This window comes from Erpetoichthys calabaricus, chromosome 8, assembly GCF_900747795.2.
Source record: "Erpetoichthys calabaricus chromosome 8, fErpCal1.3, whole genome shotgun sequence".
NCBI lineage: Eukaryota > Metazoa > Chordata > Cladistia > Polypteriformes > Polypteridae > Erpetoichthys > Erpetoichthys calabaricus.
The window spans coordinates 42,918,517-43,062,695 of NC_041401.2; the positions used below are offsets into that span (position 1 = coordinate 42,918,517).

Here is a 144,179-nt window from a genome sequence, read left to right on the forward strand (position 1 = left end):
CTCTTATGCCTCACAGTGAGTCGACTGCACCTTCAATTTCGTTGTTCCTTTGTAAAAGTGACAATGACCATAAAGATCTATCCATCTATTGTGGAACCTGGCCTGGACACAGACAGACATCGTTATGTCACCCAACACACGTTTATTTTACACTATGTACAGCAATAAAGTGCACAACCCAGTGCCGCAGCACCAGTCACCCCACAAGTCCAGGCCCTTTCACAATGCCTTCTCTCTCTGGACCTCCTCCACTACTCTCCTTCAACTTATGTCCTCTTCCACCCGACTCCAGCCATCGAATGGAGGGAGGTGGCCCCTTTTATATCCACCCGGATGTGCTCCAGGTGTTAGTCTTCCGTCAGGACTCCCCTGTGTGGCAGAAGTACCGGCTGTGTACCCGGAAGCACTCCAGGTGTCTCCGATCCTCTTCCCCCCAGCACTTCCTGGTGTGGCGGAAGTGCTGAGGTCCAGGGCTCTCGAGGCATTGGGGCGCCCCTACAGGTTTGAGCTTCACAGCTCTGTACCCGTGGTCCCCAAAGCAACCAGGGCGGTCGCCCCCTTGTGGTCTGGAGGAGGCGCAAGCCCTCCTCCGGTCCTCTTGGGCGTCCCGGCTGGGTACACCCCCAGCCGCATGCCACACTCTATCTATCTATCTATCTATCTATCTATCTATCTATCTAAAGCATAGAGGAAATTAAAACGTTAATTATACTTACTGTATAGGTCAGTCTTGTGTTTTTTGTGTCCTTCTAAGATTAATGGGCATCCACTTAAGGATGCTTAAGGAATGTCAATGCTTCATACCAGTGATGCAAGAGATCATTTATTTAAAATAAAACTATTATTCATTAATGAATCCAACAATTTCAGATGGCATGAAAGCACTAATTAAGGGTCAGAAAAGAGTCATGATGATCACAAGTGGATGACAGATCACTGAATTATTAATTCTTGGTTTTTGTGGCATAAATCATAAGGCCATATTTATTCAAAGTATTTATATTCACATACTCCTTAAAGACAATCAGCGTACAAAAAAATCCAACTAGTTGTGTTTTCTGCCAGATTCCGTAGACATTAATTGAAATGTAGCCATTCAACAATAGAATTTTAAGAATCATGACAACAGTACATTCTTTCCCCAGTTACCTTTCCAATGTCACAAGTTCAGGTAATTTACACATTCTGTTAATACTTTTCTCATGATGGTCATATTGCACTTGAGTCTGACACCTGAAATACCTAACTTAACTGTCCTCGTCTGAGAAAGGTCTAGTGCTCAATTTACGAAATGGAATGTTCCGGGAGGAAAATTGCACAAAAAAATCAGCAGCAAATGTGAAAATGTCCTCTGGTTTTCTAAGCAACAAGTACAGCAGGAAATCTTGTATTAGGGCTTTCAGCTCAGGGTGATGCTTGAAATATGTAAGATGGCTTGCTGTCAGCAATTCCTGGAAAAGATTTAAAAATAACAAAATTGACTGCAGATATTTTAACTCAAAAACAAGTACTTTAGTTTTTACCAAAAACTCTAACTTAGCTACCTTTATGTCAAGAAATCTTGAATACACTTGCAAGTCCTCCACCCAGACAAGTGACTCCTTTTCAAAAGTAGGTTTGCGTTCCTCCTCTTGTAGGAGCTCTGGGTAGAATTGAATTAAGAATACAAGATCTTGCTTAATTGAGCCATAAACTCAACTTTGGTTTTCTATATAGAATTAACCCTAATGCTATAGATGAGTAAATTGCAAAGTGGTGTAGTGTAACCATATCAACTGCCCTGAAACATAAAAAGTACGTAAGCCATTCAGTATGATGCCAAGGTGTCAGCTGGTAAAATGTTAACATATCAAGAGGTGGGCTGGAGAATTCTGTTAATGCAGGATGTCTCTTAGAGAGGACTTGGGATCTAGCTAGCCTTCAGCATCAATCATAATGAATTCTCAAAGTGGGATGGTGTGAGAGGTAAAAGACAGTAACAGGGCAGGGGTACTCAACTCTCATCCTGGAGATCCGCAGTGGGTGCAGGCTTTCATTCCAAACACTTTGGTAATTAGATGCCGGGCCTAGCAGATAATGAAACTTGGTGTTTAACTCTATGGCTTCTTAGTGCTTTCATTCAACCAAGACAAATCTTTCATGCATCGTAGATTTTTTCATTTTCTGAGAACATTATCTGTATGTTTTGAAGTCCGGAACAGATTTTTATCTCTTGGTCCTTCTCTTCTCTCTCATTTATTTCAAAACATTGTATGAACACAGATACTTCATGAGGTATATACACAGGTTTAAATGGAAGTAAGTTAGCTACACAACTGGTGGTCCCTTTATTATTTGCAGCTCACTATTAAGAAAGCAGGCAACAATTATAACCTAAATACAGCAGTTAACAACTGAAATGGACAATTATGGGTTCTAAATTGCAACAAACTAGTTGATGAAAACAGAGCCGGAGTTGCTGTGGGGATTAGTCTTAGGTCAGTTAAAATGTCAATTTATTTATATAGCACATTTAAAACAACATAGGAATGCTGTGGCTAAAGTGCTTTACAATAATAGAATAAAAGAAAAAAACAAACAAATAACATAAATAGAAATAAAAATATATGAACATAAATAAAAATAAAATAAATAATAAATAGAAGTGATGTTATATAATCACAATGAGGGAACCATCAGTATTACTGAAGGTCACGGAATGCAAAGTGAATAGAAATGAGTCTTTAATCTTAAACAGTTCAGTTGTAGACGACTCCTTTATGTGATGAGGTGAAGAGTTCCAGAGGCGAGGAGCAGCAGCTTGCAAAAGCCGTGTCTGTCCGCCTTTAGTTTTACACTTGGTAAGAACATTAAATATGAGCAAAGTAAGTACACATGGTTGCCCCAAATGCTGGCTCCTAAAATAAAGCACCACCGCATCCAACTTTCTAAGTAGATCTTCAAGTTAATACATTTTGGACTAGGAGAAATTTAGAAAACATTTCATAACTGGGGATTATTACTATGACCCAGAGTCTAAACAACAATGTAAGCAAAGACATTTAAAGTCCAAGCCAAAGCTGGCAAAATCAAGTGCACATTTTTATGATGTTGAGGGTGTAGTGCATATTCAATTCACACCTCAAAAGGCCCACATAACTGGTGTGAGGGATGGCCGGCCATTTACCCCCAGGCCGCTAGATGGAGCCCTCCCTGTAGCATGGAAGTGCCCCGAAGACTAGCAGGGAATTATGGACAATGGAGTTTTTATTCCCAACCCTGCTGGACACCATGGGGCCCCCCAGAGGACGCTGCAGGGAGGCTCAAAGACTCTTACGTGCCCTATAACCCGGAAGTACGTCATGATCACATGACAAGAAGAAACAACATGCTTCCGGGTTGAGGAAAAGGACTTTTACCCTGACCCGGAAGTCATAAGGACTTGTGGGATTGTTGGACAGGAACACCTCCGGGTCAGGGAATATAAAAGGATGATGGGAAATCCCAGACGTTGAGCTGAGCTGGGTGGAAGGGTGGCAGCGCGTCTGGGAGTGTGGAGGATTATTGTATTGATTGATTGATTGTTTATTAATTATTAGAGTAGTGTGGAGTAGTGGTGCTTTGTGCACTTATTATTTTAATAAATATTATTATTTGGACTTTTATCTGGTGTCTGACGTCTGGTCTGAGGGTTCAAGGGGTCACGGAGACCTTAAACTGTCACACTGGTAAATCATACACTCGTTTGCTTTAGCATTTGTCACGAACAATTAGGAAGACATGTTGACCTTCCCCCTTCTACTTCATGATGATAACTCTGCTCACACTGTACAGATTAGCAAAAGCTAATCTGGGAAAACTGCAGATTGGAAGAGATGCCACACCGGCTCTGCTTTCTAGACCTGAAGAACTCCCATCATGAGACATGCCATGCTAACAATAAACACATCAAAGCAGCTTAAATTATAGTGCTCACACAAATGGTTTTATTTAAGCGAAAACCTCTGAAGATTAAAATTATGTGCATTAGTACTCACAGGGATTACTGTACACTGAAAAATAAAACTTGTTTGTTTTTGCTGGTGCATCCCCTAATATGTCGGGCTCCAAATATTTTCCACCACCCATTGTAAATGTACACACACACAATGTTATTTTGCACTAGACATGTTTGGTCCTGAGCTAAATCTTTGTTAATTACTGTTTTTCTTTATAAACAAGAGTGGCAATTGAAAATAAAAATAAGAGTTGATTAGCTGAATACTGAGTTGTTTCTGAACATTGGTAAATTACAGTTCATTAAAAACAACAAGGATAATTAAGAATCAAACTGGCAACGTGTGATGACATGCTAGTGACAAAAATAAACAGAAAAACGAGTCAAGACAAGTGTGATCTAAGCAACTATCTTTGTTTCTAGAGCAGATAGCAATACGAGTGCTTTAAAATGGAATCTTTAAAGACTTTTTACTTACACGTTGAAATTCTGTTTATTTGACTACAATCCGTATTTTGTTTCCTTCCAATATGTCGCTGTTTTGTTTCAACACCATTTTTCCAGTAAAGGTTGTGTTGTTCATGATTGTCCTAAATAAAGCTCAACTCTACAGGTTTATTACAATAACTTTGAAGCTAGATTTATGATTCTGTAGTTGTTTTGTATGGTGGAGGAGTTTTGGTTAGTATTACGATTTCATGACTTCTGGGACTCAAGTTTGATTCCCATGCTGATCTTTATCTGTGTCAAATGTTTCCTCAAATACTCATCTTTTCTCCCACATACAGACAGAGTGCAGATTCGGCTAAAATGCAATTCTAAGTTGTACTGGGATTAGAAGTTTTGAGGGTATGCATTGCTCGTGCATGGTACTGGTGGGATAGGTTTTTGTTTCCTTTGACACTGACTTGAGTAAAGGAGGGTGAGAAGATGAAAGGACGTATAGTTGTGAACAACTGTGGAGATAAAGTTTCCATATTTGACAAAATTCTGTTGCATGTTATAGCAGAAGTAGTACTAGTATGAGGGTAAATCAAAAAGTAAAGGCAATTTAAAAATGACATTTTAGCCGCAACGTCCATCCATCCATCCATCCATTTTCCAACCCGCTGAATCCGAACACAGCAGGGTCTGCTGGAGCCAATCCCAGCCAGCACAGGGCGCAAGGCAGGGAACCAATCCCGGGCAACCCACCGCAGGACACACACACACCCACACACCAAGCACACACTAGGGACAATTTAGAATCGCCAATCAACCTAACCTGCATGTCTTTAAACTGTGGGAGGAAACCGGAGAAACCCGGAGGAAACCCACGCAGACACGGGGAGAACATGCAAACTCCACGGAAGCGAACCCAGGTCTCCTAACTGCGAGGCAGCAACGCTACCACTGCGCCACCATGCCACCCTAGCCGCAACAGATAAAAGCTAATGCCATACAACAAATTTGCAATGGCTTATGGGTAGTTTGAACACACATAGCATAGCACTTTGCCATTATGCCAGTTAGTCTAACTAAAGTTAAGGTGAAAAGAACATGGATACTCCACTGTGGGAGCAGAGGGAGTGAAACCTGCTGAAATTCACCAAAGGTTTTTGGCTGTTAGGGAACCCATCTGGCACAAACTTTACAGTATCCCAAGTCATCGTGAATTATGCCATGTTCAGATCCTTAGCCGATATCCAAATGTAATATGTCTGTCTTCTCTGATGAAGGTATTCACCATGTCAATGTGAGCTTGTGTGCATGATGGTCAACCAGATTGAAGTTTGTCAGTTCAATTTGTTCTTTGTGCTTTAAACCTTTCTACCCATTCCTAAACATTTCGTTGAGGCATACGGTTTTCACTTCCAAACTGAGCCAACATCCTTCACTTAAATACAGCAGGTTTCACTCCCACTGCCCGAAGAAATCTCATTATGGTATGTTGTTCAACAATGGTGTAATCCCACAGTGGAGCGTCCATGTTCATTTGTCATTGACTTCAACTAGACTAATGGCAGAGTGCTGTGCTGTGAGTGTTCAAACTACCCATAAGCCATCACAAACGAGTTGTATTGCGTCAACTTCGATCTGTTGCGGTTACCGCATAATTTTCAAAGTGCCTTTACTTTTTGATTTACCCTCATAATATCATCATGTGTATAGAATATGCTGAACACCCTTAATTGTAAAAAAGTGTTCTGAAAATATGTTTTCACAATTTTTTAGAAAAAGCCTGTCAGAAATACAGCTCTTTAGTTTTGATGAGTTCTGTCACCACACACTGCCACTCAAAAGAAACACCCAACAAAAAGGAAGGTTTGAAAATAAGCACCTTCATTTAGCAGTCACGTTAAGCAAGTCATAGATCACAGATTTAGATGTCTTTCATAAGTGAAGTTAAGTGAAAACCTAACAATATATACATAGTTCTCTGGTACAAATATCCATTAATTTACTAAATCTTATTAATCCAAAATTAGAAGTCTGTGGAGCCAGAGTCTATTACATATCTATCTATCTATCTATCTATCTATCTATCTATCTATCTATCTATCTATCTATCTATCTATCTATCTATCTATCTATAAGCATAAAGTTCTAATAGCCAACGTCTTACTTTAGAAGAAGCGGAGTGTCATTGCATATTCCCAGACTTGAACAGACATGATCACAATCATAAGAAAATCTCAATGGATTACTAACCTGCCAAATAGTAGGAAAAAGGCTTATAAATGTTGGTTAAAAATATTGGATGAATGATTGGTTGAGGGTGGCGCAGTGGGTAGCACTGCTGCCTCGCAGTTAGGAGACCTGGGTTCACTTCCCGGGTCCCCCATGCGTGGAGTTTGCATGTTCTCCCCATGTCTGCGTGGTTTTCCTCCCACAGTCCAAAGACATGCAGGTTAGGTGCATTGGCGATTCTAAATTATGCTTGGTGTGTGGGTGAGTGTGTGTGTGTGTGCACACCCTGCGGTGGGCTGGCACCCTGCCCGGGGTTTGTTTCCTGCCTTGCACCCTGTGTTGGCTGGGATTGGCTCCAGCAGACCCCCGTGACCCTGTAGTTAGGATATAGCGGGTTGGATAATGGATGGATGGATGGATGATTGGTTGCAAGGAGGACAGGCATGCATTTGAACCCATACTGGTAATGCCACCCATTTTAGCATACTGCATTATATATTATCAAAGTCTGCTGTCTAGTCACACCCTAGAAGGAGGCCATTTGTTCACAGTGATCCTCCACAGTTGGCATTTCCAGTTTACAACCTAAGCCTTAAAGAGTAGACATGCATAAATGGTAGCTTTAGTGGTAATATAAAGGGGGATTCAGTTCAATGCATTTATCTGAGCCACAGTGAAACACATACCACAGCAGTGTGAGCAGGTAATTGAAAATGAATAGTTTTAATAGCATGAAATTTAAAAAAATCAGACTCACAGGATCAGTAGCAATATTTTGTGCACAATTATTGTTAAGTAACAGAACCAATTAGGTGGGGCTACAGAAAACAGCACTCAAAAGGAAGAAATGCAGGTCCTACCTGTGACAGTTTAACTTCAAATTAATTACTTACTTTGACCACAGTCCTATGAGACACCTATAACACAAGCTGTTGACGCTAAGAAACTTGTCTTCTGATTCTATTGTGGCTTTGGGTCTGCCAGATCTGTTCCAGTCACTGTTTCCTCCAGTTTCCACATTCTTTTTGATGACATAGGAAATTATACACACAAGGCAGTTTGGCTTTCTTTGCAATTTCTCTAAAAGACCTACACTTTTAAGGTTTAATGGTATGTCTGTTTTCAATTGTTAATTGCCTTTTTCTTGCCATTATGATAGCAATATATAGCACAGTATTGTCCAAATAATGCGTCAGAGGATGTAGCAACACAGTTTTTTTTCCTAGTACCGCCTTTATACTGACAGAAGGATTGTAAATAATCAACAAAAGCTGGGATGCTATGGGAATTGTTTGCATCAACTTTGAAGACATAATTAAGTTACATTGCTGCAGAAAGCTGTTAACCCATTACTTGTACCCTCAAAAAGGCCTTTATGAATAACTTGTTGGTAACCTAACCTCTGGCATTTTGTATTATTTAAGGTTATTCACTGGACTTGATTTTTTTTTCAATAAAAACTGGAAAAATTGGAGTGTTTTAACACTTTTGTCCAGTAGTGTTTACAAATGCAATAGCATCAATATATTTAAATGAAATTCACAATATATAAAAATTCAAAAATGTATTAGACAAGGTGATACTATATCTCCCATACTTATAGCTTGAATAGAAGAAATGCTCAAGAAACCAAACTGGGAAAGGCATAAAAACCAATGGACATTATTAATCACATTTACGTTTTGTAGGTGGCAAAGTCATTAGTTCCCACAATGCAGAAAAATTTCAGCACGTGATGACCAAATTAAATGCTAGCAAATGCTAGCAATCCGAGTTGAAATTTAACTTGTTTAAAACTCAGTGGGTTTTAACAACAGCGCACCATCATAACCAATGTTCCCTCTAAGGAGTAGCATATAGTGAGCAAAAAACATTGTTTATGAGCGATATTTTGTTTAATCCAAAAATTTATGAGCACCAACTCCGACGGTCGGAGTGAGCGATCGTGCAATAAGTACGAGCGACGCCGTCGGAATGAGCGATCGTGCGGGAAGTATGAGCGACGCTCTGAATTCGTGTGAGCGATTGCTCACGTGCTCAGCTTAGAGGGAACATTGGTCATAACCAATCAAAATACGAAGTGAAATCCTAAATCAAGTGCAAAGTTACCTAAAACTGATAATAGCAGAAAATCAGGATGAAGAGCATTGAGTTGCCTTAAATATGTATCTTAAATACCATAAATACTCAAAGTCAACTAAAGAAATATGGAATGACAAATACTTAACATGACATGATTTGACAGAAAAACTGTTACTTGGATTAGAAACCAGCCAAAAGTGTGTATTATTAAAACAAGATTGAAATCTCTCCAAATGGTAATCAGTAAGTCACATTGCACAGAGAGACTACAAGAGAAGGACAAAAGAGATACTGGAATGGATACCTTTAAATAAAGAGCATTCTGGAGGACAGCCAGTGCATGCTGTACTGACAACACAGTCAAAATTGGCGGGTATAACTAGATGTCAAAAGCACATGATAGAAGATGGTGGACAAGCCATCATCCTGTAGTGAACTAACATCAGCTAAAGTAGGTAAATAAATATATACTCTGCAAAAGTGTTAACAGATTCATATGAACAAATACTTGAGGTGATTATCATTATGTATTCAAGTCTCCAGGGATTGTTTCCTATATTGCAATATTTTACCAAGGGTTGTGAAGAAAAATTAAACAAAGAAGGCACTGTTAATAATAAGAAAAAGGAAAGCATAAATACAAATTGTCATTAATGCATTTTTATGATTTCTTTTTTGACCATGCCCCATTCTATTTCATAATAATGGCCCTGCTCACACTGTACAGCAGGCATGTCAAACATGCGGTCCCTGGGCCGCATGCGTCCTGCAACAGAAATCTATGCGGCCCGCATGACAGATCCTAGTTATCACTAAACTTGTACAAAATGATTACTATCGTTTCTGATTGAATCATTCTACATCTTCGACATTACTTATTGACTTTTCTTACTTCTGCCTTCTGACAAAAGCGCGTTTTCCCATGGCATCACGGTACTAGAAGTGTCATCTGCTAGTATAGCAACGAGCCTTGTCCAAAGTTAATGAGCCGCAGCATCACAACTGAAGTGCTAGGCTGCAGCAGCAAACTGTGCACCTGCACAGGGCCGCCACGCCAATATACAGTATATTGAATATAAAACAGAATGATAAAATAACGACACAACTGACGGAAATGTGGCCGAGAAACATTGTGTTTCTTGATAATTAGTACACTGTATTTACTAATATCGCTCGAGTCAGAGCAGTAAGCTATATGTAGTATTATAACGTTCTGCCGTAATGAGAATATCATGGGCCGCCACTTGGTTTTCAAGTTACAGACACGCGCATATAGAAGCGTGTCATGAGCACGAGGCGGCTATGCAGTGTCCACAACGGATGTGGCCATCTGCGGTGCATAAGATACCATATTGACATTGGCGGGTGAAGGGGCCACCGATTCTTTCTCTGCCCAGGGCCGCCACGAGCCTAGAGCTGCCCCTGGCAGGCTACACCACTGGCTGGGCTGCTGAGACTGGCCACTGGGCAGAACTGACCATCACGAGTAGTAATAGATCGCATATTTTCACGTTTTTTTGCTCTAGTTTTATGTAATTTTGTGCTAGTATTGTAAGGAACAGTTAGTGCAGACTACAGCTGAAGATCTGAAGTGGACGCGAGAAGTGGGTGAGTTGTTTATTAACAAATTTTTGTGATTTTGAGTTTGTAAAATTATTGTAGGTCAGGGGGCTTTTTGCATATCGGCTTGTTTTACAATATAAACTTTGAAGTAAACGTAGTAAAGTAAAATTTGATTTTTGGAGGATTTGTTTTCCAACTTGAATTACTGAGCAATGAATTCAGTGAGCGTTTTCGTAATATCGGTTCACAAGAACACCATACTCTTATAATGTTGAGAATGTGCCTGAGAATATCCAAATGGAATTGATTGATAAGCAGTCAGATTCTATTCTGAAGGCAAAATACAACGAAGTTGGTGTGCCAGGCTTGTATGCTTACCTGCCTCCCTCGTATGTGCAGATCTGTAAGTTGGCATCGAGAGTACTGTCAATGTTCAGTAGCACTTACCTTTATGAGCAATTGTTTTCATTAATGAAAGCTGCCAAAACCCCACATCGCTCAAGACTTACCGCCGAGCACCTTTCATCCCTCATAAAAGTTGCAGCTGCACAAGATTTCAAGCCTGATACTGACAAACTGGTTACTAACAAGAGATGCCAAGTGTCGGCACAAAAGATATAGTTCTCACACTGTAAGACTCCTATATAAGCAATGAATATAATATAATGAATATAATATAATAATATAAGGACCTAGCTAAGAGGTTAAGACTCTAATTGTACGCTGTTGTACGGAGATTGTATGGAAATAAATTGCTTTTCTTTAAACTTTAAGTGTTACATTTTTTTAAGTTTTCAGTATGTTACAGTGCGGTCCGCTGACGCACGTGTGGCAGTCGAAGCGGCCCACCAATGGTAGTGAGTTTGACATGCCTGCTGTACAAAATGCAAAGGCTAATCTGAAAATATAGACTTCCACATCCACTCTGCTTTCTAAACCTGAAGGGCTACCATTGTGGGACACGCCATGTTAATGAATAAAGTGAAAAGGTAATAAGTATAGAATAAAGGCTACTTGTAAAAATTACTTTTTTAAAATAGAGGGTAAAATTAGGAATCTGATTACACATTTTTCACAACTTATTCTGTGTAAATTAACAGCTGGTTCTCATTTAGTAACTGAATTTTTTAAAAACTGGCAAATAGCAACAGTGTCACTAGCCTCCTCTTAAAAGATTTTCTGAGGCCTTATGAAATATGAGAAATCATAGAAACATCTGACTTTTTTAAATGCAATGCACACACGGATTGACAAGGAATTTTCTACAGGTTTACATGAAACTGAAATATTATGATGAAATACTAAATACTGTGATCTTTGATGGAGAACAAGTGAACTGTAATGAACTACTGTATAATGTACATCAGGAAAACCTAACAATATATACATATAGTTCTCTGGTACAAATGTTACAAATATCCATTGATTTACTGAATCTAATTAATCCAAAATCAGAAGTCCATGGAGCCAGAGTCTATTACATCAGCAGTGAATGCAAGTCACAAGGCAGTAAGATACAAAAGAATAAAACTCCCATATAACTATCCAACTATCTGTTCATCACATTAATACCCCCCTTATCAAGGTCGTCTTCACAGAGATTCTGTGCCTGTCCCCAAGGCATGAATGAGCCTTCGACAGGGTGCTAGTCCATCACACACACTTAAACACGCACTCTTAGTCATACCGGGCCAGTTTCAAATCAAATTAAAAAGGAACTGCAGTGTAATAAAGGAAATGACTGTTGTAGGCATGCAATTGGCAATTACTGCCTGGTTCTTTGAACTCAGCCACGTAAATGAAAGATGCCGGAGATTGTAAGGAGCAAAATAAACATTTTCTAATTAGCCATATTTCATACATGGGTTATGCATAGAGACTGGAGGAAAGAATTTAAGATGTACAGATAATCACTGAACCTCATAGGTGTCTAAAAGGAAATCTTTATTTGTGATCTTAAAGAATTTTTACAAAACACATAATAATATTGCATTTCAAAAAGTACTGAATGCGCTCAACTCCCCGATCTGAGGTTGGGTTCTTACTTTATAACCAATGCTTCTGAGATAATTCTCGGCACCGAAACTCTCAGCTGGATTCAATGAGACGGAGAATATTATGTTACGTTATGTGTGTTACTCAGACCCACTGGTGACAGATTCCATAGTTCTGAGCCGCATTTTGTGACACAGTCATGCATATGACATTTCTTTTATACCCAGTAACTTGTTAAACTGTCCTAATCTCTACATAAGATAAAATAGACTATCTGTTTTGGAGATCACTCTGGAAAGCATAAACTTTATTTCCTATATTGTTCTTAACAATGAATGAAAACATTTTTTGAGATGTCTAAAGATATTTCCTCTGAGACATTATCATATAACAGCAGTATTTTGGATAACATTTCCAGTTGGCCAGCATATTTCTTAACAGTGAAGCTGGTCAGACTTACGGAATTACCAATCCACTATGTATTTGGTACCTTTTTCAACTGAACAATCCATAGTCATACTAGTAGAATCAACTTCCATTTCACTTGCTAATGGCTGAAAAAAATATAAAACTGTACTTTAGTATTACATAAATAAGAACTGTAAGAACATTTTTATGCATTTAAATTACACACTTTTAAATCCTAGGTATAAACACTTCCTACTCCATATCATGTAAGTATTATCTTCCAAATTCTGCTTTTCATGCCCAGCATATTTTTTACAAAGAATTCAGCTATAATGCAGATTGAGTCATTATCTAAATACCTATGCCTTTCACCAAAATGTCATTTCTAAAGGTTTTGAAGTAGATTTCACTTATGCTTCCAATATTAGACATGACCTTTAGGCTGATGCTGCACTTACTAGGTAATTTTTCAATGCCTGTATGATTTTCAGTAACAGCAATGACTTTCAAGATTGAAGATAACAGATTGCAGGCCACAATAAAAATAGGTTTGCAGAATAAACGTACAGGCTGGGACTCTGTGGCTTCCAAATTATTGAACATGTCGGAAATGGCAGTGCAGATCTCATTTGGAGATTCTTATGTGTTCATTTTGCAGCCCCACATTTACTTTAATAATTCACTACACATTCTTACATTTCAGTCTCTGTCACTCATATGCAGCCAATTAGAGTTGCCAATCAGCAGACAATGGCCAATTCAGGAATCAAATGCTGAAGAAGCAAAGACCACTGCACCACCATAATGCCCTAAGCAGGTCTAAACTCATGGTAACTGTGCTGATGGTGGAATACACTGAAAGATATTAAAAGGCATGAGACAAATGAAAGCAGTTTCCAAGCTACCAGCTGTGAGCTCAATCTGTATTCAGGACATCTAGAAAAAATAATGAATGGCAATACCTCTCTCGAAAGAAATTGATAATAAATTTAGGATAGTGATTTCTTAAATAAGGAATAAAAAGAATGTACCTTTTCATAAATAGTAACCTAGAAATTAACATTGATTTGTAAGTGCTGGTTAAATTTTCATGAAATTTCACAGCAAGAAGGCAGAGGCTAAGGGATGGGATCCGAGTTAGAGGTTGTCAGAGACAATACATGTATAATACAGCAGGTGGCGGTAATGCATCGGAAGGTGATGCATTGTTTTACAGCGCGGCCCTTCATTACAAAGCAGAGGCCACTTTGTTGAAATGATCTGCTTTTCTTCTTTAAACTGCTTGTCTCTGCCCAGGCTTTAGAAGTGGATTAGGATCACTCCCAAATCCGAGGTTGGGTTCTTGCTTTATAACCAATACTTCAGAGATAATTCTCGGCCCCAAAACTCTCAGCTGGATTAAATGAGGCGGAGAATATTATGTTAGGTTTTGTGTGTTACTCAGACCCACAGGTGACAGATTCATAGTTCTGAGCTGCATTTTGTGACACAGTCATGCATGTGACATTCATTTCTTTTACACACAGTAACTTGTTAAACTAAATTTTCTGCCTCTTCTTTCTAAATATTAAAGTCTCTCTATTATAATACAAAAATCCTGGGACAAGACGAGACTTTTTATTTTTAGCCTGGGACGAGACGTCACTTTTTCAGAGAGATACTTGTACTTCCCGCGAGACGAGAGATTTAACCACGCCCAGGGTCGGAAATAAAAGACAAAGAGTAGATGACAAAGTAGAACGTCGTAAAGACTTCAAAAACGTTGGCACGATACACATGCAGAGCAGGTTAGAGATAATGAAAGTACTAAAATTTGAAAGTTTCAAAAAAATGATAGAAAAGATCGCATTAACGCAAACAAAGGGAAATTATTACTCGGTGAAATAATGGAACAGCGAAAAGAGATCAAATATATTGTTTGGATTTAAACTTTAAGTCGGAGACTTGGAGATTGTCTAATTCATGTTGCCATCAGGGAAAAGTAGTGTTTCTTCCCAAAAGAGGCCTATCCGCGAGAATTAAAAGAATTTGTTGTTTGGTGAAAGTGAAATCCACATACTTGAGCGGCAGAGACGCAAAGTGGCTGGTGCATAGTGCAGGCCGGGGTGGGGGGTTGGCGAGCGAATCCCCCTAATCTAAAAAAGTAAAAGGCTAAATCGGCCCTAGTGGGTGTGTGGTGTATGTTCACCCTGTAATAGACTGCCACCCTTTGCAGGGGATCGTCTTGAACACAGTGCTTGCTGGGATGGACTCCATCCATCTGTGACCCTTCCCAGGGAAGAAAATGTCAGATATATACATGGTTTGAAACTGTGGTGAGACTTTAATATTTGCCTAAACACATTGAATGTTATCAAGCTGGTTCAAAAAGTAGACAGAATGCAGGAAGACTGTGACACTACAGTATATCAGTGGCTCCCAGCTTCAATCCTGGGCGACCCTTTTTGGCTGCAGGTTTTTTTTCCAACCGGTTTCACAATCAGTGAGAAATTCTATACCTCAAATCGATCTCATTGTTAATTAGGTCATGTTTGTTTTTCTTCTGTTATTCTGCATTTAGAAAACAACAGTAGTTTAAGATTTATATTTAAAACAAATATTATTGCCATTGTTTTAAGTTCTTCGCTCTCGTATGTAATTTCCCATTAATGTACCTTTTTCTATGGAGCTTGCACCCTTACTTATGTCCTATTAATGTCAATTAACAGTAGCCTCCAGGGCAAACAACACAGAATGATGAAATTTCAGACTCTGGTGTTGTTAAATTTTATTGCGATGTAGCAAGCACTTGTGTACGCTACATGGAGAAAATGTAATGACTTTTCTTACATTGGTTTTTAACATTTCTCATCCCCATCCTTACGAATTGTTATTTAAGTCATTTTTTATTAGTGGCCTAACACTATCATTATTAAGTATCATTTGCTTGTCTACTCCACTCATTGTTAACTGTCATTATGGGAATACAATGAAGAAACTGCACTGAAGCCAGTGAATTTATAGGACAAAGACAATAGTGAATTCAGAATTAACACGATAGCAAAAATATGAATATTACCAATGAATGTAAATCTCACACTGCCCCTCTTTTCTTAAAGTTAAAGAAAAAAATAGCAATTAAACAATGAGATCAGCTAGAAGTAAAATGACCCACAGATTATGAAAATTACAAAACTGCTTGCAACAAAAACCTGCAGCCACTGGAAATCCCCTAGGACTAAACCTGGAGACTGTGGATTCATACCCTTATCCGCCTTACATTTGGTCCTAGAGAGACACAGTGGCCACGGGTTTTTGGTTCCAAACCAAATGCTTAATTCAAATCCACCCTTTCTCAAAGTTTTTATGACTTGTTAGTGTTTTCATTCTGCTATATCAAAATCAGTCTTGTATTGCATGATTTTCTTTTTCTGTGAATATTAACCAAATTCTTTGTGGCCCAAGCACACTTGTAATTCTGTCTTATCCCAAACAGAAACTTCATGACAAACACTGTAATTGAGACCCAACTTAGATGGTGAGCTGCTGGCTTCTTTGTCATTTTTATCATATTGTTATTTGGAAAACTGTTTAAGAAAACATTAAGGCATTAAAACAGTAAATGGAGTCATCTGAGACTAGGAATCTTAATCTTCTTCTTTCAGCTGCTCCAATTAGGGGTTGCCACAGCAGATCATCTTCTTCCATATCTTTCTGCCCTCATCTTGTTCTGTTAGACCCATCACCTGCATGTCCTCTCTCACCACATCCATAAACCTTCTCTTAAATCTTCCTCTTTTCCTCTTCCCTGGCAGCTCTATCCTTAGCATCTTTCTCCCAATATACTCAACATCTGTCCTCTGCACATGTCCAAACCAACGCAATCTCGCCTCTCTGACTTTGTCTCCCAACCGTCCAACTTGAACTGACCCCCTTAATGTACTCATTTCTAATCCTATCCATTCTCGTCACACCCAATGCAAATCTTAGCATCTTTAACACTACCACCTCCATTTCTGTCTCCTGCTTTCTGGTCAGTGCCACCGTCTCCAACCCATATTATGTTTAGGAATCTTAACAAGAAAGTTAATTAAAATAAATGTTTAGTTGGCTTGTAAATAGGAAATTGGGTTGAAACAAAGAACTACAGTGACTGTGGCCCTCTGGGACCAAACTTCAGCCTGCCTGTTCTACAAGAATGTGTAGAAAAAACCTTAAAGAATGAATAGATAGATAGATAGATAGATAGATAGATAGATAGATAGATAGATAGATAGATAGATAGATAGATAGATAGATAGATAGATAGATAGATAGATACTTTATTAAGCCCAAGGGGAAATTCACATACCCCAGCAGCATAAAAAAATGCTAAATAAAAACAATATTAAATAGTAAAAAGTGTCCAGAGAACGAGTCCACATAAAAGAAAGTTGGTAGAAGTGATCAGTGAAGAATATACTGTATTTTCAGAAATACCAACATTAAATTTCAGAAAAAAATATTGGTTACCAGGCAGTGGCATAAACTATTACTGAAAATGAACAAATGAAAATACCGTGCATGTTTTGTCTAATAGACAATGAGGGGCGATTAACTAAAACATTTGTCCACAATAAGGAGAATATGAGAAAAATGTACTACTGACTACAAAACGTTACAACAAGAAAAAATAAACATCTAGCTAAAAACAGGTCTGTATTTGGACTCTTCAGAATAAACACATTAAGTCTATGAAGTACGGCTTAGTTAAAGGGAAGAAACAGCCTTTGATTAATCAGTGGGTTGGAAGGCAAAACAGCAGCTGCTGTGAAATTTACACATCCTGCACCAAGCTGTAGAGCCCAGGGACAGATGAGCAGACAGTTGGCCTGCATTCACCATACTTTCCTCAGGGGCTGAGGGCCCCCAGGGCTTTCATTTCAAGTTTGTTTTCCACTTCTTTTTTGTGTTCAACAGCTCTTATCTGCCTAACCACCTTTTAAATGTATAAAATGTATAGGTACAGATGTGTACTGTAAATAAATCAGTATTACAAACTCCATGATGAGGTGTGTTATTGTATTTTGATGGCAGCTTGTTCCAATCTGTAAATGTGTATGTGAGCGGCGTGCCAACCCTTTCCACTAGACTTAATTCAGCCCCAATATAAAAATGTTTGTGTTTGATCAAAGCTATACTTTTCTGAAAGAAAATGGGATGTTGCTATTGTTGTTTTCAAGCCACCCAATGGTATTATTATGCACTATGAGAAAAACTGCAACAACAAAAATCTGAAACCATCTTTGCTTTTTGAATTTATATAAAGTGCAAACTATAATATAAAGATTGCACTCAAATCGGATGAAAAAAGTGGACACAGGGATTTGGTTGGGACAAAAGTGATGGAACAATTCTCAGTGGTTATTCGAGGTTATGAAACACTTGGATCATTGCAACAGAGTTCCTGGATGGCAAAAATGACTTCAGGTTTTCACTGCAAACAATTTTAAAATTAGATATACATGGGGAGTGTACTCACTAGGCAACATGAGACATTTCTTATATTTTATTTTCTGAGACTACCATCCAAGTGCTTTTTGATCCAGGGCAATGCAGTATTTACTGTTAACAGACATTTGGTGAAAGAAAACAAGCAATATAGATTATGAGATCATAAAAAAGAAGGTCAGTTAAATAAGGCAGTGACGGGTGTGACTGGCAAGTATTTTTTTTTAATGGCAGCAAAAAAAAAAAAACCTCCATGAACAGAGTTTAAGACCCTTACACTGAAGGTTGTTTGCCAGTCCACTTCCTATCAGCGCTGACGTATTGAATTATGGATCATGTGAAATTTAAAACATTGTCTTCTGTTTCTGGGGTCATCTGATGGCGTTTCTTCTTATAGAGATTAACCGGACACTCCACTGTTAATCTACAAATAACAACCTAGCGCTAACTCGATAAGGCTATAAATGACATGGGACACTGAAATATACAGTTAAAACAGTTAACTTCAAATAATTTATCACAAACAATGGCCTTACATCATTTAATAAATGTATATTTTTGTAGTGACAAAGTAATTTTAAATAGTCTAAGAAAAACACCAACGCAGCGCCCGCGAGGTTTAGGCCCCAGTTCGAAACACTAGTAAACTCCCGACGAAATAAATTGGAAAACGAAGATTGGACGACAAGTACTTTAACAAGTATGATGAATGCAACAAAAAATAATACTGCGCCATTCAACTTACGGCTAACAAACAGATCCCGGCTAGCTAAACTAAGGAGCTCCGGAACAACGAAAACACAATGCTCCTCAATGAACCGTCACGCGTCAACTGAATTCTAAAAAGCCACAGCAGACCAAAAAAGCGGACAAATCCAAGAAACCCTAGTAGAGTACACGAGCAGGGGCGGGGAATGTGTAATGGGTGTGTCGTTGGCTGTTTTGACCAATCACAAGTCATCCTGACGTTGCCCGTCAGAATTTACGCTTTGATTGATTACTCAACTGTCAATCTTGTGGAAGTGTGCCACAGAATTCTGAGTCCTAAAACATCATTTTAGTGACGGTAATATTAAGCTGTGGTTTACAAATAGGTCAGGAAAACCGAATAATCTTTTTTAGAATTTTTTTGAACTCTTGTAAAGTAATAAATTCTATGAATTATCATGTTTGCAGAAACGTAACAAAACCAACAAGCAAACCGCCAGGAGGCTGCCCCCTCAACCACTGGAAGAATAGTACAGATTGGAGGAACTTCAAGTCTTGGTCAGATTAGACCCGGAGAAAGTGAGTTAACCACATTGTGTCGTGCAGGCGTAAACGGATTTATTGGCAGGCCTGTACCACGGCAACAACATTAATTACACTAATGTCATTTAACGATATTCAGTGACAGTGACCCATACATCATATCAGTGATATTTACTGGCCTGCGGTTATGTTCTTAACTACAGCATATGCGGAGGAAAAGCCATAGAAGAACGTGCCTGTTCCCTTTTATTGAAAGTTCGGTACAGTATTCGCTTTACTTGATAATCATTATCTCTGAACACAGAATATTTAGCTGCTTAATATAAACAGAGCAAAATTTTGATGTATGTACATTGTTCAGTGATAATCACTTTCCCACTAATATTCAATTGAGTTTATTTTTGCTCTTTACAGACTGCAGGCTCAGACTACAAACTTTACTAATTACTAAATATATAATGCATGCACTTAAATATACCGATTTGTTTAAACAGATAGTAAAACTAGTTCCAAACTGAATAACATACATAAACTGCTCAAAAAAATTAAAGGAACACTTTGAAAACATAGATCTCAGTGGGAAAAAACATCCAGCTGGATATATCAAATGTGTTAGGAATGAAAGGATGCCACATCATTTGATGGAAATGAAAATTATCAACCTACAGAGGGTTTAATTCAAAGACACCCTGAAAATTAAAGTGAAAAAATGATGCGGCAGGCTAGTCCATTTTGCCTAAATTTCATTGCAGCAACTCCAAATCGTACTCAGTAGTTTGTATGGCCCCCACGTGCTTGTATGCATGTCCGACAACGTTGGGCATGCTCTTAATGAAACAATGGATGGTGTCCTAGGGGATCTCCTCCCAGATCTGGACCAGGGCGTCACTGAGCTCCTGGACAGTCTGAGTTGCAACCTGGTGGGGTCAGATGGACTGAAATATAATTTCCCAGAGGTGTTCTATTGGATTTAGGTCAGGCGAGCGTGGGGGCCAGTCAATGGTATCAATTCCTTCATCCTCCAGGAACTGCCTGCATACTCTCACCACATAAGGCCGAGCATTGTTGTGCACCAGGAGGAACCCAGGACCCATGCTGCACCAGTATAGGGACTGACAATGGGTCTAAGGATTTCATCCCGATACCCAATGGCAGTCAAGGTGCTGTTGTCTAGCCTGTAGAGGTCTGTGCGTCCCTCCATGGATATGCCTCCCCAGACCATCACTGACCCACCACCAAACCAGTCATGCTGAACAATGTTACAGGCAGCATAACATTCTCCACGGCTTCTCCAGACCCTTTTACGTCTGTCACTTGTGCTCAGGGTGAACCTGCTCTCATCCGTTAAAAGCACAGGGTCCCGTGGTGGAACTGCCAATTCTGGTATTCTGTGGCAAATGCCAAGCGAGCTCCACGGTGCTGGGCAGTGAGCACAGGGCCCACTAGAGGACGTCGTGCCCTCAGAAGTCTGTTTCTGATTGTTTGGTCAGGGACATTCACACCAGCGGCCTGCTGGAGGTCATTTTGTAGGGCTCTGGCTGTGCTCATCCTGTTCCTCCTTGTCCAAAGGAGCAGATACCGGTCCTGCTGATGAGTTAAGGACCTTCTATACAGCCCTGTCCAGCTCTCCTAGAGTAACTGCCTGTCTCCTGGAATCTCCTCCATGCCCTTGAGACTGTGCTGGGAGACGCAGCAAACCTTCTGGCAATGGCATGTATTGATGTGCCATTCTGGAGAAGTTGGACTACCTGTGCAACGTCTGTAGGGTCCAGGTATTGCCTCATGCTACCAGTAGTGACACTGACCATAGCCAAATGCAAACTTAGTGAAAAAACAGTCAGAAAAGATGAGGAGGGAAAAATGTGAGTGGCCTCCACCTGTTAAACTATTCCTGTTTTGGGGGTCGTCTCATTGTTGCCCCTCAGTTGAAACTGATGAACACCCCCCTCTGCTACTTAACTGACCAGATCAATAGCCCACAAGTTTCATTAACTTGATGCTATACTTGGATTAAAAAGTGCTCCTTTAATTTTTTTTGAGTAGTATATAACCTAACAATATTCATTCATTAGTATCACATAGCTATTGCTAGTTACGAAAAATAAAAATACCAGTCAGCAGTATCCTTGGAGAAAATAAACATCTGGGGGTTCCACTGTTAGTTATAAAGCCAAATCAAAAGACAATAATGAAAAGTAATTTTCAAAAAGTGAGACCAGTTAAATATAGCGTGCTACCCCAGCTGGCTAAAATACTATATTACCCCATCATTTGTATGCAAGCTCTCATGTTAGACTCCTATATGTTATGAAATTATAAATTGCACAGTAAAACCAATGTTTGCACATTCAGCCTCAGTGAAGTTCAACACTGGATCTAAGATTGCAATTCTCATGATTCTGGTAGCAGACGGGGTGGCTAGTGGCCAAAATGTTTAACTGGAAATCATTAGGTTTAATTTAGGAGTCCTCAATCACGGTCCTGGAGCATGGATCTACTTCTGATTAGGAAACTGACTGGAATGAAAACCTGTAGCCAATGCAGCCCTCCAGGACTGTGATTGTGGCCCCCTGGTTTAGTTTAGTCCCTGCAGACTCATTGTACGAGCTACTTTACCTCAAATATGGAAATCTATACACATTTATAAAGTTTTGTTTGTTCTGTTCGCTCTCAGATGGCACCATTTCAAGTAAACTTTATCTCCTAAAGAGTTACAGTAGAACAAATGAAAAAGAGGCCCAAATTCAGTGTGCAGACTATTGACTTTTGAACTGGATTATGCACATTCTCCTCTTGTCTGCATTTGTTTTGTCCCCGGAACCTGACAAAATGTAGAAAGAAGAGGAGATCAGCTAATAACCCAACAGTCATCTTAACTCCAGTGTCCTACCACATCCAAAAGAGAAGATAACTTGACTTAACATTAAGCTGTTCAGTCTAGTTCAGGGTTATGGGAGATTGAAACCTTTCAGGAATCAGGCAGGAACCAGATGATGACAGGGTGCATGTCCCAAAGATTCCTGTTCATTTGAATGGTGACTACAAATCAACCCGATGGTAGAGAATGCAGGAGTGTGTGAGAGTGTGCTTTTTGATGGCCTAGGATCCCACCCAAAGCTGGTTCATAGTCTGAGCCCTGTCATATTGGGCTTTGGCACCCTATGCAACGTAGTGGAAAAAGATAGATGGATGAATTTTATTGGGTTCATTTGAGCACATGCAGCCTATTTTGACCAAGCAGAACAGCCTTCAGTGGTCAAGATACCGCTACATTGACAGGGAAACAGTAGTTTGTACATTGTCTACTTGAATGTGTAATGAAAGCTTATACATAAATTTATTATCAATCAACCATCTATCTATACAATATCAGTGCAAACTACCTGCATACAAACAGTGCTATTCCAAGTAATTTTACAGCTATGTATACTTTTTCCTTGGCAGCAAAGTGACACTGTGGTTAGCACTGCCATCTGACTGCTTAAGAGTCCTGAACTTAATTTCCAGACTGGTTGCTGTTTCTTTGAGTGTGCATGTTTCCCCTTGTTTATGTGAGATTTCTGGTTTTCTGCCCACATTCTAATGACATGCATGTTATGTTAGTTGTCTTTTCTAAAGTGGCCCCCTGTGGGTATGTGTTTAATGGACTTTTTGGGTAAAGTGATGCCCTGTCCAGAGTTGGGACTGTCAATGTGCCTGGGACAAGCTCCAGTCCTGCCACACGTGAATTGGGTTAAGCAGTGTGGATGTGCCTGTAACAAATGAATGGTGCATACTGCACAGTCAGGTTAAGTGTCAGGGTCACATAGTGAGAAAGAAGTGTCAGACTGAAGCAGCAATGCACAAATTATTAGCCTCACAGTCTTGTACATTGGGCCCATTTCTTTTCTGACCAACAGTATATTTGGTTTTTTAATTCCAAATTATATTTTGGTGAGTTTTTTTTTACTGTTCTGGTAACTTTACTAGTAAGTCAGGGAAGCAAATCAGGAAGCAACCCTGGATGGGATTGCAGACTGTCCCTGGGCACATTGACACACTCACACATAGGCAATTTACAGTTGCCATCAATCCCAACTGATTGAAGACAACATGCACTCTGTTTTGTCTTGGTAGAGAAATATATTGCTCTACTTTCCCCTATTGTATTATTAATATGTAGCCTTTGTCAGAATGCCTAATCTCACAGACTTACAACTGTTTATAAGGTATTATAGTATATAACTTATCCCCGCCTTCCCTTCTATATCTATATGCAATTAGGTGTAGTAAAAAGACAAGCAGGAAATAAGTTACACATAAAATAATGTATTACTGGTAATATTCATAAATAATAACAATATGCAAAGTACATTTGAATACTGGCAACCATACAACAAATGGTGATATGTAGTTCAGGCGGCACACAGACTTGTAGTTACTTAAATGTCTCTAGTTAAGGCCTCATTGGTGCTCAGCTTTCTTCAGAACAGGCCTTAAGCCTGGTCAATATGGCTGCTGAGCTGTGCTCTTCATTGCGTTGTCTTCATCATCACAGGTTAGCAAGAGAGAGAGATTGTGAGGTTAAGCACATACAGTACATTTATAGATGTTCTGTCCAACCCCTAGAGCCAATAGGACATCATGGTACTTAAAAGCTTCTAATCCAAGCCAATTCCAAACAGCCATACTTCAGACCAATGGGGGAATACAACATCTTAACACCTGCCCCCAAACCATCTTAACACCTGCCCCCAAACCATATGTTAACGTAACCTGGGTTTTTTGCGGGGGTTGAAAGACTTTAGCAAAGAAACACTCGCCAAACTGGTTTAAGGCACATCCTCTCCCAACTCTGTCGTAAAATTCAAAGAGACTCAGTCGTAAAAGGTTGGGTAAACACTAAATTACATTGCTTTGCCTAAATTACAAATAAAGACACACAAAATATTTATCAAGTTATATGTAAAATCTCACATCACAACACACTCTTAACGCAAAAAGGTCCTCAAGTGGGAATCAGATCAGGTAGCAACTTCTAGGAGGATAAACAAGAAAGAATTGTGTTCAGTTTGGTTGACGGTATTGTAGGCCCTTATTAATGGAGTGCTCAGTGACAGCGTGGGTTGTAAAATCTGCAACACACAGTTAGGCATTGAAAATTGAAAATGTTAAAAACTTTCATTACCATCTCTCTCAAGCTTGCAGAGTTGAGTTGTTGATTCTAAACTGGACCTTTGTGGGTGTGTGGGTGTGTGTATATGAAGGGGTCTCGTATTGAACTGTCCGCAGTTGGTTCCTTCATGCTTTGTGCTCCCTGCTGATTGGATATCCTCTGCCTGGCTGTGACCCTGACGTGGATTAAGGGTTTTGAAAATGTTTTGTTATGAGCCCATACATTTGAGAGCAATCGGAGACCTTGAATCTAGTCACAGCACTCACTTTTGTAGGTTACATGTTAACACTGGTAAAGTTTATTTTGTGAATAACTTATTATTGATACTGTTCACTTTATGTAATCTAATTGACAGTACTATACATAGCATTATCTTAGGCAGCATGAATTTGGAAACCTTTGTTGTCATGGAAACGAGGAGATCACTGCCTCATTAACTGATTCCACACCTGATCAGGAGGCTACTGCCTAAAAGTGCTGTTTGTGTGAAAAGAAGGCAGATGTTTCAGACTGAACAATGTGTCCTCTTTTACAGGTTCGTTACAGAGACGTGCTATAGCAACACAGCACCTTTTCCTTTTGTAACCCAGCATCTACCACATACTGAAAGTAGGTGCAAACTCCTCAGCAGTAAACTCTGCCATGTAAATACAAAATGGGGTGAAGAACTTCATCTGGGATACCCCATGGAGGGCCACACTTGCTTCAGCTTTTCAGGGCAGGTAATGTCTTTAGCAATTAAGATTAATTGACTATTGAACTTAATGGCTTGTGTGTTTAGACTGTGTTTTCCTTTACTTGTAATGAGTATGAGTATATTAATGTGTGGTGTAAAAGTAACTACTGTATTGTAGCACAGACTCACACTACCCATTTCGCCTGGCTGGGACCCAAGTCCTGGGTTAGACGCTCTTACTATCAGCCTCTTTTTCACTGCGATTCCCTTTGGAATACAACATCTGTGGCTTATCTGATGAGATGATTGATACCAGACCTTATAACATTGCAGGGACTTCTGCTGAAGGCACAAGCTAGACACCCTGGTTCAAAAACAAAGGACTATCAAACAAGGATGAGTAACATTGACAGACAGAACTATGCGCCAGGGGCCAAAAAAAACAACAGGTTTATGTGTGCCCCCAGGAAACCAATGGAAAGACATCTATTCCTTCCTTAAAACACCCTTGTAAGACCTCAGCTAGGAATAAAGCATCACTTACACCAAACTATAAGTTCATATACTTTGATTCCGAGAGCTATTGATTGTAATTTAGTAGACAGGACAAAGCCAGCTAATATATTATGGTGTTGATATCATATTCATGGACAGATAATCACCTTGTAAAGGACAGGTCCTAGCACAGTTTTGTAAGTTTCCTCCTAAATCCAGTCAGAAAGTAAAGAGCAGCATTTCAAATACACACACTCACTCCCAGAGAGAGAATCCTGTGTGTAAGAGAAAATTCTGTGTGCAGGCGCCAGCTATGAGGAAACGAATGCCACTTGCAGGCAATAGAAGCTTTCTAACCAGCTAAAGAACATAGCGCATCTTTAACACATGGATAGGAAGATCAGAATTACTAAGTTATGTGCCTTTTCTGTAGGTTAGAAAAAGTCAATTAAGGTTTTGTAATTTTGTGTTATGTGTTGTTTGTTATTGTCTTTTTTCTACACATATCTATAGGTATACTCACATATATCTATATATATTGTGGATGCTAGGGGTCACTGTGTCTCGTTAAATCCAACAGACAGACACGCAGGCAAGGACATGAAGTCAGGGGAGGCAGGTGAGGTAAAAAACTACTAATGATAACATAAAATAAATGTGTCCACTGGTCTGTGCTATACATTTGTTTTCTGTATGATTCCAGTAATTTTGATCATTTTTATAGTCAAAATCGCTGAATTAGCGCATTTCCTGTTCAAATACAGGGGAGACACGCAAGGTGCGGCAGTGACAAGCCGAGTCTCACCTTGTACTGTGCTGCCCCTCACACACTGGGTTGATGCATGCAATTTGGTGCGTCCCTGTATGTCATCAATATAATGTTTGCAGACACGTTTATTAAACATCCGTGAAGAAAGTGGTGCACGACAAAAACCTTTTATTCTGCTGGAATCCAGGCACTTCCAGGCAGGTGGCACAGGTGCATTGATTAGGGTGGAGACTGCATTGAGAAATGACGTTATCAGTTTTGTTAAGGCTCATTCCATTTTATAACTTTAGCTTGACTCCCCCTCATATAATGCATTGTTACTGCTCTTCAGAAACTGAATCCCAGAGCAGTTGTCCCATATGTTTTTAGACGGGTCAGTGAATTGGAGGCAGGCATCAGCCCTGTATGACTGTGGTTTCAAAAGCCTCATCACATTTAGCAATAAAACTGAGGATTCAGAAGAACAAAAAAATGTGTTAGCAAATCCTCTTAAACTCAACTCAGATGTTCCAGATTTCCTTTCAAAGGCAATGTACAGAGTACACAGGAAAGTGAAAATCTTCTAGAAAAGCTTAAACTTGTGAGGACCCAGCCTCTGACTAAGTGACCAAACCGCAGGCATTGCAACCCTCCCTCCCACCGTCACTTTCCATTTTATGTTGCAAATGTGCAAATGAGTTCTTTTTGAAGTTGCCCATTAGTGTAACACATTGCAAATAGAACATTTCGTTTTTGATATTCATTATTTCCTGTATTGTCTTGGAATGCCTCAAAGGGCTAACATCCCTTCGGGTCTCTGTTTCTTGTCAGCTGTCAGAGATGAAAGAGAAAGAAGTGGATATTTTTTGGGGAAAAAACATTTTAATAGCAGGCTTATCAAACTGTACTTTCAATAAGAGCAAATCATAAAGTGTAGTACAGTACTGTAAAATCAAAATATTCTTTAACGTTCTGTAGTAATAGTAAAGGGAGTAAAACTTACTTTTGAGCCTGACATGAGCAAATATTAGCACATATAATCAATCACTATGGAACAAATCCTCCAGACAAATGATCCATTCTTCAAACCTGCTTATTCAGATCATGGTAGCAGGAAAGCTGGAGCCAATCCCAGCAAGCACTGGATGCAATGCAGGAACATCCATCCATTATCCAACCCGCTATATTCTAACTACAGGGTCACGGGGGTCTGCTGGAGCCAATCCTAGCCAACACAGGGCGCAAGGCAGGAAACAAACCCCAGACAGGGTGCCAGCCCACCGCAGCAATGCAGGAACAATCACAGGGAAAGGCGCTAGCCCATCACAAGGCACACACACATACATAAAACACACACACTAGGATCACCAGTCCACCTAACCTGCATATCTTTGGGCTGTGGGAGGATACCCATGAAGACATGAGGAAGGGGTATCCTATATAGGGGATGTAAGCGATTACAGTTCAGTGGGTTGATGCAGTAATAATGTCCATGTGCAGAAGCAAGTTCCTTTGAAATTTTAGATAGATAGATAGATAGATAGATAGATAGATAGATAGATAGATAGATAGATAGATAGATAGATAGATAGATAGATAGATAGATAGATAGATAGATAGATAGATAGATAGATAGATAGATAGATAGATAGATAGATAGATAGATAGATAGATAGATAGATACTTTATTAATCCCAAGGGGAAATTCACATCTCCAGCAGCAGCATACTGATAAGGAAACAACATTAAATTAAAGAGTGTTAAAAATGCAGGTAAAAACAGACAATAACTTTGAATAATGTTAACGTTTACCCCCCCTCCCCTCGGGGTGGAACTGAAGAGTCGCATAGTGTGGAGGAGGAACGATCTCCTCAGTCTGTCAGTGGAACAGGGCAGTGACAGCAGTCTGTCGCTGAAGCCGCTCCTCTGTCTGGAGATGATACAGTTTAGTGGATGCAGTGGATTCTCCATGATTGACAGGAGCCTGCTGAGCGCCTGTCGTTCTGCCATGGATGTCAAACTGTCCAGCTCCGTGCCTACAATAGAGCCTGCCTTCCTCACCAGTTTGTCCAGGCGTGAGGCATCTTTCTTAATGCTGCCTCCCCAGCACACCACCACATAGAAGAGGGCGCTCACCACAACCGTCTGATAGAACATCTGCAGAATCTTATTGCAGATGTTGAAGGACGCCAGCCTTCTAAGGAAGTATAGTCGGCTCTGTCCTCCCTTACACAGAGCATCAGTATTGGCAGTCCAGTCCAATTTATCATCCAGCTGCACTCCCAGGTATTTATAGGTCTGCACCATCTGCACACAGTCACCTCTGATGATCATGAGGGGCCTGGTCCTCCTAAAATCCACCACCAACTCCTTGGTTTTGCTGCTGTTCAGTTGTAGGTGGTTTGAGTCGCACCATTTAACAAAGTCATTGATTAGGTCCCTATACTCCTCTTCCTGCCCATTCCTGATGCAGCCCACGATAGCAGTGTCGTCAGCGAACTTTTGCACGTGGCAGGACTCCGAGTTGTATTGGAAGTCCGATGTATATAGGCTGAACAGGACCGGAGAAAGCACAGTCCCCTGCGGTGCTCATGTGTTGCTGACCACAATGTCAGACCTGCAGTTCCCGAGACGCACATACTGAGGTCTGTCTGTATGATAGTCCATGATCCATACTACCAGGTATGAATCTACTCCCATCTCTGGGAGTATCTTATATCTTATCATCTTATAAGAGTCTTCACTACAACAGACAGTCAGGACTTCAGTTTATTTAACAGAAAAAATCTTCTATCTGGAAGTGTGTTTTGAGCACAGGTCTTCTTCAGAGTCTTAATATATTCATGTAAAGATATATAAATGTGGCCCATATGCAATTAGCGGAAAACGTATTTTTGGCAAAGATCATATTCAGACTTAACATTACATGGCTCAAAGCAGTATCATTATGTTTTATCTACTACAAGTATCAAAACAAGAAAATAATATCATAAGCAGGTCTATTAAAGAGGAACCGTAGGAAAAACACCATATAAAGACTCCTGTCCTCTGAAAAAATAAGCATGCCCAATGATCCAGAGGAGCTAAAAGCGTTGGCTGTAAATTAAAGAATGGAACGCTGACACCAAACAGTTCTATAAAGCAGGCTCTTATTTTAGGTCTGAAATGCTGCCTTAGACCTCCAGGAGACTCCGTTTGATTTCTTGACTTAAAGTCTGCATAGAGTCTGTGTGTTCTCCTTGTGTTGGAGAAACTTTTCATTACCATCTTCACTTTTCTTCTCAAAATTTCAGGGATTCTCATATAGGGTGGTCCAGATCTAACTATGCAACTTTTAATGCAATGCAGGAAAACAATGCAAGACAAAAGAATTGTTCAAAATATCTTGCAATAAACAAATGCAGGGCAGGTGCTGCCATCTATTGGCAACAAAAATAATTTTTTGTGAATTCTCTGTGTAATAAACTTAACAAGTTATAGCGTAATGAAAATTGCATAATTAGATCTGGACCACCCTGTATAGATAGATAGATAGATAGATAGATAGATAGATAGATAGATAGATAGATAGATAGATAGATAGATAGATAGATAGATAGATAGTATTTAACAAAGTTAAAGTAATCTGATTCAGCAACTCAAAGTTGTACATTGTTGGCCTGATGGTACTCTGGACAACAATTGATTATCTAACATGATTTCCTGTAGTTATTTATTTTGGTAATTTATAGTGTGCCTGTGTATACAAAAGTGAAAGTGTCTGTGTGGAACCTTTAGAATATTTCATTGTCGCTCACACTTTCTAGTTTGGGTTTACACAACAAATGTCAGCAATGCTTCCTTGTTTTCTGTTTGTGTGAAAAATGCATTACTTTAAAACATTTCTGGTTTGTTCTATAGAGCAGTTTATTTTTATTTTTGTTATAATACAGGTGTGGTAAACGCTGGTTTTACTCCATCCTAGGCTGGTATGTTCCAAGAATCATTGATCACAAAAACACACTGCAAAGAGTAAAGAGTAATATAAAAAGAAGGAAGACCACCCTCCCTTCCTGTGCCCTGCTATATGCTGCAGTTACATTTATCTGACAATATCCTAACACTGTACCCATGTATGCTCTGTTCAGATGTGTTACTACACATGTGCTGTATACACATGAAAAATGTTTGCATTTTCATAAATGTTTGTAAAATACAGTGTTGTGTGTGGAGATTACAAATTCTCACATTCAGTCAAAATTTGGAATACTTACAGTATTTTGAACTTTACAGGAATTAAAACTGTTTAACCTTTCCAACCAAACTGATGACTCCTCAGTGCACTGTACTCTGGCTTGTATTCTAGCTGTATAAACTATAAAGTTTCCTTTTCATAACCCACACCCTGCCATCTAGTTTTGTTTGCTTGGAGTGGTCTTATCAGATAACATAAAGACAAATCTGGAGAACCAGAGAAACTGGTTGAAGTTGTTATGCTGTGTGCTTGTCATCACTTTTAAAGTATCTTTTAACACAAACAGTGATGAGCAGCATCGTCAGCATGTGGACACACGTGTTTTATATATACAGTACACAGACTTAAGGTGACACAGCAGAATGTTTATACAGCGGTCTGCGAAGCGGCAATCTGTCACATCAAGCTAATCCACATCCAGACTAACTCATGAAAAGGTGCATCTGACCGAGGTCACGAGCAAACACTTACACATCAGTTATATCTGAGTTTCAACAGCAGACACAAGATGAATGCCAGAAAATCAGTGTGTAATTATGGGTATGTGCTGTACGTAGTCTGTGAAAATCTATTAACACTTTTGGCACCTTCATCCCCTGGTACAGTCATAGGCACAAAGCGATATTTTATGCCTTGTAGCACTAATAACAAAAAATAATTGTGCTGCCCCATTGGAATAAACCAAATGGTGGCATAAAGGCAAGGGACTGCAGTTTTTTTTATTATTTTGAAACACTCCCCAAACAACCGTTTCAATGCATGTGCATTTTACTATATATACATTACATATTATATATGTTCATGAATATATTTATATATATATACTGTATATATACTAGGGGGCTCTGCCCCCTGCTTGCTTCGCTCACCAACCCCCGTGCCTGTGCTATGCACTAGCCTCTTTGCAGTTCTGTCGCTCGTGTATGGAGATGTGGTTGTACCCTAACCCTAACCCTAAGCCTAACCCTAACTTAAATAGATTTTTATTTTCATTACAGCGAGTAATTAACCATATTAAAAAAGAGTAAAACATAATAATTTGAAAGTAAATTATGTTTCATGTTGCGTTACAGTTATTCGTTGCATAATACGATTTTGTTCTGTTTGGCTTTGAAATTAACACACAAATACTTTTTAAACTTACACTTTTACTGTAAAACTTCAGTAAAAACAATTTTTTTAATTAAATTTTCGTCAAAATCACATAGAATTTTGATTCTGTGTTTGGACTTTCATCGTGACAATGCCCATGACTGAATTTCATTTCTTTCTCCCTATTAAATAAAACGACTTTTTCGAATGTTTGGCTGTGAGATTTGTTAATTGTCATTAGTTAACATTTTAATACGAATGGCATATCAAGATCTCCTTTGTTGTCTAATGTTATCCACAGAAGGTGTACTACATGACCTTTCTTGGATACATCCTGCTTTCTACAGTAATTTGTGCGGTGGAAGACTGGACGGTGTTAACGGTTCTAGATATTCTTTGGAATATTGTAAGCTGATGTTTTCATCTTCTGCACCATCACCACCAGCTGTTTCAGCATAGTCTATTGATATGCATTTAACCAATTTACCGCGTAACCGATCAACATTTTTGGCGTTAATTCGTTTGACTTTGTTTCTCAGTGCTAGAATTGCCCGTGTACTCATATTTTTCTGTTGATAACTCTTCGTGATGAAATTCTTCAATAAGATTTGGACATAATACGTCTTCTTAATTTAATTAAAGTGAGGAAAATATTAAAATTTGTAAGAGCTGAGAAAGCATAAAATGTGCCTGTCAAAGGCATACACACGAATGAGAGGTTAATTAGATTACCGTGTGCGTGGTTTAAAATGGTTGAGAGGAGGGCGTGACTTGAAAAAATCTCATGGCCAAAGTCTCGACTTGCAGGACTTGAAAAAATCTTCCAATATATATATATATATATGGAATGGTTGAAATAGTTTACTGTCAAATAAATGCAAAGAGTACACGACACGTGTTTCGCCCTCATTCTGGGCTCATCAGGTGTACACACTGCACTGCACTCCCTCTCAGGAATCGAACCTCGGACGTCAGCGCCAGAGGCGATGCCCCTAACGTTGCGCCACGGCGTGTGGTTTGTTTATTTGACAGCATGTAGATCGGGGTAATTACATTCACGGCATTCGTAGTCTGTGTCACAATCTGTTACTGCACCATGCAAGGCATATGTCTCTATTATTTTCCATTTGGTATGAGATTTGTATAAGCAGTGTAAATGTTTCTGATGCACAATTTATTGAAATAAGAGAGACATAGCAACTGGACTGACACACAGACAGACACACACATACTAATCCTTTTATTAAGGTGAATATTTCTATAAAAAGCTAAATATCCCCTTTGGATAAATAAAGTACAATAAAGTGAATATCAAACTAGCAACTACTGTACATATATATCCGTATAGTGAATATCAAAGACTGTTATTTAAAATTCAGCTTTTATATATATCAGGCCTTTTTCTCCTCTAATAGTCGACCCTATTTAAGTGAAAAATAAAATATCGTTTGTAGGAAAATAATGAAAAAGCTTTGAATGGCTTGGTTGTAGAAGTGTGCACACTCCTTAACTGATACTTTGTGGAAGCACACTTGCCTTTGATTCCTGCAGTAAGTCACTTTTGGATGCGTCTCTATCAAGGTACCACACTTTAACTTTGAAATCATTTCCCACTCATCCCTGCTGAAGAGTTCAAGCTCAGTCCTATACTGCCTGGATCTCCTGTGCACAGCCCTCTTCATCTGAATACACAGATTTTCTACAGGATTGAGACCTGTAGTCTTTTTTTTTGTAGCTATTCCTTGGTTCAGCTGGCTGTTTGCGACTTACAGTTGCCATGCTCAAAGGTGAAGATGTTCGTTAATTTTAGCATTCTGGCAAAGGGCAACAAGTTTTGAAGCGTAGTATCTTGGTATTTCTAGCTTTTAATTTGTGTCCACGTTGAGGGGATACTGCCACCTTCCTCCTTCACTGCAGATTCTGCGTTTGTTAGTTAAAAAGCCATGTTGACTTTGCACCAAACATATCTTTTTGAATTAAGCCCAAAGATTTGACCTTAAGTCTCTTTTAGTCCATTTTCCATTTGGTTTTGGAAAGTTGGCTGTTCATTTTAGTGAGACATGTTCTCAAAACAGTGGTTATAACATCAATATGTTTTGTATTTTTGCAGGTATCATGTCTAATAATAGTAATTAATATAGGTTTGTGTGTTTTTTTTGTACAATCTAAATTAGGATGGCAGAACAGAACGATAACGAGGGGCCAAAAGCCAGCACAGAAGCAATCCAGTTTCTTACATCAATTTGTAAGTGTGCCTTTAAATAGAAACCATCTATCCATTTTCTAAACTTACACTTTTTCTTGCCCAAAACTGTGTGAAGGTAAAACTGGCTCTGGGAGCAGTGGTGACGAGGCAATAAAATGGGACACTCACTCACTCACTCCACAACACACTAATGGTGTGTCTCCACTTAATCTAAGCACATGCCATTGGTCTGTAGAAGGAATCCAGAATAGCCATAGGAGAAATACTCAGTCCTGCTTAATTTACACATTTCCAAGGGTTAAATACTTTTTATAGGCACTGTATATAAGGAAAATAAATAAGCAACACAAAACATAAAACTAAGTTAGCTTTGCTTTATCTCCTCCCTCGTATAAAGGAACGCACCAGCCTATGTATACATCCTTCCTACATTAATGTCTAAAACAATGACCCAAGCAAACCTTAGTCATTCAGGGCAGGCTTGAAATGTTTCTGTAGAAGTTCTGTTGTCTTGGGCAGATACACAGATTGGTCCTCATCTCGTTACGTGTTTCTTAGTGTCTGTTCTTAGATTGTAGATTTGGTTTTCTTTACAGCTCGCCCTCCTCTACAGCACCTCTGTAGCTGTGTGTGTGTGTGTGTGTGTGTGTGTAACACATGCTGTTTCAAACTGCTGCCTCACTGATGCCTTTCTGAATTAACAGGTTAATTTAACTTTCCTACTGAATTTAGGAAGAGGAACCTGTTAAAAAATGAACAGTTATCCTTAACACTAGCTATTTCTTTCAGTTACAATAACTCCAATAACCAGAAATAAATATTTTCATACATTCCTTTTACCCTTAGTACTAATTTACAAACAATACGATCTCTGAAACAAAAGCATAAGCAACATGCTCATTCCGTTTTCTTTTCTTGTAGTCTTAAGGGATTTGGTTGAGGGGTTGGCGTCTCAACCTTGGCATTGGTCGTGCCTTGTCATTGCGGTCTGTACGGCAGTTACAGTTCTGGGGGTTTTACACACAGAGGTCTTCTTCTGCAAGTATAAAAATATGTCTGCTGAGGGTTGGTGATCAAGCAACTCCTTCTTTCAGAGAGATGAAAGCACTGTTTTTATGTTGGCTTGTGCCACTTGCTCTCTAGCCTTTGTCACGGCCATACCCTAAGCAATAGCAGTTCTGTTGTAGATCACAAGATAAAGCTAGTAAAGTGCACTGAACTTGTACTTACTTACGACAGGTCACAGAAGAGGGACAGCAGATTTTACTGTTGGTTTCTTGAGTGCACCTAAGCCCAACATTTTGGTTGATAATTTGTGCAAAGTTTTGTCCATCAAGGTTGGCAATGGTCAAGCTGTAATTACCTTGCTCATGGACTATGGTGGTAAATGGTATAACACTAAGTCACAGGCCTCACAGCCACATAGGTGCTGTTGAGGAGGGCAAGCTGTAAAGAAAGTCAAATCTACAATCAAAGGACAGACACTTAGCCAGTACCAGCGTCATTCAACTGTGATTCAGAACTAAAATACATGTTCTAAAGACAGGCCCAGTGTGGCATATGTGATTCAGCTAAATTGTCAGTGCAGGGGATGCAGCTGTAAGCCACATGTGCTATGCCAAAGAGAAAGGGGTTTGTCCTGCAATAGTAACATACCAGCCAAACACACGGTTGAGCTGCACAGTTGTCTTCTTCCACCTGTTGACTGCTCTGATGCAAGCGCATGAATAAAGTGGGCTTCTTGATGGATATCCCCTAGTCCTGATGAGGAGGTTTAGAGGGGAGCAGTAAGGCCCAGAGGCAGGGAGCAATCGGTAGAGAGTGAGAGACACAGGTACCAAGGGGATGGCCTCTGTGAGGAGAAGACGAGGACAAATTCCAGAAATCTTGCAGGTTGGTTGTTTTGGCAGCATACCCAATGACCTCAAGAGCAGGAACAACATGAATTGGAATAGGAGCTGCAAGAAAACAGGAAAGGAAAATAAAAGTGTCCTTGAGCTTATGTGCAAAATCAATGTGCCATGTGCATCATTCCAGTGTTCATATTTATATAAATATTATTGACTTTATAATAGAAATGTAACAAATTCATTAAACAACCCAAGTCAAATACATTTATTTCATAAAATGGAGATTGTTAGGATAGGTTAAAATGCCTTAAGTAAGATTTTATACTCTCTATGCACCATTAAATACATTCAGCACACTCAAAATTAAATATGTACAGTAAGTTAAAATTCCACTTAATACATGTATATATGCAAGCCCTTTAGACATTTTTTATTCACTTCTTGTTTTACAGTTCTTGTGCATTTTCAGTTACTGTACTGGCAATTCTAGACGACTTATCTGAAAGTTCAGGATACTTCTGTGAAGAAAAGGGGGCAAAATAATCAGCAGCAAAGATGAAAATGTCTGCTGGTTTTCTGAGCAACAGAAACTGAAGGAAGTCTGCCATTAGTGCTTTCAGTTCAGGATGATGTCTAAGATACACAGCATGGCTCGCCTTTAGCTCCTCCTGCAAAAGTGTAACATTTTTTATCAGCAGCTTTTACATGTAATCAAAGAACATTATATGGCTATATTATAAATGAAAATGATCAAATCATAACATACTGTTAAAAAGACTACTACTAGATACAGTTACCTTTCTATCAAGAAACCTTGAATACAGTTGCACGTCTTCTTCCCAAACAAGTGGCTTCTTTTCAAAAGCAGGTTTATCGTTCTCTTCGTCTATGAGAATAGGAAAGAATACTTCCATTGTAAGTTACAGAACTACTTTATCTTCAACAGATTTATATGCCAAAGTTATGCACCAGCAACCTTAGTGTCTCTTGATGTTCTTTTCCACTTGAGGTGCTGCACTTACTATGCATCACATTATTAAGGTGGATATGTGAGATCAGATTTTTAGTAATAAATACACTAAGATTCAAATGGAAGAGAGCAATGACCCTAAAATAATGGACATGTCCTTTTCTGAAAGATTAATATATATATATATATATATATATATATATATATATATATATATATATATATATATATATATCATTTAAGTCCAGTATGTGATGAGATGATGTTCGTAATTTATAGCAAAATACTTCCCTCTTAAATGATGATATGCAAAGGAGAAAACACCAAATGCCTTTTTCCAGCATTGTTGAAAGCTTTATTGTGCTTGTGCTGACAGGACTAATCACAATTTCCTTTGCCTTAAAAATATGTTAAAGTGTAACAAATATGTGACCAGCTGAGCTTGGGAAGATGTGAGTTGCCAGCCTTGTTGCAACAAGCCAGGGAACAAAGGTCACGGCAGTAAATTCTTATGCATTTAATAATGTGTGAAATTCTTTTAGAGCATTGCCCAAGGGGTTCACAGAAATGTTTGCTACATCATTGTCTAGTGCATGAACAGCGATGAACACCCAATTTAACACTGCTGGTAGAAGAAAGTAACCAGTGCATGCCTCACCAAAGCAATACTTAGAAAAACCTGTAAGGAGACACACAGTGTCTGTAAAAAGTATTCAACCCCTTGGAGGTTTTCACATTTTATTTTTATACAACACTGAATTACAGTGGATTTAATCTGACTTTTTGACACAAATCAGCAAAAAAAGAATCTTTAAGTGAAAACAGATCTCTGCAAAGTACTCTAAACGGATTACAAACATAAAACGCACAAGACTTGACTGCGTAACTATTCACACCCATTAAGTCAGCATTTAGTGGATGAATCTTTGGCTGCCATAAAAGCCTTCAATCTGTGTGCACAGGTCTCTTTCAGCTTTGCACACCCCGACATTGCCAAATTTCCCCATTCTTCTTTGCAAAACTGCTGAAACTCTGTCATGTTGCATTGGAGGATCCTGAGTGAACAGCCTTTTTGAAGTCCAGCCATAAATTCTCAATTGGATTGAGATGTGGACTCTTTCTCAGCCACTCCAGGCCTTGTCATAAGTCACTTGGTGGCTTTCCTCACTAGTCTTCTTCTTGCGTGATCACTCAGCTTTTGAGGCCTGCCTGCTCTGGGCAGATTTGTTGTATAGGACTGGATGTTACTATCCCTTTATTGTATACCTAAGATATGCTACCTAGACTCTGCAAGATTGTCTTCTGTGCTGTTCTAGCCTTTGATGATGCAAGCAGCAACAGTTCCAGTGTTGTCCTTTGGTAGAATCGCTCCTTCAACTCAACTCTACAAGATGGTCAAGTGAGTGGTGGTATCCTCTGGGTTTTCAAGTAGGCAACCTCTTTTCTCACTGTTTCATGGATAGGCCCATGACACCTCAAGATCTTTGCTTTCCAGCCATGTTGTTGCACATTGGCAACAAGATCAGCATACCTCAGCTACTTGCACTCATAAGCCTCCTCTACTGCATCCTCCCGGGGCACTGTAAGCTCAATAATGTAAGTGTACTGGAGTAAGGCTGACCATAGCTCAAGGTCTGCTCTGAGGTTGGTTGTCGTGATTTCAGCTGGAAAGCAAAGCCTCTGGTCTAAGTCTGCCACCATCTTCCAATCACACGCCCCACCAAGCTGCCTACTGTCTGGTCTTGATCTGACGAGTCTGGCATGACCCTCACCTTTCCAGACAAACTTTATTTCTGGACAGTGGGATAAAGGGAGAGGAAGTGCATTGATATTTATTCAACACCTTGCCAGCACTGCTCCAAGACACCATAATACCCAGTTGTGCCACTAGGTGTATCATCTTGCAGCCCACCAGGATGTGTTTTAGTGTTGCTGAAGTTTGACGGAAGGATATATGTAGCTGTACCAGACTCTTTCCACTTCTTAATAATTGATTTAACTGTACTCCAAGAGATATTCAGTGACTTGGATATTTCTTGTCTCCATTTCTTGTCTTGTGCTTTTCAATCACCTGTTCATGGTATTATTTGGGGTGTTCATTTGTCTGTATTGTGTAGGTTAGGCCACCATACTGACTCACCAAAAGTTGGACCTTCCAGGTAAGGTGCATTTGTACTATAATCAATTGAAACCCCTTGACCAGGACAGGTGATCTCCATTGAATTAATTCTGTGACTGCTAAAGCTGCTCATCTGATGATTTAGGTGTATTATATCAAAAGAGAAAAATAGCTGTTCAATTAGTTATTTTATGCTTCATATTTGTAATTAATTTAAACCAGTTTCCAGTGATCTGTTTTTATTCTGACATTAAAGAGACTTTATCTGTTTATCAATGTAAAACAAATTATAAATCTGTTTTGTAACAGTAAAATGTGAGAACTTCCAAGGGGATAAATACTTTTTATAGGCACTGCATATTTTAACACATACAACAAGAGGTTCCTATTTATATGGTGAGAGGTGGAACTATAATAAAAACTTAAGTTCATGCTTTTCTTTATTATATGTCATACACTGTCAGAGTGCTTGACCTTAGTTTTAAATGAGAAAGAACCAGTATGTAAAAAATATACAGATACAGCTGGTCCATTCTGAATGATTGTAAGCTTTGATTAATCTTTTGTAGAGGGCCAGGCACTGTTTGTGTTCTTTCTCAGTCTTATTCTAACATGACCTCAATAGAACCATGACAAAAGGCAACCTAGGTGTTTAATAAGGAGTTACTTTTACACTTGGTTTTTAAAGAATTCATACATTTACATTCTGAAGTGTCTGGTAATAACATGATATGTTCTGAAGCTCCAAACTTGTTTTTACTGACTCTGATGACTCTTAAAATTAAGATTTGGCCATGTGTGAAAAACTCTAATCCAAATAATAAAAATTGCTTTAAAAACCACAGGAATTTCAGGCATTTCCCAAATGTCAAAAGTAAAAAAAACTGCAGGAATATTTTTCTAGTTTGATATCATACATAACATCATACATTGCACAACACCAGTGATGCATCTGAAAAAAATCTTTTGTTTTATGCTGTGTCCCAAATATTAGATTGTACTGTATAGCCAATTAATAAAAAGGGTTTTGTCCTCTCTTATTTACTTATTTTACTTGTATGTGTTTATCCATGTCCTGCCAAGCCACTACAACTTTGCCCAGATCTAGTGCTCTTCTATGTAGTGTGGGTCATAAGGCAGAAGCTGGTCCTAGATGGAAAGCCACTCCGTTGCAGAGTGCACAATCTGTATAGTCACTCAAGATGGGGTGATTTAACCCGTTAAAGGAATACTCCACACAAAAGGGATATTTTTTAAAATATTTTACTTATTCTATATACTTTGTAGTGGTGGACAAGAAAATGTGCTTTTGTCAAGTTTTCATGTAGAATTGAGAGAAAAAAAGTTTATGACAAAAGCTAGTAGTGAAAATATGCTGCACAAAGGCAAACAATGTGAAATAGTGGATTGGAGAAAAAAATATCGCATAACTCACGTCACATAAATCACATTTTGGTTATCTAATTGTATGTTTAAAACATTCAAAATGCAAGCTTTTCTGCTACTGTTAAATAGTTACTTTCAGAATAATCAGTGCACATCATAAACATAAATCTAAAGCCTCGTGGGATTGGCTTTTTGAATTGAAGACGGGACTCATGACCAACAAATGATGGGATGAGGTAGGTCTTCAATCCAAAAAGAAGCATCCTGTGAGGCTTTATGTTTGTGTTTATGATGTGTGCTGATGATTCCAGAAGTAAATAGTTAAGAACATTTTTGCAAAAAAGCATGTGTTTTACATATGAATAACTGACATGTAGATTACGTGGGATATTTTTTCTTCTTCTTTCCCTTGACATTGTTGTTATCACATTGTTTACCATTGTAAAGAACTGGTCACCATAGGGTTCTATTATATCATAAACTTTTTTCTTTCCATTCTGCATGAAAACATGAGGTTAATTTTTTTTGGCAAGCACTACAAACTACATGGGGTAACTAGCATATCAAAAAATATCACTTTTGAGTGAAGTATTTCTTTAATCCACTTTGATTAGAAACCTACATGAACATAGGGATAATATGTAAACTATGCCATAATGTAGACAGATTGTACCAGGTGGACCACTATGCTACCAAGAGCCTGATTCGGGTTACAATGATAGAAAGTGTACCTTTTTGTATTAATGATGGTAGCACTAAAAGCTTCATTGTCACAGGAGATCCAACTTGCACTCTGCTTGCTAGATGCCTGAAAAAAGAAAAGTTATCACTTTCATTATATATACAGTACAGTAATCCCTCGCTATATCACACTTCAACTTTTGCGGCTTCACTCTATCACAGATTTTATATGTAAGCATATTTAAATATATATCGCAGATTTTTTGCTTGTTCACGGATTTCTGCAGACAATGGGTCTTTTAATTTCTGGTACATGCTTCCTCAGTTGGTTTGCCCAGTTGATTTTATACAAGGGACGCTATTGGCAGATGGCTGAGAAGCAACCCAACCAGAGTGCGTATTACGTATTAAATAAAACTCCTCAAATATATTGTGAGCACGGGGGCTGTTCGCACCCCTAGAGGATACGGCTGCTCCTCAAAAAACGCTGAAAGATTACCTTCACATTGCTGCCATCCTTCCTGGGCTTACATATGGCTGCTTTGTCAAGCGATATGCTTCCTGCACGGTGCTTCGCATACTTAAAAGATCAAACAGCACGTATTGATCTTTGATTGTTTACTTTTCTCTCTCTCTTGCTCTGAAATTCTCTGCTCCTGACGGAGGGGGTGTGAGAAAGGGGACTGTTCGCACACTGGCCTAAGGATACGGACGCTCCTCTAAAAAATGCTGAAAGACTACCTTCACATTGCTCTCTTCCTTGCAGCTGCTTTGTCCGGCGGTGCTTCGCATACTTAAAAGCCAAACAGCCCTATTGATTTTTGTTTGCTTTTTTCTCTCTCTCTCTGCCATTCTCTGCTCCTGACTCACACTCCTTTGAAGAGGACGATATGTTTGCATTCTTTTAATTGTGAGACGTCATCTCTGTCTTGTCATGGAGCACAGTTTAAACTTTTGAAAAAGAGACAAATGTTTGTTTGCAGTGTTTGAATAACGTTCCTGTCTCTCTACAACCTCCTGTGTTTCTGTGCAAATCTGTGACCCAAGCATGACAATATAAAAATAACCATATAAACATATGGCTTCTACTTTGCGGATTTTCACCTTTCGCAGGGGGTTCTGGAACGCAACCCCCGCGATCGAGGAGGGATTATTGTATATAAAATAAAGGTAGCCTTTATTGGTCTGCAAGAAAAATTATTTTAAACTGGTTTTAAAAGGAAAAAGGAAATAGATGCCATTGGTCTGGCAAATCTATACAGATATTATTCAGTAGCAGAGTTTGTGTACCACAGTGCTTCCCAGATCTGGATGATTTTATTCCAGCCAGTTACTTACAAATGGATGCCTATCTTTAATGAAATTCTTCATTAATTACCATGAATTGTTTTCCTTCTTGTTCTTGTCAATTGATATTTATTCTGCATAGCATGTATTTTGCTATTCTTATAATTTATCAAAGATGTTTGTTTTGTGACCCTGCTATAGAATGGAGTCCTATCCATGACTGTATCTTGCCTTGAACCCAGGGCTTCCAGGATAGGCTCTAGCCCACCATGACCCTGAATTGGATTAGGTAAGTCTGAGAATATTATATTAAGATTGTTTCACAGCAGTACATTTGTCCTATTGAAGTTGCTAAAATGTACTGTACATTCTGAACGTCTTTCTTAATATTTTCTATTGTTTATGAAGCACCTTATGATCTTTGCTGCATGCAAAAATATTTTTTGTTAAACTTAATGAATCATCTCTTAACACATGAGTGTATTCAATTGAATCTGATAATCACAGAGAAACAACACATTAGGTTGCATTAAATTAGAGTAAATTGCCTCTGATTTAGGAATCGCTAATCCACAGTGTGCTCAAAAAACTAAGATTAGAAAGCATATTTCCTGCCTCTAAATTAATTAGGAAAAAGCTAGCAAGCCTTTACCATCACAGATAAAAGTTGTTTTGTAAATAATGTGTACATAAACTTAACATCTAATCAAGTATTTGAGCAAAACAGCACTTTTTTTATTAAAAGTTCAAAAAATTCCTTTTTGTGAATAATTTTCTTTGAAAATTCAAAATCATATGTATTAATTAGTTGGGGAAAAGGAAATAGCAATCGTAATAATATAACTTTTATGTTATTTATAAGTCTAAAGCTAAAATGTATTACATACAGAAAGATCACTCCGAATTTTCAAACAATTCTAGAAAAAAAAAATATTATTTTGCAACAATTACTGGAAAGTTCAATCCAAACAGATAAAGGAAAGTCTATTCTGTAGCGGTGCCCTTAGAGACTAATTAGTTATTTGAGGACTTCTCATTCAGGGCAGGGGAAATCTGACCTCTTGGAACAGGATGATACAAGCTTATTATGTGAACATTCAATTATTCTTTTCCTGGAATGAACTGGCTCCATCTGCTTCTAAAGTAAATTGTAAATTATGTGATAGATGCGGTCAGCCATAACTTCTGATTATAACCTTATCATTTTTCTCTTCTCCTAAGGAAGGAAATGAACCACTCACACACTAATGTGGATTGTAATGCCTCATCAAATACTACAGAAGTACATTTTCCTTGGCCTAGGCAAACAAAGATACTGTTTATTAAGCAGAACAGGTGAAATTTCCTCATATTTATCAGTTTGTCCACAACAAACATTTGTATAGTATAACACAACATATAAAATATCTTAATATTAAATATAGATTAATGTTTGTCAGCTATTAAACTTTTGTTTCCCAGTTATACTTATTTAATGTATACTAACAGATTTTATGTATGAAGCTGTTTCTTAAAATTTGAGCCTTTTTTTTTACCATTTTTGAAGCTGTGATATGTTTAATAATCAGAAGACACAGATACTGTAATGTTTTATTTTAAATTAATAATTAATATAAACTAAAATGTTTAACACTCAGTTTATAACTGAAAATGATATAATATTGTTCAAGAATTCACAAGTTTGAAAATGTGCACATGGTGTAACATTCAGGTATATTTGATGCCTTAGTTGTCATTTTTTACATTTTTTTGTGCAGTGGCACGAAACAATGTTCCCCAGGTCCTATGTTTATGTACATGGTGGGGCATAAAGATCTCCCACATTTTGAGGGAGAACTGTGCGGGCTGTAGTTGGGGTACAGAGGTGGGGTAGGTCTCATTCGGTAGGTTAGGCTCTACTGTTTTTAGTACCCATCATGAGTTGGACCGGTGAACATGGGGGCTTTGTTGTTCAAGCGTATTATGAGAACAACCGTTCTGTGATAGCAATGCAAACAGCGTTTCGTACACGCTTTGCGCTCGGTCGAAATGCATCTGGATTTCTAACATTCGGGCAACTGGGTCCACACTGAAAAGAAAATCACCTGACAGACCTAGGACAGAACATATGTGGTTTCAACAGGATGGGGCCACAGCTCACACAGCAAGACATTCGCTTGGAGTGTTGTGGGAAATGTTCCCTGGGCATCTGATCTCTTTAAGGGGACATGTGGGGTGGCCAGCACAGTCACCAAATTTAAGCCCATGTGACTTTTTCCTTTGGAGATACCTAAAGGAAAAGGTTTTCAAACATTGTCCTCGATCTCTTGAAGATTTGAGGGAAAGGATCAGATAGGAAATTGACGCCATTCTGCCTGAGATGATCCGGAGAGTGATGGAGAACTTCTGGGAACGTCTTCAGCAATGTATTGCCAACAATGACCGCAAAACCCATTAAAACAAAACTGATTTTATGTACTTTTCAGAAATATATATAATTTTTTTTAGATAGCTTTGTTCATTTTTATATCCCTTCAAAATATGGGAGATCCTTATGCCCCACCCTATATAAGACCACTAAAGAAGTATACTGCACTATAAATACAATACAATACAATACAATTTATTTTTGTGTAGCCCAAAATCACACAAGAAGTGCCGCAAAGGGCTTTAACAGGCCCTGCCTCTTGACAGCCCCCCAGCCCTGACTCTCTAAGAAGACAAGGAAAAACTCCCCCCAAAAAAAAACCTTGTAGGGTAAATGAAGAAACCTTGGGAAAGGCAGTTCAAAGAGACACCCCTTTCCAGGTAAGTTGGGCATGCAGTGGGTGTCAAAAGAAGGGGGTCAATACAATACAATACAAATAGATAGATAAATAAATAATAGGTAAGTGAATAGATAGTAACAATTTGAAAAAGATAGCAATAAATAGTTACAACATCTAATAATAAAAAACAGCCAAATGAAGTGTAACAAATGTACTGCATATAAATAAGCTACTAGGAGCAGATCTGAGGGATGGGGACAGCAGAGAGTTCAGAGTCCAGACAGCCAAGCGGTAGAAGCTGTTGAAGAACCTGGCAGAACTAGTTCTGATTCTACAATACCTTCTGCCAGATGGAAGTGGGACAAAGAGAACATGGGAGGGGTGGGAGCAGTTCCACACAATGCTATAGGCTTTGTCATTGCAACGCTTTATAAAGACGTGTTTAACGGAGGGCAGAGAGATCCTAATGATGTTTTCTGCTGTGTGTACTGTCCATTGTACAACCTTGCGGTGAGAAACACAGAAGTTCCCAAACCAGACAGTGATGCAACTGGTCAAAGCACTCTTGATGGTGCCCCTGTAGAATGTGGTGAGAATGGGGGGAGGTAGACTTGTCTTCTTCAGCTGCCAAAGGAAGCGGAGGTTTTTGCTGCACCTTCTTGGTTATGAAGGTAATGTTAATTGACCAGGTAAGCTCAGCTGCTAGCTGCACACCAAAGAATTTAGTGCTCTTGACCAATTCCACCACAGAGGCCTCAATGTGTACTGGGGTGTGGACAGCTTGGGCCTTCCAGAAGTCAACAGTCATCTCCTCTTTCATCTTGTCCACATTAAGAGACAGATTATAGCACTTGCACCAGTCCTCCAATCTTTGCATCTCCTTTCTGTAAGCTGACTCATTCCCATTGCTGATGAGACCCCCCCACCCACCATTGTGTTTTGCGGAAGCGTAATGATGGTGTTAGAGCTGTACGCAGCTGTACAATCGTGGGTCAGCAGAGTGAACAGAAGTGGGCTGAGTACACAGCCCTGGGCAGAGATGGTTGCATTCAGCGTGATGGTACTGGAGATGGTGTTTCTGATGCAGACTGTTTGAGGTCTGTCTATCAAGAAGTTCAGGATCCAGTTGCATAGGAAAGTGTTGTAGCCTAGCACACCCAACTTCCCCATGAGCTTCAGAAGGATACTGGTGTTGAAAACTGAACTGAAGCCAATGAAAAGCATTATAGCATAAGTGTCTCTTTTGTCCAGATGAGACAGGGCCAGATGAAGAGTAGACCATATGGCATCTTCGGTGGAATGGTTCAGTCAATAGGCAAATTAGAGAGGGTCATGTGATGTGAGAACTCTGGCTTTCAAGTGGCCCAAAACTAGCCTCTTAAAGGACTTCTTGATGACAGATGTGACTACTATAGGGCAGAGGACAGAGAACTATTTCGGCATGGGTATAATGGTGGTAATTTTGACACACTTTGGGATGATTACCTGCCTCAGGGAAGTGTTGAATTTGTCTGTAAAGATATCCATCAGCTGTTTTGCACATTCCCTTAGCACTCAGCCAGGTATATTCTCTTGTTCAGTAGCTTTGCATGGGTTAACTTTCAAGTCAGCAATAGACAAGCACAGTACCTGTTCTTCCTGAGAAGGGATGGACTTCCATGCAAGTATGTCATTCAGACTATCAAACTGAACGTAGAAGATGTTTACAACATCTGGAAGGGAGGCATCTCCACCACAGACAGGTGGTATGGTGTTATAGTATGTAATGACTTGGATTCTCTGCCACATGTGCCATGTGTTTCTGGTGTCCTGAAAATGGCTGTGGATTTTCTTGTCATATTATTGCTTAGCTGCTTTGATGCCGAGAGGTAGATTTGTTCTCAGCCCTCGCTGTCCTGGAGCCTACCTTGTCACCTGACCTAAAGGTTGCATTATGGGCTTTTAACAGTGCATTTTAAAAATGTCACTTATGGTTTCTGATTGGCATGTTCTGGTGATATTTTGAGACAGTCACATTATCTATACACTTGTTAACATAGTCCATGACTGATAATGAATACTCCTCTAAGTTGATCTGATGACCATAGGTGGCAGCTGTTTAAACATGGCCCAATCTATGTGATCAAACCTGTCTTGCAAGGGCTAAAACAGCACCCACTGGCTATACCTTGATCCGTATGCGATTTGGTTTGAACCATTCATTCAGTGTTTGGTAACATGACCAGAAAAACTAAGATGGTTACGGCTTTGTAAGTATCATGAGTTTGTAAATATAAGTTCCAGTTTGTTTTCTCTCCATCAGGTTTGAACGTTCCTGTGTTGATAAAAGTTACGAACAACCATCTTCAAGTTTACGTGATTAAAATCTCAACCCACAATTCTAAAAAGCACCAGGATGCATGACTTTGTAAACAAACTCCCATGTCAAGGAAAAAGGACGGTACTTTACAGTTAGACATTCCAGCACTGGAAAGTAGTCACTTGTCCCTCATCTTTTGCTGGGTTATCCATTGACCCCTGGGGTTGTCCATCTTGTTGTCCAATGAGCGAGTATTTGAAAGCAGGATAGGAAAGAGCACTAGCCTGATTGGATTTTCTTCTATTCTGATTTGGACACCAGCTTTTTTACCTTGCTTCCGTTTCTGTTCACATTGTTTCAGTGGTGGTGGATGTTTCATTTGACAGCTGTATCACATGAAACCATGTTCTCTCAGCCTGATCTTCGCAGAATGCCAAGGCTGGGGTAATATTGTATGCTGAGCAGTGATCACTGTTGTAAAGCATTGTATATTAACAGTAGGTTTTCCACATAATGTATGCAGTACAATACACATGAGAGTCAACATTTAACACATTTTGCACCAAATTCTTTGGACCTGGAGCAGCTGCAGCATCTACACGCACTGCCATCTTGCCAACAGATACAGTAACAGATTCCAATTTAAGTTATGAAAAAATGGTATTGATTGAAGTTCCTTTTGTTAGCTGATGGTTATGGCAGGCTTCTGTCCAACTATAGTTAAAATTTCATAAATGTAACAGTTTTGAAAGATATACATGAAGGGATAACAAAAAGTTGGCTGCTTCAGCCCATGATGGAGAGCAGGTCTGGAGCTTTGCTGCTAATTTCTAATGTCAGACAAATACTGAATCATTATATATAGATAATGTAGCCGTGAGGCTTTTTTTAGGGTAATACAGTGGAACCTCAGTTCACGACCATAATTTGTTCCAAAACTCTGGCCGTAACCCTATTTGGTTGTGAACCGAAGTAATTTCCCCCATAGGATTGTATGTAAATTCAATGGATAGTGTAATAGTAAACTAAATGTAAAAACATTGAATAACACTGAGAAAACCTTGAACAGAGAAAACTAACACTGCAATAGTTCGCGCTATAGCGCTACCAACCGCTGGCTAAAAACACTTTTTTTTTAATGAGTTTTAAGCACAGGGAAAAAAATGAACATTTGAAAAAATCCGTAATTTAATAAATCACCAAGAAAAGTAACATTGCAACAATGCACGCTACGAACCGATCGCTGTAAACAAAAGTGAAAACAAAATCAAGCCCAGTGCATTCTTTAACTGCCTTCTCTACCTTATGCGTCCAGCTCTCTCTCTTGCGCTGCCTGTGTGTCTGTGTCTCTCTCTCTCTTGCGCTGCCTGTGTGCGTCTCTCTCTCGCGCTGCCTGTGTGTGTGTGTGTGTGTGTGTCTCTCTCTCTCGCGGTGCCTGTGTGTGTGTCTCTCTCTCTCTCGCGGTGCCTGTGTGTGTGTGTGTGTCTCTCTCTCTCGCGCTGCCTGTGTGTGTGTGTGTGTCTCTCTCTCTCTCGCGCTGCCTATGTGTGTGTGTCTCTCTCTCTCGTGTGTGTCGCGCTCTCTCGCTCTCTCTCTCTTGCTCGCTGCACAGGAAATGCACAGGGAGAGACTGAACACGTACAAACCGAAAGGGAAACTGGCTTATTCGTATACCGAGTGTGTGGTCGTGAACAGATGCAAAAGTATGGCAAACTTTTTGGTCGTAAACCAATTTGTACGTGTTCCGAGACGTTCGTGAACCGAGGTTCCACTGTATAAATACTGAGGACAAAACATCCATACTGTATTACTGCCCAGGGTAATAAATTACATTGAAGCAAATGTCAATCAGCCTGTTCCATTCATGAACACTACAAGCTGTACCTGCTCTATTAAAATGTTAATAAGTTTAAATATAAACCTGTAATATAAACTGAGCATGGAAGACTTCATCTTTCTCCCACCCATAATCCTGTTATTGACAGCAACAGCTCTCTATTATCCAAGCCAGAAGTTATTATGTGTGTTTTGGGAGGGAGGTGTTGTTTGTTTTTGTTTTGTGGTGTAAAAGTGTTCACGAAAGGCACTTTAACCTCTGAGGTGGTAATAGTGGTAAAACTGGAACTTGTAGTCAAATATCTCAATCAAAAATTATCTATTCAAGATTCACTCAGCATAGATAAGCACTAATATAAAGCAAGGATATCTCAACTCTGGCCTAGGCTAGAAGCCTCTCCTCTCACCAGGTGTCCCTGCTGGGATTTGCTTACATGTCAATCCATCTTCAGATTACTTCCTGTGAAAGGGCTACACTTCAGAATACCCCAGCAAAAGTCAGAAACCACTACTCCTGTCGGCTTTTGTATCCTGATGACTACCTTTGAAAGGTCTACACAATCTACCAGAAGTCAAGGGCTAACTGCTGCCCCTGACAGTATGCAATCTAAATGGACACAGTTCATTTCATTAACAATCATCAGTCATTGCTGAATGTCAGTAAATAACAGAACAACTTGAACAAAGCAATACTCAAACTACAGTATTTCAATCATTAAGTATGCTTATGTGAAGGAGAAGCCAGGTGTAAATGTTAGACGTGAAAACATACAACCTGAACAATTCAGATCAGGGCTACACAGCAAGCTTTGTGTCAGGTAGTTGTGGCCTTGGTTGTTACAGCCTTCATTTTTGTAAGCCAAGTGTGATGCTTGGGAGCGGAGAGGTGGTCTATAGGTGTCAAGATTTGACCAAGTTGTCTTCTCTTTGGCAGTTGTTTCGCTCTCTCTCCTCCTCATCAATGCTTATTTGTAAAATCCTTTGAATTCATAGTGTCATGCTAGCCATGTTATGAAATTTTTGTATCAGTCAAAAAACTGGGACAACTGATATTTTTCCACGGTCTGATTGACTGTTAATTAAGTTTTTTTCTTTCCGCATATTCTTACCAGCAAACACACACTGGTCACTTTATCTAAGCTGAAACATATACATTCTAATAAACAATGCCACTCTTTTAACAATTTTATACTTATTTTCCGAGAATTCCTGTCCATATCTATTTTGCATACACCCCAGAATTTTATCTAGTCCCAAATTTGACACTCTTGGAAAACTACTTTATTAATATTAATAACCTAATGAGAATATTTCTCATATAAGCTCTGAGCTCACAAGTTGAGTCATTATGTAAATAATTCTGAGATGAAAACATATTGAAATAAAATACACAACTTAAATATTATGTACCGTATTTAGCATACTTTAAAAGCACAATTTTCCAACAGTATTAATGTTTTTTTTTGTTTTTCTTCACAAGCTCCTGTTAAATTTTAATTTTTTTCTGTGGTCAAATAAAGTATAGTTTAATCTATTTGTTTATTCTGTGCTTACAGAGCAATACTTATATAATTCCTTCGCTCTCAGATTCATTTCAAGATAGGTCAATTTTTGTTTTTTATACAAAATATACAAGTTTTAGTGACCCCTCTCAAGGTAAATTTGAAACTGCAAATTAATCTGTATCTGATCTTTTAAGATGAATGAGTTTGGGTTCAGTGGGTGATTTTGAAATTTCAAAAAATTGTACAGCGCACTGACTCCACTAAACCTCTTCTCGACTGCTTATCTGACATTAAGGACTGGCTGGCTGTAAACTTCCTTCACCTGAACGATTCAAAAACCGAGGTCATTGTTTTTAGTCCTGACCGCAAACAGACCCTACCCCTTGGCCTCGACTTTCTTCCCATTCCAGTAACTTCGTCTGTTTCCAATCTTGGAATCAAAATGGATATGGTCCTGAAAATGGATGCTCAAGTCAACAGCACAGTAAAATCCTGCTTTTTCCATCTCAGGCGAATTGCCAAACTCAAACCAATTCTGCCTTACCACCTCCTGGAATCAGTAATCCATGCATTCATTACGTCCCGGCTCGACTATTCTAATTCCTGCCTATATGGTATTAGTAAAGCCACTCTTTCTAGACTCCAATTGGTTCAAAATGCGGCTGCAAGGCTTTTAACTGGAAGCAGCAGAGGCCAACACATTACACCGATTTTAAAAACCCTACACTGGCTGCCGGTTAGCTTCAGAATTGATTTTAAGATACTCCTCTTAACCTATAAGGCACTAAATGGTCTAGCCCCTGCCTACTTGAGTGTCTTGCTCCATCGTCACAATCCCCCTTGTGTTCTTAGATCCGAAGATCAGCTGCTCCTAACCGTTCCCAAGGCACATTTTAAAGTTCATGGTGAAAGGGCTTTTTCCGTCTGTGCACCCAGGCTCTGGAACTCCTTACCTTTAGTGGTTAGGCAAGCCACTTCAGTCGCCACATTCAAATCACACCTAAAAACGCACTTCTTCACATTGGCTTTTAATTCTTAACCTGTCTTATTTCCACTTGCTTTCTCTGTTTTATTGGGTCCCCTGACCTGTTTTTAGTGTCTCTGTTTTAATTCTCTCTTAATGTTTGTTTTTAATATTTTGCTTTTAGTCTTGCTTGTTTTAACTGTACAGCGCTTCGGTCAGTTGTAATGCTGTGTTTTTAAGCGCTTAACAAATAAAAATGGTATGGTATGGTATGGTATTTGAGCTATCTCAATGAAACTTAAACAGTGAAGAGTATGTGTGTCAAATTTCAACAAAATCAGTCCACTGGGAGCCAAGTTGTTTTATACAGATAGACAGACATAGCAATTGCAATAGATGGTTTTGCATAATATGCAAACACACTAAAAAACAAATAGGTATGTGTGCTTATTCATACTGTGACATCAAAGAGATATCTCTCTATTATATAAAAAAATCTTGCAACAAGATGAGACTTTATCAGAGTGACGAGACGAGACATTTTCAGAGAGATAATTTCAAGTCCCGTGAGAGGAGACTTTGTGCCAAGAGATGAATTGAAAACCTAATAGGTCCAAGCGGGGGTGGAAATAAAACACAAAGAGTAGAAGAGGAAAAGACAAAGAGTAGAAGACGAAGTAGAACATTTTAAAGAGGTTCAAAAATGATGGCGCGATACACATGCAGAGCAAATTAGAGATTATGAAAGTACTAAAATTCGAAACTCTCAAAAAACTGATAGTCAAGATCGCATTAGCACTAACAAACGGAAATTATTACTTGGTGAAATAACAGAACAGCAAAAAGAGATCGAATATATGGACATGGTGATATGACAGAAGTATGTAGATATTGTTCGGCTTTAAAGTTTAAGTCGGAGACTTGTAAATAGTCGTGTTGCCATCAGGGAAAAGTAGTGTTTCTTCCCAATGAAGCGAGAAATAAAAGATTTGTTATTTGGTGAAAGTGAAATCCACAAACACTACAGGCAAAATATCTGAATCTACAATAATCTGTTTGCGTTAGCATCATTCAATGCTCAAAATGTAGATTTACATGGTTCAGGACCATGCTCTATGAGACTCTGTGGTCCCGCAACAATTAAAGCTACTATAAGTTTAATTTCAAAGAAACCACAATTCGGTGGTTAGAATCGAAAGAGTTAAATGATTGGACGTATTAGAAATTCTACAGTCAATAATGTATACAAATCCATACGTCCAAAAGTATCTCACTTTACATGAAATTTATCTGAAAAACACGGTAAAAGAAGTTTTCTTGGATTTCTATATGAATCCTAAAGATCACGCTCGCATATATAATAAACCAACAAGTGACAAATTGTCAGTGACAATAGTTTTGAAAGATGGAGATATCAAAGACAGAGTTGATATTCATGTTTATCCAAAAGCACAGCACAATTCGTTGCAAGCGGCAGATCCGGGAAATGACTAACACGTAGGAACTGCTTGGGTGTTGGCGAGCGAAGCGAGCAGGGGGCACAGCCCCCTAGTTTACTGTATATTCAGAGAGTGCTGCTTGCATGGAAGAGCAATGTAGTATTAATAATTTTTATACATGATAATAATAACAATGTAGTAGGAAACCAAAAATAATACTCACCCATCTGAGAGGAAGAAGCAGTGCCATGTGCTAGATATATCTTGTTCTGAATTGATTGTTCTTTCAATCCCAAATACCTCAACCATATTGTTTCCAATCATTTGGTTCCTAGTGCCCAGTTCCCTCTAACATACCCAAAAATAAAACAAATTATTTAATAATAGTTTATTTTTTATATTTAATGGTTTAGATATGCAAAAATCATTATATCACAATTTCCTACTAAAGTATGCAAACAACAGATGTTTATATTATACAGCATGTCACATTGTAAACACCAACTTACAAATGCATTTAAGAAAAAGTGGTTCTATCCATGCATTGCTAAAAAACTAAATATAAAACAAAACTTACATAAGAAGATGAGCAGAGATGGGTTTCAGGATCAAAGGCAAGAAAAAGCATGTCCGTAGGAACAGTCTGTCTTTTAGCAAGAACCCTTAAAATTAGTAGATTAGAGGCCTCCGACACAAATCCCTCCATAGAGTTCCATGGAAATGTGAAAACGTGTCTCATAACCTTCTAAAGGACATCAAACACAGATGATTACATTTCAGACAGGAGACTGAGAAATGATTCGCTTAATATTCTATTCTTCTCAAGGCTAATTTATGCATAGCATTTGGCAGGTGCAAATATGTAAAATATTCAAACTGTAAAAGTATCTCTCTATTATAAAAAAAAAAATCTTGAGAGGGAGACTAGGGAAACGAGACGTGATCTTTTCGGAAGACAATCTGATGTCCCGCAAGAGACACTTTAACAAGGCAGTGAGACAACATTTAAAACAAGTTCATCGACATCTAACCTAGCAGTTGTTGAAATGCTTTTGGCAGGCACCTTCATGTGCTCCCAGCTCTTAAAAAAACGACAAGCAGAACACACAGCTTGCCAGCAGCAGCTGCAGCAAGTCATCAGATGATCCGAGAGCATCTCCTTAGCGTGTGTTCAGAACCCCCAACCCCCTTCAGAACATGAGCGGCAGAGACGCGAAGTGGCAAAAGGACAGCTACTGTACAGACTTTTAAATGATTGACGCACAGCGCGACAAACAGAGCAGGCAGCTCGCCAGCAGCAGCAGAAAGACAGCAGATGATCCGAAGGCATCTCCTTAGCATGTGTTCAGCCACCCCCCTTTCACAAAGCAAGCAGTGTTATACGTCCTGCGAGAAAGAGATTTAACCACGCCCAGGGCCGGAAATAAAGGATAAGTATTGTATTTTTCTCCTGGTACTTTGATTAACTGGTGCTTCTAAAGTGAACCTGTGTAGCCCATAATGTTTAGGTCTGGTTTGTGCCTAGTAATACACTGCTATGCTTAATCCCCTCACAACACTGACCTAAATTAAGCAAGCATTATAAATGATAGATGGATGGTATACATGTGAGTGGATGTCCATATGTCAAGCAGCTGGCAAAGACAAATGTCCTACATAAGACCTACTTGGAAAAGTGAACACCACACTGGTCCACATGCAAGTGTGAGAGTCCTGGGATCACTAGGGAGTGGAACATAGTGTGTGTGATCAGTTCCTTGGAATGGCAACAGGCAGGAGCATTGGTAATAGTGAGACAGAGGGCCTGTCTGAGCAGAAATGATAGAGATCACGCTATATCCTAACTACAGGGTCACAGGGGTCTGCTGGCGCCAATCTCAACCAACACAGGGCGCAAGGCAGGAAACATACCTCATATTGTCTAGATGAGATACAACTAGTATATGTCACTTATGCATACAAGTACAAAATATTTTCAAAAATATGTGTTAGTTTGCATGTTACATAGATTGTCATATATTTTAATTTGATATTTATAATCACAAAGACCTTTATTAGTAATTCAGTTCTCAGTTCTTGTGGTTAGTTACAGAAAACACTGCAAAGTGCTTCTAGTCCCATGAAACGTTTTAATTGTTCATGTATTTTTAAACTTACTTCTCCTTCAGTGATAATTTTGTTCACAACCAACTGATCATCCTGCTTCACCATATAGGATTTTCTGTCTAAAGGATGGTCCTTAAGCTACAATAATAAAATCATGACAAACACAAGAATTATTTCAAGTTGAATATTTAAGAGGAAAACTTTCTCAGCAGTAATATGCTGCTCTTTTTGTTAAACAATACAGTGTAATAAGGTGAAATAATAAAGCTGGTTAGAGTGTATGCTTATTTGTGCTTATACAGACATATCTAAATAATATTTGAGTTTTGATTTTTAAAATAATATGGAAATTCTAAATTTGATTAAGAAAATACTACTAATAGAATAAAACAATTATATTCAAATTCATATTTAGGATTTGTGCCATTCAATCATCTCTTATATATTAAGTAACTTATAACATAAGTCTAACTTAATTGTGATGCATTAATTATGATTTTAATTTAAAACAATCGAAACATACACAATAGAAGCAACAAATTGTCTGCATAGTTGCAACTTACAGAACTAATGATAAAATTGCAAATCTGTCTGCACATCATATAGTGTTAAGAGGAGTGTTGTAGCAAGCCATTAAAGAACTAACTTTTCCATAGTATTATTTAAATGTATAACATTTTAATTAACTGTGCAAAGGTATAAATGCTTAGAACATACTTTTTATCTGAAAATAAATATTTGTTATAAAGATAACACAGTACCTTCACATATTCATGGTGATGTTGTTCTAGTGTTTCAAGCTTCTTAGAAACATAGGCTGAAGGAGGTACACAAAAATATTATTTTATATATAGAGATATGTGGTATATTTTATAGTTTGGAAAGAAATATTAGATCTTACTGTAAAAAAATGTTTACACTTCATTTCTTTTTTCAGGTTGTTGACATCACAAAGTTATATTGTGATTTTCCATGTTCACCATTTTTATACAAAGTATAACAAGCATAGGTTTGTATTTATTTTTAGATGTGTTTGTACAAACATTCATCAAAGCAATTAGCATTGTTTCCTTCCCAGTATATCATGTATTTTCTTTTTTTTTTAAACCAATGAAACAAATCCTTTCACTTTACTGCCACAGAGTACATTAACTTAGCTATAATATAGAAAAAGCTACTGTCAACAAATACTAGAAATGTATATTACTTGTTTACAACATTCACTGATAATATGAACAGATTTGCAGAAAGAACACATTTTCAAACTCACAATTTAAGATGTGTTAACTGTGAATGACCAATATATGAAAAGTGATTAAGTATTAAGCATTTCACCACATTTTAAACTGTAAATAAACAAAAAACAGCCAATGATGCCTTATACTTGCATGGTGATCTACTTAAGTTTATTTGGTAGGCTGTACGGTATGAAGCAGTTTTCCTGTAGTTTTTTGTACTATGCAGAAGTACCTGAAGTTCATAAATTTACAGGTTTGTTCTGCTCTGATCTGGTGTATGTTCACAAGAAATTCATGTTAACTAACTCATGTGGCTGAACTGAGTAATTTTAATATAGATGCATATATGAACAACATGGAAAATAAGTACGGTATTAGTATTATTCTGGAAAAACAGTGATTTTACATGGGAATCTACTTTTATTACCAAATATAATGGCAAAACAGTGTAGAGGGAATTTACCAGTAATAGACGTTCCGCAAGGAATATCATCAATAGATCCATGGCTGTTCGCATGAATCAGAAAACACTCTTCATCATGATAGTATCCTTGCTGAATAGTAATGGTGAATTCTCCAAGTTCTCTTCCTGTATCTGACACTGTTACCAAAGAATCCGCAAACAGAGACAGCTGTAGCTCTTCTGCCACTGATCAAAAAGAAAATATAATTGCTTTAAATTATAATGTATTAACCATTTACATTGTACTCTAAAGTGTTCCATTAATTCATTTCCTCATGAAAAACATTAATTTAGCAAAACAGACACTGGGCTTTAGCATACTAAACAACAGTTTATAAAGCCTCAGACTTCTGAGAATGTGATTACCCGTTTACTTGCATACTGAAAAGCAAGGCCCTAAAAAATAGCAAATGGCCCTAAAATGGCTAGTATAGAATTTACTTCTTTGAATCATATTTATGAAACATAAAATCACATTTTTATTTCTAACTCTTTTCAGTGAGAAGTAAAGCAAAATAACACCATTTATTGGCTAACTAAAAAGATTACAATATGCAAGCTTTCGAGGCAACTCTGGCCCCTTCTTCAGGCAAGATGGAATGAGAAAATAAGGAATGCAAAGCAAGATGAAGCTAGCATTACAAGTGCAGTTCCTTTCTGCAACAGCTGCTACTTACTAGACTGCCATATGAACTGAAAACACTAGGCCAGCATTAACCCTTACATTTACCACTGAATGCAAATCAGCTAAATGCTCTATAAATTGTGCATTGGAAACAATCAAAGGATGTTTGCTTAAGATGTACTGTTTCTAAAAAGCAGAAAACTACAGTTAGACTTAAAGCAAATAGAAAAACTTAGAAGAGGGAGCTACAGAGGGCATTGTAAACTTAAACTCTAGCAGAAGGAGATGAATGGAATAGATAGATAGATAGATAGATAGATAGATAGATAGATAGATAGATAGATAGATAGATAGATAGATAGATAGATAGATAGATAGATAGATAGATAGATAGATAGATAGATAGATAGATAGATAGATAGATAGATAGATAGATAGATAGATAGATAGATAGATGTAAATTAAGCAGGACTGAGTATTTCTCCTATGGCTATTCTGGATTCCTTCTACAGACCAATGGCATGTCCTTAGATTAAGTGGAGACACACCATTAGTGTATTGTGGTGTGAGTGAGTGTCCCATTTTAGGCTATGGTCTCATCTCAGGATGACTGTTGCCTTGTCACCACTGCTCCCAGAACCAGTTTTACCTTCATACAGTTTTGAGCAAGAAAAAGTGTAACTTTAGAAAATGGATAGATGGTTTCTATTTAACGACACACTTACAAATTGAAGTAAGAAACTGGATTGCTTCCGTGCTGGCTTTTGGCCCTTCGTTATCATTTGGTTCTGCCATTCTAATTTAGACTGAACAAAAAAAAAAACACACACATACTTATATTAATTACTATTATTAGATATGATACCTAAAAAAATACACATTGATGCTATAACCACTATTTAGAGGAATGGTACATTAAGTGCTAATTTCACTTTAGAAAGATGTCCCAAGAATTACTGTGTTAAGAATGAATATCATTATCATCTGCATCAGTGAAGTTGTTACTCTCATCTCATAGCCTATGCTTTCTACTTTCCAAATCCTTCAACCTGTAATGCATTGTGATCTTAAAAATAGACATTTAAAAATGTATTCTGCTCATTATGTTTCTGTTGGACAAATGTCACATCTCTATATTTGGTTTACCTTAGCACGGAAGTAACTTGCATCTCTTATTTTTTCTACAAGATTTTGTACATGCCAATGCACTTAATCTCACCATTTTTAGGCTTCCTCTCTTCACCATTTGGTAATTATTTTCACTATTAACACTCTTCTTAAAACATATTTGACAGACTGTCATTTCTTTTTTGAACTAATCAATAATCTGTTCTCTCCTATCACTTCTAAAATGTCGTTGTTTTGTTCTGTCCAGTTTATTTTCTCCATATCCACATCTCAAACTAATGTATTAAATGTTTATAACTCACAAAAATGTTAACACAATTTTATAAATGTTGAACTTGAACCTGTCAAGGTGGTCATTGTTTCAGATATTTTTAAGTCAAGGCCACCCAAAATGTTGTACCATTTGTTCAGAGCCCCCCACTAATATAAACCCAATGCTGAAGCACAGAATGACCTTAGATTCTCAGCTACTGCTAACAGTAGTCACACAGCTTGATTTGGATAATAATAGACTTATTAATTAAAGTTAATACTTAACTGCAGCAGACTATTGATACATATGTGATCAAATGTTGTGTGATATTTCTAGGCCAGAGGTTCTCAACCTTTTTTCATGGCATACCTCCCTTCAGAAATTGAATGTTTCAAATTTTCACAATTTGTTTTTGCTCTAAAAATAGTACATAATGAACTCTTATTAGGCATACACAACTAAAAAGGAAGTTTCTTTAACAAGTGATTACTAATGGGTTTTCATGTGGGTGTGTATGTCTTTTATTTTTTCTTATGCAAGACAAATGCTTTTTAAATTTTGATATTCACTTTGATATGGAATAAAAATAGAATTTCCATTATTTTAATTTACAAAAATATTATGGTTCCATATGAATTCAAATGAATAAAGTATTCACAATTCACAATTAACATATGAAAAAAAACACAGCAAAACAGTCAATATGAAGACACAGCCTGCTTCTTGGCTACACAGTTCTAGTCCTTGATCCTCCCTGTTCCTGCATTTAATTTTATATGGAAGGGTGAAGGACCCTCGGCATTGACAACTCTGTCTGAAACATAAGATTTCCACCATTGATTAGCATAAGTAAACACTAAAGTTAAATATGTTTTTGTTTTATTACTAGTAATTGTTAACATTCGTCTTTCTTTCTCGTTGCACATTCTACTGCATTTGTCTGACAATTTCCACAACTCTTATAAAAATGATGGTAAATTTAAAATGTTACCTAAACTACAGTAAAAATACTGTAAATATGTTGTATTGGACCTGCAAGAGAAATCATGGGAGGTTAAGGGGGTGAGAAAGAAAGCACTCACCTGTTAAAATGCCCATTTTAACAAAAATCCCTCAGTTTTGATGTATGGTTTTCAGCAAGTCTCGATTCTGCCTTGGATCAGTTAAAAGAGGTGGGGAGTAAAAGTGTAGGGGATACTTCAAATTGGCCTGGGCGGTAGACACAGAAGAGTAGAACGAGGTGGGATGGGTGAGATGGGAGTAGCCTTGTAGCCGGAGCACTAGGAAACAGAGCGGTGGAATTGAAATGACACCAAGCCTAAAGACAAGGGTTAAGCTGATAGGGTCACTTTTTCCATTTTTAATTTTTTCACTTTTTCAATTGAAGCCGAGCCTGGAGACATGGGTTCAGCCAATATGTTTTTTAAGAGTCATTTTTTCCATTTTTTTATATTTTTTTGTGTGTTCCCTCACATATTACCTAAAAGGTGCCTGCATATTGCACAGGCTGCAAACCTGCTTCTCTAGTCAATAATTACAATGATATAGGCCTATTTTAAAGAAAAAATGAATAACATTTTGAGTTACATTTATTTAAAAACTAAGCAAGAGTGTTAAAGACAGTCTTTAAAATTTGGTCTCTCTCTTTTTTTTTTTTTTAATGAAAGTCAACCTTGGAAGGGCTGCTGTGGACCCCAGAAATTCATTATGGTGGCCCCCAGTTTTAAAAACCTTGTTATAGAGATATTATGAGGTTAAAGTCTTTATGAGGGTCTGTATCGAATGAGTGACACTTCATAGGAGTGACATAAATACCGTATTAAAGGAGTGACATTTTATTGGAGTGACATAACAAAAAGTCATTAGAGAGCAGGAACACAACTGAAAATACGCTCGCCAAAAAAATCGTTGTTGCCTCACCTGCCACTTGGATGGTTGGTTGGATGGTTGTCACTTCTTTGAAATTTATATCTGAGGTTTCACTCCTTTGTTATGTCACTCCTATGACATGTCACTCCTTTGAATAGGACCACTTTATGAATATAAAGAATATCCAAAGTAAAGACTTGCCACACATAAGGGATTTAAACTCATAATTTTAGACTGTAATATTTAACCAATCACCGGATATTCATGTGTGCAAAAGTAAATCAATAATTTGTAATATCTCATTTAGCAGTCATACAGTCGCCTTCGATGACCAATTATCAGTTTTTGACATCTTGCTGGAGGGATTTTTATCCACTGCCCTTTACAAACCACCACAAACCCTGTGAGGTTTGAAAAATGTTTTGTTTGAACAGTCCTCTTCATTTTCTGTTGAAGCATTTTAATTAAGATTTTGAGTTAAGGCTTTGGTTTTTCCATTTCAGGATACAGAATATCTTCTTCCTAAGCAAATGTTTAGTGGATGTACCTAATTATGAATGTTGCCTTTTTAAAACATCCACTTTTTGCCCAACTTGAGTTTTCAAACTGATAGCCTGATACTTTTCTCAAGAATTCCTTGATATCTCTCACAATTCACAATTCCCTCAATGATGCGATGTTGCCCAAGGCCACTGTTAGGAAAGACATCCCCATAGAAAAGCTCTGACATCATCATGCTTGTTAGTCAGGATAAGGTTTTCTTGGTGACAGTCTGTGTTTGTTCTTTACCAGCTCTTGTTGTGCCCAAATAGTACACTTTTTGGCACATCTGTACAGATTAATTATGGGATTATGCTTTACCTCATTTCCAATTCATTTTGTGGTCCTGGGTGAAATTGTAGAAAGAAGTTTGTCCTGGCAAGGCTGGCAGGGTTGCTGTTCTTTTAAATGCTTTACACTTGCATACTGTATTCCTAACTGTGGGTTTATGGAATTTGAATCTGTTTTGAAATTGTTTTTAACCTTGTCCAAACTCATGAGCATCCAGAACTTTTTTTTTCTCAGTTTTGTTGATGTTTCCTTACTTGAAGGACACAATTTCTGCGTACTGTGTGCATTATATTATGGCATGCACATTTTCTTTTAAAACACTCAAAATAGTGAGTAAATATACTTTATTTAAAATTGGAAAAAGAAAATTCTGATTAAATATCCAAAATTAACTGATACAGTATATATATATATTCTCTCTCTCTCACTATATATATATATATATTATACATGTGAATTTCCCCTTGGGGTTAATAAAGTATCTATATATCTATATACATATTATATATATCTATATACATATTATATATATATATATATATATATATATATATATATATATATATATATATATATATATATATACACATACATACATACATACATATATATATATATATATATATATATATATATATATATATATATATATATATATATATATATATATATATACACAGAGAGAGAGAGAGAGAGAGAGAGAGAGACAGATATACATATTTATACATAAAATGCAAAGTTGGCTGACTCTCTTACTCAATCACTCACCTGTCAACAAAAACATTATTTACTGTTTAGGTCAGGGGTCGCCAAGTCCGGTCCTGGAGGACCACCGTGGCTGCAGGTTTTCATTCTAACCCTTTTTTTAATCAGTGCCCTGTTTGCACAGCTAATTAATTTCTTGTGAATTCATTTTAATTGAATTGCTTCTTTAAGATTTGTTCTCCTGAATTCCTTCATCGTTCCTCAAAATTGATTCATTTTTTTCCTTAAATGGCACCCAAACAGAAATGACATGTGAAGTGAGTGAGCCGACAGAAGACCAACTAAGTCAGGGCCTCAAACTCCAACCAATTTCACTCCAACCAGTTACTTAATTAGGTGCTGTGTCTCTTTGTTAGTTAAACCCGTTCTTTAATTCCATGGCTTGTTGCTGCTCTCGTGGTGCATTAGCAGATATTTCTGAAATGGTTGAGTTTCTCTTTCTAAGAGCACTGGGGATCTGAGCAGATCGACATTCCTGAGACCTTCACCTTTCTTTATTTTCAGATCTTGTATGATGGTTACCAGTTGTTTTGGTTCATTTTGTATCTCACTATTGTTTGGCTGCTAATTAAGGAAAAAGAAACAATTAAGGGTTCTGAATTTTCAAGAGCAAGTGCATTAAAATGAATTCAAAAGAAGTGAATTAGGAGCAAAAACAGGTCACTCATTAAGAAAAGGGTTAGAATGAAAATCTGCATCCACGGTGGTCCTCCAGGACTGGAGTTGGCAACCCCTGGTTTAGGTGAAAAGCTGAAATTTGGGAGATTTGTACATCTAGGCCAGTATGTATCCGCTAAGAAAAAACTTCAATATGTCAGTATGTTGTGGTTAAAAAAAACCTACAATAGGATAACTAAACATCCCAAAACCTCGAAATTGTTTTTACTGATTTGATTGAAATTTGGTGATGTTATAGAAAAAAGAAAATTAGCCGACACTACCTATTTTACAGGTACATTTTTTGTTTGTTGATATTTATTAATATTATGCTAACTTACATGCTCTGCGCAGCACTGACAGGGGGCTTTATGCAAACAGAGGGAGAAGCAGAAGTGATTGACAGCAGCAGTAGCCAATTGGGTGTATGGACAACTTAAGAAGAGATAGTGTCCTGGGAAGTAAAATCCTGATGTAACAGAGTTTACCACGTACTACGAGATGTGAAATGGAGTTTGGCAAAGTTCAGTGGTCAGCAAGCTCCGTAAAGCTCGAGTGCTGGTGGCTGTGAGCTTTGGTGTTGTTTCATTAGAAGCAAAAAGGCAGGGAGATAGAAGTAGTGGTGAAAGTGGTATCCTTGGATCCAAGACAAGGGAACAGATTGTGTAAGTTTAAACATAACAGGTCCCCCACGAGCTACTCTACTGTAATATATTTCGCATCTACAGACCTTGAAAGGGGCTCCAAAATTCTTCACCTTTACATGCACTTCTGCTTATTTTGAATCGAGATGACTCCCCAATGCTCTCCATCATTCTTTACATATACATTTGCATCTGCGGACTTTAAATGATCATTTAAGAACCCTCCAAAACATAATACCAGCAGATATTTTCTCCCACTTCAAGCACTACAGAAAACAAACCCAAAAGTAAAAACATTTAATTCATTACATGAACTGCCTAAATGTGCAGCTTGTAAAAGTCATTGCTGTTTGTAATGAGGTAAAGAAAAATGTTATTGCAAAAAAAAAAAAAAATGCAAGCTTGAACGTACAACTGATGAAAAACACAGAAAGAAATACCTGAGTGAATGATGTAAACAAGTGACAATCGTAAACATCTAATAATGATAATATATACTCCAGTTTACATTATTTCTACTGATTACCTGTTTCAATTCAATATGATATATTTTCCTATAAAACTGTGTTCTGTAATGACCATCAACAAAAGCCAGGTCACTAGGAAATTGATCTAATGCATGAATGTTTTACTCATGTGTATTGCGTGTTGAAAGGTAAGTGGCTCCAGTGACCTAATAATAATAAAAAAACTTTTTTTTAGACTGATGCCTTTATCCTAGGGAATGTGCAATATTTGGGAAACAATTAGTTTCATTTAATTTGTTTTCCCAGTTGGAGCATAGGCAGGTGAAGTGACTGGTTCATGGTCACACAGGGTCAGTAGTGGGATTTGGACCCACAACCTCATTTGAAGTCCTTGGGTCAGAGCATTAACCATTACACCATGCTGCCTGATAGCAATGATAATAATATTAGCCTTTGGTAAAGCGGTTCTTTTAAGCAGTTTCACATTCAGTGGATCATTATAACTCTTTTGATTTATTTAATTAGACTAGCCATGTGCGTCCAACTACGTTGCGCGTGTTAAAGTTGTCTGTGAAGCCAGTCGTGAACTGGGTCCTTCATCGCACAGCATTATGATTTTTTATAAGGGAAACAAAATTACAAAAAAAAACCCTTGGACATTGATTCAATAGGAACAGCCTACTCGGAATCACTGTCCGAATAGTAATTACGTGGTGGTGGAGGAGCATTTCTGCTTCTCTCCATTCACAGTCCGTCTCGTTTTCACGATGCTGTCGTTTCCTCTCACGATCTCTTCTCAACCTTTCTCCAATCTCGCAGGTTGCTTTGTGGCAATCCAAAGAGTAAGGAAGAAGCAATGCTTCTTTCTTGAACTCCAAACGCCGACTGATGGAAAATCTCAGAAGTGTGTCCGACTTATATACTTTGACTGCCGACTCCAAGAAGTGGGTGAACATTCAATTTGGACGAAGTGCTGCCAACGACGGTCGATAGAAACACAAAAAACCACAGTCTCGACAACGAAGCAGGTGTCGATGCCAGATCTAAACACAAAGCACGGTGTTGACACCAGATATAAACACAAAGAGTGGTATCGACAGTGTTTGTAAACGAAAGTAACAACCAAGGCAGTGTCAGGGGAACATGAATTCGCAGACAAACAAAGATCAAGATCCAAATGAAGATTATATATAAAGATTAGTTAATTTAAAGCACAACAATTTGTTTAGTTTGAATGTCTGTGTTTTGAGGTGTGACTGGAGTACTACAGTCTTCAGTACTATAAGCCTGGAGGAGATTCTTAATGCAATGCCTATGTTTTAGCTGTCTCTCTACTGCCGTCTAGTGCTTCTTCTTCTAATTCATTCGCGGACAAACAAAGATCAAGATCCAAATGAAGATTATATATAGAGATGGTCTTTTTTCCTCTTGTCTTATTCGGCTTTCACAAATGCTGAGCAGTGTGATTTTTATATTTGTAAGACATTTACAAATAGTTGTATTTTTACTATAGCTATAAATCCTTAACTCTTGTTTGTCACTTTCCTGTTTAATATGCCTTTTTTGATGTAGTTTGCTACCCATATTGTACCCTAATAATAACAATGACCAGACATTCAGCCAAATGACAGTGAATGCTGAAAGGCCTAGAACTAGTTCAGCATCAGATACAGTACACTGACATGCTCATTAATAAATATCATACCATCTTGTAAGCCCACTTAATCCTGAGCAGGGTCACAGGGGGCTGGAGCCTATCCAAGCAAGCAAAGTGCACAGGGTAGGAACAGTCCCCATAACAGGTTGCCAGTTCATCGCATGGGAATACACTCACACACACACACTTGGGCCAATTTACCGTTGCCAAACCAGCTAATCTATAAGGCTTTGGACTGTGGGAGGAAACCCACACAGACATGGGGAGAACATGCAAACACCATGCAGGGAGAACCCAGAACACAAACCCTGGTCTCCTTACTGTTAGGCAGCAGCACCATCTCTGCCGTCACTGTGCCACCCTCATTAATAAATAAGCAGAGCACTTGGAAAAAAAAACAAATAAAATCATCATGATGAAGAAAATCTTAAAAACCAGGTAAAAATGTTTCTCCTGTAAAAAAAAAAAAAAAAACTGAAATGCTTGTGCCATTCCAAAAGAAATTTACTGTTTGATGCTAGAACATAGAAACTGGGAAAAAATAGCTGGAGTTTTAATTAGACTACGAGTCCAATTAAAACAGAAGGTGGCTGAAACAAAAACCTGAAGCTACGTGGAGTCCTCAGGACTGAGTTTGAAAACCACTGAAATAGTGGTGGCCAAGTTTAGCAACTGTGGCTGCACCCTTTTGTTCCCCCAGCTTCCCATTTGGTTATTTATTTTTCTCTGTAATTGATCTCATTGTTTAATTAGCGAGTCTTACATTTTTTTCTCTTATCCAGTACTCAAGAAACCATAATAGTGTGAGTTAAACATTTATAATGTACATAGAAATATTGAATTTTTGCTATAGTGTTTAATTTGCTTTTTCATTGTCCAATTTATTAGCCTAATAATGACAATTAATAACAAACTGAGCAGACACGAGGAGGAAACAACACTGAATGAATGCTGTGAAGCCACATCTGCCTCAGTGTAGACCCACTTGGTACTTACTTATTAATAAGTCACGGCATAAATAATGAGAACCCTGGAAAAGGGGAATGAAAAACACATGATGGCGATGGTAAAAGTCTTAAAGATAAACACCAAATTATCCCAAAGTAACATGCATAAATGTATGCTACATTCCAATTGAAATTTATAAAAAAAAAAAATTAATGCAAAATGTATGCATTTAGGGCGGCACGGTGGCGCAGTGGGTAGCGCTGCTGCCTCGCAGTTGGGAGACCTGGGGACCTGGGTTCGCTTCCCGGGTCCTCCCTGCGTGGAGTTTGCATGTTCTCCCCGTGTCTGCGTGGGTTTCCTCCGGCGCTCCGGTTTCCTCCCACGGTCCAAAGACATGCTGGTTAGGTGGATTGGCGATTCTAAATTGGCCCTAGTGTGTGCTTGGTGTGTGGGTGTGTTTGTGTGTGTCCTGCGGTGGGTTGGCACCCTGCCCAGGATTGTATCCAGCAGACCCTCGTGACCCTGTGTTCGGATTCAGCGGGTTGGAAAATGGATGGATGGATGCATTTACACCAAAACAGAGAAACTGTTAAATAACAGTTTTTTTTTATTATTAAAGTGGCATTCCATAAAAAAGCACAAACAGTTGGAGACGAAAATCTGAAGCCACAGAGGGCTCCCCAGAACTGAATGTTGGGACCACCGATCAAAAAACAATCCAAATGTACTGTATCTTGTTTATCGAGAGCTATCAAGAAATGGCGGTGCAAGGTGCTCTTTCATTTTACTCTACGAGTTTCACTGGAGATTATATTTTCCACTCTGGCCGTGGGAGATCGGAGCTTGGCATCATCGTGCGCCTAGCTGGAACCAGCTTTGGACGGGGTGCCCTTCCATTGAGAGTCCCATTCAAGCATCGAATGACGTTAGAGTCGCGAAAAAACAGGTTTTACATATGGAGAAAGAAAACCAAAGTAACCCACGCAAAACCCACTTGCACACGCGGAGAACGTATAAAATCCACAGAGAATAAGCCCAGGTCAGTACTGGAACCCATTGCCCACCAAGGAGAGAGGCAACAACGATTCAGCTGCACCGCCATCGATTTAAAAGTTTAAAAAAGCACAATTTTAGTATTTCGGTGCTCGGCGTAGAACGGTTTAAACACTACTATTGTATAAGACGCCTTCGCATCTGCAGCAGACATTAAGAGTGAAACGCAAAGTGTCATTTCTGTGCTGCTTTCCGGCGGTTTGAAGTGAAGAGGCGAGATTTATATGATTTACCTTCACCGGCCGGTGTCTACGGTAAGTCGGGCTTCACCAAGCGCACACGCGCCCACTTCCTGGCCTGCCAGTCCTGGCTTGGAGCGCGACCCGCTGTTGCTATGACAACGAACGCCTTTCGTCAACGTCACCTGCCACTTCCTGGATTGGCAAGCGAAGGACGCGCTTTGTGCTTCCATCAATATGACACCGCCGTTGAGTGCAGTCAGGGTCAACAAAGTCGGCCGAGAAAAAACTAATTCTGGATACCTGTCCTACGTTAATGTTGTTTGTTTCGTTTTTGCATTTTAAAACGTTCATTTTTTAGCATTAGGAATATTTCACTGTTATGTCTACTTTTGCATATAATGCATCACTTTCTTGGCATAGAGGTAAAATGTGTAAGGCAAGTGTGGCATGGTGGCATAGCCAGCTCCAGTATTTTTGTTGTCCTAGGCGGAGCTGTAAATCGCACCCCACTACCTCTTTTGCTTTGAGTGGAGTCCTCATCATCATCATTCATCATCGTTAGACCTGCACATTGAAAGCTGGAGACACGAGAGCGGAGCCGGGACTGGGGAGAACGAAGTATGTCGGGTGTGGATACAAACTGTGAATTTGCAGTTGTAGATTGTCAAGGGAGACGTTTGATTTCTTATGGCAATGCAATGCTACCATTTCAGAACACACTTCGGTATTGGGCTGTATCAAGAGGCTTTGTTTTATTCATTTTTTTTATTTTTCATTTAACATTCCTCAAAGGAAAAACAATCCATCAACTAACTCTTTTAACACTTAAACTTGAAGTGCATTTTGTAGCCTTTTACAGTTTTTAAACTGTCAGCCTAACAGGTGCTTTACTATGACGGTGACCATCTAGATAAACTCTTAACAAGGTAGCCTCACCAACAAACTTCATCTTCACTGACATATTAAAATAATGCAGTGTAACTATCCAATCTATTCACAACCTTGGAGAATTTTTTCAGTGAGAGATGGAGTATGGAGAATTATTTTAGCTTGGCAAGAGTGAATGTCTTAGATGGTGGTGAACAACAGAGAACAATATTAATTAAGTTTTAACACAAGTTTTAATTTGAGCCTATTTAGGAGATGATTGTAGTTTGAATTTAATTGGCCATTAGCAATGTAGTAAAGAGCAGTAGACTTGTTACCATTTTGATCGTTGAATTTTATTTTTCCATGTCCGTGTCCCCTTTACTATGTCAGTTTGAGGATTATTATTATTAGTATGTTGTAGGTTATGGGCGGCACGGTGGCGCAGTGGTAGCGCTGTTGCCTCGCAGTTAGGAGACCCGGGTTCGCTTCCCGGGTCCACCCTGCGTGGAGTTTGCATGTTCTCCCCGTGTCTGCGTGGGTTTCCTCCGGGCGCTCTGGTTTCCTCCCACGGTCCAAAGACATGCAGGTTAGGTGGATTGGTGATTCTAAATTGGCCCTAGTGTGTGCTTGGTGTGTGGGTGTGTTTGTGTGTGTCCTGCGGTGGGTTGGCACCCTGCCCAGGATTGGTTCCCTGCCTTGTGCCCTGTGTTGGCTGGGATTGGCTCCGGCAGACCCCCGTGACCCTGTGTTCGGATTCAGCGGGTTGGAAAATGGATGGATGTTGTAGGTTATGATTTGGGAACTGGACAGTTGTAATGAGTCCAAGCAGGGCCAGATTAAGACGAAATTGGGCCTGATGCTGCAGTGCAAAAAAGGCCTATTTTTTCTCGGCATTGGTGCATGTGCATTCGACACTCACCGTACATGCGCACTCAGACCGACCAAGGAGCCTTAATTGCTTCCGACACAACCAGCCAGCCTTTATTGAACATGAATAATAATAACGATGTAGTATCGTAACAACTCGAGATTAACAAAAAGAAAGATATCACAAAGTGACGTCACGTGAAAACCTCACAATGAAATACACAAAATTTCGCAGTTCTCTTACGAAACAGAGTAAGAAAAAATGAATTTGCAGAGACATTGGGTCAAAGTGACTCGGTTCAGGCTCTTGAGGGTAAAAATTTGTCCACGATTTAAATTTCATAATAGACCAGAATCCTGTCGAGGATTTAAAAAATTCTAAACATCTATGCCGGGCCCATAGGCCGGCTTTTAGTTTTACCTTTACAGATAACCATTTAAATATCCATCGATTTTTACTGTACAACTAACTTTCAAGGTGAAAAATTTACTACGTGACACTTGCCAAACAATAATAAAGTGGTAAGAATCCCTAAGATATTGCAAAAAACGCAGCTAAATTACTAAGTAAACTGTTTAACGTAAAATTGATAGCATTAACTTGAAATCTTCGGTTAGCAATAAACACAATGACGTTATAGTTACGTCACAGCGCAAAGAACAATAGTAACTGTATACTAAGTAACGCTGTGTCTAGGCATCCGAAAGTCGGACTCCAAATTTCATTCTAAGAATTATTTTGAGGTTAATATAACAAAGGAAAACTGTTCAGCTTCCGGAAAATTCTCGTCTGTTTTCATCTGGGCCTATTTCAGGAATGGGCTTAATGCTGCAGCATCAATAGCACCCACCTTAATCCGGCCATGAGTCCAAGTGTTTATACCTAGATGACCTAAATGGTGTGGTGACACAGTTGTTAAGTGCTGCTGCATCACAGATTCAGAACTAGATTAAGTCCAAACATTTCAGATGTTTGTACTTTATTATTTGGTGTGTGTTTTGTACAGTTACCCCAGGTTCCAAAGCCAGAAGATGCGCATAATGGATTAAATTGGCATCATGTGAGTGAGTCTGTCCAGAGCTGACTGAACTAGCATCTAATCCATGCTTGGTTCCTCCTTTGTCCTCAGTGCATCTTGCCTGGATGAACAGGATGCAATAATAGGTGGATTGATTCAGAGGATGAATGAATGAGTGAATAAAACTTGCCTGATGCAAGTGTGTATGTGTGTGTGTGTGTGTGGACACTGCAGTGGACAGGCATCCCATCCATTGCTGATTCCCACCTTGAGTCTGTATCACTTTTTATAAACCCTATAATGAAAAAAGAAGGCTTTCTAGCAGCCATTCTACCTGCACTTCCGTACAGATAATCCACATGAAGCTAAGCATGTTTAGGCCTGGGCAGCACTTGAATGGGAGACCAACCAGGAAAGCTTAGATTGCTTCTCAAAGAGATGTTTTGTGAGGCCATCAGTGGACGCTTCCTGTGGTCATGGTGTGGATCCCAGTGCCCCAGTGCAGTGAGAGGGACGCTGTGCTGAAAAAATGTTGCCGTCCTTTGGATGAGAAGCAAAAGTAAGGTCCTGAGTCTCTGTGGTCATAAAAGATCACAGGACATCCTTTGAAAAGAGTATTGTGTTTCCCAATGTTCCAGCTAAATTGTCCTCCATAGCCTGGCCAAATAATTATACGTTGTCTCTAAATCACACCTCCACCACCTAATATCTAACAGCAGTGTGGCGAGCATACTGGCACAAAAACAGCTGCTGCCACACTATCCCTGTGAATGCTACACATTGGCGTGGTGGATTGAAGTGGTTCCCCACTTTCTATGTTAAGAACATTAAGTGCTACATACAGTAAATGTAATTAATTCATTATTTTGTCTACTAGCACATCCTTTGTTCACATTTACCAGGTTCCTTCCAGCTTTACATTTATTTTTGTGTTTTTGTAAACACAGTGAATTCCATCTGGCCTACCTCCATGTCACCAGGACCATTCCAGTATGGGTTCTTCTCTCATCTTTTTAAATCATGTCACCCAGTGATTTTCTTTCTGCAGAACTCCTGTTTTCTTCTTATACAGTAACTGCCAATCTTTCTGCTGTGTTTTTGTTCTCCTTCCACTGCTGTACATGCAGGCTATAATTTTCATTCTTATTTTACTAGATGGTGACCTTGAATGCCTCATGTTCTTCACTGTCGAGGTAACGTTTGCAGCATAGCTTTCCTTACTGTTTCTCATGTCACGTCTGCTGCTACTGCTTCTTCTTGCACCCTGTCTTATGGACATCATCAATGTAAGTTTCGTTGCTTTCCTTGGCAGCTGTGCAGATCCTTTGTATTCACCACCACTTGTCTTTACTTGCAGCCTGCCTTTAACCGGCATGATTGCGTCACCATGCTTAGAACACTTGTTGGCTGTCTGTCAGCTCTTTTGATCATTTCAAGTGTTGCTGCCACCATTTCATTAATCCTACTCTCTGTCACTGTAGCAATTTTCTTTTTTTTGGTAACAGCCCTAAGGCTGACCGGGCTTAATTAATCAATCTGTAGTATCAGCAATCAAGTTAGGCCTTATTGGCAAGCACTGCTGGCTCACAGATTGAAGGCTTAGTGGTATAATTTCTGACCTGGTGCAACCCGTGCACACTCCAAGGGCATTAGTGTTCATTTAATCAGTGACTGGGCCGCTTTTTAGAGACAGTGAAGGCGTGCCTTTGTGTACCTTAAAATCAGTGGCTACTCAGGAATGGAAATGATGGTTTGGTCACACAAGGAAGTTTCATTATGCAGTCATGCTGTGCAGATATTACACTAAATTGAACCATGTGCAGACAACCAGTAAACCTCCTGTACAGAAGGGAGCGAGAGGCATTGCTGCTGGCACCAGTGATAATAAAGTGTCAATAGATAGATAGATAGATAGATAGATAGATAGATAGATAGATAGATAGATAGATAGATAGATAGATAGATAGATAGATACTTTATTAATCCCAGGGGGAAATTCACATACTCCAGCAGCAAAAAATATTAAATTAAAGAGTAATAAAAAAATGCAGGTAAAAAACAGACAATAACTTGAATAATGTTCAACGTTTACCCCCTCTGGTGGAATTGAAGAGTCGCATAGTTTGGGGGAGGAATGATCTTCTCAGTCTGTCAGTGGAGCAGGACAGTGACAGCAGTCTGTAGAATGAGAACGAAAAAGCATCCAAAAAAGGATGAGTTGTATGCTATAGCTCTGGCGTAAATGCATTTTCTTTGTTATTTTTCAATGAATTATTCTGTAAACATTGTTGTTTGTTTTTGTTGTATGTGTTAAACATACATAATTAATATAAAATTGTTTGGTTGTGTCCTTTTTTCGTAAATTTTATTCATTGTGTCCTGTAGATTAAGCTTAGGGAGTTGGTACTGCAGGTTGAGAAGCGCCCCAGTGCTATTTTCAGGGATGTTCCATCTAAAAATTATATTTTTTATATTAATTACCTCATATAGTTTGTAGTTATGGCCAAGTAAAAAAATGTAATCTCGTGTTTCCATTTAGAACAACAGTAAGTTTCTGATATAACCAGGCATGTATGGCGATGAACGCTGGACAACGGCAAACAATATAAAAACATCATGAAAAAATATCACATCACTCATGTTGCCAAGTCATTCAGTTATGTGCACATCCCAAACACGTGTCTATTTACTAATATTGTTAAATAACTCACTTCTGGAAAACACTTTCATGAATTTAGGGGTAATTATTGATTCTGACCTAAATTTTAAATCACATATTAATCAAATTACTAGGATGGCATTTTTTTCACTTAAATACAGCAAAATTTAGACCTAAGATGCTAAGAAATTAGTTCACGCTTTTGTTTTCAGTCGACTAGATTACTGTAACGCACTCCTCTCAGGACTACCCAAAAAAAGACATCAATCGATTGCAACGAGTGCAGAATGCAGCTGCTAGAACCTTAACTCGGAAACGAAAATCCGAGCACATCACCCCAGTTTTAATGTCACTACACTGGTTACCTGTGTCATTTAGAATTGACTTTAAAATACTGCTTATGGTTAATAAAGCCTTAAATAATCTCGCTCCATCTTATATTTCAGAGTGTCTGAAACCTTACATTCCAAATCGTAAACTCAGATCTTCAAATCAGTGTCTGCTTAGACTTCCAAGAGCTAAACTTAAAAGAAGTGGTGAGCGGCCTTCTGCTGTTATGCACCTAAAATCTGGAATAGCTTACCAATAGGAATTCACCAGGCTGATACAGTGGAGCACTTTAAAACACTGCTGAAAACACATTACTTTAACATGGCTTTCTCATAGCTTCATTTTAGTTTAATCCTGATGTTCTGTATATTCAATTAATTATCATGATTATTCATGGTGGCTCCATAATCCATACTAACCCCTACTTTCTCTTCTGTTCTTTTTCGATCTGCACCACCACCACCTAATCAAAGCACCGTGATGTCCCGACATTGATGGATTAAAGGCCAGAAGTCCACATGACCATCATCATCAAATTCATCCATGAGAACCCTGAATACAATGAGGACTGGTTGAGGTCCTTTATGTTAGGTAGAATGTCTAGAGGGGACTGGGTGGTCTCGTGGCCTCAGATCCCCTGCAGATTTTATTTTTTTTCTCCAGCCGTCTGGAGTTTTTTTTTTTTGTTTGTTTTTTCTGTCCTCCCAGGCCATCAGACCTTACTTTTGTTCTATGTTAATTAGTGTTCCCTAATTTTAATTCTTATTTTTTATTTTTTTCTCTTTCTTAATCATGTAAAGCACTTTGAGCTACATTATTTGTATGAAAATGTGCTATAGAAATAAATGATGTTGTTGTTGATGAGTGAATGTGAAACATTCTCAGATGCATCCAAGCATTCAAACTGAAGACCCGCCTCCCCATTTCATTCATTGGTCAGAAATCCAGTCCAGTAACAGCTTATTCATTGGCTAATATTTCACTTCACGTGATATAAACAAAAAGTGTACACTGAGAGACATGTAAAACTAAAGATTAAAAGGTAAAGAAAAGTAAGTGAAAACGTGATCAGCAAGGGAACATGCCTCCGACTTGTGCATATTCAAGTTGCTTCAAGAAGAAGAAGAAGGTCAGTTCACTAATGCAGTTCCACAGACTCCTGGTCAGTGACAGATTTAGGTATGGATGACATTTATTTTTCTATTTTTATTTATTGATCATCATTCTTTAATTTAATATTATTTATTGTATCAGTATGCTGCTGCTGAAGAATGTGAATTTCCCATTGGGATTAATAAAGTATCTATCTATCTATCTATCTATGAGCAGCCACCATGTCATCAAAGTCATACTGACTACCCATTATGGATACCCGCTATTACTGCCTGGGGCTCCAAATGGGTTTTGACTGGCACTGCTCCTGTTAAATAGTCCCGTAGTACTCCATTTGTGGATATGAATATAAATGTAACAATGGCAGGCAGGTATACAATTCCAATGCTCGGTCACTTCCGATTGCATTCCATTTTTGGAAACAAAAGCATTTTGGGAAAGTTGTGCGCATACGACCGGATGACCTGACATGTGGATACGAGTAATGTGTGATTTGTTTAATGGAGTTTTTTATATTGTTTTCCGTTGGCCCTCGTTGGTCACCAGAGACGCCTATTCTGTCAGAAACATTGTTCTCTCCGTTCCACATTGAAGCATGAGATTAAAATCTCTTCTCTGCCATCTCTACAAGCTACTACAAGGGGTAATTAACATATACAAAACTTTTTTGGCTGGTGTATTCTTTTAAGATGGAGGAGTCCTTCTAATGCCGCCGAGTTTAACACCTGCTCTTTGGCGTTGCTTTTCTATTCTCTTGGTTATCGCCTTCTTGCTTTTGTTTCAAGGTAGTATTTTCATTTATTTTGTTGATTGATTCAAATCATTTCCATTTCCTTTTTTCATGAATCCTGCCTTTTTTTCTCATTTGTGTAAATTAATTTTTGAATAAATCTTAAATCTATTGAAGGATCTAGTTTTGTTTTCATGGGCCAGAAGGTTTTCCAGTTTCCCTCGCTCCCTTTGTGGACATTTCTTGATTTTTGAAGCCTCTTCCCCATTTTTTTGCTCTATTCAGCTATACTAAAGGGTCAGGCTAAATTGGAGTGGTGAGGCCCATACTTTGTATGAGAGTGCACTCTGGCTTTAGAGACTTTAAGCTTTTTTGAATATTGTGAACACAAAGAAATCACAATAATTATGAGAATAACCACCAAAAGCACAGTTTTAGAAGACATACTGAATACTGAAGGTCAAAACCTGCTTTAGAGTAAGAACACCAAAAAAAAAACAAACAAATCAATATTCATGAAGTAAATGGGGCACTGCCAATAATAATAATAATTAACTAATTTCAATTACACAGTATAGTGATTGTCTAACTACACTTCAACCACCACCAAAGTGTAGCATCCACCTGGATGATGCGATGGCAGTAAGTGTGCTTACTGCACATTAGCTATTAGGTGGTGAAGTACAGACAGAGATAGTTAGCCAGTTAGACACAGGGAGTGATTAGGGGGCTAAAATGGGCAGTTTATCCAGGACATCAAGGAACACCCAACGTTTTTGAAGAATACCCAGCCATTTTTTTATGACCGCAGAGTCAGGACTTTGATTTTATATGTCACCTGAAGGATAACGTCAATTTTAACACAGCGGTGTCCCCGTCACAACACTGGGGCTTTGGGATCCACACGCAGACCACAGGGTAAAGCGCCCCATGCTGACCTTACCAGCACCTCTTCCATTCAAGTACTGGCCAGGCTCAAACACATTTATCCTCAGGTGGATTACCTGATAATGCAGCCAAAACCACCTGCACAGACATAGTGGACAATACACACCACTCAATGCTGAACAAATCGGCTAATCAGGCATGTGATGAACAGCACAAGGCCAACGAAACACCTGACACAACGCTTGTCTACACACAGTACATATAGGACTTGTTCTCTTCTGGGTTCTTCTTTTCCACAATGTGGACTTTGCAAATGTACAGTAGCTTTGCTAGCTTATTCAAATTTGGCACTTTATGTCAAAGATGGCGGCACTCAGCAGTAACTACAGTGGCTGAAGATTAAATGATGCTCCCAGCAATGTTCAGATCAACCTAATGTCTTGTGCTCAAATCATTCCTTGTTCAAGATCTGCTGATTATTATGGTAATCTTTAATCTTCTTATTTTCCCTGTACTCTTCAAGCTTTGGATATAATACTAAATCATATCATCTGCAGAAATATTTCAGATGACACTGCCATAGTTGGCTGTATCAGTTTTAGGTAGGAGAATGATAGATATATGTATGTGTATATGTTTCTCTGTGGTAGTGTGCTGGGGAAATGGCATTAGTGTAGGCAATGCCAACGGACTAAACAAAATGAATCAATCTTGGGAGTCGGACTGGATTTGCTGGTGCAAATGGTAGAACAGACAGTTGCTCAGTAAGCTGCTGAATATCCTGGACAATGACAAGACTCTCAGCCCCTGTATGAAGTTTTGGCTAAACATTTAGTAACAGATAGATAGATAGATAGATAGATAGATAGATAGATAGATAGATAGATAGATAGATAGATAGATAGATAGATAGATAGATAGATAGATAGATAGATAGATAGATAGATAGATGCTAAAAAAACTATTTGTACAATGAAAAAAATGGTCAGAAATGAAAATGAAATTGAGGATATTGAAGAACAAACTTAAAATGGTGTATAATTGTTACAAATTACTTGTGTGTAATGTAAAGTAACAAGAAAATCTTTTCTTCACAACATATTCTGGAAGTGTTTTCAAATCATGTAATTTATTGCTTCAAACAATTATTTAACTAGGTGGGCCTTTCTTGAAGTGACGTTATCAGACGTGTGCTGAACAACACAGTATAAAACAGTGTATTGGTCATCACAGAGCTGTAGAAGATGTGAAGGATGTCATTCTCCACATTAAAAGAAGGCAGTCTCCTACAGTTCCACTATGTGATGAGACCAGCCCAACATGTCAATGAGTCGGACCCCCATTTATTGTTTGTAATACACCACCTCCACAGCCACTTTCTGAATACTGACTGGGCGCAGGGGCTCTTTGGTGTGGAAAAAGTCAATAACCAGTTTCTTGGTTTTGCTGATTTTATGTTGTAAGCTATTCCTTCTACACTAAGAAGCAAAGTTCTCTACTTAACTCCTATTCTCTGTCTCATCCCTCTTATCAATACACCCCAGAAGTGCAGAATCATCAGAAAAACAGTCCTGCAGACAGACACTGAAAGCACATCCATCCATCCATCCATTTTCCAACCTGCTGAATCCGAACACAGGGTCACGGGGGTCTGCTGGAGCCAATCCCAGCCAACATAGGGCACAAGGCAGAGAACCAATCCCGGGCAGGGTGCCAACCCACCGCAGGACACACACAAACACACCCACACACCAAGCACACACTAGGGCCAATTTAGAATCACCAATCCACCTAACCTGCATGTCTTTGGACTGTGGGAGGAAACCGGAGCGCCCGGAGGACACCCACGCAGACACGGGGAGAACATGCAAACTCCATGCAGGGAGGACCCGGAAAGCGAACCCGGGTCCCCAGGTCTCTCAACTGTGAGGCAGCAGCCCTACCCACTGCGCCACCGTGCCGCCACTGAAGCTGACCACTGTGCCCCCTGCTCATTATGATGTAACACTACACTCTACAATGAGGGCTGCAGTATGAGGTGAGATGTTTGCTTTTACTCAGGATATGATTATATTCAAGGAACTATTCATCTGGGGGATGGTCAGATTTGTAGATGTAGAGTGTGCCATTAAATCAGATTTGATGAGATTAGATCTTTGTTGTCACATACATTGCAATAGCACAGTGAAGTGTTTGTGCCATAGTTGCAGGGTGGATACCTTGAAATAGTTTGATCGGGGGCATTGAGTATTGAGGATAAACCAAGGTAAGTGAGAGGGACACAGACAAAATGGTACTAAAATAAGCAGTTCTTTATTAAATCAAGGCAATATCAAAAATTATCCAAAAGATCTAAAGTCAAAGTGAGTGAAAAGAATCACACTAGCAAGTTCATCAAACATCACAGTTCTCAGGTCTATGAATGAAGATGAAGAAATAAACAGACACAAAACTCTGTGACTCGAGTCGCTTTCCCTTGTCCAGGCTCCTCAATGGGACTCCAAGAACATTCCAAGTCAAAAACAAAAACACAACCAAAATCCCAGGTCTCTTCCCTTCTTGCATTTCTTAAGTTGCTCAAGGGACCTAAACACTTCTAAAAATTAACCAAACAAAATCCGTGTCTCAGCTCACCACATCCTCTCCACTTCTCTGTGCTCTTGGGGACAGTCAAGCGTGAGTGCACCCCCTCCTGTCCTTATGCAGGCTGCTCAGGAGTACACTGGGACACCGTCCACTAGCAACAGGCTAACCTCTGACCAAAAACGAAGACAATCTCGGAATCCATCTTTCCATTGTTGTGCACCCCCAGATGCCCTCCTCCAGCCTCATTGGGCGCCTTGCACCTTCCGATTACTTAGTGCCTCTTCATATAGTCTACTCTATGCACTGTAACCCAGAATGAAGTCAATAAACCTGTGCCCATGCCAGACCCCCTGCTCGTGTGTGCATTAACGCTCATGGACATGCTGACTCGGACTGCTCCCCAGTGAGTAATCACACTCATTCCCCTCTTGGGCCCGTTTCTCTCACTCAAAAATGGCTTTGCTAACTTTTACTGTTTCTTGCAGGTTGGTACCTCGTACTGGGATACCTCACCATTTCCAGGCCCGAAGACTCCTGTAGCTCTCCATAAGCTCCCGCCTGCACCACCTTGGACGTGTGCCCACCTGTGTCTCTCTTAAACACAGACGCACAAAAGACTGTCACTATAGTGTGGACTTACCACAGGGCAATTAAGATGATGATAGATAGATAGATAGATAGATAGATAGATAGATAGATAGATAGATAGATAGATAGATAGATATGAATAACTGCATAATATACTGTACATAGTCTAACTACACCCAAACATGTTTTTATCTACTCATATATATAAAATCCTAAGCCTAAAAGTGCAACGATTTTGTGTGACGATTTTATTTCATACTTTAAATCAGGCTTAATTTAAAACCTACATATATATGTTTGGTATCATTCTTTTCAGAATTGATCAAACTTTAATGTGATGTTAGATTTTCAGATACTTGTTCCATTTTTAAATTATAAACTAAAATATCAAGAACTCGCGTCCCGCGAGATGAGAGTTTGTGCCAACAGATTTAGCCACGCCCAGGGCCCGAAATAAAAGACAAAGAGTAGATGACAAAAGACAGCAGCTGTACAGGCTTTTAAATGTTTGAAGCAGCACGCGAGATGCAGATCACACCAGCATTGCAGCAGCAGCAAACCAGCAGCTGATCGAGCAAAGAGGAGGTAAAAATAAAAAACAATTTGTTTCCCATGGTATCACCGTTTAAGAGGGGGTTTTGCAGGAGCGACCGCGTCTCCTTGGGATGCATTCAGCCCCCCTCTTCACAACGCGAGCAGCAGAGATGCGACGTGGCTGGTGTTGAGTGAGCGAAGCGAGCAGGGCGTAAGCCCCTTATTTCACATATAATTTGCTAAAAAGCTCTATGCAGCATTTCCATTTTTATTGACCCCTACCCCATTTGGCTGGGCTGCTATCCAAATTGCCCAGAGAGTATAATCAAGATGACTGGCATTCTTTACTCTTTCACAGATTAGTCCATTACTTACATTTCTCACACCACATTGAGTCACAGCTTTCCCTGCAGCACCTGCCATGAAGATGTTGGCCTATCGCAGCTCCTGCTGGGGAAACTGGATTTGTAGTACTAATATCATCACGTGCTCAGAGTGCAGTGATGTTCTTACTTGAATGTCCTACCAAAATGTGACATGTCAATACTCCCAAGCGCTGTGAGATTTTAAAATACAGAACATCATTTTACATCATAGAAAACACAAATCAGCTTACCTGAAGCTCTCCTTGCCTCCTGTTCTTAACGCCACTTGGTCAGTTTTGCTCCCCAACTTTGTGATAGACATTCTAGCAAATTTATACATAAAAACTTACAAATTGTTGGGGAAGTAGAGTGTGGTCAAGGTGTCGGACTGTTGTTTGGGAAAGCAGCGAATGTTCAGTGAAACTGTGTAACTGAGCATGGGGTGTGGGGGTCATGTGAACTCAGTACCGCAGCCTGGGATCAAACTGGGGGCCAAGCATGGTGGTGAGAGCTCTACAGTTTGATACCTTCATCGTGCCTGCTTGTATTTCATTACAGGTATGGTGCGCTGTGGTGCATCCCAATGCAAATGCTGTGTTGGGTGTTTTTCTGTGCCCACCATTAGAACAATCTAGACGAGAACAGGCCATTCAGTCCAACAAAGCTCGCCAGTTCTATCCACTTATTTCATATAAAATAACATCAATTCGAGTTTTGACCGAGTCCCTAGAGTCCTACTGTCTACCAACAATATTATCTGGCCTATTTATCTGGAGCAGCACTTCTCCCTCTACAATTTCTAAATCACTAAGCACCTCTTTAATGATCCCTTTTACAACTGAGAGGTTATTCATTTCCACACTTGTGAAAACATCAGAAAAATGCAAGTTTACAGCATTTGCTATTTCTCTGCCTGTACTTCTTAATTTCCTTTTACCATTTCTGATGCACTTCACCTCCTCTTTCACCTTATCTGCAACTGTATATTCCTCCCTAGTATCTTTTTTAATGGTTGCCCTCATGTTCTCATATGCCCTACAATTCACTTTGGGGTTATTAGTCTTATACACCTTATAAAGCTGTTTCTTCATTTGCAGCTTCTTCTTCAACCATTTTATTAACCCATTTTTTTATTTCCTACTAATTCCAGATTTATGTATCTATCTGTCCTGCATTATATGTAAAACATTTTTAAACCTGTGCCACTGCTCCTCGACTGTCTCCACACTTAACAGCTTATCCCACTCTGTCCTCCTTAGGCTTTGCCACATCTGCTCAAAATTTCCCTGACCAAAGTTAAACTTAAAACAGTTTTTAGTCTTTGCATCCGCACTCTTGCAATTGCATTATGTTAAGGTCACTTGACCCTAGTAGTTTGATTACCTCTACACTCTCAGGTCTATCCTGATTATTACAAAATACTACATCTAGACAGGCTTCAGCCCGTGTTGGTGCTTTAACATGCTGTGTTATAAAACAGTCACCGATTACTCCTAAAAACTCCTGCTCTTGAGCTCCGCTATTTCCAGGGTTATCCCAGTTAATATTCGGATAGTTAAAGTCCCCCATGACTATAATAATCTTCTGTAAATTTGCCTCTTTAATATTACTAAAAACCACTTAACAGAAGGTGTGGATGCTGTGCTCACTGCACTGTTTCTTCTCAGACCCGGACTCATTCTTAGCTTGCCTTGTGATTTGCTGCTAACTTTAAAGCCTGAGGGTGAGTTTCGGGTTACTTCAAGTTCAGCCCTGGCCCCTAACACAGGTTTTCATTCCAACCGATTTCACAACCAGTCAGTCATTTTTAATTTTAATTTGTCTCATTGTTTATTTAGCGGACCACTTCTCCTTTTACATTTATAAGAATTTTTTTCCATAGCCCTCTGTTTTGTCTTTAAATTTTACATGAAGTTTACTATTTTCTAAGCCTGCTTAATTCTGAGTATGGTCGCTTGTGCAGGAGGCCGTCCTAGCAAGCATAAGGCGCAAGGCAGGAACAAGCCCTGGACAGAGCGCTGCTCCATCGTAGGGAGAACACACACACACACACATCTCTAGGGTCACTTTAGGATCATCAGTCCACCTAACGTGCACATCTTTGGACTGTGGGAGGAAACCCATGCAGACACAGGGAGAACATGCAAAATTCACATTGGGAGGACCCGAGATGCAAACTCAGGTCTCCTTGCTGTGAAGGAGTGGCACAACCACTGCACCACCGTGCTGCCCTTTCAGTGGAATTCTCTCTCTTAATTGTTTCTTAATACTAACAATTAGTAATGAGACGCGAGTGCAAATGACACTGAATGCTCTGAATCCATGTGTGCACTTACCAGCAAATAATGGCTGTGGCGGATGGGCAGGGCCATTATCTGGCTGGAACGCCAACTGGGTGGAATGGCAGAGGGAGAGAACCTCTTTGGGACAGTATCTTCCCCAAGACTCTAGAGGGCAGCACCCCAGTGTTACTACTGCACCATGGTTCCCAGCAGGGCATGCTGGGAGTTGTAGTTTGAAGCAGCCCTGTTGCACTTCTGTGCCTTTGGGGCACCACTTTCACCAACCAGAAGAAAGTCAAGAAACACCTGGGGTACTTCTGGGTGTGCTATAAAAGGCGCCGCTTCACCATTAAGCAGGGAACCAGAGTCGGGAGGAGGAGTGGAGACTGAGAGAAAGAAAGAGGAAGAAAGGACTGTGTGATATTTGGGTGCTTTGTACTGTGTTGTGTAGTGGGGGGCAAAAGAAAACCGCCTCCCCACATGAACAAAAGGGGTGCAGTTTGGCAAGACTTGTGTCGCAGCCGGTCTGTGTCAGGGTTTGGGGAGCGGTATGCCCCCTTGGTGGTCCACAAGGCTTAAATAATGTAAACATTGAAAAAAAGAACAAAATAAACGGAATGAATTCTTCAGTGTCTAACATATACATAGATGCTGGCCTCTTCAGCGTCTACTTTCTGGAGTAACACAGAAACTGGGAAATGACAGCTTGCCTAATTTCTGAAGAAGTCCAATTGAAGGAAACCTGAAGCCACAGGCAGACCCCTAGGACAAAACTTGAAAACCCCTGGTTTAAGGTATAAATGTAAATTAGTACAACAAGTGCAAAGAAGAATTCCTTTGTGTGTGACATCTAGCAGTTAAGCTACCAAACCAAAGTTACATGTAATTAAAGTATATCATATTTGAGAGTAGATGTTCCTTAAGCCCATTTCCGAAGCCTACAAGGGGACTGTCAGAGCCTCACTGGGCAGGCACCAGCTCAGGACCACTAGGCACACTCAGTCACCACACCGTTCTTAGGACTGAGCACATCTTTGGGATGTGCAAGAAAACTTCCAGTCATGGAGTAATGGGGCAGATAATGATCCATCACATTCACAACTGATTAAAAGGAGTTGGAAGAGCATCACCAGAGAAGATCCTCGGCACCTGGTGATGTCTGTGAATCTCAGACTTTAAGCAGTCATTGCATGTAATGGATATGCGACAAAGAGCTAAATATGACAGCGCTAGGAGACCTGCCACTGCAATGTCCTAAACATTACGGTACCCTAAAAACGAGGGGAGAGTAAAGACAAAGTGTTGTCATTTCTACACGGTGTGACCTAAATGTATGCAAGTCCCCTTAAAGAAAAGTCTGCACTGACCACTTTAATCACATCTAAATTGTTTGATTTGTAATTTTAAACTGAGAAATGTGTCTATGTCCCAAACATTATAGAGAGCACCATATCCTAGTATTCTCCATTAATGAGAGCTGCAGATGGCAATCCACTGCTGAGTTTCAGTACCACAGCACGCTAGTGTAACGTTCAGTGCTGGTGCCTCTTGAGGTTTTCTGGTAGAATTCACCGTCTGTTTGAAGGTGGCCATTCCTCAGCCAAAATACACCGGTTATGTCATACAGTTCAATTTATAGTGCACTCTTATTACCAAGCCTAGTGCCCAGAATATGGTACATTTACAAAATAAACTGAAATAAAGCGCAAAATATGTGGTGGAGGCAAAACACTATGCAATATGTACATCAAACGGTATAACTTTTCTTTCTAAAATACACTATAGGTTTGTGGGTGGCCACCTGACCAACACACCTTTTTGAGTTTGTTGGACTTCATATTTCAAACCCTTTGGGCTTTAATATGGAGTTGGTCCCCCTTTGCAGCTATAACAGCCTCCACTCCTCTGGGAAGGCTTTCTACCATGTTTTGGAAGTGTGTCTGTGGGAATTATTGCTCATTCAGCCAAAACAGCGTTTGTTTGGTCAGGTACAGATGTTGGTCAAGAAGACATGCCTCACAAGCAGCATCCCCATTCATCTCCAAAAGTGTTCAATGGGTTGAGGTCAAGGCTCTGTGCAGGCCACCCGTGTTCTTCCACGTCTTTATGGACCTGGTTTTGTACGCATTGTGACAGTCCTACTGAAACAGAAAGGGGCCTTCCCCAAACTGTTGTCACAAAGTTGGAAACACACTGTTGTCTAAAATGTCTTTGTAGACTGCAGTATTAACAGACCCTTCAGTGGAACAAAGGGGCCTGGGCCATATCCTGAAAAACAGCCCCAGACCATTATCCCTCCTACACCAAACTTTACAGTAGGTACCATGCAGTCTGGAAGCTGGCATTCTCCAGGCATCCAGCAAAACCAGATCTTTGTGTGCAACTGCTCAGCCAAGGAAACTCATGAAGCTCCTGAGACACAGTTCTTGTGCCGATGTTGACAGTTCATAACTCTGTTGTGAGGGATGCAATAGGGGATAGGGAACTTTTAAACACTGCGCACTTCAGCACTCCACGTGGTTTATCACTTTGTGGCCGAGCTGTTGTTGCTCCTAGACGCTTCCACTTCACTATAAGAACACTTGAAACTGACCGGGCAGATCTGACTGAGAAGAAATATTAACGTACTGACTTGTGGCAAAGGCGGCACCCTATGACTGTGCCACATTTAAAGTTGCTGAGCTCTTCAGTGCAACCCATTCTAATGCCAATGGGAGTTGCATAACAATGGGTTCTAACAATGGGTGCAGCTGCAACACTCAAACTCTATCATTTGGAGGGGTGTCCACATACTGAAGACCATATAGTGCACATCTGTAAGCGTCAATAATACATTTATTGTAGAGCACATTTCCCATGTTCTACATTTTAATTTTCTTATATAAAGTTGTTTGCTCATTTGTTTTAATCCGCACCCCTGGAACACAACTAAACTTTGCACTGTAGGCTAGGTTTAATTCTGAAATGTAATTAGTGCCTCACCACAGACAGCACTGGGTACCTCGATACAAAATTATCATAAAATAACTGCACAATATTGCACACAGTCCTTTTAAATGGACTGATCACTTTTCATTCTAAAGAACACACAGATGACTGTAACAGTGGTAAACATACAAAGTTTCCGGAGCTTAGGATTTGTGCTTGCTTTGCTCCCAACTTTACCAGAGTAGGCTCTGGTGCCTCATGGGTCTTTAATTAGGCTCAGAAAATGTATGTATGGTTCATTAATCTTTTTCCCCCATGCACAAATTCCAAATATACAAAAATATTAAAAATGTTATCCATCCAAGTAACAGCCCTTTGTTTATCGCTCAGAATAAAAAAAGCATGGCCCACCAGTTGGCACTGCAGCCTCCAAGATCAGGGTTTCATTCATGGTCTGGTCACCGGCCCTGTAGGGTTGCTAGTTCTCCCTTTGTCTGTTTTTTTCCTGGGCAGTTTTGTTTCCTTCTTCAGCTGAACGTTGACTGGGGTCTTACCCGATGTACGGGTAGCTCTTTCACGTCTCTGACCTGCATGGTGTTAAATACTACCAAGATGTTTCTGCACAATATGGCACTGCTAGACAAAACAAATTCACAACATGAAAACTAAAGAGAGTCAAAAAGAAGAAGGACCTGTGGAGAAAATAAAGAGGTAAAAGGCAAAGTTAAACTGTAGACACACAGGATTATTTCAGGATTTTATTCATTTGCCATTTTTAATTTCAAAAAAGTATACTTACTTGTCCCCACAATATTCCAGTGTAATTAGTACTATACATAACAAATATAAAATAAAATCTCTAGAAGAAATTTCCAGTTATACTAAAATTTGTTCACAGTAATTTTCTTCACAGAAACAACATTGTCTTTAACTTTTCCAAGTAGAGAGGCCTAAAAACTAATATTGAAAAGAGAAAACTAAAATATCTGTTTCAAAACACAAGTCTACAGGAAAGAATAGTCCAGATTTTGGGGGAAATCACAAACCACCATCTCTCTACTGCATCACAAAAAAAGATGCAAAGAATTCAAGGCAAGGTTTGTGGTTGGAAGATTCATCTAAACAGAAAAGCAAGGAACGCGGCCTACTGCCTCAGAGCAGAACTTCACTCCCAGTGTGCGTCTTGTGAGCACCAACATGATCTGCTCACACAAGTTTGTTTTTTTTTTACAGTCTATGCTTTATTGTCTTACTAGTTGAATGTTTTGTTTTTTTAACTGTCTACACTTTATTATCTTACTAAGACTTATACATCATCACATGAAACACGGTTCTGCTATTTCCGCCTCTGCTACTGACCACATTGTACATTTAAAAACACTGAAAGTTGCATAAGAATAATTTGAGAAGTTTTACTTCTGTTGTCTTTAGGAAGCGATGATTACATTTTTTTGTTGTGCAGTGCATAGGTTTTATTATAAAATTCAATAGCTACATTTAAGTGCAGTTTCAAGTCTTGAAGTGCATTTAAAAAAAAAATCATAATTCACAGAAGTGCTTAAAGGCTAGTGTTAAGTAGCAGTTTTCTTTTTTTTGTTTTGTAACTCTGGTGTAATTAAAACTTGAACTTGAGAAATTACTAATCCTTACGTACTGGTTAAAGAAATCACCTTAGAGAGTTTGCTACTTTATTTTCTTGCAGGCTTGAATATGAACCATATTCAAACAAACATCCACAGTTTTCCTCCCACAGTACCATGATATTTTAAATAGGAAGACCATTTTCAGCTGTGAAAACAACGAGACAAAGAGAAGCTAAAAATGTTCTAAATGTCCTCCTCGCATTCGGTTCAAAAATCCCCCCGCAGATCAGTCTCAGCCTGCTCATTCTTTAGGTATGAATCCTCACCAAGTCAACGTGACAAAGAAGTCCACTTCAAATTCGTGCACAGGGACTTCCCATCAGCCTTTGAATCCCAGGCTTTTCCCCTTTCACAAAAGGTGCAACTGCGGCTCTGCACATGATAAGCACTATCTGCTTTTATAAACATCCTTTCGCCTGCGCACTTCCTCAAGAACTCTTGCTCTGAAGTGATTCCAGTCTTCCTCGAGCTCACGTCGAAGTCCCAAAGCTTGATGAAGGTCAGAGGAATGGCTGCGCATGAACGGGTTGTACGCCTTCTCTTCTCGGATAGTTGATGGGCACTTCAGAAAACAAAAAAATAAATAATGTAATATTAGAGATATAATGAAACGAGGCATGTAAATGTTTAAAAATACTGAAATCTAAAAAAAAAAAAAAAGTGCTTTCAAATATTATAAAGCTTAAGGCTTGTGCGCCAGTAAATATACTCAAGTGTCTGCTCAACAAGCAACTAATGTCACCTATTAAGAAATGCCACATTCAAGTATATATAATTAAATGTAACATTAGGCATCCACACACACACAAAATAAGTATTCAGAGTCCGTTACCTTTTTCACATTTTGCAGTCTTGTCCTACAGTCATTTCAATTAACTTTTTCCCCCACAATCAACACTCAATACCCCAAAATGACAAAAGTGAACGCAGTATTTTAATATAGTTTGCAAATTTAATAGAGATAAAAATCTGAAATATCCATTTGATACCTACAATACAATACCCCCATCTGTCAATTGCACATCATCTTCCCAAATCTTAAAAACTATTAATGAGCAATGGGAAAAGGGCATGGAGGAAATGCCATAATGCACTGCTACTCTCAATTATTGACATTTCTGAAAAACATAAATGGGAAAAGAAAGCCTCTCTTACACACACCAAGTGAAGATATTGGACCAAAAACTCCATTCTGATAGTTTCCTTTGGATAAGGAGGAAAATGTCTTTGGAACAGAATTATATCCAATGCATTCTCGAAATAAGTGGCAGAATGAGCCGGTGGCTGGCACAGCCACTGGGTTTGATCCTTGGGCCATTACAGAGCCAGCACATTCTCCCTTAGGTTTTTCTGGTATCTCAGTTTTCTCTCACATTAGGTCTATATGATAAATGGCACCTCTCTTTTTGTTTGGTGTCTCCTGGGATGGCCTGGTGCCTCATACAGGTTTGGCAAACTTCCTTGTGCAAGCTGATTCCAGAATAGTCTAAGGCTCCACATTTTCCTTGAATGGACAAAACAGTATTACCTGGAGTACTGGGACAATGCCAGCCAGCCATTCAAGTCAGAAGAAAAATTCCATCCAAAAAGACAGATCCCCTTCATTTTTAATTCAGATCTGTATTGAATATACTTATATATCTGGGGAATTCTTACAAGTATTCTTAAAAGGTAAATTCAATCACCTTTTTTGCTGAATGAGGGTTATACTAAAGAACAAGAATAAGAAGAAACACCCAACTGCTTTTTCTATAAAAACATGTTTACTGAACAGTTTCCAGTGTTTATCAATGAGGACTGCATTGGGTCACTGATCATTTATATTTTATTATTCAATCCAATAATGCTTAGAAATAATATGATCAAAAAAATCATATTGATTTTTGATTTGATATACTTTATTAATCGCCAAGGGGAAACTGTCATTTCATATGACCTTTGGTGGTCAGAGTGCAGGGACAGCATCATGCGATGTAAATTGACAGAAATTGGGGTTGAATTTCACTCAAACTTGTGTCAAGTTGACTTTGTCCAGAGCACATCTTTTTTTCCATGTCTGCAAAGTGAACAAGCAAATTGCCTGCACCCCCTTCTAGCCTTCATTCTGTGACTGCAGAGAGTCTTCTGCTGCTCAAAGGCATCGGCGTAGTTTAGAAATCTAAAAGATTTAAAGAGAAAGTAAAACTGTGCCTTAAGCTACAGTCATTTCTAAAATGTATATTGTGCTATAGCAAACATAGCGCACCTTCATTAAATTCAAGCTGTGGTTCATACCCTGCTAGATGCATCCATCATTGTTACAGTTTTCTTCAAAACACAATGCCAAGGTTTAGGCTTTCCAGGCTTACTAATAATGTCCACATAGATAAATGTGTTTGAGAGTACATACAAGATGTCTGATAACAGCTACACTCAAAATGAAACTGAATTCTCTCACTCGCTAGGTAATTTTCTGGATTATTAAGGAGTTAGGAGCCAGCTAAGAGAACCCTCTCTGTGTATCTTGACATGAAAAGGGCTGGCGTTATGTACAGACTCTACATTTAAATCTGAAACTGTTTACACATACAAGTGGAAACATGTTATTTTACTTTGAATCTGGGGGCACCTTTACTCTCCCTCTACAAACCACTATGTCAAATCACCACTGGCCAGTGCTGCACATCAACAGTGATCTGATGGAGAAATGTATCCTGCTAAAATCACTTCAGCTCAGTCTAAGTAACTCTGTTGGTGCTACTGTATTTAATATACAAAAAAATCCCACTATGTTTCAAAATCTAACCATCTGAAGCAGAGTGTTGTTGACACCATTAATGATTTTATTGTGGTTTACAATAATTGGAATTTCTACTAGACCTATAAGCCCCTATAGGTTTATTTTGTATGTTAACCTGCCCTTAAGCATTTAACACCGGATGTGTATTTTACATTACTTTTGATATAGTGAGGTCAAGCAAAATGACACCTTTTATTGGCTAACTAAAAAGATTACAGTATGCAAGCTTTCGAGACAACTCAGGCCTCTTCTTCAGGCAAGATGCAATCATTACATCTTGCCTGAAGAAGGGGCCGGAGCTGCCTTGAAAACGTGCATATTTTAATCTTTTTAGTTAGCCAATAAAAGGTGTCATTTTGCTTGACTTCTCACTACATCCATAATGGCTAACCCGGTACAACACCCTCATACTATTAATACTACTTAATATTAATATTAATTCAGGGATTACTGGTTATCACTGAGCTGCTCTGCCTTTGATAATCTGTCCAGCAGTCTCAGTCAACCTCCTATGAAGTGCTCTGCCTTGTATAAAAATGAAAGTATCTGAAACTGCGTAACGGAAAGAAAAAAAAAAAAAGTGGGTGACTGAGACTAACAGATGCTGCTGGATTAGACAGCGTAATGTTTTTCTGGGAATTTGGATAAAGTAGGAGAAGGGGGAGGCAACTGCCCTTCTTCAAGGAGCTAGGCTGGGTATTCAGTGTTAACTGGTCATTATTTTGGGAATCCCATCTCCCTGTACAGATGTGAATATGAGTGCATTCTTGTGGGATATATGAATTAGTTTAATTAAACAAGTACCTCCCTCTCTCAAGCAGTATCTACTGGAAAATACATTGCTTGGTCCTACTCAACAAATTCACTTTTTTATAAGACAAGTTCCTTAAAAATGAGTTGATAGATTTGACTTTAACTCAGATTAAACCAAATTATTGCCAGAGTGAAGTTGGAATTGCACAAACAAAATGAATACACTTAATACACACCTCCTCCACAAATAAATATACACACAAATATACACCTCCTCCACAAGCACATACATACATACATACACAGAAATTCATCCACTCTGGTTTAAAACTATTATCAGAAAAACGATTAAGGATATTGAATAGAGCTTCATATTACAACTCTCTTAAAGACATTTTAAGGTAATTTTTTTCAGGTTTCAATTTTGTTCGGACTTTGCTAGATACATTAATTTTATTTTTTATCTGTTTAATCACTTTCTTAAACTGGCAAAAAGCCTTCAGTGTTGGTACAAATTCTTTAGCTTTAACCTTCATGTAGTGTCATCTACTACTAGTCGTTTTTTTTTATACTGCTATCCCTATTATAAAAATGTGAATGTCGCTTAGCAACAGCTAAACTTGAGAACTACTATTACAAAAAAAAGTAGTACAAAAATTCTAAATTTGGGTCCTACACGATCATTTATTTGATGCATGAATCTTTTCTACACTGTCTAGATCCAGGCTTTTGGGGGGGATACCCAGATTTATTTGTCTCTCTTTCCTAGGGTAAGGATTGAGAGATGCCAAGGCAGTGGTCACCTTAGGTCCACCCTGCAGTTCCAAATCTCTGGGCCTAGCATTCAGTGTTGAGACTTCCTGTTAGAGGCCAGTGTCGCATAGACCTGCATTTAACATCCCTAACTCTACTTAGCCCTTCAATGAAACCCCTAAGTTGATACCCTCCCCACCTGAACCTCTGAGACCAGAACAGGCAAGAACCTAGACCAAATTTAAATTTAAGGAATTTATCTTATTTATCAAAGCACAAAATAAAATACAGAGATAAAAGATTCAATGCAAAATAGAAGTAAAGAAAATATTGTTCTTATAACAGTGTAATGGTTAACACTAATAGGGTTTGCCTGCTGAATGTTTGGTATGTATTTTCCTGGGGTTTTTAATATGCTTATGTCTTGATGAATTTGTCTATGGCCTTAATGGAATTACCCAGCATTATTTGAGAAAGGTCCTGATTGAGCTAATTGGTGAAAAACTAATAACAAGGAAATGAAAGGTGGAGAAGAGGAAAAAAGTAAGGAAATCAGCAAAGAGCTGAGTGATATATGACTCTATCCTGAAGAATCAAAGTGGCCGAAAAAAATGGGAGTGTGTTAAAAGGTGAGGAATATGGAAGAAGAGGGTGTGTTGTCATTCCTTTTCAAAGAGGTGCCTCTTTGAATGCCTGCATTGGACTGTTTGGTAGGCTAACAACTTTATTCTTTTGCTGGGGACTTGCTACACCAAAACGCTTGCAATTCATTGAAGAGAAGGACTCCATTTTTCATATTCTGGTTATTATGATTCTGTTTTTCATGTTTTGGTCTATAATGTAATTATCAGGGGGTGGGTATGCATTATTTTGTTGTCTTGCAAGAATACTGAATCGGCATCCTTTAATTCATTATTGTTTTTCTTAAGATACTGTGGTGAATGTGTTATCTTTTTTGGGTGTAATGTACAGACTAATTTAGGGTTGAATATTCACCAGAGTTCCCAAACCTTTGAAAATAAAAAACATATTGGCATTAATTGTCCTTTATGTGCACGGCAAAATCTGCCATGTCTCTTCCACATCAGATAAAGTGATGTATTGCCTCATTAGTTTGGAGCACATGGCCCAACACACTCTGTATATAGACCTGTGAACGGTGGTTTTGCTCACACCAAACGTCCCAGCAACAACCCTGGACTCCATAAAGATAGCCAGTTTATAAAGGACGATGGCTATGTGCTTCTTGGTCAGGACTGGCTACCTCGTGTGTGCTACTGCAGAGGGCGCAAGAGGGCCTATCATGCTGCACACTGTAAATCCATGAATGTTGAGTTGCTTATCCTAAAATTCTGTACAAACAGCTACTCAGTAAAATCATTGCAAACAATTTCAATGAAATCCTTAACACATGGCCTCTGCCAAGTTCTGTATAGGGAGTTTGTCTTCCCTTTATTGTATTCACTCCGATTAAAAACGAACACAGCAATTGTAGAAGCAATTGAAACAACAGAACTAGCATCCATCATATCAGTCACCATTTTTAACAAAACAAACTTTATTTACATAAAATCGTTCAATTGAAACAGACCATTCGCATTTGGGTTTTGTAGACTTTTCAGAAGTGCTTATTCTATTTTGCGCATAACTGCAATGGAAACACAACTACAGATACAGATTCAGACCTTCTTCTCTGTTTTCAAGATGACCCCTGTCCCTTTTCAAATCTCCTTGGGTTTTATCTAAAATTTTTGCTCCCAAGTGTTCAGAGCCTCCTACTTCTTACTTATTTTGACCCATGCAGGACTTGCCCTGCTGAGATGGTGTAATACTTCTTTTGACATTGACATTTTTCTTTTTAAGTCTAATAATCCTTAACACATATCATACTGATATATATTTTTTCACATAATTAATATTTCCTTATTTCTAATTCTATTTTTACTTCAATTTGCAATAGGCAGTTACAGGAGAACGAGATGAAGCGGTGAATGCTCCATAAGAAAATGATAGGCGGCCTATCCTGTTTAAATACTCCCATCTGCATGATGAAAACATTGTCTTTCCTCTTGAACCCTACATCTAAAACACGCATCTTAACAGTGTTTAACATTTTATATCACCAATATTATTATTCTTTGTGATAGATGGCCAGGAACCCTGTCCCGCCGGGATGCCTGGAGGAAGGAGGAACCAGGAGAGCGGCCCTTCTTTTCCGTGAGCACTCGGACGGTCCTTGCTCCCTGGGGGACAGCACTTCCGGACCAGGGATGGTTTATGCCCGGAGTGCTTCCGGGTGCAAGGGCAGCACTTCCGCCACACTGGAAGTACATCGTCAGGCATCTGGAGCACATCCAGGATGAGATAAAAGGGGCCGCCTCACTCCAATCAGGGAGCCGGAGTCGGGTGGAAGAAGGACAGAGCTTGCGTGGCAGGAGTGGAGGCGGCTGAGAAAACCAAGGACTGCATATTTGTAAATATTGTGTATAGTGAATGTTAAATAAATGTGTGTGTGGTGGACACTGCATTGTCGTGTCTGTCTGTGGCCGGGCAATCCTTTACATCTTCTATATCTGTGAAAGACTGGTTTAGATTGAAGTTAATGTATTACCAGCATGTGTATTATGACTGTACAGTATACATTTCATTCATGTAATTAAAGAATCTCTTGAATCTCTACTGTCAGTGTTCCTAATTCAGTTCTTACTCACTTGCTTGAAAAGTTCTTGTAAAAACACCCATTTTAGATACAATTACAGACATAATGATGCATCTAAATTTGTAAAACGTTTAAGAATGATAGTGAAAAGAATACAGCTTTCTGTGTGAGCATTTATGAAGGTTAAACACATTTTACACATTATAATAAAATGCAAAGTAAATGATGCATAAAGACAGAGGAAATGGAGAATCCAGTTACGCATGATGTTTAATATCACAGTAGGATATTTCTGCAGTAACAATTGTTCACAGTCACAATCTACATATTGGACATATATAATCTAAGAAATAAATAAACAAAAACAAACTCTAAGTGTTATTTAATCTTATAGAATATAAAAATATAGAACTATTGTGTAAAATATATTCTATGATTTCTTTATGCACAGTACTCTAGAATAATGCCTTGTATTCTGCATCGATGGTGTTCAGTACATCTGCTTTTTCCTCTTGTGTCTGTCCATGACTTTTTAGGTCAAATGTACTTTTGAGCCTTTGCCAGTCATATTGCTTAACATGTTTTTATTGCTGGCTCTCGTAATCTATTTCTTATTAGTCCCTGAATACTTTACCCAACTGCCTTTTTTATTTAAAACGTCTCCACCTACTCTTTTCAAGTCATGTTCAATATAAAGATAACAGGCTTCTAAAATTGCTAAAAATAGACAATGTTCTGCTAGTATATCAAGTTTACCTTAGTGATTTTTCATTGCCACAGTTATATCAGAAAATTACAATGTTATATTTTTAGACAGAGGTTCTATTAAACAAAGCCTCAGATTAACTTTGACTGAAAATGATTGATATGTTTTACAAGCAGACATGCATGCCATGCTGGCTTATGTTTAAATTTATTGTTTTTGTGTTTGATAAGTGTTCATTATTGTTCATTGTTTTCTGTCATTTCTGATAATAATGTTCTGTTCATTTTTGTAAATTGATGTTTTCTGTCAATTTTATTCTATTTAGTTATTATTTCGTTTCTTATGTATGTTATCCTACTGTCATGTTTTCTTGTATTTTATGGGTGGATCCCAAGAGGCAGGGCCACCCATCAATCACATTAAGGGAACACCTGCAGCCCTATAAAGGCAGCCTAGGAACTGAAGTCTGACATGGGTCATTGTGGGAATTTCTTTCTTCTTTGTATTTTTCCTCTAGTTATTTCCTGGTTTATTCTTGTGGATTTTCATTTAGAACTCTTTTGCCTTGGTTTGCCTTTAAGTCCTATTTTGATTATTTTTTAGTCTTTTGAATCTTTTGTTGTATTCTTCCATTTCATTAAAAAAATCCACCTTTATAAAGATTTCTAGTGGTCTTACTCTATACAAGCCAGGAGTTGCCAGTGGTCTTCTCCCTTGTGGGGTATTTTCAGGGTTGGGCCATTGCAGAATATATTTATGAGTTTTGAGAGTGAAGGGCACTTTTGCTGGTGTAGACTGAAGCTAGCTTATCAAGTTGAAGCTAGGCTGCCTTTTGGTGCACCAGCTCTGGGCAGGCTAGTGGGATTCTGGCCTGCTTCCCTAGGTGTTTCTGAAGGTCTCGCACCATCATGGCCACTTGTGAGATCACAAAAGTGCCAGTCTTAGAGCTGTCACATTGTAAAAATGCAGTCACAGACTATATGCTCCAGTTAAAAATAAGTCATCTTAAATCCCTACAAATACTAAATGCACAATTTACACTTGGAAACATCCTGTGCTCCACATAGCAGCACACTGTAAAAACATCCATCCATCCATTTTCCAACCCGCTGAATCCGAACACAGGGTCACGGGGTTCTGCTGGAGCCAATCCCAGCCAACACAGGGCACAAGGCAGGGAACCAATCCCGGGCAGGGTGCCAACCCACCGCAGTGTAAAAACATTCATATAGGAATGTTTGAAATAAAATAATATTTTAACAAGCTTGCTCTTTCTGAATACAGTAGAACCTCTAGTCACGAACGTTTCCGAATATGTATAAATCGGGTTACGATCAAAAAGTTTGCCAAAATTTTGCATCTGTTCACGACCACACACTCTGGTGGCAAACAAAAACGCTGACGGCCAGTTTCCCTATGTGCGTTCGTATGCACCAATGATTTCCCATTCTCCGTTTCCCATTTTCTTTTGTTTGCGTATACAGGGCCTAACAAAGCAGCTGATGTTGCAAAAGGAGTTATAATGTTAACCAAGCAGAGGCCTCAAGTGCTGGAAGAGGTGGAAAAACTGTTGCTAGTGTGGCTGAATGAGATGCAACTTGCAGGGAATAGCGTAAGCGAGCCAATCATATGTGAGAAAGCCAGGAAGATTCATGGTGATTTGCTGAAAAAAAAAAATCCCTCTTCGAGTGGTGAACGTGAAGAATTTAAAGCCAGTAGAGGATGGTTTGAAAAGTTTTGCAAGAGAAGCGGCATTTAATTTTTTTTTCCCTGTGCTTAAAACTAATAAAAAATGTTTACAGCGAGCGGTTCGTAAGGGTCTAGCGCAAACTCTTACAATGTTAGTTTTCTCTGTTCAAGGTTTTCTCAGTGTTATTCAATGTTTTTACATTTAGTTTACTATTACCCTGTGCATTCTATGGTATAATTAACTATTTTTGTGCTTAAAAAAAAATATATATTTACATACAGTTCGTACAGTCTGGAATGGATTAATTGTATTTACATACAATTTTATGGGGAAATTACATTCGGGTCGCGACCAGAGTTTTGGAACGAATTACGGTCGTGACCAGAGGTACCACTGTATGTGCCAAAAATCAGAGTGCCATGAATAGGTATCTGCATCCTTTGTGATTTCCTCTACTACTGCAAATTTTAACACTGAATATTTTCAGGTGTTTAAATAAAATTTAACATTAGATAAAGAGTACCTACTGTACATTAACAAACAGCATGTTTTCCAACTTATTTAACTTAATCTAATGAACAAAGTTACCCAAAGTTAACCAACACATGCTGTGTGAAAAGGTAACTGTCCCTAGTTAAACCCATTCAATTCAAGGGAAAAATCAGACCTACCTGACTGAACACAGCCAAGCTTTGTAACAGCCAGTCTCACTCACTATAAACCTCATTTATTTTGACTCTTACCATCAGAGTCAAGTTACCAGCACAGATTTAATGACCACACAATGTAAAGATTAAAAGAAATTCCTAAAAGAGATCAGAAAAAAAAAAAAAAACTTGTCCATATCTATCAGTCTGAAAAGAGCCACAACACAATTTCCATAGGCCCCGGGACTCCACCAAACAACAGAGAGAACAATAATCACCAAGCGAAAAACGTTTGGAACGATGGTGAATCTTTCTAGCAGCACATGGCCTGACAAAAGGAATCCAACAGCACAATATAAAATCATGCAGAAAGTCATAAAGCTTCCAAAAAAAAAAAAAAAAAAATCAAAGCCCTGCAGAGGTCAGTGCTCCACAATCAGATGCTCCGGATAAAAAATAGGCTTCATTAGAGAGCAGCAAAATAGAAACCACTGATAACAAAGAAGAAGAACATAAATGCTCATCTTTCCTTCTCCAGGAAGAACCTGGCCTCTTGTGAGAATTTTCTATATATATAGGTGATATAAGCTCCGTTACTTCAAGCGTAAAGGAACACAACATTTCAAAGCAAGAATATCTTTGTAAAAATCAGGCGTGGTAGTGGTAGAGTGATGGTGTGGTAATGCTGGGTTTCCTCACAATCTGAACAGTTTGCTGTAATTGAAGGAACCATCAGGAATTCTGCTCTCTATTAGTGAATTCTTAATGAGAATGTTGAGTCTATGAGGTGAAGTGTGAAGGATCATGCAGCAAGACATGATCTAAAACACAAAAGCAAGTCCACACCAGAATGATTAAAAAACCAGCAAAGATTCTGTGGAAGGACCTGGAACAAACAATTCATGCTCAAAAACCAACCACTGCTTCTAAATTAAAGCAGTTCTTCAAGGAAGAGTGGAGTAACATTCATCTACAGAGACGGATAATGAATTATAGGACATGCCTGGGTGTAGTCATTACACCTATAGGTGGCAGAAGTAACAATTAAGTGTAAGAGGGCAATTACATTTCACGTAGTACTAGCTGGTGTTGGATAACTGTGCTCATTCCATACATGACATATGTAAAAAGAGGTGCCCATTATCTAATACCAGATTTTTTTTGAAGACATGGAAACATTTAATGTCAACATTTTTCAATAAAAGAAATTAGGAAGGGGCAAATACATTTTCATGGTATTTTATGTATGAACTAGGAATAACACAAAATATATTATCTATACACTTGAATACAATATGTACTACACATCTCGGGAATTAACAGCACTTACTGTACATAATTTCTTTTCTCGCTGCTGTAAAACCCACACATATTTGCTTTCTCTAGCATCATTGCCTGGCTCAATCTCTGCAGCAAATGTTAAATTATCTTCTGCATATTCGTGACCTAGTAAATGTAAACAGACTGTTAAACCAAAAATACTTTTACTTTTTCACTTTTTGTTATTTTCAATTCATATTTATCATTCAATGCTTGAGATGCTAATCTAGACACTGACAAGCAGGAAAAATTATCAATAATAAACAAGTTGCTGTGACTTGTGCTTCAAATGGTTATGTAGACATACATGCTCTATTTTCTACTATATTTATACATTTACATATTTATTTAGCTTACATTTGTATATACAAATAATAAGAATTAACTAGTACTAGAAAAAATAATGTATATGAAACAAGACAGACATGATATTTAAAGTGTACAAAACAAGTGAAAACTGCCAAAAAGAGAGACTACAGGAAAGGCAAGAATAGTCAAAAGTCAAATACAGTATTCTTTTGCACAATTTTTTGACTGAATGTTAGGCACAGGAAGAGAAACATTTTTTAAACAATAGTGGAAAGTGAAGAAAAGAAAAACGGGTTCTTGGTTTTAATTGAACTACTTTTGAGAACAAAGGCTACCAACACCAAGGGATTATTTGCTACAGCCTTACATTTGATGCCATCTCAAATAAACTATTGGGGTTTCTTCAACATCTCCATCAATCAAGCCACACAAAGAGTTCTTACTTCCTTAACTATCTAAGTATTGGACAAGAGACTTGCATATTTCCTGCCTTTAGTAATGTTCTTCACGTGTTAGTCTGTTGATGCAGTTGCTGGTATGTGCAAAGTCAAAACAGCATTAAAATTCAAGCTAGGTGCAATTTCTTCTTTAGTGCTGAATATTTTTTACTTTTTTTTTTTAAGATTTCTGTTGCCTGTTAGGGAGTGAGTGGATAAGACTGATTGTTACCTACAGATATCAATGTGAAAAACTAGAAAATAAAAAGGAGACAAAGTTTTATTCATTTGTGCAGCCAGTATCAATGTCAATAACAAGCTTATAAAAGTGCCCTCTGTAGAGCAAAGAGAGGCTCATCTAGATATACTAAACCGACTCCTACCAACCTAAGTTATGCTTTTTACAGTTAATTGTGTGGATACCCATTACTTCTGACAAGTACTTATCTCTCAAGTGTGATAAGATAATAATCAGGATCTATTTTGCTTCTCCTAACTGTAAGCCCTGTTCAGCGAAGTCATTGGGGCCTCATAAAATTAGGAACAAAACTGAATCACTCAGTTTCAGAATCTTGACATGTAAATACAGTGTGCCTTTGTTGACTTCGCTTTCTCAAAAGATGTCCTTCCAATTTCAATATTAATTTCATTATTAAAAATAACAGTGTAAGAAATGGGGTGGGGAGGGGTTAATCCTGCAGAGGTTAGCACTACTACCTCATGGATTCAGGACCCCAGTTTCAAATCCCACAAACATGTCCATATCTGTGTGGATTTTACAAGTTCTCCATGTGTCTCTGGGGTTTTCTTTTAAGTAATCTTTTTATCCTCCCACATTCCCAAAGTCATACTGTCTATGTATGCTGGCAATTCCAAAGGGGCCTTTGTCAGTGTGCAGGAGAGTGTTTGCATAAGTGGACCCTCCAACAAATTGGCACCTTGACCAGGGCTGGTTCCCACTTTGCACCTGTTAAAAGGACAACCCCACATAAACCTCTGATTTATCAATAATGTCACAGTGATTCAACTAATCTGAATAGTTCAACAGTTCAAACATTGTTTTAAATTACCTATATATTTTTTATTTTAATGATAAAACATCTTTATTTATAAGCAATTTCAATAAAACAAGCTTGACACCGTTTCCTGAAATGTGCAGCTTCCATCATGTGACAATGAAATGTCAAATGTATGGCAGATCCAGGAAAATTCCTATAGTCACATTACCCTTGGTTGGTGAAACCCACCTAACAGGGTAGACAAGCAGAAAAAATGGAGAAAAGCCGCAAAAGGGCAATTATCTGTTTAGACTTTTTGATCTGTGAATCCTATCTGCCCCAAACTCCCTCAAAGGTGTGACAGAGTGTTGTGGCTCAGGAAAGAACCAGTCTCAATCAAACTAATTATATTATGTACAGAATTTCAATTTCAGCACTGAATTAAGAGGATTAAAACTATTATTAACATGGGACTGCAAACATTCCAGAAGTACAGATAGAATGATTTTGCTGCATATTATGAACTTTTTGTTCTTTTTCTTGCATAGCACAAAAGAATAGTAATCTTTCCATTAACTGAAAACCTTAGACTACACTTGCTGGTGACAAATTAATGAACCAAGTTAAGGTAATGCATAGTTCAAGTTCTATTTAAAGCCATATTTGAAGTACTTTGTACCAGGCATCATTACGCAACAGAACAACGCATAGCTAAAGGATCATGACAAGGTACACTTGTTCATTTATATGTTTATTTTTAGAAGATGTCAGGTTTTCTCTGACTTCACTTGTTATGTTCTTTAAGATACCTTTAACAATATACATTTCTATACCCAGAGGCATACTTTCTTTTTTAATAAAAATATTTTGCCAAGCAGAACATTACATTTGTTCAAATTAAATGAAATAATGCAACTGAAAATGTAAAGGTAAAGACATATATAACATCTAGTGCATGGTCTTTCAACTAGCTTTCAAGATCAAAGCAGAATTGGCATGGTTCATCGACCTGTCAAATGCCTCAATGATGTTACAGTATTTTGTGAAGGAAATATTTAGTGGTACAACGTAATACCAACAGTCGTGCTACAGTCAGATCTTTTAGTGCATAATAATGTGCACAATAATAAAACAACTTCATATCCAGATACTATGTGCCAACATTTGATGACTGGTAGATTCACTTGTAATCCCACACAGTGTAAACATTCCTATCTTATAAATTCACAAGATGTATTTTTCCCTGATCAGCCAGGGTGCTGGGCTGTCTGATGAATACTTTTTTCAGTTGTGCAGCATCTTCCTGGAATTAGAAGTCACTTATACAATGAAAAAGTACTGTGACTCTCTCTACTCTAACTTCAGGTCTTAGAGGGCATTGCTGTGGTGTCAGAAATGTAGAACACAGTTAAACTAATTTTAAGCTTTTTTGGCGATGCAAGGTTGTGGGAATGGAGGATTAGCAGGAAAAAGTGCACGTTTCCTTTAGAGAACAAAACAACCACATGGGGTATATGCTCCAACACTTTTTAAGTGCTATCCATTTTTTTTAATAGCTGGATTGCCAAGACTTCTGCATTTTCTGTGGTTAAAGCACAATCTCCACATGTAGACACTCTTTAAACAAGCATTTGATTACAAGTTAAAATTAAAAGGACAATACTAGAGTATTCTATCAGAGTCACAATTTTTTTTCTAATGATTTTAACACCATTCACGAACAATAATCAATGGTCATTTTATGTAATGTGTTAACTACATGTTCTTAGATGACTTGTATGAGACTATATACAATTCCTTTTATTCAAAAATCCAAAGCAATGGGAAAATATTTTGTTTTCTAAAAACACTGTACCTGGCCACATAAGTGTTTCATCTCCCAGACCAGCTACAGTGTCTAATGATGCCAGCATAGTTGAAGCACTGCCTTCAAACATTCTCCCTGAAGTTAAAAAGGAAAAAAAAATAAACAGCACTAGTCATCAGAAGAGGAAATGGTTTATTAATTCTACGTTTGTAAAGTTTACATTAAGACTGTCTCTTGGCAATGTACAGAATAATTAATGAAACAAACAATAACAAATAAATTCAAGCATCCAGGTAAATCACTCAGTTCTCTTCTATATGATAAAAAAAACTCAGACACTGTAGTTTAAAAATGTAGTAATCACAATACAATAAACACAATAATTTCCCGACACCCTCATCTTTTCAGATTTTAGAAACAATTTCCTTCAGCAGTCAGTTCACAACCGGGAAGTAATTAATGACTTTAAAATTGTGAGTGATCTTCCTGTATACAAGAAAGGAGACATAACGGATCTCACAATTGTAAACCAACAGGTCTTACCTCTACCCTGATTAATAGGATAATAATATGGTGAGTCAACTTGTGCACGCATCCATCTTCTAACTTACTCATCCAGTTCATGGTCACAAGGAGTCTACAGCAGGAGCACCTGGTACAAGGTGAGACACCAGCTATTCTCAACCCTTCCCAGAAATTAGTACCATATAACAAAGAAATCATGTTTATCTATTTATTTTATATCCTATATTTAGAGACATCACTATGAGAAAAAACATTACAACATTCACCAGCATGTCATCTTTTTTTTTTCTTTGTTGTGTGCTATGTTAAGTTTCTGTTCTCAATTACTGCATCCTCTACATAAAACTGTAGCTTCATGCCATCATCGGAGCAGAATATGAATGTCATTGCAGCACACGTGTGACATAACTGGGGATATAAATTTTCTTTGCAAGTTCAACAGTCTTGTGGGTGCTTATTATGAAATGGCTGGAGGAGAAGCAGCCCCCATCACAAAACAAAAGAAAAAATGGCTTTTCTTTTTCCCTTTGCTTTGAGAAATTTAGAAAGACTCTTTGTTTTGTGTTTTTGTTTTTTAAATTTAGATTTAGAGATTTTATTTTTCTGTTATTCTTGTGCATAGCCCTGTAAAATCATTCACATCATGATGTGTTCCTGTGAACCAGACAGTGTCGCACCAAGCAAGAGCCATTCTGGCCTGTATCTTTGAAACTGGCTCTAGACACTTATCCACCACAGGAACTTTTTTCAGGAACCAGGAACTTTTTAGAAATTCAGGACATTTTGTGCCATTCCCACCACGGTAACCTGGGACATTTGCAGTTCCTGGTACTTTTTTTTTTTTTTTTTTAAGCTCCTACTCCAGGGTATGTACTTTCCATTCAACAAGGAACTAACATGGGTGGAGAATGGGCCATGAATTGTGCCGACTGACTGACCACAAGGACTGCTGCCATCTATTTTTAAATCTGAATTTCATAACAGCATTAATTATTGTATATTTAATGATTAACATTATTTTTACCCTTTTTTTACTTGCATGTTATTTCCACCTCACAATCTTGAATCTCTGAAATCCAACACCTTCTCTTTTGTGCTCTAACTTTCCTGTTTTTTAACCATGTTGACTAATTCCTTAAATCAATTCTCTGAAATAGCAATAAATGCATTTACAATAACACACAGCACAAGGACAACACCTCATCCATTGTTTTGATGGTACTATTGCCTATTGAAAGGACGTCAACGGTTTAACCTACGACCTTTGCATATCACATATCATGCATAAAGGGTACAGTTCTTGTTGTGTGGTGGGAACTCAACACATGAACGTGGCCCAGAGCCTACATCATATAGAAGCTCATTGGTTTCAGAAAACAAAGTTCCTGCCGCGGGAAAGCACCCTATGACTCAGACGAGGGTTTCTCTTAAGCCGGTTAAGTTCTCAAACTAGGGGTATACCGGTAGGCAATGAATTTTATTCAAATAATTAGTAAAAAGAAAAAAGCACTTTTTATATTTGACAATTTAATAGCTTTTAGAAGCAATTCTGGCAAGGTGCCTCTTAACGTTTCTGGCTACTGCTTGATTATATTTTACCAACAAATAGTGCTTTAATTCAGTGTTCAAAGTTTGCCATTAAAAAACAAAAAAGAAAAAAAGTAAGTCAGATTTTACTCAAATAAGGGTCGTGTTACTGTGGGGAGCAGATTTCTTGTCTACTGCTGCAGGCCTACTACAGCTGCTGTGTTTGTTATTCTGGAGTTTCCAGCATCATCCTGTTAAGTTCCATGCAACTGGAATTTTTTCAGTTTTGCCAGCATAATCTGCTGACTCACAACAAAAAGGGGGCTATGTTTTTTATGTTATCTGCCAAGCCAGCCAAGTTCTGCAGAGGCAATAGGGTTCTCATTTCTATTTTCTGCTTGAAAGAAAATCTTCATGGGCAGCAGTTTTTCCTTTTACTTAGCCAGACAACTGCATGAAAACAGTCTTGGTAATTTGGCTTAAATTTGCCAAACTTGCACGCTAGTTTCCCCATGGCTAGACCAACAAATAACATATCAGAACACTTAACTGCTGATTGAGTCTGACGGTTACTATGATTTTGCTTCATTATGCACTTAATTTCTTATATTAAAAACACTTCATTAAGTTTATACTGCAAAAAGTTTATGATTACAATAAAATTACAATGTGTGGTACACAAAGAAAACTGCTGACTAACCAAAAGGATGGTGAAACAATAACAAGAGGGGATACTACTACTACTATCCTACAAGTTCTAACACCTCCACTACTGCCAGTACTAGATATATACCAGATGAACCACGCATTAGAATGTTTTTGCTTGCACTGTCAGTATGAAATGATTAGTGTCGTCCAGCTTCCATAGGTGTATCCTGCTGCACATCTCCGACATAAGGACGTATAGAGAAATGAATGTGACCTCGGCCAATCTAAAATAATAAGGAATCCCTACATGTGATTGTGTAGAACTGATGGTTTAATGAGTATAACAGTCCAGACACACATAGGGCCATGGAAAGAGCTCATTCTGAAGCTGCCTACAGAAATGCACCACATCCAGATTAGACACTGGCCCAGTACTGATGAGATGTGGGGTTGAGGATCACGGTCTTTCTTTTGTTGAACAAAATTAGATACCTTCTATGTAACCAGAAGGGCCCCCATTTGCACCCAGCAGTGGCGATTAGCCAAAACACCACTAAGAGTGAATTCTTAGATAAAGACAAATGGTGCAGAAACCTGGGTTTCATTCCCTTGGAAGGCAGAGTGTAATAGTCCAGGCAGACATTAAACAGCAGACGGACACTCAGTTTTAAATATCCTTTCTGGGAATAAGGGCAGGCATTCTCTATTGATAAGGCAGCATTTCAAAATAGGATATATTTGCTTTGCAGTACTCATAAAATGGGGTATCTATGTCTGTTATAAAGAAAAACAGTCTTTATATGAAGGTGGCTTTAAAGTAGAAGTTGCTAATCATTTAGTTATTTTAGTATCTATGGTAACTGCAGACCAAATTATTTTTAATGTGTGCTTATTCTCCTAATTAAAACACACCAGCATGGCTATTCTCATAAAGATTAATACTACAAGAACATTGCACATAATACTCATTATATCCAAGCTGGCTTGCAATTGAGCTATTCTCCATTATAACAGCATGTACTTTATTCAATTTGAAAAACAAACATATGTTTGCAAACCAAAAATTTAAACAAAATAATCCATTCAAGCCTAACTTCCTCAATTTTTCAAAATAACAAGATTCTCTTTTTTTTTCTCTGTTCTGCTAATAGCAAATAAAAATAAAAAAGTAAACAGACACATATTACTCACCACAACCAGAGAGGAAAATAAGATCGCCTGAGAAGAGACTGGAAGGGCCATCAATGGACTTCCCATCAAGAAGATAAATCATGTGGCCAACAGTATGGCCTGGTGTAAAGAAAGCCTTGAAATGCAGTCTTCCAACTTCTATTGAATCTTCATTAGAAAGCGGACTGTAACACAGAAATCGAAACATATTATTACTAATTATGAAAGAGCAGGAAAATGTAAACAGCACAACTAGAATAAATAACTGGATCATTATGTTTCCTTCTTTATTAATTTATTTAATTATGCATACATCATGTAGCAAATAGATAATAAGTGAACACGGTTTATATTTTTAAGGTAAACATACATATTCAATGCTATGACATTTGTTCAAAAATATGTGCACACTGAAATTTTTTTAAGATAAACATGCAGAATAATTTGAAATATTTACTGAATATAAATTCAACAGTTTCCTTCAGGCTTAATTTCTGCATAGTTTCTTTTTACAGCTTTCAAAAAGTTAGATTATTTGCAATTAAACATTACTTCTAATGTACAAGCAATAAACTGCTCTTAACTGTACTAGACATTTTTTCATTACACTTAAATGAAAATGTACCCAAGGCCTGTTATTTCACTCTTATTATTATTATTATAGTTACTCTTAAATATTGTTCATCAAATACGTTAGGTTGCACCATACGATAAGCAAAAAAACATTCACAATTTGGAAAGGCTCGTGACACAAGGAGAGTGTGCGCCAAGGGCTGGTGAGATTAATAAAGCTGGTCTTTTTGTACACACTGGTAGTTGTTCACCTTAATCCTGCATTCACTGCCTCTCTATGGTTAACACACACATTACCACTGTTACAACTATCAACTGTCTTCACCCACGCGGCCTTGTTACTATTAATAATAACAACAATAAATAATAATTAATAATAATAATACGTATACGTAGGTATACGTAACATTGGATAGAAATATTTTCTCATAGAACACTAAACAGACAAATACAGGATATACAAAACATTGAATAGAATAAAAGACAGTAAACCAGAGTAAATTACTAAATTCAATACGAAAAGAAATACCTGAACAAACAACATAATTTGTGATATAACACACAAACAAATTATCCTAAGCATCTGGAAAAAGATGGTAAACTGAAAGGAGCGTCAGAATGTTAAGTGAAAAGCCCTCCAAACAGAGGAGTTTTAAGATTTTTATTATTATTATTTTTTTAATTAATGGAATCAGCTGATCTAATTAATTTCAGGCAGTCATTCCAAAGTCTGGGCGCTATACAGCTGAAGGTTCTGTCACCCATAGAGTGCAGGTTAGTGTGCAGCACTACAAGATGGCCAGAATCAGATGACCTTAGTCATCTCAGATGTACTCAGGTGCGAGACCATTTAAAGCTTTGTAGGTTATTAACACAATTTTATATTTGATCCTTTAAGACACACGGAGCCAGTGGAGGCAAAGCAGGATGGGTGTTATGTGCTCGCTGTTGCTGGTCCACATAAGGACTCTTGCAACAGAGTTTTGAAAACATTCCTGGCATCAGAAGATGGTCTAATGAGATCATTATCAACAGTGATTAAAAAAGAGCTCATGTTCTTAGGTTGTGCTTCAGTGTCAATTTGTAGGAGTTCAGTTTTGTTGTAATTTCATTTTAAGGAGTTCTGCTCCATCCAAGTTTTTATTTCACTGAGGCAAGTTGTGAGCTGAGAAAGCTCTGATGAAGTTTCACTTTTAACATTGAAATAGAGTTGAGTACCATGTGCATAAAAATGACAACCTAGTCTGAAGATACAATTAATATGGTCAAAGGGATGCATATAGATACAGAAAAACAGAGGGTCGAGGACAGAGACCTGAAGAACTCCTTGTGTGACTGATGCTGAGCTGGACCTGCTGTTACCAAGACTAACAAACTCTTGCCAATCAGGCAGAGAAAACCTAAACCACTGGAGGGCAGTGCCAGAGATAGCCAGAATGTTCTCCATTCTGGACAGTAGAATATCATCTCTGACAGTGTCAAATGCTGCACTGACATCTAACAGAATTAATATGCTGGTTTGTCCATAGCCTGCTGCCATAATAGATGAGCGTGAGGCTTGCCGAAAATTGTTAAGACTGTCAGTGTCAAGACCAGACTTTAACATTGGAGTTACAGATACAATTTTAAATGTGACTGGCACAAAGCCAGTGTCTGAGGATGTATTTATTATTGATGTAAAAGTCAGGATTATGGCATGAAGGCAGGATTTAAGAAGTGTGGTGGGGATGGGGTCCAGTACGCAAGTAGTCAGCCTCCTCTTACAAAGCAGGTCATTAACAAATGCAGATGTGACTGGGTAAAAATTCAGCGAAGGAACTGGATGAAATGGGAAGACAGGGAAATATACAGTATAAATGGATGATGGATTTATGTTAGTTGGATTATTTAGACCTTTAATTATAGGAAAATTTAAGGATTTTTTCATAGACTTCATGAGAGGAGGTAATTGGGCCAGGGGCAGGCTGATGTAGTTTAGTAACTACAAAGAATAAAACCAACAGGTTATTATGGCCGCTTTCTATTATTCTTGGCCTGCGTTAGTGCATCTCTGTAAGCTCATTGATGGTCAGAGAAAGCCTGGATATGCACAGTGAGGCCAGTCTTACGTGACATTCTCTCAATGCATTGACCAGCTGCTTTCATAGACCATAATTCTGAGTTGTACCATGGAGCTGAACGGTTAAAGGAAAACTCCACAGTCAACAAGACTATCTAGCGTTGATGGAACAGGAAAAGGCAGAATAACACCACAAATTGATCCAGCAAGGACAGATAGACAGATATTTTTAAGGTTTCTGAAAAAAATTTGACATTTACAGGTAAAAGGAAGGAGAGGTATTGAGACAGTGAAAAGTACTGCTTTATGATCAGCAAGTCTGAAATCACTGCTATAAGTGTTGCCAACAGATAAGCCAGATGTGCAGATCAGGTCCAATATATAACCACCAGAGTGGGTAGGAAAATCAACATGTTGCATCAAGTCAAAACAGTCCAGCAAGGACAGGAATTAATTTCTAAGTTTATAGGTAGGACTAGGAATATCAATGTGGGTGTTGAAATCGCCAAGAAGAATGATTCTCTGGGAAAGGGAACTTAAGTAGGTTAATAGTTCAGTCACAACAGGTAAGAAAGACGCATTGTATTTTGTGAGACGATAGACAACAAAAAGTATGACAGGACCAGATTTTGCTATTTGCTATTGACAATTGAAAGATAATGGGCAGTCATTTGGGATTCTTTTGATGTTTAACTCCAATCTAATGATTACTGTGACCCCTCCACCTTGTCTTGTCGTGTGGGCGTCTGAACTAAACATATTTGGATGGTGTTGCCTCTGTGAGGGATGTAAATTCGTTTGGTTTTAGCCAGGTTTCTCTTAAGCATAGCATATCAGGTTTGGAATCTGTCATCAATTCTGATAGCACCAATGCTTTGCCACTAAGAGATCTTGAGTTAAACAATGCAATATTAGCTGATGAAGGTTTGTTGTGCACAGATCTATATCCAGAGGTTATTTTAGCATATTGCAAATTTGGCACACTGACACTCTAGTTTCCAAAGCCATGAGTAGCATGGTGTATTCCGGAACAAATACTGGCGGGTGAACTTTTCATCCACAGTCCGGTGGTGGTAGTGACCTGACCCGCAATGTAAATATTTCGGGCACCACACAATGTCAGTGTCTTTTAGGAGAAGTGGTCAGACTAGAATGCTCTGAACAAGCTATTTAATAAGAAGGATTTTTTCATGAGAGTATTTTAGCAGAGTATAGAGTGATACTTCTCTCTTAGGTATCAGAGATGCAGTGCAGCTCAGTGGAGAAGGTGAGATGGGCATGGTGTGGTGATATTGCAAGATGCACATGAAAGATAACTACCAGAATTTGGAGGCTCCAACATACAACTACACACATGTAACACTGGATATTACAGGTGTGATTGCCCCAGAACCACAAGCCAGGTGTGTGTTAACATCAGATCAATTCTTAGTCATTCCCAGTCAAGCACGTATAGAAGAAATGAGCAGCAATTCAGCATATCCATATTAAGCAAGGAGACAGAACATCCCCAGCTCTTAGATCTCCACAGTGCAAAGAAAAAAATGTTCATACATCAGGCAGGAGCAGGCAAACAAAAGAAAGTCTCATCCAATGAACCACAAAAAAAATTCAGTTGTCCCAGACACTGTGAACCCAGTCAAGCCAAAGTCCATAAAATAAATCCAAAATCAATACAATTTGAGTTGACTGCATCCATGAACTATACATACAATGAAAGAAAGTGAAAGGAGTGCAAGGTTAATGCAAATTTTAGCAAAAAGTGTTGTTAACAGGGAGGAGCAGCAGCAGCAACAAGCCCCTCCACTGATCTAACTCTGATGTGGTGCCAATAGCAATTACCCGCTTGCTTGAATAAATGAGCAGATGTGTCAAAATGTCAACACTGTCAATATATACTAAATACAGCTAGAGATGACCATCACTCCACACTTCCATGGCATGCTGCCAGTTGTACATCAGCACCTGCACAGACTTCCGATTTGTAGGAACTGGCAGGAAGCTGGGCTTCTTCAGTAACATTGCTTTTAGGCTTCATGTCATTTGAACTGAGGCGTACCCTATGGTATACCCAAAAGATAGTAAAAAAACAAAGCAAGACTTTTATGCATAGTTACCTTATTAAACTGGTCACAAATTGCAAAGTGCTTACAGGAAACACAGGTTGATTGATTTTTTGATATATGGTACATGGGCAGAGTTCACTTCTGCTGCTGGACATAATTTGCAAAAAATATATTAAGACCAAATAAGACAGTGACATTCTGAATATTTTGAATTCTAGTACATTATTACTAGCTGCTGTTAACATTTTAACAAATTAAGTTATGTCCTTTGTAGATAGTGCAGAAGGAATGGATTCAGTGGCAACGAGGAAGCTGTACAGTGAACCAGAAAGCAAGCTTTCTATTGCTGGAAGCTTTTGGGTGTGTTGGCATGTCGACGGACCAGGAGTTAAATATAGCTTAAAAATTTCTTCAGGACCTGCTCCTTTAGTTAGTGTGTGGTTTTTTTTTTGGGGGGGGGGGGATGGGGTTTGTGCGGGGATACTCACTGGTACTCAGTGTTTTGAACTGGGGACCACTTTGCTAAAGTCAAATCTAACAGGAGACATATTTAAGGCTGACAGTCACTTGTTAGCATAATTCTTTGTTTCCCAAATTTATTTTATAAAAGGCATTTATGTGAAAAATACCAAGTTTCAAATAAAATATTAATGGATTTGTATTTCAAAATCTTAGGTATTCCCCCAGTGATCCATAATAATGCATTGGCTATGAAGATTGATTGACAGCAGGCAGCCTTTCAGAATCAGAATATCTTTATTGTCATTGTAACAAATACAATGAAATTAGGTGCAGTCCCTGTGGTGTCAAAATATAAATAAGTAATTAAAAAAGGATAAGAAGAAATAAGGTAGAATATAAACATTCAACATAAGACCTTAATTGCACATGAACACTATTGCACAAGATGTCAACTATTGCACTGCTGCATTACCCAAGCATTTGCCTCAAAATATTTATCTTGTAAATGCTTTTACTATACCTGTGGCTCCGGAAAGCGGGTACAAAGCTAACACAGGCACAGGTGGACAGAGCGCAAAGGACATACGCAGACTACAAAATCCTTAACTGTATCCCAGTTAAGGGTTTACAAGGCAAAACAACCAGGTTGTGGAGAAATCAGACAGATCAATAACGAGGTTTCTCTCACCAGAATAAGGAATTATATGACATTTTGCAAACTGGGTTTCTGTGAAGAACTGGGTTATTAAAGCACATGTAAACACATTAAGTCAGGGATTTGATCAATGGAAAGATAACTGCCCAGTTCATTCACTAATTTCTTCAGCATTATAATCCCTCAGAAGATAATAGAAGTACTGTAGTGAGGATTGCACTGTAATACAGTATCTGAAATATTTGGCAAATTTATTTACACTTTACTACAGCTATTATACACTTTACCAACCATACTGTATGTCTGTGAATATATTTATTTATTTACTCTGATTTCCTCCCATAGTCCAAAGACATGCAGGTTAGGTGCATTGGGGATTCGAAATTGTCCCTAGTGTGTGCTTGGTGTGTGGGTGTGTGTGTGAGTGTGTGCCCAGCGGTGGGCTGGTGCCCTGCTCAGGGTTTGTTTCCTGCCTTGCGCCCTGTGTTGGCTGGGATTGGCTCCAGCAGACCCCCGTGACCCTGTAATTAGGATATAGCGGGTTGGATAACGGATGGGTGGATATCTATCTACATATTTGTTTATTTATTTATTTATTTAAAGAGCTTCTCTAAAAAGCAAAAATTTCCCCTGGGGACTATAAAGTTCTATCGATCCATCTATCACAAGGCCCAGTTATCACCACTTGAAATACTGGTTTTCAAGTGTCTAAGGTATTCCTCTGTGTTGAAGTCCTGTACAGCCATAGGGAAGTCACTGGGAAGAACATTTCTTCTTAACTGACCTAGTTGCTAAGTGTAATAAATCAGATAGCCAATACTGGGCAAACCTGGATTCACACACTTAATCTTGCACAACATTACTACTGACCTTCCAAGCAGTGCTTTGCTGAAGTCCTTATCATCTATCTCCCTACTGACGGTTGAAATGGAAATGAGTTTTGAGTTAATAAGTTAAGTACAAGCCCATGATTGACCAAATTGTTCTCATATCTAAATCAGATGGGTTTTGATACTTCTTGGGCAGGTGGTAATATCATGAGCATGAACACATTTCAGACATCACGAAGGGCCAATATCAAGAGAAAAATCAGAGAACGACTAGCCGTCTGTACTCTTCTTCTACATCCAAGAGGGCTTGGCCCCCCAACTAAAAGACTTCGCCTCATAATTATTCATTAATTTAATATATGCCACTCCCTTGCCATATCCTTTTGATTAAGCATAGCTTAGTAATACTTTTAACTGTTTTTCAACAAAAACTTGAGTCTTTAGATTAGGTAAACTTTATTAATCCCATGGGGAAAGTGTAACAAACATTTTTAAAATGTGCATACAATACACTTACCCCAGAAGAAACACAGAATGCATAATAAACCTCAGAGGTCTCTTTACCTTAACACTGTCTAGCCAGATGTATATCCTACTTACTTTGTAAGGCCAGGAATGTTGTCCAGTGCGTTCCCATAGACTCGACAGGAGCTATTTAACTTTTTTAGGCCTTTGTTACCTCCACTGTGGTCCCTAAAAAAAACAGAATTATTTAAAGTCAAGAGAGTATAGTATTACAAACTAAAACCTTGCATAAAAAAGATGTAATCTTTTTAGAATAACAGTGTACATTAATATTTTAACCTTTCATTAATTTTCAAACCTGTTAAACCTGGTCAGCATTCACAATGCTCTTAGTATCATATAACATAATACCAACACCTTTTAACACACAGGGCTACCTTACCATAGGAAGGAACAGATTATTTTTCTAAAAGCATATTAGCTTACCAGTGTTTGTGTGTACATAAAATTGCTTCAAGTTTCACTCCTTCTTGTTCAAGGCATGCCTGAAAAGAACATTTGTGAAAGTAAAAATCTGTTAATCTTAGTATCTGAATAGTACACAAATTTACTCAGAAATTCAGAGAAGTATTTGATCACAATTCAGGCTAAAAACCACACATTAAATCATATTCCTTATCACTAAAGAATAAAGATAGTTGGTACAAACAGCAATTGCTACGGAACATCTATACTGCACTGTGCAAAAAAACAAACAAACAATTTTGTCATTTGGCAGTTTCAATGAATGCAGACTATTATAGTAACACTCATGCACTAGAGCAGTGCTTCCTAACCTTTTTTTCTATAGTGGCACACTTTTTCTAACCAAAAACATCCCAAGGCACACCACTATTCTAGTAATCTCAAACACATTATACCTAGTACATGTGCTCAACTGTATGTTGTGTTTGTGTGTTCTCTTTTTGGGGTGGGGCAGGACTACCAGAGAAGCAAGTAAATAAAGCAGCTCCGAGATCAGTAATCCCAGACATGACACTTGGTGAACACTTTGCTGGCATCTCCCAGTTACTTCGTCCTTTTGCCCACCACTCTGCCTCAGAGGCAACTCGTATGGCTGCTATCCACCAGCCCCGTGGGGCTCGCTGGCTAACACGCACCCAGGCAACCAGGAGACGCGTCCGTGTCTGCAACATGGTGATCACGGAGCTGCTGTTATGCGAGCTTCTCCAGGTAATCCTGTCCTCCTCAAAGTGGTCTCAATCACTTGTAGAGCTTGTCCCTCTCAGATTTGCACAGTACACCTGGGTAGCTTTTGCGGTGCACCACCCTGCCATAGCACATTGGTTGAAAAACAGTGCACTAGAGGGACCCGTTTTAATAAAAAAAAAAAAAAAAAAAAAAAAAAAAAAAAAAAAAGGGATTAACGGGATGACAGTGGTCTTACTGGTCTGTTTGTTTTCAGCCTGGTGGACACTCTTGGATAACTGGTTCTGTCCAATGTGTACCTCAAATATAAGGAGCCCCCAAATTCTTTTGCCGTTACATGTAGCCCATTGCTGTATGTAAATTGGTGTATATTTCATCTTGTTACGTTAAATAAAATTACTGGTCAATATAAACAAGAAATAACTGGAAAAAAATATAAAAATATGAAAAGTTAACCAGATAATTAAAAGAGAAGTTAAAACATAATTTGTCTATTATCATACAGGGAATTATTGGGATTATAGGGGAACACTATCTGCATCTTCTAAATACGCAGTATGAAAGGTGCCCAGACAGGGAAATTAAAAAAACACAGTGCATTTTCTTACCATATAGTGGACAGTGATCCGTTCATCTACCAGTTTTCTGAACCCAGCTAAGAACTCAAGTTACAACTGTCAATTAATCTAACCTGCACTTCAGGCAGAAAACTAACATGTTCTTATGGAGAAGATGCAAACTCTAAAGAAAACGATGACTGCTGTGAGAATCAAACTTACAGTAAGTAGCTAATTGGAGGTTGCGCTTAGCTCCTTGTGAGGCAGCAGTGCTAAGCACTGTGTCATCAGGCCAGCAACAGTATTGCTATGCTATACATAAAAATATATTTTATTAAAAGGCCATTTACATTCATATCTTTTAAAAATAATTACAAAAAAAGTAACAACATTTTACAAAAATGTAACTACCGTAGATACTCGTGTATTAGTCGATCTCGCAGATAAGTCGAGTGTATCGTTTAAGCCAAAAATTACAAAATTTGTTATGACCCGCGTATAAGTCGAGGGTAAAACTTGACAGCTATCAGAGATAGAAGGCAACAATCAGCTGTTAATGGTGACAAAACTCACTGTCATGTCACAGGCATTCCCCTCTGTGCTTGGAGAAATGCTAGACTCGTTGACTCTGCAACTAATCCTTGTGTGTGCATGAGTTGTGAAATGTAAACAAAGGCAAGATGGCATCGATATGTCACAAGGGAGCGAAGCGAGTGCAGAAAAGAAAACACTCGGCAGATGATGTTTTGCACATTATTGCTGAGTCGGACTCTGATTTTTCAGAATCGGATTTTATTGACAGTGATCAGGAATCGAGCAAGAGAGTGAGGAGCCGGCATCAGCTGATCGGACACCAGCCAATGCCGCCCCAGCTGATCGGTTGCCAGCTGAACACATTCGCCGATGCAGCTACGGCAAGGTTCGCGTGGGAGGAATACCCAGACATTGATCTGAACTGGCTACCGGAGTTCACAAGACAGCATGGCTTGCTGTAGGACACAACAGATCGCTTCCTGTAGGACACAACAGATCACCCGCTGCTGGACTACTTCAGGCTGCTCTCTCCTGATGCTGCTTTTCAGCTACTGTCAGATGAGACAAACAGGTAGGCAGAGAAATTTTTTGAATCGCGGGCTGCGCTTGCATCGCATTGATAGCGTGCGTTGCCTTGGTTCTTTTGATTCCAAATCTGGTTGCACGTGGCAGCTAATGGTATGTTTGTTATCCAAAACCTGCAAAAGCTAATGCTCAAATTCAAGTATTTCACAGTTTAAAGAATTATTTAATGAAACTAGAAAAAAACTAGCTAATTACCAATAGTATTGCTGGCTTATAATTATTTCAAAGACCATGGGAAACAGCAGATGACCGGTGACTTAACACTGTGAAGCGTTGATGTCATCACAATGTCACTACCCAAATTCTATGGACAATTGTGTTGCCCTGCGGATAAGTCGATTCTGTTTTTTTGAATGAATTTTAAGGCATAAATTTTTCGACTTATACGCGAGTATCTACGGTAATACAATTAAATGGAACTAGTTCCCAAATCAAAGTGCAATGTGAAATCTACTTAAAAATAGACATATTAAATTAGGAGCTCTTACACAAGGTTTAAGAAAATAATGTTCAACAAAACATCACAAGTAAAACCTTATGTTACAATTTCCTAAAAACAAGAACTCTTGAGAAAATGTTTTAGCATATTGTCTAGTGATTTATGTAAAACTACTAATGCTTGAGAAACAAAGACTGAAGAACAATAGACACCAGGCTATCCTTGACTTTACAGATTCATAAAAATTAAACTTACATGAGATCACAACCACTTTTAAAAGGCCAATGATTGTAAAAGTTTGGGATTGGGAAGATTGGGAACCCTAAAGATACATGACAGCTTAGCGTCAGTTTCCAAGTACAGTAGACACTAAAAATAACAATTCTATTTAGTCTAACATAGCTACAAGTATATGCTTGTGAGCAACCCAACAGAGAAATATTAAATACAATAATATTAAATAGATAATGAAGATATACGAATGTGGTGTAAACTCGGTACCAATCACAACACTTGAATGCACTGACATAAAAATCATCCAGATCAAACAGAACTAGGTCAGAAACTGACAATTTTCTAACAGGAGTTCTTATATCAAGAGCAGGAAACACAGATGGTTCCCCCTCAAGCATATCTGTTTCCTTGTTGAGTAATGAACACAAAGCACAGATTGGAAAAATTAATATTTTTTTTTGCCAAGCAGGAACCACAAAAATCTTTAGTGATGCTGTCACACACTGAATCAATAAAAACATCACCAAAAGATATACAAGACCTTATTTAAATGGCAGGCAAAACAAAATTTTAAATAAAACTGAATATTTACAAATACATATAATTCACCAAAAATAAAAGCAGGTATAACTCCAACCTAAAATCCTAAATATTAGTCAACACTGGATATCAGCAAATATTTGTAATTTAGGTCCAACACCCAGCAGCCAGTCTAAGATTTTTATTTGAATATGAATATTAAAGATTTAGAAAATGTTTATAATAAAGTATATTATACAATTTGCAAATAATATAACACATTTCAGGAATGTGTTCTTCTTCCACAGAAAAAAAATTATATGTTACAGTCATGAAGAATAAAAAATTCAAGTAATAAGATTATTAAAAATACTAAACATAAAACACTGGTCAGAGGTAAAACACTAAAAGGTACAAAACTGTCTAGCATGCAGCTGGTGCAGAATGCGGCTGCTAGACTTTTGACCAGCAGCAAAAAAAAGGATCACATTGCTCCAGTGGTGGCCTGTCTTCATTGGCTCTATATTAGTTACAGGGTGAATTTTAAGATCGTAGTGTTTGTTTTTAAAGCTCTGCATGGGTCAGCTCCACCTTACTTAGCTGACCTTTTTAAAACCATATTTGTCAGCCAGGCAGCTGAGGTCTTCAAATCAGCTATTGCTTACTCTCCCATGTACACAGTTGAAGCTGAGGGGCAATCGTGCCTTTGAGGTGGCTGGTCCTAAATTGCAGAACGGTTTGCCCCTCATAATAATGTTGGCTCCCAAACTTCGTAGTTTTAAGTTTTTGCTAAAAAAACACTTTTATTCACTTGCTTTTTAGCTTATGAGCTTGAGTGTTTAAATCTTTCTATTTATATTATTTGTGCTATATTCATTTTATGTATTTTTTTTTTACTTTACATCATTTTACATTAGCTATTTATATTTGAATATGTTTTTATGTATATATTGTGAGTGCCACATGGGATAGACGGGCATCCCTACCAGGACAGGGGAAGTTTCCTTATCTGGATGGGAGGCCACAACTGGATGAGCAGGCATCCCGGCCCGAGAGACCCAAGTGGATGGACAGACATCCCTATCAATAGAGGGGACAATTCCTTACCCGGATGGGAAGCCCCAAGCATATGGACAGGTGTCCCAACCAGGCACATATGTAACACCTTCCCTGGCCGAGATAGAAGAAGAGGACAGGGAAGGACTGTCTCTCTTGGGTGTTTATTCCTCCCAGTCATTAGATGGTAGCAGCCCTCAATATTGGTGCCCATTTGGGAACCAGCAGGGAATGGCAGGAGTTGTAGTCCGGCAGTGTAGTTCTGCTGGGGTCCGTGGGTGCAGCAAGAGGGTGCTGCAGAGAGAGGACTCCCTACTGGCACCGGAAGTATACTGGGTCCTCAATAAAAGGGACCACACTCCATTGTCCAGGTGAGTTGGAGCTGGGAGGAAGGAAGGCAACACTCAACAGGAGGAGGGCAGTGCAGTGGTGAAAGGAGAGAAAACCTCTGCTTTACTGAGATATCCTCTTTAATAAAATCCCTGTGTGCGTCCAGGTGTCCATATGTATGTGTCTTCTGGTGAAGTGCGCATGCGCGGGGCACGGTGCGATGCGCGATATTACTGTCAGAGAAAGTTAGAGGTGTTTTACGAAAATACAAACCAGTATTACTGCAAGAGGAAATTAAAGGTACACAATACAGTGACTCATATTACAGCCACATACAAGCCAGTATTACTGTCAGAGGAGATTAAAGGCATATTACCGACGCGCACACCTGTATTACCACCAGAGAAAATTAAAGATATATTATGGACGTTCAAGCCAGCGGACGTACAAGACAGTATTACTGTCACAGAAAATTAAAGACACACAATACACGGCGGCAGCCCATGAAGAACGGTCAGCTCAGCAAGTAAACAACAAAATAAAGGCTGAAAGAAAGAAAAATACGACCAACAAAAAGAATGAGGTCAAAGTCCCTTGCCATTTAATATAGACTGTTCCTACTAATGTTTATGCACTACTGTTCTAGCTCCCGTTATTCTAGCGCCCGTTATTGTAATGGGCTAAATGACTAGTCTTTATATAATAAACAACCCTTTGATTGAAACCGGGACTGTATTTGTGAGTTCATGCTCACTGGTGATCCGTTTCTATCACAGTATAAGGTCTTTTCTTTTTAAAAATTCCTTATCTGGCTTTTTTTTCTTACTGTTAGCCTTTATTCTATGTAAAGAACTTTGGTCAACTTTAAGTTGTTTTAAATGTGCTATATAAATAAATAAATCCTAAACCTACAAATTTCTCAAATGAAAGAGTGACGTTTTGCAATAACAGAAATTTCTAAAAAGTAAGAATACATCTTGAAATTTGTAGCTGGAACAATTTCAATTCAGGGCCCCAAAAGATTTTTTTGGTAAGGATTAATCCCGATTATAAAAGAGCGGAGTCATTTTTTTTTTGTTAAATCGAGCTGGCACACATCTCAGCATACTCAACACTATAGTTCAGTAAAATACATACAACAGTAAATTATCTGAGCAGCACACAGTAAGTATTTTTCTATCATTAATATACTAAAACTCATTTGACCACAGCTAAGAGGTCTGCAAACAGAGGATGTATTTTAGTTTCTTACAGTGGTGGTCTGATTAGCCCCTGCTAACCCTTTTTCTTAATTATTGACCAGCTTTTGCTGCTGATTACTTTAACTTCTTAATTTTCATTTTAATTTACTTGCTTTTTTAGATTCAGTCTTTTGAGTTGCTTCTTTTTTTCTTTAAAAACATTAGAGACCCCTGAATTAGTATTACTTGTGATTAATTTCTACTGTATTGTTCTGGTACTGACACGTAATGGGGGGGGGATAAATAAATAAATAAATAGAACCCCATCTTAAAGACAGAAGTTAGACAAATAGAGTGCAACACAGAGTTGCCATTTCTTGCCCAAAACTGCTTAATAGCAAATTTGGTATAAGCAGTATAATGTTTTACACATTCAGTATTGCAGTAGAACACAGTTAGAAACTAGAAATGTACAAAATGTCCCTTATGTAAGAATTAATCTATGGTTTTTGGACAGGTAGGAAGCCCGCTATGTGAAATTAAGAAGCCTTTATGCAATAGATCTCTCTGTTTATTGTTGAAGACATGATTCCATGTGGTGTAGTCAATCCAGTTGTGAAAGGAACTGTCTAATGCACTGTAAATTTGGACTTTGAAAAGAGGAATATTGCACAGGTAAGTTAATTATCCAGCAAAGTTCATGGGCAGGTGTCGGGAAACGAAAGGATCTTGGCCTGGAAGATAAGATAATCATGCTTAATGAACTCTAAAATAGGCAGAGCTTTAATGGGAGGATAAGCAAGATGTTTGATTCTTGGTACTTTTCTCAGGGTGAAGAGCGGTTTTATTGAGGGCTCTCTTAACAGTGTCTGATGTCTTTTTTGCTTCATTACTGGAACAAAGCAGCAAAACACAGCACTTTCTCCCAAGCCTTCTCTGAATAATTTAGATGTTCATTGGCAAACTTAAGACGGGCTTATACATGTGCCTTCTTGAGTAGGGGGACCTTGGGGGCACTGCAAGATTTCAATCCATTATGGCGTAGTGCGTTACCAATGGTGTTCTTGGTGACTGTGGTCCCAATTGCCTTCAGATCATTAACAAGCTCCTCTTGTGTAGTTTTGGGCTGACCTTTCTCATGATCATCCTCACCCCATGAGGCAAGATCTTGCATGGAACTCAAAACCAAGGGCCATTGATGGTCATTTTATATTTCTTCCATTTCCGAATACTCGGACCAACAGTTGTCACCTTCTCACCAAGCTTCTTGCTGATGGTCTTGTAGTCCATTCCAGCCTTGTGCAGGTTTACAATCTTGTTCTTGACATCCTTTGACAGCTCTTTCGTCTTGCCCATGGTTTGGAGAGGTTGGAATGGAAGAAATTGATTGTGTGGACAGGTGTACTTTATACACATAACGAGTTGAGATCAGGAGTATCTGTAATTGATTGATTGTAATCTGGGCACACAGCCAATCCATGGGAGCCAGAATTCTGGGTGTGTTGTATGGGATCAAATACTTATTTCACTCAATGACATGCAAATCAATTTACAACTTTAATGTAATGTGGTTTTTCTGGATTTTTGATTGATATTCTGTCTCTCTCCATTAAAATAAAACTACCATAAAATTTGAGACTGTTCATTTCTTTTTAAGTGAGCAAACCTACAAATTTGGCGGGGGAACAAATAATTATTTCCCCCACTGTACGTGGAATGAAACTGCAGGGGTGAGGGTTTAAGAAGTTTCTGAATCTGACTTCTGGGGCTTGATGAGGCACCAAAAAAAAATCCATTAGGATAGTTAGAGCCTAACAGTACTCAGTGCGATTCTGGCAATAAAAATGTTTTTAAAGGAAAGAGTAATGAGTGGGAAGAGATGGTACTGCCAGTTTAAAGTGTGAATGAGAGGATACCATACTATACATTTATTAAAAAGGAGCATATAAGTGGTATGAGGTAGTTTACCTTCAACATAGCCAGACCTGCATTTACTGAGAAAGAAGTTATTATGAATCTGGTAACAGCTCTGTTCAATAATATAATTGGTGGATGCAAAATGATAACCTCTTATGGTACTGAAAGTCTGCTGGAAACTAATGCTATTGACCTAGTCAGCATCAGGGTCTGCTTTTCTTATAGTACTATTCTAGCATAAAAAGCGAGCAGTGAGGCAAATTCTATGAAAAAAGTGTGGGGATCAATGTGACCCTGAAACTTGTCCATGTTCACAGAAAGGATGTACATTTTCAACTAATGTTTTATCTAAATATCTGCACTTTATACTCAAAGATTTAACGATACTTTCTTAAAGTACACTTTTTTGAGAGGTTTAAAGTGTGCTGCAAAGTTCAAGGTCAATGAGAAAGACTGACATGCCATTTCTAAAAGAGAAGCTGCTCTCCAACAGAAGTCTGTGCAGGATTGACTTGGTAACGCAGCCCATTTTGCTACATGGAAGGTTACTACAAACAGACACAGACAAACAGAAACAGAAGCAGCCAATTCCAGAATGAAGGATCATCTGCAGATGGGCTCTTTTCATCGGTTTAATTTTTCCCCACTTTGCATGCTGCAAGGAAACAAATGACTTCTGCTTTGAATAAAAGAAAATCCATTTACTAATTTGCTTATGCAGTTAAATTTCACAGGGAGTCAGAAGCTAACCCTGGATGGAGTGTAGCTTGCACAGTGCACACCATACCAGGCGAGTCTACAGTTACGTAATTTGTCTTTTTAATGCTTTTGGAGTGTGACAGCAAAACCGAACTACCTAGAGAAAAACTCGCACAGACACAGGAGAACATGCAGATACTAGGCTCACCTGCCTTTTAAGGCGACCGACTTTTATCCTCAATTTGTGTGCTCTCCATGTGTACATCAGGCATGTAAGTGTAGGGAATGAGAACATCAAAGTGCCCATTCATAACATCTCTCGAAAACCTACGTTTTTTTATCCCCTCGAGTGCCTGTCCAAACTTGGAGTGTAGGACTCCATAATAATATACTTGAAACTCATAGGGGAACAATTCTCCCGCTGCCATTAGCTCAGAAATGGTACCATAAGTTTGAGACTTTGACATTTCAGTGAGATACTGAAGCTCATTTGTATAAGAGATTCCTGACGGCATCATTGTAAATGGCTGAAACCTTGACCAATTACTTAAAACATGTCGTACAATGTCAGCCCGAATCTGTACCACTAAAGACGGAGTTTCATGCACTAAATAAGCTATAGATGAGAATAAGCAAGCACCATCTCCCCTGATATTTACTACGCGGTGAGGCATTTGTACTCCATCAACATTAATTACAGTAATCCCTCCTCCATCGCGGGGGTTGCGTTCCAGAACCCCCCGCGAAAGGTGAAAATCCGCAAAGTAGAAATCATATGTTTATATGGTTATTTTTATATCGTCATGCTTAGGTCACAGATTTGCACAGAAACACAGGAGGTTGTAGAGAGACAGGAACGTTATTCAAACACTGCAAACAAACATTTGTCTCTTTTTCAAAAGTTTAAACTGTGCTCCATGACAAGACAGAGATGACAGTTCTGTCTCACAATTAAAAGAATGCAAACATATCTTCCCCTTCAAAGGAGTGCACGTCAGGAGCACAGAATGTCAGAAAGAGGGAGAGAAAAGCAAACAAATCAATAGGGCTGTTTGGCTTTTAAGTATGTGAAGCACCACGTGGCACAAAGCTGTTGAAGGCGGCAGCTCACACCCCCTCCGTCAGGAGCAGAGAAAGAGAGAGACAGAGAGACAAAGAAAAACAACCATTCAAAAATCAATACGTGCCCTTCGAGCTTTTAAGTATGCGAAGCACCGTGCAGCATGTTGCTTCACGAAGCAGCTGCACAGAAGGGAGCAACATGAAGATAATCTTTCAGCATTTTTAGACGAGCTTCCATATCGTCTAGGTGTGCAAACAGCCCCCCTGCTCAATCCCCCTACGTCAGGATCAGAGAATGTCAGCGCAAGAGAGAGAGAGAGAGAAAAGTACGTTGGGTAGCTTCTCAGCCATCTGCCAATAGCGTCCCTTGTATGAAATCAACTGGGCAAACCAACTGAGGAAGCATGTACCAGAAATTAAAAGACCCATTGTCCGCAGAAATCCGTGAACCAGAAAAAAATCCGCGATATATATTTAAATATGCTTACATATAAAATCCGCGATAGAGTGAAGCCGTGAAAGGCGAAGCGCGATATAGCGAGGGATTACTGTATTTGCAGAGACATAATTTTGTCTATTTTTCCAGCGCATCGCGCACAAAAGCATGGGAACGATGGGAGCACCAGAACTCTGCTCACATCGCATCGCTTCGTACCGCAAGCTGCAAGTAGCAAGTCTGTGATAAGCGGAATACCGCTACACTTTGCACTCACGGGACGGAAGGACAATCCCGATAGCTTTTATATAGTGAGATGCTCCACACTGGTAGTGCATCCAATATGATTCAAACACAAAACTATGAAGCACCAGTGCTAACTACTGTGCCAACATACTTGTAGCAGCAAATTCAAAAGAAAATAAGTACAATCATTTTTTTTCATTGAAAAAGGCGAAAGTTTACACAGCGTTCTTTGAGATTTTTTTTAGAATTTAGTGATGTAATTGGAGATCATGCTAATTGACATCTAAGATAATGCGTTTAATAATCTAACAAATCAAGCAAGGTTACAGGACCGGTTCTTAGGTAGTGGAATGGCCATTGTGTTCTTTAATAAGGCATTTAAATGCTGCTACAGTCGCCATCTTTGTAACATATAATCACTAGATAATAATAAACTACAGTCAATTCAACAAGTAGGATTTGATAAAGATGTGTGTTTATTTTAAATATCAAATTCAAAATTTTTCTTCACAAACCTAAGAAATCATTATGTGAAAAGTTCAGAAGATAAAATAAACAGAGCACAAAACAAAATATATTTTATCAAATTAAAAGAAACCAACAGCAAACTAGAAAGTTGCAAACAAATTTTTAACTGGGGACAGGTTACTAGTGCAGCAAAGATCTAAATATTTAGAGGCTCCTCCACCAGAAAAAGCTGAACAGGATCTGGATGTTTTAATAATATAGGGAGAACTGAGCTTGCAATTATGTTGTTACAATTACATGGAAAAAAAACAGCTAATTGGCAGCTGAGATAGCCATTAACCTATAGCCAGATTGAAATTTTGAAAGTGACTAGCTCATTGTATGGGTGGATAACTAAAAATATATTTTTGTTTCCACTTTCCCACTAAAACTTGGCACCAAAAGGAATCAGAACGAGAATTAACCAATACTGGTGCCAAGTGTTTTCCATTTCAGGCAAGAATTCTGTAGTACTAGGGTGTTGTACCGTGTTAACCATTATGGAAGAAGTGAGAAGTTAAGCAAAATTACACCTTTTATTGGCTAACTAGAAAGATTACAATATGCAGGCTTTCGAGGCAACTCAGGCCTCTTCTTCAGTCAACATCGTGCCTGAAGAAGGGGCATGAGTTGCCTCGAAAGCGTGCATATTGCAACCTTTCTAGTTAGCCAGTAAAAGGTAAAAATTCTAAAGGGGGCCTTACTTGAGCAACCAATACACCTCACATAAGCAACTGATAACTCTTTTGCATATGTGCCATTTAATGGGTAAAAATAAACTACTGTGTTAGGTAACTTATCTTTGCTGCTTTTTTATACTCATTTGAGATTTTTTTTCCATTCCTTCCAGTTTCTTTCAAATTTATCTGTATACAGTACTTTATTACAGGTCCAAGTCTACAAGCTGCAATGCACACTGTCGATGAGTGCCTTCACTTTGGTCCAGAACTTTATTTTGTCTTGCCACAAAAGTGACTATTGCTCACAACAAAAAATCCAAACAATTAGAGCAGGAGTATAGAAATTACATGCAAAGGACTCAAGTTTCCAGGTAAATCTTGTTAATCCATGACAGCATAAACTGTACAAGAGTCAGTGACTGCCATGTTTTTACTGTTGGTTATAGAAATCCTCAGGAATAAAAAAAAAACATGTACTATATAAAAAAACACTAAGGTCTGTGTGTCCAGTCCCTCAGAGCAATCTGATTGGTCAGTTTGGCTTTAGTGGTGAGTTGAAAGAAGAAGTTTGAGTGTTAGACGCACAAGGAGGAGTAAAGGCAAACACTGACAGATATCTTCAAAGACTTAAAGTATAAAACCAAACAGGAGGTTAGAAAGACTCAAATGTTAGAAAGGCTCAGAAACAGGATGCTGAACATTTTTTATAATTGAAGAGTAGTCTGGAACTGCTGAATAATTAAGGGAGCAGTGAAGGCAGAAGGCAGCTGGCATAGATCCCACAGTTTTGTTATATTTTTTTTCCCCAAAAATAACTTAATATTGGTGATACAGTATGTACTTACACTAATACATATTGAATAAAAGTAATATTTATATATGATTTTATGTGATACAAATTATTTCAGTATTATTTAATATATTTTTGGCCTATGCATCGTCTGCAGGTTTCTGCAATCTTTCGGCAAGCTCCAAAAACATTCCCATTTCCTTGTTCACAGCCAACTTTCAAATAATCGAAAACTGCAAATATCAAAATTTGTGAATCTGGAGAGGTAACCAATTCCTATTAAAATTATGTGTGAAATAAAACTACTCTTTAATGATATGATAAAAAGGGTATTGAACTTTATGCAACTCATTAGAATGTCATAATTATACAGGACTGAAGCTTAATATTTCATACCATGAGCACAATAAAATACCTGTTATACTTTTATGACACATTATATGTAGTTTTAGCTCTCGAATTTTGAGAAACGCATCTTGTCAGGAAGTGTTACTGGGGCTCCTTTATACCTAAGGATAGATACATTTATAAAACTTCACTGTGGCAACTTTTTTTTTTTATTGAGTCAGTTCAAATATATAATGTCACTATTTAACAATTTTTTGTTTGTTGGAGGTACTAAGGGTGAGGGGGATTTGTTGTTTGTTTCATGTTGTAAAATCTTTGAACTCCTGTAATGCCAAAGACTTTGCAAAAGACTTTTTGAATGTTACTTGAATTTTTCTTTGCCATTTTATGAATCCTGCACATTTAACTGATTACAACTGAAATGACCCTTTAGAAATCAGAACCATTGCCATTTCTGTCTATCCTGAATTGTTCTTTATTAGTTCACGTCAGATTTGCTCCTACATTCACTTTTATTGCAGTGTTTAAAATTCTCTATGTTACTAGTGTTATGTAAACTTCTCTATTCCTATATGTTTTATCATAACTGTACTATTCATTCTATGGAGAGAAAAAAAACTAAATGGTTTTCAAAACACAAGCCTTAATTATTACTAGTGTATATATATTACATACATTCACAATACCAACACATGTAAGCAATGCTGAGCGTCTCCTTTAAATATTTTAAACAGTTATTGTTACTGTTATTTTAACAGTAACACCCACAGGAGATGAACCAAACAACCCCATTTGATTATACCCTTAATCCAGTAAACCAGACAGACAATTAGACGCATTAAACTTGAGCACTTCATAAGCATACTAGACAGTCTAAGGCATAATCTGAAGCCAGACTTTTTTTCCCTCTGTCATACTATATTCATTCATCAATGGGAAAGGATTAAATATTTAAGATAAATAATGCCTTTAAAGCTTGAATTACGCTCCTGTTTTGGTTATCTTTTTAGAATGTGTTTCCCACACCAGTTCTCTTTTCTTAATATATGAATTTTTAATTGCACTAATACATACATTTTTTTACATTTTCTGTCAGCGTCAACTTTTAACTTAAGCAAAAACTGCAAGTTGTTAAAAATCATCATTTGAAATGGCACTGTTAGTGTTACAGACAAATGTTTCTCATAAGCAATAGGCTCAGGAGTGAGCTGTGGCAAGAATCCCAAAATTAAAGAATCTAAAAACAGAAGTTAATACAACATTTTCAAACCCAATTAATCCAATTTAGGGTCACGTGGGGACAGCACCTATATTGGTAATAGTGTGCACGATATAGAAACCAGCTGTACGCAGAGTGGCAATTCATCACATAGCCAGAACCAAAACTTAGAAAACGAAGTTAAGAAAATGCATTTCATACTACTTTCAGGATTCAGTTCTACAGTAAAGATCTTATGAACAAATGATTGACTTTTGCATCTATCTCAAGAAACACTCATGTACAGACCAATCTACAGTCCTCAGCCAGCCTTGGCTACAAGTCTTTGAATTGTGGGATAACACTGGAAATACCCAAGAAAATCCATGTGGACACAAGGAGAATTTCCATTCTCATACAAACAATGATTGAACCAGGATCTAAACCCCTGTCCATTGGAGCTTTAGGATAAGATTCGTAACTAATGCACAACCCTGCCATCCCATATTATTAGGTTTTCAGAAAGGCTTTACTAGAAATTAAAATCTAAAAAAGGTGTGTTAACTACAGCGTAAACATAATGCAACAGGATTCTGTCTAGATGTTAAAAGGAGTCTAGGAGTGACTAGAAAACAAACATACAAATGTACAGAGATTGCTGCAGGCTGTGCAACGGTAGCTTGCATTCAGTCCCCAAGACATTTCTGTTTAAGAAAATTTTTTTGAAAAACAAGATCATGTTTTTTTTTTATATATGTTTTCTGAAAGTTTTATTTTTTTCTTGGAAAACATATCCTGGGTAAGTATCATCTCAAAGTATATTTGAATTGCAGAATTAAACATATGCTATTAAGAACAACATTCAGTTTCCAAAATTAAAGAAAAATTGTTTCAACAGAACAACAATTAACTGTTATTGTAGCAGTAGTATTATTGAAAAGGCAATTAAATATTTTGTTAAATATATTAACTCATTATCTAAATTCATGCAGTTCAACAGGGGGTTGGCAGATAGGCCAGAGCCTATCCCACCATAATTATGTACAAGACAAACTCATCGCTGTATGAGGCACCAGTTCACTGTACAGAACATTCACTGACATGTCCACACTCACCCACCGCAGGCCAATTAACACTACCAGCTTAAATTAAACTAATTAGCCAACCATCTTAAAATGCGAGTCTTTGAGAATTAGGAGAAAATACTTGTGAATGTGGGTAGAACACAGACACCATAAAGAAAGTACCAGGGCTGGAATATGAATATCAAAAATAGCATTAAAAAAGCAACAGCAGTTTAAAAAAACAGAATTGATGCATATTTTAACTACAGTATTTTTAAAGGATTTAATTACTGCAGGTTTGTCTGTAAAAGAAAAAAGCTTTGCACATTGTTCAGTCAAACATCATTTAAAAAAAGACAAGTTAATCACTCTGCACCATCTGGCACACAGTTGGCAACACTTTGTGTTATGTAAGGTGACCTTAAATCACAGTAACATTAATCCATAGGTATGTGGAAAATAAGATGTGATAAAGCATTAATTAACATGATTAAAACTTAAAATGTGTTTGGTATAGTGTGGGGCTTTATAGCTGAATGTTGCCAGCTCAATTTCTACCTCACACACTCACTGTCTGACCCTGAGCAAGTCACCTGACCTGCCTATGGTGCAACTGTATGTATGTGTACATACATTATATAAGCGCGCACACACACACACACACACACACACACACACACAGAGTGAAAAGTTCTGTTTTTTTCAGTTTTAATGGAAATACGTGCAGTTTAATTTCTTAATGTATCATGAACACAAGACACAGAACAAATAAACAATGGCAAATAAATCAAGTAATCATTAAATGTACAAAATGTTCTTCAAATTTGTTACTCAAAATAGCCACCTTTTGCTAACCATATACCAGCCAAACTATGGTAACTTTTTTGATTCAGAATACCAGTCACTCTGTGCAAGTCACCACTTCTGCCTCCAGCAAAAGACCATCACACTTCCTCCTCTATGTTTGACAGCTGTCACACACTGAGGAACCATCCATGTTAGGAACCAAAGACTTGAAATTTTGATTCAATGGTCCACAGGACTTTCTTTCAGTCTGCAGTAGTCCACAGCCGGTATTTCAAGGCCCTATTTTGTCCTTTTCAGGAATGCCCTGTCAAACCTGCAGCACAAAGTCTCCACTTCATAGTAGAAACTGAGTCTTCCTTTTTTTGTCCACTGTTAAGCTGTGCTTGAAGTGTATGTGCTGCGAGGTGCCAATCACACAAGCTGATGACCCTCAGAAACCTGCGTTCTGATTGGGTTATGACTTTGGGTCTGCCAGATCTCTTCTCATCAGAGTTTCTTCCAGCTTCCAATTAGGTCTACACTTCTAAGGGTAATAATGCTCTGTCTCATTTCATTTGTTAATTGTTGTTTTCTTGACATTATAACTAGAATATTGTCCAAATACTTAAGACATACAAAGGGTTTTTAAGTAATCAACAGAAGATGGGACACCTGTGCAAATTGTTTACTTCAACTTGCAAGGCTTAATTTACTTTAATTGCTGCATATCTGTAGGCTGTAACTTATTAGTTGTTCCCTGAAAATGGCCCATTTGTAATGTTCTGAAATTTTGATTTTTTCAGCTTTTTTTCTAACCTAAATTTTAAATTTAAACCACTGGCAGTTTAGTGCTTACCTTTTCATCATGTTGGTCATTCATTGATTAAATTTGAAGAAAAACTGGTGTTCTAAAACTTAACTGGTAGTTTAATATACATATACTGTATATACATAAAAACAGAAATCCACAAAGGGAGAAAATGAATCACGGATCTTAAAATTGTCTTTTATTCCCGAGTATTCAACACCATCAGAGGAAAATGATTAGACATACAGGAATCAAAGGCAATATATAGAAAATGACGAAGGAGAGATGTATGTGGGTATAAGAGGGGTGGATTAGTAAGGTGGGATTCGGAGGGTGTTGGTCTGAAAGTCTTTTTTATTATTTGAACGTTCTTCATTTTAAGCCTACACATGCTGGGTTCACGTCCAAGTGTCTGTTAATGGTGTTTTCATTTGACAGCCATGATTCAGTCATGATATACACACACTCCTCTACTGCCTCATCTTAAATTATCTGTCCAACAACCCGCTTGGCCCATCAATCACTTCTGTTACATCCTTCATTTGCATAAAGCACACTCTCAGGACAGCGAAGACCAAATAAAATAGCACAATATTAATAAATATCAGTGGATTACAAAAAAAAAAAAAAATGTGCGGCTGATTTGCTTTTTCTATAATGTGACCAAATTTTATTCAAATCAGTCAATATATTTTTTAGATTTTTGAATACTTAGTCTTTCTATTAAGAATATTTACCGCAAATATAGAGAAAGCAAGGTTGGGAGCATGCACTGATACAGTGTGTTGCCACACCCACCACATGGTGAACCACCTCAGGATCCCAAATTAGGGCCGAAGCACAGCTATGCTATGGGTGACACCTTAGAACTACGGTAGTTTGAATGTTGTGGAACAGTGTGAGGTTTAGATAGATACATTAAAATGTTTATTGGTAGCGAATACCTACTTACCTAAACGTACCATCCAGCCAAACTTGAACTTTTTAAACAAAATGGGAAGCAGTATTTTTCTTTATGACTACGTGAGTAAGAGTGTCAATCAACTTTGCATTTTTAGATGGATAGTTTAGATATTTATCTATCAGCCAGCCAAATATATTAAGTGTGCTGAATGAGGTTTTATATTGTCTCTCTAATGTGACAATTGTCCTTAACTGACCCCAATGGCAATGAACTTTCACCAGGAACTACACTACGTTGACCACTTTGTTAATAAAAGATTAACAAAGTTTAAAGAAAACACAGACAGACAGGAAATGCAGGAGGTTTAAAAAAAAAACAAAAAAAAAACAAAAAAACATTACATATGATGAAATAAGCAACCAAGAAAGAAAGGTCAGGGATCTATCTCACAGTTACACTGGCCAGTAAGCTCTAAGGTGACCAGAATGAGTGAAGCTAAATTAGAAAAAAAGTTCTGCAAAGTAAAACAACAAAGTTTTTAAGGATTAAGACAATTTTCTTGCAATACAACTTACCTAATTCATCCTTCTTTATTTCTGTATGGTATAAGGTAATCTTTTAAAGGAGTTAATGTCCATAAGGCATCTACTCTGGACGGGGCATGTTTTAAAAACTTAAGAAACCAAATAGCCGAGGTCTTCAGTAACATTTTTTATATTTTGCATGGGGAATCAATGGTCCTGGTCTGCTTCAAAAGGAAAACAGTTATCCTTATGACTAAAAAAACAAAAGCAAATGAATACAGACCAGGGGCTGCGTTTTAAGAGACTAATTTGTGATTGCGTGGTGTATGTTTTTGTATATATACACATACAAACACACACACACACACGCACAATGTAGGCACAAATATCGTATATATTGCATACGCCATGTATACTATTTTTCTGTGTGCGCATCTTAAGTTGGTTATTGTTCTGAAGAGTCATGAAAGTATGTAAGAATTTCATTGTACTCTGTACTATTTACACGACAGTAACCTTGAACTTGTTCAAAAGCCAACAGCTATTATGTGGTTCACACAATGCACTAAAACAGCTATATTAGGTAAAATTTTAACTAATATGGTCATGAAACTATCGGAAAGGAATTTCTGGCCATTCCAACATTCATTCAGTATCTCTCAATTTCTTATTCTCAAACCTTAAATCACATTAATTAATGACATTAACTTCTGCGGGACTGTCTATAATATATGCTTGATTGAAACAAGTTTTGCTAATACTGTATTTAAACTACAAATAAAATGTACAAAAAATGGTAAACTTGCCGTATTAATGTTTAGTAGCAAGAATTTAAAATAAAACGCTATATAACAAAAGGGTGAGTCCAAAAATAGACTCTCAGAAGTATTATTAGGCTGTAGGACTGCAAACTGAATTTGCTCACTTCATTCGGATAATTCAATATAAGTTGGGTATGGGGTGAAATGCAAACTCCCTTTTTGCAGTTTGGGATCATTAGCTTGCCTATACTGTAGCTCTGCTTTGTTGGACAGTCACCTCAAGCATATGAATTGCTATTTGCTCCAAACTGTACATTTCAACCAAATAGCTTTATATAAATTTGCCTGCGCTGCCAATCTGACTGGATATCTGTTTCACTAGATTACTCTGTGCTCTTCCCAGAATGTTCACTTCTTGCACTCCAGTATACTTCCCCCAGAATAAATGGCAACACAAGCTAGAATTAATGACAAAAGAGATTATAGGTTATTTATTTGTTTCTTTCCTTGAATCCTGTTCCTTCATTTGGGTTGTTTGGAACAGATATTATTTCAGTTCGAATATGAAACAGGTTATGAGAATAAATACCAATGCAGTGTCTAATTTTTCTCAACTGATATGTATCAAAGAATTAATATTACCTTATGTTAAATTAAGGAAACTGGTAGTTTTGGTCTCTCCAGGAAGGCCACTTTAAAAACCATTAAATATATAAATAATACCTGTCACAGTGTGCTCTCCCCCTGGAAAACCATATTGGCATAATGCCACAGAGTCATGCAAGAACTGCTGAAAAAACAGCATATCCCTTTTTCTCTTTAGGTCAGTAGAAATGGACGCGACACTGATATAAACAACTACAAGACTAGTCCAGAAAGGTCCACAAGCACAGAACTCCAACAGAAAGGGTTTGGTATCTTGAACTCCACACCTTTGAGGGCTGCAAGTTCAGAAAACCAGGAGCTTGGGGGTGGGGTAAGTGTACTTAATTACCTAGAGAACTCCAGCATTTCAATCTTTCCAAGATTAAATATCAGGCACCTCAGCTTCGACATGCAAGAAGAAAATAATCCTAGATCATACTTCTTTGCTGAACTCTGTGACCTCTTAAACTTAAAACAAACATAAACCACAAAACTTTAGAGTAAAAGGGGTCTTTAGCCTCTTGGTAACCTAAAATGTCTTGAATTAAAAGTAACTTGACTTGTATCTATGCTTCCTTATCTTGCTTATGTAAGTACTTTGTAAAGGTTATGTATACCACTGTATTTAAAAATGTGCATATTTATGCAGAGTAGTAATGTTGTTATCGATACTTTCCCACAGGACCGAGTTCTGGCTGCTGTGATACTCTGGGAAGTTTGTACGTTTTACTTTGTCTTCCTGTGGTTCTCTCAAGATGCTCTTGTTTCTCTTCTATATCCAAAGAAGAACTGGCAGTTCCAAACTGGCATAGTGTGACAGAGTGTAAATAAATATATGTGTATGCCAAGTCTTGTTCCAGAGTTGATTCCTCCCTTCAGGCACAGACTTTGTCCTTGTGACCCTGAACTAGTTTAGGCAGGTTTTAGAATGAATGGGTGGATATATTTAAACACTCCTGTAAAAGACCTGTTACAGGGTAACCACATAAACTATGTGCTGAAGAGGAAGACTAAATTACATTCAGAGAATTACATTTATTTACAGCTCTGTAAAGGTAAAGAAAATTTATATTACCTGCTGCACATCTCTTCTTCTAGTCTCAGCCTATCCGTATCAAAGCCCCCTAAATCGATGTGTTAATTTATGCCAGCACAGCGCTGTTTGAAATGGGCTACAAAACCCCTTCCTTTATCTTTAACTTTGAGTAAGGCTCCAACACTAACCACTTCTATACGAGGTGAGACACAAAAATAACCAGACTGGGCTTGGGGCTTTCCTGGAAAACCATCTGGAGGTTGGCCGGACAAGAATCATAGAAATATATCCCCTCCTACATGCCATCTCAAACCGCTGACCGGCTAGGTATATCCTGTGAATAGCTCAGTCGCTATTTGCACAACAATCGCTTCACGAGTTTCCGCGATAATGTCGGATGGAAAAAAATATAAACGGCGAATCAACATCAAATTTCTCGTGAATTTTCTCTTTTTCCATAAAGCAGTTTTTGAATGACAAAAACATTCCTGTCCTCGATCATCCTCCCTATTTACTCGAATTAGCTCCCTGTGATTTTTACTTGTTCCTGAAAATAAAAAGTGACCTGAAGGGAACACATTTTTCCTTAATGGATGAAGTGAAGACAAAAACGGGAAGCCTGTTGAACAGCCTCAAGCAAGAAGACTTCCAGCACTGTTTCAATCAATGGAAGACACGTATGGAACGGTGTAGAGACAATGTTTAGAATGCTGTACTTCATCAATAAATATACATTTTTTTTTTACCAATCCAGTTATTTTTGTGTCTCACCTCGTATATCATGTGGAGTTTATATCAGGAATTTCTTGGGCTCTGCATCTAGCCCTACCTTTAACTTGGTATCTGCTCCTTGTTCCTTTCACTGCTGACTGCTCCCAGACCATACAAAGCTTACTTGGTGGCAGGTACATGATGAGCGAACAGAGGAAGTAAAGAAGGGAGTTCAGATAGTGGCATCACTTGAGCATGGCACAAGTTTCCCTTTGTGACAACTACCAATTAAAACACTCCTTGTATGGAAGTGTATCATACTCCCAACTCTAGTTTTTTTTTACCCTTTTTAATTTAATATCACTGATTATGCCTCTTCTGTTTTGGCTTGACAGTTTTAGGACTTTTTGCTTGTTTCTTGGTCTTTGCATTTGTCCTCATGATTTTGTTTCTTTTACTTTTTTCTAGTGTTTGACCTCTTTTTTGGATTATTCACTCTTTGCTTAAAAAACTTATTTTAAAACTTTAGTGTCGTGCCTGCTTTCAGGTTTTCTTGTCCAGATCTACATGCCAAAAATCTTTGTGCTGCTAGTAACATTTTTACATGGCATCATACCGTACTGTGGTCTTGTACCTCATCTTATTCCTAAGCAGGCACTTTGGGGGTGAGCTGTCTGCATACCCACCTCTATGCATATGTCAGGCTGGCATGTGCCTGACAACATGTTTTAACACTGAATGCGTATCTCTATAAATTTGTCTCATGAGAAACACATCAATGCAGTTCTATTTCCTCTCTCGTGTGGATTTAGTGTCTTATCATGGTCAAGAGTATAGATAGAGCCAAGCCTTCTTAAACTTGTTTGTAGATTTGTGATAAGGAAATAAGTGTTTTTTTAATATTTAAAAGAACAATAGAATAAGGAAACTTGTGACATTGGGTGTAACTATTGCAGTGCTGTTAGTATATCTGCATAATGGATCTACTGTTTTCTGGGCTTAAATCCCACAATCAGTCAATCTGTTTTATTGAGTTAGCACATTCGCTCCCATAATCATGAATTGGATTAAGCAGGTTTTAGGCTGCATGCTAGTATGATTACAATAAGAATACAACAGGACAGATTCAATGTGTTCCAAAAGTGCTCCACAAATACCATCTGCAACTGAGTTGAATGTACAAGATTTCTTTAAATCAAAGAATGGTGCCCTGAAAGCTGGGGTTCAAAAACATGGCACGACTCAAAAAGCAATTATGGAAACTTTGCTGTGGTTGTAAGAGACAACACTAGCAGCAGGCCAGTAAAAGAAACAATCTAAATTTAGCTCTGTCAGTCTGTATCTTTCTTATGTTTTGTTTCTCCAGATGTATGCATCTAAATTTCCTTTTTGGATTAGTAAATTTAATCTAATCTAATCTTAACTGTGAAAATTAATCTATTTTTCTCTGAGGTTTCATTTTGATAGTAATAATGGCAGGAAGAACATACAGGATAGCAACTATAAAAAAAAACAAAAAAAAAAACAAAACACAATATTATTGCTTTATTCACCCTTTTTGATTTGCAGTGTCAACCTTAACAAGTCACAACCTATACTCATACATACACAGAATATTGAAACAGATGTATTACAACTCAGTATTTACAATTGCCTTGAGATGGTATTTATGGGAATGATGCTATATGAAATTAAGGTTATATTATTAATCTTGGCTAGAGAAAAAAGTAAATGTATAGACATGTAAAATCATCCATGTAAAGTTGACGTTTCTTTTACAGTTGTGTTACTTCAAGCTTTTCTTTCAATTAAAAGTAAAATAGAAAAATGCAGTATTGAATTCCACATATAATCAAATTATCCAGTACAAGTTAATTATAAAAAATGATTTGCATTAATGGAGGACATTTGACTTTGGGAGAAAACCTACACAAAATTTACACACAAGGTGCCCCAGCCAGGGTTCAAGCATCGTTAACTGACAAGATACCACTTGTCAGGTGACTGGTAAGGGAATGTGTTCATGATTGTGACCTACATTGTACTACAGCCAATTCCAAAATTATTGCCACTGGAACACATACAAATTACCTATGTCAGTGAAGGAAAAAAGGGATTCAGAAAATCAATGGAGTGCTGAATGCACCTTTTTAATTATTTACTTATGTATTTGTTTTTAATTTTAGAGATTTCCCAAAAGAGTTTTCTATACAGGCTTGTTGACAGCACAAGGATCATTTACTGTACTTTCCATATCTTCCAATATAACTTACACCAATAATAGGGACAGCACAATAGGACACACTTACTGTAATTCAACATTTTTGTCAACACTCCAACCTCTGGAAGCAGAGTACTAATCAAGATTCCACAGAATTTTGACTAAGCTCCTAGGCTCTCAAGAGTCCCATCCTGATAGTTGGTTTTTTTCCCCCTCCACAAGAAAATCTGACTTTCTTTAGAAACTGCAATGAAACTGAGAAACCCATTATTTGCTAGCAGTAACTTAACATAATATACAATGATACAATAATTTATTTCTGTATAGCCCAACAATTACACAAAGAATGTCTCAACAGGCTATATATACTAAAATTTATTAAAACAAAATGGTAAATTCCAAATGGAAAAAGGTAATGGCATAATCCTTTTTACATACTAAAACTGACACTTCGTAGCTATGTGCAGGTGGTGTATTCATGGTTGATCTATCCAGTCAGGACATGGGAGTTCAAGGATACACACAAGTGCAATTTGGAGATGCAGGAAATCATTGCATTAAAAATAAATGAAGCCAGCAAACCAGAAATACACTAGGATAAGCAATTGTCTGATCTCCACCGAGCTTCTGTTGCCTGTGTAATTTCCAGCTGTGCACTCCATTGTGTCTATAAATATCTGTCTTTATTGTCTGAAGAATACAGAAGAAAGGATGGTGAAAGAAGCAAAATCCTTTCAGTGAATTGTTCTTAATCAGACAGGCCGCTCATGCAGCCACAGATGAACAGCTTAATGCGTCTTAAAGGGGAATTCCTACATAGCTAAAGCTTCCTCCTTCAACCTTGGTCAGCTGCAATTAATAGAATCATTTCTGGGACTACAGTTTATTTTTCAAGGTTGCAAAACACCACTCATTATTCAAGTAAAATCATAGTCAGGCTCAGATTAAGAACAAATCCGACAGGATAGCTGCAATGAATCCACGTTCTAACTCTATACAGAGCTGCTGCAGTGTTCCCTGTAATGCGCTAAATCTGGATATATGCCAGGATGATATTACCAAAAAAATACTCTATAGAAATGGTTATGTTGAATACTCTCTGGATGCTAACAGTTACATACTAACATCTTACTAAAGTTCTAGCAAAATGTACTAAAAAACTGCAGCTCATTAAAATAGATCTTATCTATTAACAAGGCAATTTAAATAAAACATTTCCTGTATATTTAATGAATCACCTCGCTTCATTTCTGTAAAGGAAATAGGATAGACAAAGCTTTTTCAAAACTGTGAGATAACAGTGATGTTTTTATTTACTTATCCTAAAGTCTAAGGCTTGCTTTATTTTAAAGGAAAGTCTCCACATAGGGTAACAGTCCAAACTACACCAGCACTACACAACTGATGTGCTTCAAAAGTGTGGGAAAAAAAAAAAAATAAAAACATTAGCAACATAAAATCCCTAATATAAATTGTGAAAGAGTTAAAATGTACTTTTTGAAGTCATTAACTTCACAGCTTTAAACAACTGCAGCAACATTTTTTGTGCTATGAACATGACAGCAACCAAAATGCAATGAGACAAACTGTTTACAGAACCAAATAATACCAAACATCTACTATTTAAATTAACAGTAAATGTATAGGTAACTTCTAAATACTAATAAATTGATATACAGTAGCTCACTTTACACAGGTGTGATTTTGCTGAACCCCATTAAATCTCAAGCTAAAAGAAATGTATTGCTTTTGCATTCAGCTGGTAAACACTGTAATGTGCAGAATATTATTTAACACAAACAGGACTGACCTATATACTCAGCACTGCCCTAGCATTTCTAACATCTCCAAATGAATATGGTATTTGCATTTTGCAGACTCTGAAATTCAAAAGAAACATAATGATCACTTCTCCAAAATGATGTGGGAGAATGCCCTAGTTTTTGACATTAGCACAAAGCTTACTAATTATGAGTTTATTTTGCCAGTTGGTATGAGAAGAGTAGCAAAGGAATAACAAGCTTTCTGTATTTAATCTTTCTACTGTGGTAATCAAACTAAGGTATGGAGACCTCCTATTATTAACACTGCTGTGCAATGATCAAAGAGACTTAGTGTGGCAAAAAGACTTAAACGTCAAAGCAAGTCTTTGTCATACTTTATATCTGGATGGTGCAATGAAAGCTATTTAGTATATTTACCAAAGGACAAACAAACAAAACCCGCTACTTGCCAGAAAGAACAAATAAGAAGTTTACAGTAGTCTATGGACAGATAGCTTGATGTTTTCATTAAGGATCCTCAAGGAAGAATTCCTGTTTTTATCAATAATACTGGTCTTCTAGGACCTGATGCAGCCATGCATTCCCACACTATGACACCAGCAATACCAGGCTAGACTTCTCATATGAGGTTCTTACCATTGAATGTTTATCTTTCCCCCAGATGTAACAGAATGCATGCCAGCTATAATGTTCCACTGTTGAAGCATCTGTCTATATAACCCTTGAGGATCATTAATTAGTATTTTGGTGAATTTGAAACAAACATGTAGGCTTCTTTTACTTATTACTACTTAGCTTTAGAAGCCATTTTGCCATGTACCTTTCTGAAAGTGAGCCTCTAGAAAAAATATTCAGTTCAGCTCACTTTCACACCCGGACAGCCATAAACTATTAAATATAAATATAAGTTCAGAAGTGGACTTTGTTTAGAGGAGCCCACATTATAAAGATATGACACTTTCTAGTAGACCTCTTTACTGTCAAGTACATAACATGATAATAAAACAAATTACACCTCCTTAAAAAAAACAAAAAAAAACAATTAACATCTCCTGCTTACCTGAACGATCTGAGGGTCAGCAGGATCAACAGCCACCGCTACATTAGATGTCGTGTCTATAATGAGATAACTGTAGTTGTCTGACAGAATAGGAATGGGCACAATTTTCACATCTGAAAATTAGAAGGCAAGCATATCATAAATAATACACATGCATGAACAGTACAAATTATTCTAAAATTACAGAATACCAAAAATGTTTAACTCATCTAACTCCTTCTGATACTGTAAAAAAACCCTAACATTCAATTAACTGAAAACCAATTATATGTACAGGTAACAAAGCTAAGAAATACCCAACAGGTGCAAGTACTGAAACCACACTGAAACAAAAACGGATCACTCTTACAATAAGAAAACAATGTAAAATGTTTTAATAATATTCTTTGTGATTATTAATCTGTACCAATATTATTAATCACATCAAGACCAGCATGTGGGGTAGTGGTTAGCATTATTGCATCACTATGATGGAAGCAACCTGGATTTGAACCTCAGCCTGGTTACTCTCTGAATGAAGTTGGCACATTCTACCAGTGTCTGTATAGGTGTTTTCTGTGGGTACTCTACTTTTCCAGAGACAAGCAATTGCTTAAATGGCAATTGTAACCTGGTACTGCTCGAGTGTAGGCATTTACATAAAAAAGGCCCTCTGATGACCTTCATCCAGGTTTGTTTTCCTGCTTTGCACCAAATGCTGCTGGGAAATGCTCCAGTTCCCAGTAATCCAGAATTTGGTTAAGTGAATTTGAGATTATTATGAAATAATATTAGAATCTGGAATTGGTATGTATATGGTAGATGGTCCAGGATTCAATAGGGATTTTTCCATTCATAGATGTTGAATAAAAGGTAATTTGAGTGTGAAATTTACATGCCCCATGCACTACTAGTTCCTGTTTTCAAAGAGACACTGCTAGATCAAATAGAGGCTCTGTTTTAGCCCAGTAAAAGCATAAGCCTGACTGTCTTGTGATGATAGTCTAGAATTTTATAACTGCTTTCCTGTCTTGTGCCTCTTTTAGCAGAACTATCTCCATAGAAGTCTGGCTTATATAAAGTTTCCACAAAAAAATGAAATGTTGATGGATTCAGCAATTACACACACTAACACACTATCAGAATAATGCTTTAGCGATGAACCTAGATCAGTAATGGGATTCCTCAAAATAGAGGAATGAAGATTTTTGTCAGCTGACCAGGGATACTGGAAGCTTTAATGGAGCACATCCACTCCTGTTAAAATTGAAGATTAGGGTCTTAGAGTATGGTTTATTTCTAAAGACACGCTGACAGTGGTAGGAGACTTCCAAACTCTGGTACACGGAAGTGAACTGCTACAGTAGGTCAGTGATTCTTATGTTTGAATAGTCACTGTTGGTCTCCTACCTGAACAGGAAGGAGTTAAGACTCCATATTTAGCCAGAAGTAATGCACCAAACTACACCATTTTTTTGTCTGTTGGAAAGAGCTTTAATAGAAACAGTTCCCTGCACTTAAGATAGAGACTTTTCAGAGTACAAAATGAATCATACAGAATAGGATAGTAAAGAGGATCAAATTACAAGTATTTTGGTAGGATAAACTTACCATTTATGCTTAATGGTTGCACTGTTGAGTGACCAGATGGATAGCATTCCCGAGCTTTTCTTAACTGCCGTTTGTAGAACATATACCCAAGCTTTGTTCTCGTGTACAGAGTATACCTACAGTTCCAAAAAAAAAAAATCCTCATCACTCAAGATGTTCTAGTTTTCACAGTCTATAGTTTATACTACACGCAACTGTTATTTTTGTGACTATTGGTTTGCCCTTATGTGTCCCCGTTGATAAACTGGCATTCCACCCAGAATTCACCCCTACCCAGATCTTAATGCTGCTGGGACAGGATCCAGCTCCCCTAGTTTCCCTATAATTCAACAAGTAGGTATGGTAAATGAACAGATTGATGATTAGACAGCTGTTTTAAGGAGGATGATCAGTAAAGTGTATCACTGTTAATATATTCAAATGCAGATTTAGTATTCAAATAAAAAAATATTTCTCAAACAAAACCAGTACATAAAAAATCTTTAATTTGTTTAGGTTTGGTTCACCTACTACTATGTGTTTAAGTAATGAAACAACTACAGATTCAATTATCAGCTCTCTAACATAAATTTGAGATTACAGTAAAGTAATTCATTAACATTTAGAATAGCAAATGAAGCAAGTCTTTCTGCAATAAGCAAGTTATTTTAAAGTAGATAAATCAAACCACACATCCACAATCGATCTAGTTTAGAAGAGTGGCTAAGACATCTTTTATTAATGAAAGCTTGCATGTAAAAAAAACAAAAAAAAAAAAAACTGCAACTTGTTTTACATGAGTTAGTTATGCTTTACAGTTTACAACATAGTAATCCATTAACCAAGAACATAAGACTTTACCCTAAAAAATGCTGTGCAGGTAAATATGAACTTATCCAGACCATTCTTTATTTTGTTCCAGTTCCAACATACAGTAGATCAGTGGTAGTGCAACATTGGTCAGAATTTGAAACTAGTAAGAATGGTCTGCCCATTGTCCTTTGACCAGAATGGTACAGAAAAAAGGTTGTATTGCTTTTAACACTATGCAGGGTGATCTAATTTTCTGAAACATGCAAAACAAGAAAATGGTTCAGCACTGTATCTGTTAGTTTCTCACCTAGTCCTATTTCACATACATATTTGAAAATACATGGCTGTATACTGTAATTTAAACTACAGATAGTTTAATGTGCACTTGCCTACCACTCCAACTTTTGGTCAGTTTCTGGATAATCAAAAAACATGCAGTTGTTTCATAAATGAAATTTAGTAAAAGCATGAATAATCAAAATTAATTTCTTAGTAAATAATGACTTTCTTGAGAAGCTGTTCAATTGGCAAGAAACATGGTCTGGTAACAAAGGCTCAGGGTGGGTCCCCACAAAATTATTTGTTGAGTCCTGGTCACTGATTCACAAAGTGACACTGAAAAACAAAAAATCCTAATCCTCCAGTGTTTCAACTGCATAAATACTTTACTATTCAGGTTTGATTCTTGGCACAGCTAAGGTCTGCATGAATTTGGCACTCTCACAGACTTTGCCTGGGTTTACACCAGGCGCTCCATTTTCCTTCAGTACCCCAAAGATATGCATGTTGGGTTGACTAACTTCTCTAAATTGGTCTGTATGGACATGCATGCCCTACAACGGACTGGCAACTGAACCACCGTTGGCTCTGTGCTTAGCACATTCTGCAGACACTCTTGTATCAGTGTAAGATGATAGAGAAAATCAGTGGATGTGAACATCCATCCATCCATCCATTTTCCAACCCGCTGAATCCGAACACAGGGTCACGGGGGTCTGCTGGAGCCAATCCCAGCCAACACAGGGCACAAGGCAGAGAACCAATCCCGGGCAGGGTGCCAACCCACCGCAGTGGATGTGAACTGTTGCTGTTTAAAATAAAAGTTTTTTGGATGTTGTTCATTATGGAAAAGTCCGTTCACCAATCCATTTTCTGGACCATTGTCTACTAAGCCTAGACTGAGCCACAGTATAGGAAACGACTAAATAAAACAAAATAAAAAATACTAACTACCTGTTGCAAACAACAACTAAAGCCAAGTTATTTGGCTGAAAAATGCACACACACAGGCACATAATGAAACAGTTAGTAAAGTGCAAGGTCATTTATGAGAAATCTACAGGAAGTTCAATAAACGCCCCCAGGAGAATGCAGGAATGCTTTTTGCAGGCTAATGGGGCTTCTCATTAGTTATAGGCATGCATCTACCTGAAAGGTGAAAAAATGTATTCCCCTTGGGGGGAGAGCCTACTGACCTGTCATCAAGTTTCAGGCATCTCTGTCGATACTTTATAGGAAGTGATCTACACTTTTCAAAACACGTCTGGCAGTGTACGGTCCACGCTGACCCATTTATGTGTAAAATTAGCCAAGCTAATATTACATATCACAATGTCAGCAAATGTTTCATGATTTAATGTTTTCGTTGCCTCGAAATTAAATCGTGATACTTTACTATAGACACTCAAACACAGAAAGTGTATTCGAAATCAAAGTGACATATACAGAATTATTGAT

At 38.2% G+C, this 144,179-nt stretch overlaps 3 protein-coding genes across 4 annotated transcripts in view; all 3 read right to left on the bottom strand.

Annotated features, from left to right (window-relative positions):
• Nucleotides 1–1,156: 1,156 nt before the first annotated feature.
• On the bottom strand, nucleotides 1,157–35,752 carry LOC127528982 (ciliogenesis-associated TTC17-interacting protein-like). Of its 2 annotated transcripts, none has more exons than XM_051931023.1 (3): nucleotides 35,677–35,752; nucleotides 1,545–1,640; nucleotides 1,157–1,451 (listed from the first exon to the last, which is right to left on the bottom strand). In XM_051931023.1, the coding sequence occupies exons 1-3, from the start codon at nucleotides 35,743–35,745 to the stop codon at nucleotides 1,248–1,250; spliced, it is 369 nt and encodes a 122-aa protein (XP_051786983.1). In that variant the 5' UTR covers nucleotides 35,746–35,752; the 3' UTR covers nucleotides 1,157–1,247. The 2 variants fall into 2 exon arrangements, with proteins under 2 accessions (XP_051786983.1, XP_051786984.1); XM_051931024.1 differs by lacking the exon at nucleotides 35,677–35,752 and adding an exon at nucleotides 12,777–13,741 and having other exon boundaries at nucleotides 1,545–1,642.
• Nucleotides 35,753–36,306: 554 nt separating this feature from the next.
• On the bottom strand, nucleotides 36,307–68,147 carry LOC114655470 (ciliogenesis-associated TTC17-interacting protein). The gene is made up of 10 exons (XM_028806489.2): nucleotides 68,041–68,147; nucleotides 58,261–58,331; nucleotides 56,911–57,096; nucleotides 55,971–56,026; nucleotides 55,261–55,347; nucleotides 53,681–53,848; nucleotides 53,327–53,451; nucleotides 41,077–41,153; nucleotides 36,668–36,756; nucleotides 36,307–36,538 (listed from the first exon to the last, which is right to left on the bottom strand). The coding sequence occupies exons 2-10, from the start codon at nucleotides 58,328–58,330 to the stop codon at nucleotides 36,317–36,319; spliced, it is 1,080 nt and encodes a 359-aa protein (XP_028662322.1). The 5' UTR covers nucleotide 58,331; nucleotides 68,041–68,147; the 3' UTR covers nucleotides 36,307–36,316.
• Nucleotides 68,148–86,492: 18,345 nt separating this feature from the next.
• The window catches only part of pnkd (PNKD metallo-beta-lactamase domain containing), a 58,560-nt gene continuing 873 nt past the window's right edge, over nucleotides 86,493–144,179 (bottom strand). Inside the window, exons 2-9 of the mRNA XM_028806494.2 lie at nucleotides 141,651–141,766; nucleotides 140,061–140,173; nucleotides 113,716–113,774; nucleotides 113,365–113,457; nucleotides 106,141–106,304; nucleotides 102,298–102,384; nucleotides 98,709–98,824; nucleotides 86,493–87,953 (exon numbers count right to left, since the gene is read on the bottom strand). Of these exons, the coding sequence (XP_028662327.1) occupies nucleotides 87,780–87,953; nucleotides 98,709–98,824; nucleotides 102,298–102,384; nucleotides 106,141–106,304; nucleotides 113,365–113,457; nucleotides 113,716–113,774; nucleotides 140,061–140,173; nucleotides 141,651–141,766 (922 nt within the window). The 3' untranslated portion in view covers nucleotides 86,493–87,779. The remainder of the gene's footprint in view (nucleotides 87,954–98,708; nucleotides 98,825–102,297; nucleotides 102,385–106,140; nucleotides 106,305–113,364; nucleotides 113,458–113,715; nucleotides 113,775–140,060; nucleotides 140,174–141,650; nucleotides 141,767–144,179) is intronic.

Coding starts and splice junctions, on each gene's coding strand:
- LOC114655470 (XM_028806489.2), bottom strand. CDS start 58,330: ATGGCAGAACCAAATGATAACGAAGGGCCAAAAGCCAGCACGGAAGCA. Junction 36,757..41,076: donor ACCATCATTAATACAAAAAG/GTACACTTTCTA, acceptor CTATTCTCATAG/ACGAAGAGAACGATAAACCT. Junction 36,539..36,667: donor CAAGGTTTCTTGATAGAAAG/GTAACTGTATCT, acceptor ACACTTTTGCAG/GAGGAGCTAAAGGCGAGCCA.
- LOC127528982 (XM_051931023.1), bottom strand. CDS start 35,745: ATGCGCTTGCATCAGAGCAGTCAACAGGTGGAAGAAGACAACTGTGCA. Junction 1,641..35,676: donor CTCAACCGTGTGTTTGGCTG/GTATGTTACTAT, acceptor TTCTACCCAGAG/CTCCTACAAGAGGAGGAACG. Junction 1,452..1,544: donor CAAGATTTCTTGACATAAAG/GTAGCTAAGTTA, acceptor AATCTTTTCCAG/GAATTGCTGACAGCAAGCCA.